Source organism: Dromaius novaehollandiae, chromosome 4 (assembly GCF_036370855.1).
Source record: "Dromaius novaehollandiae isolate bDroNov1 chromosome 4, bDroNov1.hap1, whole genome shotgun sequence".
Classification (NCBI taxonomy): domain Eukaryota; kingdom Metazoa; phylum Chordata; class Aves; order Casuariiformes; family Dromaiidae; genus Dromaius; species Dromaius novaehollandiae.
This window is the reverse complement of record NC_088101.1, coordinates 84,623,996-84,766,311: the sequence shown is the minus strand read 5'-3', so window position 1 is coordinate 84,766,311 and position 142,316 is coordinate 84,623,996. Positions and strand designations below refer to the sequence as shown.

The 142,316-nt window shown below is 48.4% G+C and overlaps 1 protein-coding gene across 1 annotated transcript; it reads left to right on the top strand.

Moving 5' to 3' along the window:
- The first annotated feature begins 76,950 nt into the window (after positions 1-76,950).
- SMOX (spermine oxidase) lies at positions 76,951-132,202 on the top strand. Its single transcript, XM_026121786.2, has 7 exons — positions 76,951-77,144; positions 106,899-107,133; positions 111,475-111,701; positions 119,497-119,670; positions 122,299-122,998; positions 130,241-130,401; positions 131,719-132,202. The coding sequence occupies exons 2-7, from the start codon at positions 106,926-106,928 to the stop codon at positions 131,854-131,856; spliced, it is 1,608 nt and encodes a 535-aa protein (XP_025977571.1). The 5' UTR covers positions 76,951-77,144; positions 106,899-106,925; the 3' UTR covers positions 131,857-132,202.
- Positions 132,203-142,316: the final 10,114 nt, after the last annotated feature.

Here is a 142,316-nt window from a genome sequence, read left to right as displayed (position 1 = left end):
GAGGGGTTTCTCTGTGTGGGAGAAGTGGAAGGACTTCAGCCCTAGAGCCCCTCTGTCTGTCCTCCAGAGACCGGCAGGAGCTGAGGACTGGCACGCTCGGTGCATGGCACTGGCAGCACGGAAGGGTGGCGGGAAGCACTCCCCATGTGCTCATTAACCGCCGCCACCTCCCCTCCTTAATGCAGAGAAGCCTCAGTTTTTAGTTTCTCCCTGAGTGCTCTCAGGCTTTGGACACTCCTGCTAGTAACACCGCGCTTTATTTATCTCCCATTGCTCTTGTGATGGCCGTCGCGCCTCTCTGCACTCATCTGCACTGCAGAGGAGCCCTGAAGTATCTCCTCGGATCGAGGGGAGGAAGCAGAGCAGGTTATTGACTTTGAAGTAGCTCATCTTTGGTTGGAGAGCTCTTATGGTGCACGTGTTGGGAGGTAGCTCAGGGCAGCTCAGCAACGTGGAGAAGCGAGGTGGCTGACCCCAGAGAGGCACCTGCAATTTCGGTGCTCTTGAGCCCACTGAGAGCAGGTGCGCAGGCACAGCTTGTGCAAGAGCCCTCATTTGAGCAGAAAACCCAGATTTTTTTCCAGCAGGTAGGCCAACAGCAACCTCAGCAGGTGCCTCATTGCGTTTGAAGACCCAACAGCAGAAAGTCACGCATGAAGAAGGGCCAGACAACCTCTGGGACAAGCAGGAGGGAAGGACAGAGAGGTTTTGGGGATAGATGCCATGTGATTGCCAGCAGCAAGGGGATAATGAGAAGATTAGATCCATAATGTTATTGCTGCCCGGGTGACGCATGGCCCCGCAGGGCCTTCCTCACTGCAGCTGGGATTTCGCAGGGCCCCGACGAGGCTGGGCTGGGAGGGCAGGTCGTTGGCTAAAGCACAAATGAAAGGAGGCAGAAGAAAGCATTAATGTCACCACAGGAAGATTCCTGTTGGACCTTCTCATCTTGTCTCGGAGGTTCACCCTTGGCTTGGAGGAGGCGGCTGGTTCCCTCGGGCTTTTTCCCGAGCAGCGTTGTGGAGAGCCGGGCTACCTGCACACATCCCCTTGAGGAGATCTCTGGGCGAGGCCTACACTGCCCAAAATTTCAGCCCCTAACAGATCCAATGGTGGCAGAAGACGTGGTGTGGCCCCAGTGCTGCCAACAGAAATGGTCTTTGGTCGTCTTGGCATGTGTCAGCTGGAGAGAAAGCACAAAAATGGCCTGCTTGGATCATTCATCTCCATACCTTGCCTCTGCCAGGCAAGACCTCCTCATCCTCCCAAACCTGGCCAAGCCAATTGCACAAATACTATGGTGAGGAGACCTGATGGGGAGAAGGGCTCCTGCAGACCATCCCCTTCTCCTTTCGCATTGCTGGTCACAACACCTATGGCATACGGCCACCAGCTCCTGCACACCTTCACCTTCCCAGTGTCCTCCTCCAGCACCTTCCTTTGAAATAGTCATCCTCACCCTGCTCCTTTTTCCATTCTTCATCCACCATAATCCTCTGGTGAATCCACTCCTCGGCTCCCCTTCTCCTTCTTTTCACTCAAGGTTCATGGCAAGGCCTTGTGCTGTCCCTGCCAGCAGGTCCAACAGGGAGCATGGTCACCAAATGACATACTACCCAAAATAAGACACATTCAGAGTGTCCCTGCCTGGTCTTTGGTGGCCTGTGGTTTCCAGACCCAAAGGCTACCTCCAGAGCATGATGTAGGAAAACTCTGTCCATCCATCCATCCGTCCATGCTGCTACAGCTTTGCCGAATTGGTAATGGAGACATCACTCCACTCTTGGGCAGCAGGACTGCTTTCTCAGGTCTCTTCTCCACCCCTTTCGGGGCTTCAGCTGCAGTGCAGGACTTCGATTTTTCCCTTTGCTAGGCTGATGTGGGCCAGGGTGGAGCAGGGCAGGCTCTTCCCTGTAACAGGGTGCGATTACTGGGGAGCTTCGAGTCATTAATTACTTGTGAGTCAAGGGACAATGCTGCTCTTGCAGGGCTCGCCCGAGGATGTCCCACCTCCTCCGTTCTTGCGTCCACCCACTGCAGTCTTCACGAGGACCGGAGGCTGGAGGCGGTGCTGGTGCCCCAAGACACCCAGACCTGGGCCCGTTCATCATCAGGAGCTTTCCTGGAGCAACAGGACTGGGATGATGCGGGAGCCGGTGCATGGGACCGCTGGTGGTGGGTGTTTCCACCTGGGTCTGGCTTGCCTTTCCCCATCCCACCCTGCACGGCTTGAGCTTCGAGCCCGCCGTTTGCAAGCTGCGGGGGGACAAACAGCACAGGTGGACTTGCTGCATGCAAAAAAACCTCTCTGGCACCTTGGGAAGTTGGTGCCAGGGTGAGATCGGGTCCGCTGGCTTTGCTGGGGGCCGGATGGCTTGCTTGTTTGTAAAGTTGCCCCCTCCTCGCCTCGCTCTTAGCAGAGAAGGAGGAACGAGCTGCTCTGTTCCCATCGCCTCTCCACCTTTGCATGCCGAGCGCTGGCCGAACAAGCGGAGCAGGTCTCGCTCCTGGGTGTTCAGCAAAACCCCACAGCTTTCTTGCTTTGCAGTTCAAGCTTTCATCTGCACATTGGGGTGAGATAGAGGCACCTTCCCCCGAAGAAGCACCTAAAATAGAGCTGATAGCCGTGTCCTGAGCAAAGGGGATGGAGGTGGCCGTGGCTCAGTCCCCACCCGGCTGCAGAAACGCGGGAGGAATCCCACGTCGCCGCCATCTCCGCTCATCCATCAAAATCGGGTGAAATCAGACAATTCGGGCAACGGATGAGCACACGCACACAAGGCCAGGAGGAGTCCCGCTGGACCGGAGCCAAGGTCAACCCCTTCGCGTATCCGCTCTCCGGCCGGCGGCGAAGGGAGCTGCTCGGGGAAGAATGCGCGGCGCGGGCCAAGCGAGGGTAATGCTTCCCACATTATGGTCTCCGGGCTTCCGGCAATTTGCTGCTTGGGGACTTCCTGAGCCAGAGGTTGCATCCGTATCTTGCTGTCGAACAGCACTTGATGGACTCGTGGAGACCGGGTGATCGCACACACTGTTTCCTTCGGAAAAAAAGCAAAAAAAGCAGTGAGAGCACTAGTGCACAAGAGAGTTATGTGGCAGTGGTTCAGCTATGGGATTTTTTTTTAATATAATAAATGTCCTGCACATGCAGGTGGGTAATATTACCCTTCTCCTCTCTGCCGGCTGCAGCATCCTGGGCTGAGCAGGATGGAGCCCCGGGCCAGCGCGTTTCCGCATGAGGCCGCGCTACAAACCATCTGGATCACATCAGCCTCCAAGAGCCTGGAATGCTCCAAAAATCTAGGAATGCTCCAAAAAACTGCCCTTGGCGGCCCCAGACGGCCCCGCGCACGCACTCTGGCTCGCCCCGGGGCTCGCAGACCCGGTGATTTCCAGGCAATCCTGGGCAGCCTGAGGATTTTACGGCACTCGGAGCTATTATCTTTTAAAGAGGAAACAATTCCCAGCTTACCAGAAGTGGCCGCTTCCCTCTAATACTTTGATTTAGCCGTAACTGGGAGCAACAGGCCAAAACTCGTCCCAGGGCTGTTTTCTGTTCTGCCCTTGCCCACCGAGCCTCTTTGCCCACTTGCTTTTCCCATCGCGGCCGTCCGTTTCGCTTTCCATCCCGGGCAGCCTTTCCTGCCAGCATACATCCCGCGGGGCAGAGGGACGAGCTGGGAAACCCCCTGCATCGCCCCGGGGATTTCTGCAGGAAATTAGTCTTTGGGAAGCGAAGCCGGGTGGAAGCTGTGATCTTGCAGGGAGCTCCGCTGCTGCCCAGGCTCCCTCGAGAGGACGGCTCCAGGTCCTGGGAAATCTGGCGGAGCCTCTTCGGCCATGATTTGTGCAAACGTAGGGATAGTGTCCGGGAAGGCAGCTGGGGCACGAAGCAAAGCGGGAAAAAGGAGCGATGAGGCACCGCCAGTGTTTTTGCAAGCCTCCGGCCTGACCCGTGGCCCAAGCCCTTTTCCCACCCTTCCTTGGCCTCCTGCTATCCCGTGACATCCAGCACCACCGGGATAACGAAGCTGTTTTAATCCCTTATGTCAGGGCTTAACACTTTTGGGGCCGAGGATGCTGAATTAGGGAGCCAGCAGGCCGTTTTGAGGTCCCTCCTGGCCCTCATGAAGAAGGGGTCCTGCTCAGCACGAACGTTAGGTAGCAAGCACACGTGCAGCGAAATTGCAGCGTTGCTATCCTGAATTAAAAAGAAAAAAAGGAAAAGGAGAGGGGAAAAAAAATCCCCTGGAGTTCTTGCAAGAAATGCCGTCTCCAGCCCTGTTCTCGTGGCTACCGCTGGCCCAAAGCTGGAGAGGCCAATTAACTGGCTGCTTGCGAGGCTGCAAAACCTGCCCAGGTGGTCGTCCAAAGGCTGCCCTGGCCGAGCGCTGGTTAGAGCCAGACGCTGCTCTGCGCCGGGGGCGAGGAAAGTCCCCACCCCGCACGCGGGGCGCGCGGCGCTCGCGGCAAGCACGGGCACAGCGATGCCTCCCGAAACCGTCACGCTCTCGCAGGGCAGCAGCGTGAGCAGACGCACCTAAGCATTGAACTGGGGAGCTGAAAAAGCCTTTGCATGGGATGGGTTAAGCCCAGCCGGGCGCTTTGCCTGGAAATGAGGCAGTTTCCGTAAGCGGCTGCGTTTTGAATGAGCTGCCTCCGGTGCCTGCCGCCCGCTGCCTCAGTTTTCCCATCTGTAAAATGAGCGCGAGAGCCCCCGAGGGTGATTTCCTTGCTCTTGGTTGGGCTTGGGGGTTTGGTCCTTCATAGCCTGGGTGTTGTGAGTATGCACAAGGTGGTCTTCTTCTCGCTGGTCTGCAGTCCTGCCCCTCCTGTGAACACCTTTCCAGCCGCGGGAGAAGCGCTAGCCCAGAAACCCCTTTGCAGAAGGGAAGTCATGCCAGGGAAGGGTTTCACCTCTCCTCCCGCAGCCTGTGACCGGCCCCGGGAGCACCCACAGTGATTGGAGTCATTACTGGGCGTAGAGGAACCCGGGGCACCTCCCGTCCGCTGAGGCGCCCCGTGACTTCGTTGCCCGTCATCCGGCTGATTTCCGAGGCAAGGCTTCACCGGGTCGCTTCTTCCTGGGCGGCGTTCGGGGCAGCCAGCCCAGCCGCAGCCTGTGTGGGGCTCAGTCCTGCCCAGGTGCCGGTTATCTCCAGGAGCCACGACGTCCTGGAAAAGTGATGATCCTCTTCGGACAGATGGCGAAACGGAGGCACTGCCCGCCGGGGTGACCTGTCTGGCTTTGTCGTTTTGGCCACACCGTCTCTTCTCCTCCAGGGACTGAGCAAAGGCCTTTCACGTTGACCTCAGGGGTAGAAGGAAAAAAGATCAGCAGCTCCTTCTCGTCCCGTGGGAAACGTGTTGGACACCATCACGTGGAGGAGGGAGGTCAGGAGGTCCTGGAGAACGTACCACTGCTCCTGAGAGCAGCTGTTGAATGCAGGGTGGGTGCGACCAGTGGGGTGTAGGTGCGTATTTCCAAACCAAGTCTTGGCTAACTCAAGGGCAGAGCCTTGGCTTGAACTTGAGAGGAGTATTACCTCTGCAGAGCCAGACTGGGAGGCCTATAGCTCAAAGCAAAGTTGTCCCATGGCCTCGGAGAGGTTGCTTTAGTTGGGTTGACCCAGAAAACTCAGGCTATGCCCTCAGACCTTGAGGCCAGTCCTGGGCAATTGCATTGCACAACTTCACTCAGCATATGGCCAAAGACCATGTTAAACCCAAGTGCTTGTGCTACCTTTGCTGCCCCCGTTCTGCGCAAAGCCATCCTCCTTGGAGGGCTCCTTCCCACCCACGGTGTTTGGCCAGGACAGCCGTGCTGTGCAGCTCTGGCAGCAACCAGGACAAAGCAGGGAGCCCATCACAGCCCTTCTGGGTCACGAACCCCAGCTGTGTCCCCACCATCCTCCTCCTCATTGCTGGAGGAGGTCTGGCAGCCCTCCGAGCACAGGCTGCTCTTCACCTGCTGTCCTACCAGCCCCAAGTGGAGCCCGGAGAGCTCACAATGCCCATCCAGCCGGGGGCTTTCCCATGGGGCAGCCGAGCAGAGCTTGCCTCGGTGTGTTTATGATTATTTATAATTGACCAAGAAGGCTGCTCATGTGGAGGAGGCACCTGCCCCCATTCATAGCCGCTGCCCCCCTTGAGCACCGTTGAGGAGCACTTGACCTGGGCGATGCTTCCAATGCCGCTTGGCTGGGAGCCTTTCCCATAAAACCGGGGTGCACCACATCCAGCTGGCAAGCAGGCAGGGAGCTTTGAGTCAGCGGGACTTGGCTCTGGCTCTGAAACTTCAGCCCAGTCCCTTGTGCAAACCTACTCATGTCTCTGGAAGGAATTTGCTGGATGAAGCTCAGGTCTCTCTGTCTCTTTTTATAACTCTGTTTGGGTGATTAAAGCTGAACTATGGCACAAATCTCCCCACCACGGAGAAAAAAAGGGCCACGGATGGGGCCAGAGTGCTTGGTTAGACCTCCCATGCCGGGGTAGCAGCCACCCCATCTCCAGGGAGGACCACGTTGAGGTCCCCCCTCCTAGGCACTGCTCCCTGGGAGATCGGCACCCCCAGACTGTGCTGTTTCTGCTCTCACCAGCCATCTCTTTGGAGGGAGAGGATCTCTTTCTCCAGGCTAGCAGATCCCTCCGTCCCTCCCATGCTGGCCAAGGCGGCAGGGCCGGAGGAGCCAAGCAGAGAGCCGGGGTTCGCGGGATCTATTCCCGTCTCTGTCCTTGACGCAGAGCGAGAGCCTGGATGTGCTCAGGTGTTATGTAACCGCGTGGCATGAAAACACTGATGTCAGAGGCTTTAATTAGCAGCGGGAAAGTATTTCGGGGCGGCGCGGATGCCGCGGCACTGCGGCTCCCTCCCCGCTGCCTCCGTCCACCCGCTGCCTCCGCCCTGCCGCGGCGCGGAGGTCTCCGGCCCGGAGCCCGGCACGCAGGAGCCCAAGCGAGCGATAGCATCGAGTGCCTCAGCCCCAGCGGTGGGTGCCGAAAGGCTGCAGTGGTCCCGGGAGACGCGGGGCTGCCGTGGCAGAGGGCAGCGAGGCGCTGGACACCAGGCTGGACGTGGTGGGCCCTGCAGCGTCATCCCACTGCCCTCTGCCGTCCGGCCGGCCGCGGCACGCGGTGCTGGGATGGTGCCGTCCACCTTTCTCATCAAACGGCTGCTAGCTTGCTGTATTTCCTCTTTATATTTCGTGGGCGGCACCAAACTGGAAGGGGGGAGCAGGGCTGCCATTCAGAGGGGCTTCGCCGGGCTGGAGAGAGGGGGCCAGAGGACCTTCCCGAAGCTCAGCAGAGGCAAGAGCTGAGCCCTGCTTCTGGCACAGAACAACCCCACGTAACAGTGGGGCCAGGACGCAACGTCCCAGGGAAGGACCGGGGACCACCACGAAGGCAACTGTGTCCTTGAGGGGACCAGGTCCTCCCCGTGGCTTAGCACCAGTGAGACCACATCTGCAAACCCGTTTTGGGCTCCCCAGTGCGAGAGAGACCTGGATGTAGAGGAGCCGGCCCGGTGGAGGCCAACGAGCTGCTGAGGGCTGGAGCACGTATGTGTGAGGTTTGCTCGGCCTAGAGAAGAGGAGGTTAACGGGGGATGTCACCACCGCGTAGCAGGAGGCTGCAGAGGAGATGGGGCCAGGCTCTTCTCAGCCGTGCACAGCCAAAGGGTGAGAGACAGTGAGCATGAGCAGCAGCAAGGGAAGCTTGGGTATAAGGAGAAATTTCTTCCCCATGAGGGTGGCTGAGCACTGGATCAGGGTCTAGAGAGCTTGGGGGATTGCCATCGTTGCAGAAAACTCAGACCTCAGCTGGACCCTGAGCAACCTGCTCTAGCACTGAAGCTGGCCTTGCCTCCAGTGAGCAGCTGGACCAGAGACCTCCAGAAAGTCCCTTCCCACCTTAGTTAGTCTGTGGAGTAGGTTTCCATGTTGTGATTTTGACTCTGGATTAAGTTATGACCCCGACTGTGTCACCCAGTCTCTACCCCATGCTTCCCGGTTGTGCCCTGGCAGGGGATGTACCCTCTGTTGTTTAGCCTCCGCTCTGTTGTCTGTGAGCTGGAATTAATAATTAAAAATTAAAATCAGAGATCCAGTGGTTGGTAAGCTGGAAAGGGTGAGTGGTGGGCCAAGGGAGATCCTTCACCAAGCTGGGACTGCTGGGACAAGCAGCATTTTAACAGCAGCAAAGGCACCTCCAGGAAGGAGGAGGGTAAGTGGCCTCCTGACCAGGCTGTGTGATGGGGTTTTAGGTATGTCCATCCTGCAGTGACCTCAGCATTTTGGGGAATGTGTCCAGTACGATGCTCACTGTAGGCTGCTCCTTCTCCAAGGGGAAACTTGCGGTCTATTTGGGTCAGTAACATTGCAGTCAGCCGTGCCTCAGTTTACCTGCTTGGGGAGGCAGGACGAGCTGCGCTGGGTGCTGCACACGTCCATGCCGGAGAGACGGGCTTTGCCCAGGGTCTGGTCCGCCCTCGGGGTCCCATGTCCCGCACAGCCCGTGGCCACTCTGGGTGGTGGGTCGCTGTTCGGGAAGCCCTGGGAATCCCGGTGCTTCCCGAAGGAGTCGGGCCGGAGCATTTTTGGTGGTCACACGCTGCTCCCTGGCGCGGCAGTTTTCCGAAGCGGGATTTCCACTGGTGGCTCAGGACATTGCCATCCTCTAGCGGCTGCAGCCAGAAGCACAGCAGCCTGGGCCGTGGCGACGGGCTCCGGAGCCGGCAGCCGCTGGACAAGGTGTCCAGCTTTCCCGGCTGGGACAACTCCTGCGGATGCTCCCATTTCCCCTTCCTCCCTCGGCGGCGAAGGTCAGGGGTGGCTTTTCTGCCAGAAGCCAGCTTGACGTCCACGGCCCCACCACAGGGCTTTGCAAACCCGGATTTAAAACTTTGCTTTGCTGGAGATGCTTTGTCCAGAGTCTGTTTAGACCCTAAACTGGCTGAATTGTCCTTGGGGCTTGTCTCGGTCCTCGTCCTGGTACGTGACCTTGTGTCCAGACGGACCTGCAGCCAGCACTGAGCTCCTCAGCGGACTAAATGTCCAGGGTCTGGCTCATCAGGGAGGGGATCTGGGGGCCAGCTAGTGAATCCACCCACCCAGATAAATTCCTGGGGGCTATCTGGAATAAGGACCTGCAATAGATATGAATATGAGATCCCTGTTTTTGGAAACCTTTAGCCCTTTCGTAGGTTGTTGTGGTTTCAGCACACTCTTCGAATTGTTCTAGACTTGGACCTGCTGCTCAGGAGCTGTGGGGAGGCTGTGTAGTGCTGGGGAAAACGGGAAAGGAGGCCGGTTCTGGGGTGGTTTGGGGCTCCAGGCTCTGCCCCGGCTGCCGGCTGGATCCAGGCTTTCTCTGCTGTGGGGCAGACCCGGGATTTGGGTTGGGCTGGGGATCGTTGGGGATCAGCACTCAGAGTCCTGCCCTGCAGAGGAGACCGTGCAACTCGGTGCAGTGATGGGTGGGAGAGCAAAACTGGGCAGTGTGGAGGGAGCAAGGGGATGGAGGAGAGGTTTCTGTGGAAAGGAGTTTCCAAGCAAACTAAGAAAAAAACGGAGCCAAAATAGGGCCAGGGCCCTGAGCCAAATGTCGTCAAACTTTGGCTCGACCAGCCCCGGGGGGACACAAGTGTCACGGGGCCCGCGACACGGCTCACACAGGATATTTGCTTTGATTGCAAACTGCCCCATTTCCCCTGCTTTCCTTCCTCTTTCCAAGCGGTCCCTTCTCGGTGCCGGATTTCCTGCAGCGACGGACGCAACTCTCCTGTCCACGGCGGGCACGACCTCGGGCAGCACCGGGAAGGGAGGCGTGAATCCAGGAAAGGAGGGAAGGGGGGACGGAAGAGAGACTCGATGGAGGGTGGCTGATGCCGTCATGCTCCGGGAAGCACAGTGACCCTCCCCTCTGCAGGCAATGCTCAGGCCTAGGGCTGTAGTCACATTTTCTGGCTCCTTGGAGGGAGATGCGTGTGGCCAGATGTGCTTCAGGCTGCGCCTTTGGCGATGCTGACCCTACATCCCCGTCTGTCCCCTGCCCAAGAGTACCAACGTTTGACCTTCGAGGTTCAGTGCAAGCTCAAAAGCATGATGGAGATCCCATCTCGCTGCACCAGCAGCTGCTTTTTTGTTGCATTGCGTCTTGCCCAAAATGGTCCTGGTCCATGAAAGGGTAGATTAGGAGTGAAAGTAATAAAATGAATTAATACAAAAATTAATAAAACAGAATAATTAATAATAATATAGGAGGGATACAGAAGACGTTGGCTAATTGACCAGGATCTCTTGTTCTTTTTTTTCACAGCCCTGACTTGTGTGAGTGATCACAAGAAATATACTCTACGAATACGTCTTCATGCAAGAAAAATGCCTGGTTCATTCAGCTGCGCAGAGGAGGCTGAAAAGACAGGATTTTATGGTTCAAAAGCAAGAATACAGACAAAAAAAAGTCCAAACAGGATATTTGAACCATCTAAGAATTCGTGAGTCAATGCCCCTGAGGGCTGGCTGTTCTGGTTTGTCTGTCCTGCTGATGCCAAATGGGATGTAATTCTGCTCAGCCAATATTTTCAGATTTTTTTGCAGTTTTTGCTGTATCTGCAGTTCTGAAGTTTTGTGACTGTCATGGAAATCTGCTACCCTCCAGCTGCCTTTCACTGGATTACAGTCTCTAGCTGTATTTCTTGCTGGATCACCTGCTCCTGAGTGAGCAGGCCCAGAGCTCTGCGATGACACGTGTGCTATGTCCAAAGGCGAGCTGGCTGGAGACCCCAGGTCAGTCCGTGCGCTTTGGGCCCAATTTTGGTGGCTGCAGCATAAATCAGGGGCTTGTAAGTCACTGCCCTGCTTTTCCTAGGGCAAACAGGATTGCTCTGTGTCTTTGGAGCAAGCCACCCGTGCAGAGTGTTGACTTCGTTTGGTAGCAGTGCCGTCTTGCTAGACCACAAAGCATCCCTCCTGTTGCAGAAAGAGATTTGTCTTCTGCTGAAGACGCCGTCTTCCGTGGTCCAAACACTGAAAGGTCAAGCACTGTTTCATGCGATTCTCTGTGCAGCTTGGAGAAACATGATCTCTGGGTGGGCTGGTGAGCCAGAAAGCTGCTCATAGTCTGCAGAAGGCCAAGGGCTCATGCGGGAATCGTTCGAAAACTCCGAAATGGATGAGTTTGCATCTCCTTCCTTTTTTCCAGTGAGACGACAACTGATGACACCAGTATCACTGGTTTATCCCGTAGACTTCAAGAATATCCTTTGTCTTCAGGGTTGAACAGGTTTCTATGTCTTTTACTTTGCTCCGCACATTTGTAACCCACTCCTTTTCGAAGCCCCAGGGCAGCTCTATCTCCATGGCTGGTGAGGTGCTGCCTGTGCTGCAGGGAGAGCTGGTATCTATCATCAGAGCCCTCCTTGTTTCCTATGCAAAGACTTTCTCTTTAATTACTGATAACTCTGCCAAACTCTACTTTTTCTCCCTACTGGCTGTCTGTCTCCAGGCTGAAATGTTTTTGGAAAGTTTCAGCTAAAATAGTTGAGCATTTTGCAAGTATGAGATTAGGAGAAAAAAATGTTTTACACACGTTGGGTGGGGAGGGAAGCTCCAAGCTGTTTTCTGCAGCAGTTCTGTGCCTCCGTGCGTCGGAGCGGTCCTGGCATTCGCCACAGCAGCAGTATTCGCTAGGGATGGGTTCCTGTCCTTGAGCAGATCTTGTCCCTGGCCAGTAACAAACTTGAGTCCGTTGGCCATACGCCCTCTGCAACCTCCTCCTGGCCCAGCGAGGCCGGGAGCCTGGCAGAGCCCATCCTTGGCACCCAGGCAGGGAAGCAGGGAACGGCCACTCTCCTCCTTCTCTCTCACTGTGATACTCGATCTGGAAAAATGGAGAACGGGACTGTACGACAGCTGCCCTGAAGCTTGTTTAGGTCTTCCTGAAGTCTCTTTCCAGTCCCAAAGATGTTTTTAATATGCACATTTTCACAGAATCACTGAACAGTTGGGGTTGGAAGGGACCTCTGGAGATCATCTTGTCCACCCCAGGGGGGTCAGCCGGAGCAGGCTGCCCAGGACCGTGTCCGGTCGGGGTTTGAATACCTCCAAGAGCGGAGATTCTCCAACCTCTCCGGGCAACGTGTTCCCGTGTTCAACCATCCTCACAGTGAAAAAGTGTTTTATTGTGTTCAAATAGAATTTCCTGTGTTTCAGTTTGTTTTATGGATTCAGTACTCACTCTCAAGCTCAATCCAGTTACCTAAACATTAAGTTTGCCTAAAAATTCATTTAGGCAGTATTGCTGCAAACCAGACATCAAGAAATCCTTTGGCCCTTTCATTTCCTTCACCCCGAGCTGGGTGGCAGGTGGCATTCCCTTTAAGCAGGCTCTATTTTAAACTCAGCTTTGGCATTGCTCCGCTGTAGGATGACGGCTCTTCATTATCACACTCTGTCCCCCAGGACAGGACTGTTTTTATACAGAGACATGGGGAAAGAAGAAGGAAAGCCAGACTTGTTCCAGAGTCGTTCTTAGGGCTGAGCTGTGGGCTCTCCGTCCTAACTCACTATCAACGTGCTAAGACAGTGTTTGTGCCTTCCTAGACCCAAAACCACCTGACCCCAGCATGGGGCAACCAGGCCCCTGCTGCTGTGCTGCTCGCAAAAATCTCAATGAATTTGCTCCAATGTTTCCCTCTGCAGATGTGAACTTTGCCTTTCTTCTATCTGAATCGCTATTGTTTCTGGTTGCTCCCACAGCATGGAGGGACCCACAGCAGAGGGTGTGGAGAACTGACCACGCTCCTTTCTCTGCACGGTGAGACGGGAGGAAAAGGGGAAGGCTGAGGCATGGTGTGACCATCCCTCCTGCTCCACCTTCATCCTTTGTCTCAAGGCATGTGTCACACCAGCTAATGAACACGTTCTTATTTCTCCAGCTGCAACATCTGATGTAAAATCCTGGCTTTTTCATGTGGTGGCTCTGGCAGTGTCCAGCGTGCTGGTGACCAGGTGTAAGGACAGATCACCCACTTTGCTGCTTGCAGGCATCTGCAGCCAGTCCCAGTCCCAGCCAAGCTCAGGAGGGACCTTTGGGCTGGCCCTGGCTGGCTGTTCAGAGGTCCTGCAACGCGAAGGCCCCACAGCACGTGCCCTGCGATGGGGCGTGCGGGCAGCTGTGCAAATAACCGAGTTTTGTGTTCAGCAGCCCACGTGGAAAAATCAGAGGGAATTTTGGGCCAAGGCAAACGAAGTAAATAAACAGAAGAAAGCCCTCCGCTGAAAATAGAGATTAAAAAAAAAAAAAAAAAAAGAAAACTGAACCCAAACAAGAATTGTTCTGTTTTTGTTTTTAGCCTTAACTCTGTTTCGATTTAGAACTGCCAGTGGAAATAAGCTGTGGCAGATGTTGACTTTTCTGAACTCCCCCACCCCACGAGATTTTTTTTTTTCATCTCACCAGAGTGATTTCCAAATTCAGGATTTTTTCTGGCCACTTAAACCCATATTTTTCTGTGGAAAAGGAAGTTTGAGCCAGACTCTGTCGCGATAGGGTGCCGTGACTCATGTGGGGCACTCACGCGAAGACAAGCCTGTAGCACTGTTTTAGCTCTTGGTCTCCAGATGATGCTCTGGATGGGTGTGGATGTCCCTTGGGTCCTCTGTCACCCTGGCTAGCCCCTTGCAGATGGTCCCCCAGGGCTTTTTAATGGCTCTGGGGGTCCCCGGTTTGCAGCCACATCCCACCTGCAGAGCCTGAGGCTGAGATTCGTGTTCTTGCTCCCCTGGGCCAGAGCTGTAATGAATCTATTTTGGTACCCCATAAGGTGACACGTGTCACAGTGCTTAAGGACTGAACCCACCCTTCTCTTCAGATGGCTCTGATGAAAGAGGTCTTGATAAAAGGCTGAACTGGTGGGCCACAGTGAGTTATAAAGCCTTTCGAGGGTTGCAAAATAATAAAAATACCCAGGGAGCCTTGTTCATTCATAATAAGGTCAGGAAAAACCCACGTTTTGCAGCTGGCAGGTGGATGAACAAAGAGGCTGTGACAACAAGAATGTTCTCCTGAAGTCTTGGCCATGGCACTTGGCTTAACGCTAATTAGGACTGGGTATTCATTTGACAAGAGGAACATAGTCCTTAAAACAGACCTGAATGAAGAAGTCAGGTCTGAGGCTGAATGGCTGTGCGGGTCCTTCAGGTTCTCGTTATTCATTGCCTGCCTGTCCTTCTTCACCTGCTCTTTTCAGAGCACCTCGTGAGAGCTGAGTCATCCAGCTTCAGAACATCTACATGTTAATGCAAATGTGATCATTTCCCTCTAGCTGCTGAAAGACAGCCCATCTGAGGGGGGGCATCTGACCATACAGTGGTGCCCAATGCCACCATGCCAAAATTCAGGCTGTTGCACAGCCACTGGAGGTTGTAGCAGGATCCGAAGGGGTCAGCAGGTACCTCTGTCCTTCGGAAAGGTACCAGGGGCTCCGGGTGAACAGCATAGCCCTCACCAAAAATGCCGGAGGGTGGTTGATGGTGAAGAGGTGATGGGATCTTGGCTTGGTTTGCTGTGGAAGGCAAGACCTCCAGTAGCCCAGCAACTTCGTTTTGCTGCCACGATGGTTGGGGTCTGGAGCACGTCGCCTGCGAGGGGAGGCTGAGGGAGCCCAAGGGCAGCTACAAAGATGATGGCTCAGCCCCGACTGCAGCTCAGGATAAAGGCAAGGACAAAAGGCCAGAGATCCCCCTCTCCTGAGGACTCTCACCGGAATGGGCCCAATCTCAGACTCTGCTGGGCCTGCCAGAGCTCTGTGTAAATTCAGATCCAAATGTGAGTCTCCACGGTGCTCTTTGGCTTCATCAATGCAATAATCAGACAGAAATGTGCTGGCAGCTTATGACATCTGGAGATAGGTCTGAGCACTTTTCTTGGATCGAATCTAGGCAACAAATCACCTGCCTGCTGGCAGCCCTAGCTCTAGCTCAGGAGTTTGTGCCTTTCAACTGTCTTCTACACCACGTCACACCACTGGATCCTGAAATGCCTGTTGGCCAAAAGAGGGTAGGAGAAGGTGTTTTCTCCTGCTGTTTCGTGAACCAGCAGAAGAGACAGAAAAAAAATCAACCCTTTATGGCCCTGTTCCTCCGGGCCTCTACAAATGCTGCAGTTCTCATTTTGCGTTTAACACATGGGATGCAGGTGCTCTGAAATGCTTATGTAGTTACTGAAGGATGAAAGGCCAACTGAATGGTGCTCGCTCTGCTGCTGGAGAGTGCTCACCGTAACCCTTAATTTTTAGGTTTATTGCTAGGTAAGAGTGTTTGGACCGAGAGAGCTGACTCCAGTGGTATTTAGTCTGGTGCCCCAGTTCTACTGAGGGATTTCTGTCCCGCTCGGAGCTTCCCTGTGTTGAGCTGGGAGTGGTGGCAACACCCCGGGGAGCGGAGGGAGGTGGACAAGGCTTGTTGCTAGCGGCCTCTTCCTTCCCCCTGCCCTGCTGTCCCTGAAACATCCATAGGTGTTTCAATAAGCCCCGTGCGCCCCAGCAAAAGCAGGGAAGCAGTTTCCTGGCTCTCTGAGCCATTCGCAGCGGGAACTGAACAGGGTAGATGTTGCATGGTTTGCTTTCCAGGATTTCTCTTTGGGCAGATTGACAAAAATCTCAGGCAGTGAGGGAGCAGGTAGTACTTCACCTGCAAAAGGAGACGACCCAGACATGTGGCTACGATTTTCTCTTTCATGCAACCGGATCGGAGTATGCCCTCATGGCCCAAGTATATCCGGGCTTCCGCTCCATGCTGCCGGGTAAACAGGATGTTGACATAATTAGCTTTCCTGACATCAACCTTATAGTAGCTGTACAGTGGAAAAAACCCTCCTGGCAGCGTTGGGCCCTTTCGTTGTGGGACGATCCAGTGTCTGGTTCCAGCCTGCTGATCCCTTCTGCTTCCAAACTCCAGGTGGGAGGTCCCAGAGGTCTCCCACTTCACCTCTTTAACGCTTCGCCTTCCTTCCCATCCCCTCTTGAACCTGGGGAGGGGAGGAAAAGGTTGGAGTTTGGCCCAATGACTAGTGCATATTCAACAAGAGTCGGTTAAATCTGAAATAATACAACAAAAACAAACCAAAAAACATCTCCCGCCCCCCAAGTTTTTGCATTTTAAGAGAATGCAGAATGAGAGGTTTGCACAACATCAAACCTTCCCCAAATCCCCTGAGCAGTTTTAAGCTGGGAAAGGCAATGAAGTTGAGCGTCTCCTGCGGAAAGTTCCAGTTTTCACAAACCTGCACTTTCTGTAATTTTTCGTGGGGAGGAAGACAGGTCTGTCCAAATATTCCTGACTGGTGGATGTGCCGAAGCCTGGAGGCCATGGGCAGGGTTGTGGAGGCGTGGGTAGAGCTTCCCAGTTTTGTCCTTGTCTTGTGGCTAGACTGGGGTGAGGAAGGGACCCATATGAACAGGAGAGAGATCCTGGGTGGCCTGAAGAGTCTCTCTGGACCAGGGACAAGCGCCTTATCCTTGACATGAGACTGAGTGGAGGCCGTTTGGTTTTAAGCCCCAATCTATGTGCGGACGTTGGGTGTCAAAAGGATTTACTGCCCTCAGACCTCCTCCTTGCACAATTTCCCCAGCGGCAGCAATTTTATTCCTTCCTACTGACAGTTCTCTGCCCTCGCGGGAGCACTGTGCTGCTGTAAGTACGTGACAAAATATCTTGCCTGGGCAGGGATACGCTGTGCTGGAGTGAGCACATTTCTGCTCGCGTAGCTGTACCTTCTCGAGGGGAGCGAGAGTGCTGAATTGATGCAACGCTCAGCTCGCCTGTGCTGGTGTAAAAGGGTGCTGCTCACGCCCGTGCTCTGCCACCTTTCTCCCTGCTGATGTCTAAATGTGCCCTTGAACCGACCTTCAGCCAAGCTCTGAGATCCTCCAGACCTTGATGCCTGAACAAGGTCCAAGATCTTGCTCGCCCAGATAGGAGGGTGGAGGTTGAAGCCGTGAGGAGCACGTGCCCTCAGGGGCTGTCTTGGGCTTTGCAGGCCTGCAGCACGGTGGAAATAGTGTGCGTTGCGTTTTTGGTATGCAGGAGCTTGCCCCGGGGTTGCTTTCGCCTTGCAGCTGGGGCAGAGCTTTGTCCGCGGCCCAGCCCTCCCGAAAGTCCTGCTCTTTCATGAAACACGAGGACCTTGTTGACCTTGACAGCTCCGTGCTCTCTTTTTCTCTTATTTTCCCTTGCAAAGACATCCCCCAGGGCCTTTCCAAGCTAGATTGAAAACAGAGAGTCCTCGGATTACAAAACGGAGCCGCAGTCACATCATTTTCCTATGGTATTTTCCTACTCCCTCCCCTACCGTCCCTCTCAAACGCAGGCAGACCAGCCGGAGCCACTGGCACACACAGACTCCTCCGGGCCCAACAGTCACCCCTCAGCTCCTGTCCGGCCAGCCAAGAAACTCGAAAGCGGTCAGGGGGTGTGGGGGGAAGCAGCAGCCGATGCTCTGGAAGTTCGGGCAGGGCTGACCGGGAGGTCTCCGAGGGAGGGTGTGCAAAAAGGCTCCAACGCAGTGCACAAGCCAGCCGGCTGCACGAAGCCGTGGGGAAACGTGCTCTTCCCATCCCTGCACTGCCCCCGGGAGTTCCTGTCCCCGTGGGTTTTCCATCCCTCCTGGCAGTAGCAATCTCTTGGGGAAACAGCTATGATCATGCTTTGACTCAAAAAGAGCAGAGGGAGGGGGAAGGAAGTTTGTTACTGATAAACTGCCAAAGTCTGGGCTAAATAACGAGGCCTCAGTGGGGTGATGACCCTAACCTGAAATGGTGGCATTCACCCTTGATTTGCAGCTAGAGCAGGAGGAGAAGGGGAGTCCAAGGAGTCTCTTATCGGCAGGAACCCACCTGCAGTGTCTGCCCGAGGTGGAGGACCGCTATGAAAAGCCAGAATTGCTGCTGGAAATGATGCTGGACCAGCAGCTGGCAGCAGCAGGAGCCGTTCACACTACAAGGTACTGTACGTTACCTAATTTATTGCCTGCTGATCCTTTTCTTGTTTGCTTGTTTCAGAAGAAGCCCCATGTGTTCAGCTAGCTCACGAAGCATCAGAGAGCTGAGTTCAATTTTTCCCAAAGTCTGGGCAGGGCTAAGCAGGGTCCTGTAGACATTGCTATAATTTGAACCCACTCCTTGTTTCTGCCTAAAGCACAAGGGCCGCAGAAGTGTTGGCTCTTCACAGGTCATCCCAGTGCCCCCAGGACACCATGGCAGACGGGTCGGTTGGGTGGAAGGCAGATGGATGCAGCTTTCCTTTCTGATGGCCATATCCCCGTCTCCGCATGGGCAATGAAAAGCATGATATGGAGGAAGCAAAGAGCTGGCCTAAAAACACAGGAGTCTGGGTCAGGCTAGCAGAGCACTGCAAGCAGTTTGGGTGCTCATGAGTTGTGTGAGCTGCCTTGCCAAGCGCTGCTTGCATCATCTCCAGAGCTTCCCCATCTGAAGCACACCACCATGTCCATGCTGCCAAATCTCGCTGGGGCAGTTTCAGGTGAACCTGCTCCCAGCTGTCCATGCTTCTCCATAGCTGCCCCCTTACCTGAGGGGGTGGCATGGGACATGCTCCTTCTTCTCGGACACTTCAGAGAAAAGCCTAGTGACATCCCTTAAATTAATGATGAAGATGGTTTAACCCATCATATTCTGAGAGCAGACTGGAGTGGGTGAGGGTGAACACCTGCTGCTTTGCAAGGGTGTGTGACGTCTGGCAGCGTCTACTGACACTGATCCACCTGTTTTCACATCCCATCTGGGGCGTCAGACCAACGTGATGCGTGGCATCCCAGGTGGAAGGAAAAAATGAGCACACGAATGCACCAGCAACAGCCCTGAGCCCCAGAGGGGTTTGCCAGATGGAGCCTGAGTTTTGCCTGGCCTTGTGTGCCCACCGAGGGGTTAGACCTGGAGGAGACAAGAGGGTAAAGACTGACAGTGATTAGCTTTCCTGCCCCTGAATTTCCAGACCCAGGTTGCAGATGTCGTCAGAGAGGAGAGGTGCGATGGATGAAGGGCAACACGGGTGCACAAGAGGGAAAGATTTGCCATCCCCTCAGCTGTTCTTGCCTCCCTCTCTCCGAAGTGGCCCGTTTGGAGGCTTGCTAGGGCTAGCCAGCCTCACATCAACCCGTGTGTAGGTGTCTCCTGGTTTGGGGGAGCTGGAAGCAGTGCCTAGGAGGGATGGAGACACTCACGGAGGAAAGAGGGGAATCTGAGAGGGAAGAAGTTTTCTCACTACCTTTGGGGTGTTGCTGATCTCTGGCTGAAGGAGAACAGAGATTTGGGGTACAGGGGGCTGCTGGACAGCCAGATCTGTCCAAAGCCCACTCCATAACTGAAGCCCTTCCCGTGGGACCCCTGCATGTCGGCCTGCCTTCCCTCCTTCAGCAGGCCCCACATGAGCCAGAACTTTCGATTACAGCCCGATCTGCAGCACCTGCGCTTGCTGAGTGTCACCCTGACTGATGGGGTCCTGGGTGCTGGTGCTTCTGTTTGCTTTGGCTGCTGCCAGGCACTCTGCAACCTGCAAAGAGCCAGCTTTGCCCAGGGCTTTTAATGACGGGCAACGGATGTGAAAGGAGAGGGATTCCCCGTTCGGATTACCATCAGCTATAGCCGGAGGGGAAGGAGGTTTTGCTCTTATTGCTACCATTTAGACTGGCACAGTCTGCAGGATAGTGGGAAATGCCTACAGGCTGGCTCAGATGGTGGGCTGCTTGTGTTTGTGTCGGGTGGGTACCGCTCTCGCCCTTCCCGCACGCTGGCAGAAGCATGCTAAGACTTGGCGTACTGGCTCCTTCACCACAGTCTCCAAAAAGGGATCCAGTTGCTGCTGCACCTAATATCCCACCCATTGTCCATGGAAACCAGCTCCGGTGGCCCCACAGTGCAGGGTCCTGTCCCCTGGGCCCTTTGACTAGTGGCATCCACATCCTGGTGGACTCGGTAGTGGGTCAGCTCGAACTGCTTGGGAGCTACGTCTCGATGCAGGCAGAGACTGCTGCGGAAGGACAGCTCGCACTGCCACGGCATTTGCTTTGTGAATTGGTAAGTTATTTTTGCTCAGTGTAAGGTCTCCATTGCTGTCTTGTATGGTCAAGGTCTTCTGAAGGACTGACCAGTCCCTTGGCCTTAAGATTATACCCATGAACCTTCCTGTGGACACAGCCGCTTTGTGTTGATGTTTGCATGGGAACTGACCTTTCGTAAAGCTGAATTTAGAATCATTTTTTAGTGTAAATGCATAAAAAGACGACTGTCTTCCTTCCTTGGGTGGGACTCTTTCCCCTTCAGACGCATGCCTTTGTTTGCTCATAGGTATTAATGTTCGGGAGAGATATCCCCAAAGCAGTCGGTTGGCGTCATAGCAGACTAGCTTCCCTGCTGGGCTGCAGGGAAAACAGGCACTTTTGAACACAAAATGTCAGGGTTTCTAAGCTCCTTAAATTCCAGTTGCATTATCCACTAATTAGATGATTTCCACACATCAAAGGGTGATAGAAATATGACGCAGGCTTGTGGTCTGCACACGTCTTCTGGAGTAACATGGTGCCACTTGCTCAAGGTCTTGAATGCCCCTTTGGAGATTTGTGCTGCCCTTATGGCTGAATCACCTTTGCTAAAACTTTCTGCTCATGCAGCCACATGAATAGTTTTAATCCCCGAGGAGCTAAACTCCATTCAGCTACCGCTGCACCGGTGTCTAATGCCACTGGAGACATCTCGGGGGTCCAAAACGTGCTCACAAGGCTGGAAAGTAGGACATATAACCTATGGGCCAGGCTGGATCCCTACAGCATCTCCAGTGGCATCAGGTGCCTACCTTCGGGTAAGTGAATTGTACACTGTTTCTTGGTGGATTTCTCTCAAAAATAGTTTTGTTATTTGTACTGAGACCTCGGTTTCATGTCTCCTCAACAGTGCTGCTCTGAGATAGGGAGAGCCCTCAAATGCATGCATATCCCGGTTGAACTACCTGAGCCGATTCCTGCAACAGCTCTTGGTCCTTGTTTACCTCCCAAAACCAGCACTGTGCTAGCATTTCTGAGCGTTCATGTGTAGGAACTGGAAACCAAGCGTGGGATTCAGCTCATGGACTGAGATGCCTATGGGTGGAGGTGTCAACAGGCAAAGCAAGGGCTGTATTTGGATGTCTCAGTGTAGGTGTGTTGCCATTTCAGATGTCCAAAAGCATTTCAGACTTCCACAGGGTGCTGACAGGGACAAGGTGGACCTCCCTTCTGGACCCCCAGAGCAGCTCCAAGGGCACTAGATGCCTATCTGTGAGTAACTGCATGGAGCTGCTCCAGCCTGCCAGGAACATCTCTACCTGGAACTTCAAACTGGTCCCACAGCAGGGACCTGCCTCCAGACCTGCCCATCCTCAGCATCCCTCTCCTCAACTTCTTCTTTTCTCCAGTGCCACCTCATGGCTTCACTTTGTCATTGTGGTCTTGCTCACTGTCGCTGAAGGGGTGATGCTGCCAGCAGCCCTGGGAGATTTCCTTTGTGGGACATTGCTCTTTCCTTCCGTTCCCTGGGCACTCCACACCCTGATTGCAGCGGGCTGGCAGACCTTGACTTGGGCTGGCCATGCTGCAAGGTGAGGACACAGAGCGAGAGAGACAGACTTATCATGTATTATGTCTTGTGGCTGAGACTCAGTCTGTCACCTGCTCTGGCCCGGCCATATCTGGATCTCACAACTTCCCAAGACCCTGGTGAAGTTTTTTTTCTGCTCAAGCATGCCATGTGGTGAAATCCAGCTCCTAGGTCTGCTCTGTGATCAGCTAACAGCTGCATGGCCCGCGGGGTCCAAGAACAAGAGACGAGCCAAGGGAAGCTGGCCAGAAGACACACTCCTTACTCTGCTGGGATGGGATCAGAAGCACTGAGATTTCTGGCAGGATGCCACCCAAAACTGAACCAGGGCCATGTTCCCGTCACCAGCCAGCCTTGGCACAGCTGGCAGGAGCCCTGGGGTTTTAAAGAGGCTGGTTTCAGTTCAGGGGTTGTAATGTAAGCCTGCCCTGTAACAAAAGCCTGCCCGGCTGAGTCTCCCCCATTTTGGGATTAAATTTCCAAAAGTGGCACATGGCTCAGAGCTGGTTATGAGCCCTAAGCAGTTAGAGTTTTGTGGCAGGACAGTCAGGAAACTCTGGAGCTCAAGGCCAATATGATAACTGTCCCTTTCATGGACTGGCTGGTTCCTCAGTACCTCTGTCCACTGCAAAAAGCAGTTCAGAGCTAAGGATGTGCAAGGGCAGAGCTAAGGATGTGCAAGGGCAGAGCTAAGGATGTGCAAGGGGTGGCTCCCCTTGGTCAGACTGTCCCACTGTTGAAAGCTGCGAGATCTCTTGCTCACAGAAGACTTTCCTCTCTACCTCTAGCACTAGCTAGTGGTCAGCTCATGTCCAGTTCAAGCCTGTATAGCCCTTCCCCAGCCCCCTTTCTCTTGCCTAGCATCCCCATGGATGTTCTCCTTCGTGTATGCTGAAGATGCTCCTGAGGGTTGTTCAGCCAAGCTCTCAAAAGTTGAGGCACATCAGACATTGGTTTGCCCATGACAACCTGCATGTTGTTCCCTTGGATGCATGACGGTAAGGTGTGGAAAAGCACATTCATTCATTACTTTTTTCCCACGGTACCTTCTTTTTTTCAGTGCATTCAGTGAACAGGTTTCAGCAAAGAGATGCTTTCCGGGGTGATGCTTTCTCCTTGCTGCCCAGACTTACCGTCCTCTCTTCGAGCCTAGCTCTGGAGCCAGGCTCATGCTATTGCTTGTGGGGTTTTGAAGGTGCTCCCTCCCAAACACGGAGAAAGGTTTTTTCTCTGGGAGGGATGTAAGGGCCGGGATTGCCCACAGTTTCCCACTGCTGGGTCCTCTTCCCCATTGCCCAACCCCTCAGGAGACTGAGGGATGCTGGTTTCCTTCACGTCCTTTTTTTTTTCCCCTGGCAATGAAAGAAGCAAGGTCCTTTTAGGGACAGCAGCATGTGAGCTGTTACAGACTGTCTACTGATGCACTAGCATGCGGGGTGAGGACAAGGAGTCCTCCTTAATCAAGACAGTTCCTATCATTTTAAGGTTTGACATCAACATCTTCCTTTTCTCCTTCTTAATGAATATTTTTCTGGGTGTGAATAATTTCACGACACTGAAATTTAAGCCTGAAGCAGGCACCCCAGTATGAGAAATTTGACAGATAATGTATCAGAAGGAAATTAAAGATTTGGAGGGAGGTGTTCTGGGTGGCCACACCTCATGCAGAAATCGGTTATAGGTGTATATTGCCATTTGCACATTAAAAGCTTCAGATATATCTTCAGCAGAGAGTTTCACAGATAAATGGCAGGTTGTAAGTAAAACAAACTCTCATTTTCCAATTCACAGGCCTACCAGGAAAAATCTGCAGAAACATCTGGTGTTTCAGTTTCTTCCTCTACTTACGCTGCTTTACCAGTCTGGAGAAACCAGCCGCTCTGAAAGCGTAGGAGGTATTTGTTATGAAGCCTCTCATAGTTTGCTGGGAGAGTATATAAGAAGCTATTTTAAAATGAGAGTAATTTCTAAAACCTTTTTTAACTTGCTTCAAGAAAGAGATAGCTAGCAGTCACCTGTATCTTGAATAGGATTTTATTAGTTTAATCCTGAACACTTTTTTCGATTAAACAAAGAAATGAATCCCCATAACCTACTGAGAAGCAGCAGAGACTGTAGTTCTGGGGAAGGGTCACACGTTCAGTCGGGTCTGTATTTTTCCATGCATGCTTTTGCCTCAGGACAGCTTTTAATTGCATCTTAAAAATGTCACCGTGGTCCTCACTGGCACTCAGCTTTCCTGACAGGTGGCTTGTGAAGTGTCACTGGCACCAAAGCCTTCTCTAGGAGAGGCGGCGCACGAAATACAAAGACTTGGGGAGCTGTCGGAGTGCAGAAATGAGGCACGAGGCGATGTCTGGGAAATGCTGAATCCTGGCTTTTGAGCAGAAAAAGTCAATGAGCCCAGGTGCTTTTCAGAGCAGCCTGTCCTCTGCTCCTCATTACTCCTCCGTGCCCCAGAAAGGGGCACTTGATGTACGGTAGAGCTAATGGTTGTTTGCTGGAGGGATGCTCCCTGTCACTGAGATTATTTCAGCCTGGGGAACAGCCGCAGTCATCTCCTCGGGTGGGTTTTCTCCCTGTTTACCTGATTTTGCCCTTTCTTTAATGATGGCATCCACCTCCCAGAGGAGTTAGGCAGCACGAAGACAGCAGGCGCAGGAGGAGAGAGCAAGTGTTGCTCTCGCTTCTTGGAGAATTAGACCCTTGGGACCGAGGGATGGGGAGAGGTTTGGGGAGGGAACTGACAGGAAGAAATTCAATAATGAGCAAGAATATTGCCAGAAACTGCCAAAGGCAGAAGTCCTTTGAGAGGCAGGGCTGAGCTCCCTGCTCCAGCAGTTACGGTTTTCACCCTTAACCTGTGTGCTGAGTTTGCCTGGAGATGTCTGATGGGACCAGCCAGGGAAGCCTCTTCCCTACCAGGGGACATGGCCTCACAGACGTGGCAGTCTCTTGTCACCGGGCTGGGCGTTGTGGCCTCCACCAAGAAGTGCAGCAGCACCCCTGGGGGCTGGCCGGTTGGGGAGGGACGGCCATGGCCAAGCTGTGACTGAGACCCTGGGTAAGGATTTGGTCACTGCACTCAGGAGAGACCTGATCCACATGCGGCAGAGCCTGGACAGCGTGGGTGTCTGCTTTGGGGCAGTGTGAAGGCTGATCCCAAAGCAGAGCGTGGGTCTCTGTGCCGGGGCAGGGATGGGCTCCACTGGTCCTGCAGCTGTGCCGTGCCGGAGATCTCTGAAGATGGGAAAGGGGGGACACTTCTGAGGACACCACGTGCTCCTCCCTGCACGTACAGGAGGAAACAGCTGTGCTAAAGCATCTTGGCAAATCGGGCACCTGCTGTGACTCCAAAGCTGCTCCACGGGTTGGAAGCTGTGGTCCTTTGCCCCAGGAGCAACCTCCGTGTGTTTGGAGCCTCACGTGCGTGGTCGGGCTGGGCAGCTCTTTGCAGCTCTCGGAGCCCTGCGGAGAGGTCAAAAGCTGTGCACATCGTTCAGCATCTCCTTCCTCCTCCCTTGCCAAATCGGAGGCTCCCACGACTGCTGCAAAAACCCCCAACAGAAAATAATACCTTCAGCTCCTTCCCTCCCTTGAACGTGGCCGGGCAGGTCCAGGAATATTCCCCAGGCAGCAGCCTGCATCCAGCACCCTCCTGAAACAGGGCAGGGGGGTCAACCTGAACATTCACCCCATGGCTCTAATGCAACAGGTCTCCCGGGGCGAGGAGGATCGCCCTTTCGGGACGGTGCCGCGCGTCTGCGCCGGTCTCATCCGCGGGACCACTAGAGGGCAAAATCAACCGCGAGGGGCACCGCAACGAGGATTTGCAAGGTCTGGGAGCTTCAAAAGGCGGGACGCAGATTCGCCTCGCATAGCTGCGCGTGCCGCTCACCGCGGCGGGAGGAAATGCCTTCCCAATCTCAGCTGGTGATCGGCTTTCCCTGCCCCGAAGCATCAGGTTTGTGAGGCATTGCAGCTGCCTCCGAGCTGGAGTGGCAGCAGATGCTACTTGTAGAGACGTCAAAATATTTAATCGTTTTTTGGAAATTATTATCCACGGTGTCACTACAAAGCAGGGGGTTAAGAGAGCACAATAAATATGTCGAAACGGAACCAGAGATGAAGAAAAGTAGCTAGTGAAGGGTAATTATCAAAGATCTTTTCATCTCTGGAAATTCCCTGTACTGTAAAAAGAAGATCACAAGGTGGGAGTCAGGGGCCACCGCATTTCTCACGGTAGCTCTGCTGCCTGAGGCAGAGCCCTGCTGATTTACGCCAGCCAGGGTCCTGGTCTCTCCGTGGGAGAGGAAACCGGCTCTCTGCTCCCGTACGCTGTCAAAGCAATGCCAGGTGCTGCAACGTGACTTCAGATTGACAGATTGTCCTGATGGGATTTTAGCGATGCATAATTTAGGGCTCCCAAAATCCGGCTGCTCTTTTTCCTCGTTGCTTCCTTTTGTTTTGACTTTGTGTTTCCTTGTTAGGCTGGAGATGTCTGCGGGGCTCCTCTTGGTGGTGGTGCCTTTTCCCATGCTCGCTTGACGGTGTTTCTTCCTGCCACACACACGTGCATCTGCTTCATCCCCAAATGACTTCCTCGGCCTGAGGTGTTCATACAGGCATTTTTGTGTTTGATGTGAAGCAAGACTGCGCTGAATGGTGCCCACACCTGCGCATGGGGCTTTAATTCCAGAGTGCATCTGTAACATCCTGAGCAAATGTTACAAAAACCCACCTTTTTCAGGGGTGTTGCAGGGATACGGACTTGGATTTAACTCTGCCCTCCTGACCTGGCTCTTTGCCTGCGCTGGAAGTGGGCAGTTAAGCCTCGGGAAGCTATGCCAGCACATTTCTTGTTTCACCTCTACCTGCCAGCCCCTTTTTCAGGCAGATGGATGCATTTGAGTGACAGTTTTATTTTTTTTCTCCTGGCTGTGCTTGGTGGCAAACACCACCCCGCCTTGCCCAGAGGTGCAGTTGTCCTTGGCAGAGTCTCTGCCTGCCCTGATGCTCCCACTGCAAGCACTGAACAAGAGCATCTTTGGACCAGCCATTTCAGGGGTGGAAGCACATCGGCTCCTGTGATTCCTCTGCTGGGAAAAGCTCTTAATCCCCCTCCACCTCCAAAAAATTCATGGGAACAGCTGTGGGCTGTAGGAAGCTACCAGCCTCGTGTGGTTCTTCACGCAGCCAGATGCTCCAGCAGGCAGTAGCAGGACCTGACACAGCTGTTCGTTCACAGGGTACCTAATGGGCTTCATGCCCTACTGGTGATTTTCCATCCATTAGTGTCAAGTAAACCCCAATGGCAGAGTATATTGCAGAAGCTGGCTGTGCCATTGCAGAAGTCCTGACTCGGGTCAAGGCAAGACTCACTCTTTACTATCCTGGTTCCTATCTTGAGGCACCATGGGCTTTTTCTTTGTTTCTATTTTACTTTTTCCTTAAGGAAAATTGCTCCCAAAGCTGAGTGTTTTCTTGTCTGCCCTGCCTTGTATTTCATCACAGTGATTTCCACCCTTTAATAGGCACTTTCTGCTGGTGTTTGGTGTACACTCATCACCAAAACCGATGTGGGCTGCTTCGCTAACCCCCAGCTGTTGGGTCAGGCTGCCTATGCACAAGTCCTTGACCAGTGGTCTGGCGAAGGTGTTCTTCTTAGCCATGATGGAGGGGAGCTACAAGACCATCATAAAAGTCATGGTAGATTTTGGTGCTGAGGGTTGGGTCTGGATCTATCCCTATATGTCAGGGATCCCAGACAGAAGAAAAGCTTGGAGTTCTCAATCTTATTTTTGGCTGGTTCCTCTCAGGTATTGATAGAGTGGACTGGAAATTTCCCAAGAGGATGGAGATCCTCAGAAAATCTGACTCCAGCTGTGGTCCCTAAGCTCTTGGAAACCTGATGCTGCACCTTGTATAAGCAGGTTATAAGCCATGGGCTTTGCAGCTGTGCTTAAATCTCCTTGTTTTTCCTAGGATGGAGCCCAGCGTCCTCACCAAGCCACGCCTGGGGAATCATCTCTCTTCTGTGCACATTCCATGCCCCCCATTTTTTCCACTGAAATAATGTTTTGTCCCCTTTTCCATGGGACATGGCCACTGTTTCTGGTACCTGTTACGGTACTCCATAGCAGAGGGCTGAAACGGACTGTTTGTGTGACACGGTGCACACCAGTTTAAAAAAATACCAAGTGGGATAAACAGCCTCTATCAGCCCCGACAGGTATGTTTTGGATAGGAACTGCTCTACACGCAGGAAACGTGGCTCATGCCATAGTAAAGTCTAAATCAAAGGAGCAGAGATACGAATGGTTTCTGTGCCGTGGTATCTCTACAGGCTGGCTGCCTCCTGCCATGATGTGGGAGTACCCGTAGCAGCCTGCAAATGCCATTTTAAACACAGGGCATTTGCTTTCTCTCCAGAGCAAACAAGAGAAGGTCCGCTGGATGCGACGGGAGATGTTCTTGCACCTGGCACAGGGGCTATTTATGAGGACTGTTGCTCTTGGATGACTGGTTATCCAAACAATCTGTGTAAACAAAAGAGGTGGCTTATACCCAGGACAAGCCAGTGCTGGCATCAGACCCGCGTCAGAGTGGCGGAGGAGATGGAGACCCTGCTGACTGGAAACAGAGAGGCACCTCCAGAAGCTGACACCCAGACTTGCAAAGGCCGGGGGTGTGGGGTGAGCAAGGCTTGCCCCTACCCATGTCCGGGAGGAGCTGTGTAGGGAAGGAAAGGTCCTGGAGACTTTATGGGAAGGTCTGCCCTCAAAGCACAGGACACTCAAGAGTAGTGAGCTGGAGATATGTAGAGGTTTCTCACCTTTGTCTAGATGTGAGCATGTGCTAGGTGAAAAGTGATGGTTTTTGGAAGCCTTTGTGCTGCTGGTGTCCTTGGCGACGCTTGGGTGAGCTGGCAATAGTGCAAGGGGGTTTGGGCAGCTGAGGAGGTGCCTGCTGGACCCTGGGTGGACAGGGGTGTTTTAGATGGGGGGAGAAATGGGGGTCAGATCACAGCTTCTGTTTGAGACTGACGGCAGCAGAGACAGTGGAGATATACCACGGGGATGTAGGGAGGGACAAGGGCAGTGTAGAGGGGACTGTTGGGGAAGGTGGTCCTGGGGAGGAAAGGACATGTTTGATAGATCTGGGCGATGCAGCATGAAGGCAAAGGATTAGCAGGGTAGGAGCAAGGCTTCCACAGTAAGGAAGGGATGTGCTTTGGAAACACTGACTGGGAGGGAAGCAGGGCAGGATTTAGCTAAGTTTAGCCATAAAACCACCAGGAACTTGTGATGCGTAAGCTGCTTTGAGGCTGGGGATTTTGTTCCTTCAGGGTTCCGTTTCTAGCAGGTTTAGCTTTGATATTTAATCTTTCTTTCTCTCTCTTTTCTTTCAAACTTTGTGCCTCCATTTGAGGTTAATTCCTACGAAACACCAGATGTCACCCCCCGCCACACAACAGCATGCTCAGGCAGATCCTGCCAGGAACAGTGCTCAGGTGCTCTGTCGGGAGCTCAGATCTGGAGCTCAGGTGGGATGTGGAGCTGGGCGGGCAGGCAGGCAACTCCTGGTTGTCTCACGTTTGTGGCCTGGACACTCACCAGCTGACAAGGGTGCAGGTCATGTTCCAGCAGAAGACGTGTGGGTGGTAGGGGCAGATCCAACCTACACCTGCCCTGTGCTTGGAAACCCTACCGGGACCCGATCAAGGGGTCACCAGGGAACTTTATATTGCAAAATCATAATGATAAAAGCTCCTGTTCCCTGGAAAAACATAACTTCTCGATTCAAAGAGAGGTGCTACCTGACTGATTTCCAAAATCAGCGGTCTTCTGCCTCTCTCCCATTCTCAGTGGGGATACGCACTTCTGCAGACAAGAGGCAGTGCCGAGTGCTGAGCAGCGGGGATGCACGAGGGCCCAGCAGGCATCCAAGACATGATCAGACTGATGAGCAAGCAGGATACGCAGTTACCTGGGTACTTTTGGAGTGGTTTGCACCACCCAACCCTGCTCCAGGAACAGGGCCGGCCGCTAGGGCCCTTTGCTTCCAGGGCCCTTTGCCAGCTGCCTGTTTGTGCACCTGGACGCTTTCATCTCTGCGTTCTCCTGGGAGAGGCCTCCAGAGCGTGATAGGGGCTGCCAGGTGCTTTCCTGTGGATCCAGAACTTTGTTCCTGCCTGTTCCGAAGATGAGGTCTTCAGGGTCGCTTCTCCGACTTCACCTGTGTGGTTCACCCTCTGCTGCTCCTGGCCGACAGCCACCTGGGACAGGGTGGAAGGGGTTGAAAGGGTTGGCAATAAGCTCATCTACACCACCTAGATATTTTCTCCTTAGATATCTGGCCAGTCCATTTTCTCCTCTGTACCAGTGCTGGTGAGCTGATCCCAGTAAACGTGCCTGGCCGTAGTGGGTGGTTGCATGTCTGCCGGGAGCCTCCTTGTGCAGGCTGCTGCCTTGCTCTGGGCAGTGCCTGCATCCATACAAAACCCTCTCTCCAGGGAACAGCAGAAGCTTATTCATGGATAAGGCAGCAATCAACACCTGGACCCGGGCTGGAGGTCCCTTTAAAGCATGTTGAAGCCACCGTGTCCTCAGGAGGCTCTGGAAACTGGGTTGTGGTGCAAATGCAAATGCTTTTGGAAAAGGCAGCCAGTAGCAAGCAAAGCAATGAAACTGGATCTGATATAATCCTGCTAGGTGACAAGTGCCTGAGTGTTCCTGTTTGTGATGTGTTTGGAGGTGCTAAGAGGAAAGACAACACAATTAACGTAACAAAAAAATCCCTGAATTACGAGAACAAGAAAAAACTCTGTAATGGCAAAACAACCTGCTTGCACAAGAGAGATGTTCAACAGGATGAAACTTGAGGTCATGTCCTGCTGGAATAAATGGCAATCCTGGCACCAGACAGGCGTTATATAAACATCCAAGGAAGTTATGCTGGAGGTCCATGGCAGTGCAGCCGAATGCTCCAGCAAGTGAGCTCCTTGTGAAGAAGTCTGAGATGAAGAGCAAGAATTTCTGTGTTAAGCCCTCTGCCATCCTCTCGTGATGTTGAATCCTCATCACATGCCCTCTCCTCTGCACATCGTGCAACATCTTCTCATGCTTCCAAGAGATGGGATCCTCAACTACCTGGAGGGGAATTGACCTGTGTTGTCTCTGTTCTCAGAGCTTTGTGTCATGGCCCTGAGGGCACTAATGGGCCTTACTGGTCCTGCCCACTCCCTTGGACCTCCCCCAACCCTGCCCAAGCCCAGGACCCAATTTCCACCCAGTCCAGGGCCACCAGTTCCTGCCCTGTGATGCTCTGGGGGTGCCAGTCTCCAGCTCCGCCATGGCCCTGCCCCTGCCTGGACACAGCCCCTAATCCTGACCCCAACCCCAACCAGAGGGTTGGCAAGATGTATCACCCATATTGTTGTCATATGTCAACAGAACAGCCCATTTCCCTACTCATGTCTTCCTCCCTCCTTGCTTCTGGTCACATCCACCTATCACTTTCCCTGCTCCTATTCTGATGTGCGCAGACTTGTCTCTGTGCCCTATACATTGATTTAACTCATTAAACCAGCAGAAATACCCAGCAAAAAAAGTGCATGATTTTATGCTAGATTTGTTAGTTAAATATGCTCAGAAAATGATATGGTAAGTGGCAAAAAGGGTGCCAAGCAGGACGTACAGCTACACGGCTGGGGAGCAAGCAGGAAAGGAAGAACCAGGGAAGGAGGAATATCTGGGGCTCTTCCCTTCTGCAGCTATATTGCTCAGCTGTATGTGGACCTCAGCCATGGAGGTGAGTGAAACAGAGCTTACTTTGCTCATGCAATTTCTTGCTTATGCACTGGAAGGAAGCATCAGGAACCAAGCAGGTGGATTTGGTGGCTCGGGTCTCTGCTCATCTAGGCCTCTCTTCCTAGTGCTCCATTAGGTAGCCGCTCAAAATGCCTTTGAGGCAGGACTGTTGATAAATGTCCTAAACAGCAATACATGGGTTAATACTCCAGGCAGCGTGAGTGTTACTTCACTGCAAGGTCCATTTTCCAATAGTGACCAGAAGTAACACTCACAATGATGCCTGGAGCATCAACTCTTGGGCATCCTTTAAGCTGATGACAATTCCCTGGGGTCCCTGGCACTCCTCCCCGGTGTTGGCTTGCACCTTGAGCCTGTGTCTGGAGCAAGATTTTATTTTCCAAGGCCAGAGATGCTGGTGGTACAAGATGAAGAGTTATGGAGCAGAGTGCGTGGATGCCTTTTGGTGGTGTCACGAGGAGACAGTGGAAGTACAACATATGGTAAGAAGGTCCATGAGAGGATATAGCGTCAAAGAAATTCAAAGGCTGAAGTGGGTAATAAAGGTGCCTAATAAAGGTGGGAAAGCAATACAAGTGGAGGGGAGAGGCGATGCTAGTGGGTCACCTACCTCTGTGAGAGCCATGCAAAAAGAAACTGGGAAGGGAAAGAGTTAAAGGTAGGAAAACTCGTGCCTTTGTAACCTGGGAGGAGAAGGAACCCCTTGCACGCAGGGAAGCACAAGTGAGCCAGATGGATGCCAGAGCAAAATCGGCCCGATTTCCCACAGTTTATGGTGGATCTGTCTACAGCAGCTAGATTTGTTGGCAGTGAGCTCCACCGTCGACTTACGAGCGGTGTGAAAAAGCACTTCCTTTTGTTTGCTTTAAACCTGTCGCCAGGCTGTCTCGGGACCTTCCAGTTCCTGCCGAGAGGGAAGGCAGGCTGCTGCCCCCGGCCCCCTTCGTCGTGCTGCTCAGAAGCGCACCGGCAGATCTGGCTTGGCCCCGGTCGGGGGAAGCTGTCGCATCGTGGCCGTAGCAGTGGCCGGTCACCCTGATGCGTTGAGCTGCTGCAGCTCGGGCTTCTCAGAGCCTCGTCGTAGGCCTTGCTTTGATCTGCCTTTCGCAAGCCCCGCTTGCAAAGCCGTTGCGCCAAAGTGTTGATGATAAGCTGGGTTTCGGGTTTTCTCGGTAGCACTGAGGAGGTGCCAGGGACAGAAGCGACTGTGAGGCGGGCGGGGGGGAAGCCCACCTGCCTCCGCCATCCCCTGCCAGGGGATGCTGCTGAGGGAGGAGGTTCAGCGAGTCGAACCCGAGCCCTTCCACCCACCCCACCCCTGCCAGCTGGCAGCCTGGTTCCTAAGCATGGGAGCCCCGCGCAGCCCCGCTCACGGCCGGAGAAGCAGCAGTCAGGGCTGAAAGCAGAACTGAGAGCCCGAGCTCTGGCTACTGACCGTCCCCTCTTCTGACGGTGGATATTAGAAAACAAGCTCCTAGAAGCAGAACAAAGTTCCTGCCGGAAGCACAGCCTGATGATGCAAGGGAGCCAATGCAAACACCTGGCAGGCTTCCCCGGCCAAGTTTCACACCTAGAATAAATCAAAACATCTTCCTTCCTGCACAGGCAGCCCCAAAGGAGCTTCTTGCTCCTGCCACACACACTTTCTGTCCTTTCCAGGAGAAAACTTTCTTCCCTTGGAAAGTTCACACGATGAAAGCTCTTATTTTAGACTCACCCCCTTGACCGTGATTCCGGCCAAGGGCTGGGAGCAGGGAACACTGGTTCTTCGCCTGTACCGACTTCAGGTCAGGAGGTCTGTGCATCTGTCATTAATTAGGGCTTCACAGCAAAACGCTATGGAAAAATCTCACGGACAGCTCAGCGTGAGGAGGAACATCCTCCCACCCCTCCCAGTGCTGGGTTTTCTTTGGCTTTCTGCAAACTGGTGGTTGGTTCTTGTCCAAACAGCCGTGGAGCCAGGTAGGAATGACAAAGCAATCTCAGGCTGTCTTGCTTCTGACACCCTATTTCCAAGCTTGCTGACTTCAGAGCGGTACAATTGCCCTTAAAGGCCAGGTTAGGTGGTCCTTGGTTTATAGGACCATTTGGAGGAGTGACTGTCAAAAGCTGGTGTGACATGGGCAGGTGGGTGGGAGGGAATGACTGCAGTATTTGGTGTCTTTTCCAGGCCAGGAGCTAGGGAGGCATCAAACAGAATGAGCAGATGGTGGAGTCAGTGCAAACGAAGAAAGTGGTCCTCCACACAGTGCTTCTTGCTGCAGGAGGTTGTGGATGCCAGAAGTTTTCACGTGCTCAAAAGAAAATTGAAAAAAACGTGGAAAAGAAATCAACTCAACACCATTAAATACAAAGATAGGACCTCTTGCTTGAGACAAGTTTCTGCATCTCAGGCTGTCGGATTCTGGGAAAGGCCATGGGAAGTCTCTCTGAATGCTCCACTCTTTTTGTTCTCACTTACCCGTCAGCTTTTGGCTGCTGACAGTGATGTGCTGCTGGGCTAGAGGGACCTTCGGACCGACTCAGTGTAGCCAGCCTCCTTCTTGCCTTTCTGAACTGCTGTTTCTTTTCCACCCTCTGTCTCTTTTCCTCTTTGATCTCCAACCATAAATTTGCACAGGATTTAGATTCTCCTCGGCACTTGTTTAATGCAATCTGCCAATAGTTGTTTCTGCTTCGCTGTGGACTTGGAAGAAATCCTTTCACCTTCTTCTACCTCCATTCACACCCAAATGATCCTAAGTGTTTTACTGATCCTAGAAAATGAACTCCTAGTAAGTACTGTGGGAAGGGTTTTTAATCCCCTTCTTTGCATACTTTTTCCTGTTTATGACTGCATTAGTTGCTTATAATTTTTCCACATGTGCACTGAGGAGTGGTTTCTTGGAGGAATTTATGGCCAGAGGTTTTTTTTTGGGGGGGGATTCTTGTGTGTCTACCCCAGACAGCTGCGGCTGTGCATTTTGCATGGATGGAGAAGATCATATGTTGGTGCAATGGCTGGGGAAAATCAACCCTTTGGTTCAATTTTCCAGCATGAGATTTGGTGATGCCTGAAAATGCTGTCTTAAAAATATTTCCGGGCAGTAAACTCTTGGTCATCTCAATCAGACTTCAAAGCGGAAGGAGGAAGGCATAGCTAATTCAATTAAAATGTTTTGTACAAGTATGTACTTGGACAAGAAGCTTCCTATTGTATTCCTTCGGAAGAGGGATAACTCCACACTCCTACAGGAGAGATGGGGCAGCGGGAGGTTCAACATCCTGCTGCATTTACAACATTTTTACATCCTTGGGCGAAAGTTGACACAAGACTGCCAAGTGACCTTATAAAGAAGGAGGAACATTTTTTTCCATCTTGTGCAAAGTTGTCCTCCCGAATGACCTAGTGACATAATATCTCCATTTTGGAATTACCTTAAAGAGCTATTTTACTCTTCGTGCTGCCTGACCAGGTTGCTCTCCGGAGGAAAAATGGTAATTTCTGAGCAAATCCTTTGTAGGATTGCTCTCCTGTCAACAGCAACCATAGAAAGCAATGAGGAGGAGCATGGGTTTTTGTCACTGGTGAATTTTGCCTCATTTTAGAACAATGTATTCCTTGTCTTCTTAGCTAGTAGCTCAAGTTATTAATTTATTGTCAATGATTTATGACTCTTCTTAAGCTATTGCCAGGATTATTGGACTGACATCATCAAATTGTTCCACTTAAGAGCAAATAAAGCCAGCTGATAAGCAATTCTGACTAGTTATTACTGTTCCAGGCAGGATTTACTATAATGTCAGTGGTATGAAATGCAGCTAGGGCTAGATCCAGGAACAAGAAAAGGCTGAGTTTTCTCGCCCCTGCCTTCCTTGTCCTGCAGCGACTGTCTGAGCTCTGGTGTGTAGCGTGAACTCGGGTTTCACAATTGCGAAGCTCTGTCAGAGCAGCTTCCAGTGGAAGCAACGGAAAAAAAAAGAAACCAGTAGTTACATGCTGCAAACAAGATTAGATGCATCCAGCAGCTGACAGGCCTCAGGCTATGATGAAAAAGTGGAGCAAAGTGGAGTATCTTATAACTAGTTCCTTTTGTATCCCCGAAAAGAGGCCTCTGCAGCTGCTGTGACCAGCTGTGGTACAATCTGGAGACCAAATCTTGCTGTCTGAGGCAGGGGTGGACACTTGTTAGCAGCTCTTCTTGTTCCCTGGTAGGATTTTGGCTCAGGGTCTGTGGCAACGCTATTTCAACACCATGCCAGTCAAGCACAGCTTGGTGGGGTGGCTGTTAGATCTGCACTGGGCTAAACCTTTGCAAGATTCATCTTAATTGACATTAGGCACCAGATCCCTTAAAAGGAGATGCTGCGATCTGAGTCCTGGTGTGAATTTGCCTGGCTCCCTCTGCAGACAGATGAAGAACCTGCGTTGCTCTTCTGTCATCACCCTGACTCTGGTCTTCTGCCACATGCAGGAGTGTGAAGCTATCTCGTAGGCAGGCCTCTGATGTTTTTTGCCCTTTGCTCCAAGCATTCGTCTTTTCCCATTCGGAGTCCTCCGCAAAAATACTTCCTTCTGGAGGCTGAAAACCCTCAGAAGCAAGTTTCCCTTCTGCCACCACCACTGACCCAGCTGCTCTCCAGCTGCAGGCAGGCAGGAGGAGATTGGGGCTGCAGATGACATTTGGCAAGATCAGGGCTGAACAAGCCCTTGGAAAGGTCCATCTGGTTTTGAGCCTTTTTCTCCATCTTTCTGGCTCTTTGTCCTCCGCCTTCTCCAAAGTCCCTCTCTTCTGGTTGCCTGGCGGGGAAGCTCATCCGTCCGGAGTGAAACGTCTGTGGTGCCTGCAATAGGCAGCTGGTGGAGTCACCGCATTTGCCATACGAACTCTCCTTCTGTTCATCAGCTGGATGGGACAGGCGGTATCCGAAGCTGTTGCTGCTCTGTTAGCTACAGAGCAAATGTTCTCTCTGTCTCAGGTGCCAGCAGAGGAATTTGGCTCTCTGCCTTCATGGCCAGTCTGCTGGGTTTGCCAAGAAGGAAAGCAGGCAGGAGGGCATTGCTCTGTGCAGGGGCTGCATCCTGCTTCTTTCACTGGGCAACCTTCCTACAGCGCTTCACTCCTCATTCAGGGTGGTCGCACAGCTTTTCTTGGTGTTGCTTCAGCTCAGCAAATAATTCTCCCTTCCAGCTGGTTGTGGATAAAACAAACCATCCTGGCAGTGCAGAAGGTTCCTTCCCGCTTTGGGCCTGGATGGGGTGTGCGTGCACGCACGTGTGCTGTCTCTTCATCCATCTCCTCCACTCTGCTCTTGCCCAAACAGAAGTAGCTTTGAATATAGCTGGCAAAGAGGCCCCAGCCTGTGCCCCCAGGCTGGGAATGCTTGGGCTGTCCTAGGAGGCAGATCAAATGGTCCCTGGAGATGGCCAAAAGTGGTGTCACCCTCCTGTGGTGCTCCAAGCACCGCTGTTGGAGTCCTGCGTTGATGGGACACCTCATCGGCCAAAGCCATTCCTGCAGCCATGGGCACGCATCCCTCACGTGTGCTGCAGCTCTGCGGCCCAGACCTCATGAGCCCCAGGGGATTTACATTCCTTGTCTTGGTCGTGGGGAGAGGCGACCCACCACCATCCCATCTGCTCCCATGCACCCTCCTGAGATAGCAGCCCCTGAGTGGGGCTGCTAAATACGACACAGGACCTACAGGGCCTGAGAGTATCTGCAGAGGCAGATGGCATGGAGTAATGGATTCAAGGCGATGCTTAGTACAGCCCTTCTCCGTCACCTCTGGAGCAAGGGCTTTGCTGTGCTGCTCCCATGCTCTGCTCGGTACAGCTCTAAAACAGGATGCCGGCTATTTTCCTTGCAGGGCGGACACCCTTAGCAAAATAATACGTGCTGAGATAAACCTTGCTGCTGTTCACCTCTGGGTCACCTCTTCAAACAGCCCAAGGTTATCGGGTCCAGCCGGGCTGTGGATGGGCGAGGAGGCAACTGCGGTCATGTCGGGCACCTGTTGGGCGGCTGAGGGTGAAACCAACTGGTGATTCCTCCGTGTTTATGGTGGAGGGACATCCCACACTCTCCTCTTCCCCTCAGCTGCAGGAATCCCAGGCAGCTGATACCATTCTTGTCAGTGCCTGTGGAAAAAATTAAGGGCTGCATTGGCAGCACCGTGCATGACTTCCCTGCCTTCCCTCTGAGCTGACACCAAAGCTGTCACTGCCAAGACTGCGGCCGTCTGGGATCACCTTGCTCCATTCTAAAAATATATTAAACCCAGAAATCCTCCCACAGGCTCCTTGGCAGCTTCATCCTGAAGGCAGAGCCTAGGACATGTTTCCAGTGGGCTGCTTATTTTCTGTGTGACATAGGTATAGCCCAGCCAGAGCATGCCTCAGTTTCCCCACATGTGAATTGGAGGAGAAGGCCTATTTCACCTCTCTGCTCTTCAGCCCAGGGTAGGCTGTCCCTGCTGTGCCGTGTACAGCGCTGAGTGTGATGAGGGGCTCAGGTCTCAAGCGGGGAGAAGCGGTGGATGTAGGATTATCATCGCTGTGGCAGACTTCCAGCTCCTTCTGAAACGGGCATGGGTGATGTTGTTAGGCAAATCTTGCTTCCGACCTTCTTCACCAGCTCAGAAGGTATCTGGCATCCCAAAATCTCCGCGAGCTGGCAGTGCAAATGTTGGCCATGCAGAACAGCTCCATCAGGCTCTGTCACATCCCGCCGTCATAAGCAGTGTGTGGCCAGGGCAGCTGCCCAAATTACAAACGGCGCGTAATAAAACAGCTTTGTTCAAGAGAAGCAACTGAGATTCATACTCAGAATCCCCCCGACCCCCCCCCGCCAGCTCACCAGCTTCATGGGCTTTCCTCCCCTTCGGGTTAAACCGAAAGGCAAAAGGACCGCGACTGTCCTGGGAGCTGAACGCAGTGCCCCGGCTGCAGAAAGAGCTTTGCTGCGGCTGCAATTTCTGCACGATGTCTGCTTTGTGGGGCTGCATGGAGAGAGGCACAGAGCGGCTGCTTCTCCCTCACTTGCAAACCAGCAGCGCCAACCGAACTGCGCCTTTTCCCTCAAACAAAAAAGTCTGCACGTGGCAATATGTGTGCAAGCTCTCGTGGCCAAGGACGGGGAGCAGAGGCAGCCGGCAGAGCGGGATGTGCAGATTGCCTCTGCTTGGTGCAGTCCTCTCCCGGAGGCGTGCTGGCTCACAGTGCCCTGAAATGAGACCCAAGGACAACCTGCAGCGGCTGGAGTCCCAGCCTGCTACGGGAAAGGTCCTCTCTCCTCCCTCTTGTTTCCCATGACCTTTCCAGTTTATACCACTTTAGCCAGAGAATAAGCAGACATGCAGCTTTGACAGTGCCTCAGCCCAGCAAAATGAACGCAGAGAGAGCATGGGAGCATCAGCGAGGCAGCCAGCTGGTCTGAGAGCGACTCTTTTTGCACTTGATGATGCAGCAAAGGTATTGTTTGCTTTTTTTTAAATTTTTTTTTGTTTAAGGAAAGGATGGAAAAGAAATCTGGCTAATAATCCCAGGGGTCATGAAGTTGGTGGGACTTGACTTCTGTTACCCAGATAAATAGGGAGGTCTCTAGGGAGATATCTGCTGTGCCTCTAGTATATGTGTATTTCCTTGAGCATGGCCAAAAATGTGCTCCTAGATCCATGAAAACAGGCAACTAGGCCTCCCCTCAACAGCAGATGTTGAACAAGTGGTGCCTGGATCAGAGGATGGGCTTCAGTTCACAGATTAAAATATGTAATTTCAGTGGCTATGTGCAGTTGCCTGCATGAGCACTGACTGCCAAAACTCCCTTTCAAGGCAACAGGCAGCTGGTTAAGATGGATGGTGGGGCTCAGTTCAGTTCAGCACCCATGAACGACATCTGCCTGGCCTCCAGCTGTGGTGGGTCTCCCACAGGGTCATGTGCAGATGTTTCAGACATCACAGGGCATTTCAAATATCTCCAGGTGTTTTATGTAGGCAACCAGCTCACCCCTACATCTTAAAGACCGTGCTCTGCCTGCCAGCATGCTAAATCCATGAGCTGCTACTGGTGGCTGCTCCTCATGGAAAATGGTAGTTTGGGTCAAGTTGGAAGGAGCAGCAGCAGAGGGAGCTGGTTGGCTGGTAGATGCTTAATAAGTATTGCTTAAAAGGCGTTCTCGTTTCACAGAGCACTTCAGAGGCTGTACAGGAGCTGGCCTGGAAATACCGCAAGGGATAAACCTCACCCACTGCTCCACGCTGGGCTGGATGCTCCTGGGGGCAGAGACTGCTGCGTGGGATCTCGGAAAAGGACCTTTCGTCCTTGCAAATAAATCCTGGAGGACGAGTTTGGGGGCCCTGGGATGGCAGTGGAGCTGCCTGAAGGCAGTAAATGTCACAAATACCTGGAGTACAGTATTTAGGTACGCCGTAAGTGCAGCCTGAGCTCGGTAAATGAACACCAGCCTGCACGCTGCTGCCATCTCCCAGCCTGTCTCTGATTTAATGCAAACTCTGGGCTATGCAAACCAGGATGAGGGGCTAAATCTCGCAGGGGGCTCATGAGGGGGTCAGGGGCATGTCTGGAGAGAGATTTGTCCCCTCTGAGGCGTGAACGGCTGCCTGAAGGCACCTGTCTTCCCACGCACTTATGCAGGTGGTGGAAGTCATTGGCTTCCCTGCCTAAAGCACCTCCATCCAGCGGCATGAACCTCGCTCCCGCTCCTTCACTGGGCCAAGGCGGGGTGAATCCCCCTTATAACTGCAGAAGTGTTTACCTGGGGGAGGCACAGTGAGGTCAGCTACATTATAGTCATGGTAAAAGGCTGTCGTGTTTCTGACAGGCAAACACGGGGAAATTGCATCTGCCAGGAAGGCTCCTGTGAATTTGCTGTATTTCCCAGAAAGTGGCAGAGTTGCTCTGCTCAACGAGAGGGTTGCCTAAGCTCTAGCCTGGGCTTTTTTTCCCCTTCATTTGAAGAAGCATAGCTAAAGATGCCGCTGTCCTTTGCAAGCAAAACCTTTTTGAGATTGTCACTCTCCTCCTCACCAAACAGATGTCGGCAAGGGTCTTAATTGCATGTCATTGGGATGTGCTTTGCTTTTGTTTTTATTCTGGGGATTCAGTTATTTTAAATTACAGAGCAGAAGGATTGTTCCACAGTTTAGGAAGATGTTTGTGGCTCAGGTAAAAAATTAATTCAACCCCCTGATTCTGCTGTAGATCTGTAAATCTCGTAGGTAGCGAGTGGAAGAGGCCATGCGCGGTGGGTGTCCCCGTGTCACATCTCCTGGCGTGGGGCTGTCCCATGACATTCCCTCTGCTGGCCCCTCTCCAAGGAGAGGACACACGTGGGGTTTAGCAAAGGGGCACCCGGGACTGGATTTGCCTTGCTGTGATGGCGCTTGTAAAAACCTCCAGCCCGATCTTGCCTGTGGCACATTTCCTGCACGTCTTCCACTGTCATTTCTGCACTTTTAGAGGGGGGTTTTCATTTGGTTAAACCTGATTCCCTTTTGGGGCCTTAAATGGTGAAAGCAGATCATTGTCTCACCAACATCCCCCATGAAGAGTGTGATTTGCTGTTATACTGAGGCTTTCTGTGCTGGAAGCTTTATCATCTGCTTCCCCTTCTGCATCTCCTCCTTCCCACCGGGAGCACATTAAGTCATGCCACAGGCTGAGATCCATCAAACGTTGTAACTGCTGTGGATATTTCCTTAAGTGTCTCATTCAGCAGATGATCAGACTTGAGTGCTTCTCCTAATGTAGTCACAATTTAAAGTTACTGGTGTGCTCTTAACTAATAAACTTGCAATTGCACCCCAGAATAGAAAGCTCCGTAATCATGTGAAATTGCTTTCTGATGGGTGAAAATGCACGAGCAGCGGATTGAGCCTTGCTTCCCTTCCCCCTTCTCCTTGTTTTTTAAGGCAGTAAGTGGAAGACACCTGGGGAGCTAGAGATTTTGCACGATGGGGGCTGCACGGAGGGTGCAAGAGAGGCTGGGAGCATCTGCCCCTTGCTGTAGCGATGCCTCTTCTTGCAGCACTCAACGTTCAAATGGGATTTGATGCCGGTTACGGTTGCCTGGCCATGCAGGGATGTCGCCTGGCTTCGGAGCGGCGCAGGGCAGCACCTTGGATGCTCAGCCTCGTCTGCATGTCACCGAGCTGTCCTTAGGGTGATCCCAAGGCCAACGTGAGGCCGTGCAGGCAGCGCACTGCCAGTGCCGCGCTGGGGGCAGCCCAGCTCCCTCCGGGGAGACCTCCAGGGCGAGGAGCCCAGCGGGCCACCTCCCTCGCGGCCGTGCACGGAGGCTCTCCTCGGACCCCGACGGAGTTATCCTGATGTAAACTCCGGGCGACAGCGGGGTGAGGGCCGGGATGTTCCCTTGGCGCCGCGGTACGGCTGGAGCTGAGCCGTGCCGAGGTCGGATTTCCAGGGGCGGGAAGAATAACATCCCCGGAGATATCTGATTCACTGGCTCCCTGTGTGCGGCGACAGTGGCCGACAGATGAATCGCTGCAGATTTACACAGCTGGATCAACATTCATCTATCTACAAAACACAGCCACGTACAGCAGCTAGGTGCAAAACACACAGTATAAGGCAGCGAGGGAGGATGCTGAGCAGGTTAAGAATTCAAGGGCTTGTAACTCCAGAAAAGTTTGGTCAAAATGAAATCTTAGACCCACCTTTCCCTCCCTGAGGTTTGGCCTTAATTGGGACCCCTGTGTTCATTCTGAATTATTCATAAATAACTCTTCTTTCATGCAAACCGGCATTTCTTATCCTGCTTCATGTCTAGTGTCTTGCATCTCAGACTGGCTCATCTAATTAATTGAAACCCATGAGAATACCAGGCACAAAAAACCCTCCAGACCCTTCTAGCAGGCTCATATGCAAATGCACAGACTAACCACGGACTGAGGTTCTGGTTACTAAATATTATTATTCATTAAATAATATTTATCATTATCCTCTTCCATCCCACTCTCCTCTTTCTTTCATGCTGTTCTTTCTCCATGGGTTGTCTTCCAGTGCCTCAAGACCAGGCTATCACATCAGTGTCACCCAAAACTTTCCTGGATCTCCCTGCTTTGTAACGCACATGGAGTAAGTCAATAAATATATTTCAAAGCCCCTGATATATTTTTAATAAGAGAAATAAAGGTGATCTCTCAGTTAGCTTCTGGCTGGGTACAGGAATGCATGGTCTGGAGCATGTGTACTGAGAATGAGCTGAGAGATGGCTTGGTCAAAATCGTGTGCTCTCCATGAGGGTCATGACTATTGCTCTCTTCACGCCATGATGACCACCTTGCAGGTTCACCTTACAGCTGATCCTTTTTAGTTGTAGACAGTCATGCATGGTTGAGGCTAGTCCCTCTTGTATGGATGCCTCATGCCATCGAGTGGTGGCCATGAAAATACAGACCTGAACTCAGCAGGCAGTAAGGGATGCCATGCAGAGCATGGCGCTGGGCTGCTGTGGCCACGGCTTCCCACGGTGTCGATTGCCCAAGGACACGAATTTTGACAGCGTGAGAGTGTTTCCAGGCTTCCTTCCAAAGCAGAGCAAGTCACAACTGTCAAGCCTGGAGATATCAGAACTGTGGGAAACTGCAGCCAGGGCCAAGGATGAGATGATGAGGTGTCAGATTCAGGTCAGGGATAACTGGGAGGGAACATGTCTTTCCCACCACGACTGTCAGGCTGCTTAGGGGAATTGAAGAGGACAGAGGAGCTGTGGAATCACTCCATGGCTTGAGGGCAGAGGTTTTGGACAAAGGGGAGTTCTCCAGTGGTTACAGCTTCTTCCACACTCTTGTCTGTGCCTCTCTTCTTCTTGCTGTGTTTGGGCTGGGAAAAGACCATGATTGCAAGAGGATCCTCTTAGCATCCTGCCTTCATAGCAGAGCTGCTGCTGCTGGTCCCTCGGGCCAAGCCGAAGGCCTGGGCCAGGAGAGGGGCTGCATCATGGGGCTATTCCCACAGCAACGTCTTGCACGGGGAGGTGTCCGAGTCTTGCAGGGAGCGAGTGAAAATTTGGGCTCCCTGGGTCTCTGAGCTGAAGGATAGACCCCATCCCCATGTGGTGGGGATGAGCAGGAGTCCAGTCCTCTCTTCAAGGGGCCTGAGCTGCTTCAGCCCTTGTAGTGGTTAAAGAGTAAAAAACCAAGATAAAACAGGCACAAACAAGCACAGAGATCAGAATTCAAGGCTCCCCAGCGCTTCTGGCCTGAGAGTCGCAACAAAACCTTTTCTCAGCCGCCTCTGAAAGGGAAACCCACACAAGCTCTTTCTGCTATTCAGCCCAAACACAGGGCTGCTACTCATTCGGGCCCTCTGGACGTTTTCTTAGCTCCCGGGTTAATCGGGCTGTGCCAAGAGCACAACAGTAAGGCCACTGCTTGTAGGTGGGCAGGAAGCAAAAGCAGCAGAGCAAAGCGTTTCCCAGAGCGCTGTGATCAGGACACGTCCCATCTCCCTCATCACTTTTTGCTGCAGCAAATGGGTAGAAGTGGATGAGAGGCCATCCCGGAGCCTGTTCAGCTTCCCTCTGTAATTCCTATCAGGGTTTTGGCTCGCTTTGCAAGTCGAAGCCAAGCTGTTTGTCAGCCCTGGGGGGCTGCGTCCTCATTCAGTGCCAGCGCAGAAGCCTTTTATCTGAGCCACTGACATGTGCTGGGGGCTGGGCAGAGATGGGTCCAGAGCAGAACGGTTGGTCTGGTGACTACCCAAGGTTATTTGTGCTGCCTGTGTTTGCTGGGGAACAAGGCTGCTGTGGCTCAAGGGACTGGGAGCACATCTTTGGGGTTTGCAGCTTAGCTGTGCCTCAGTTTCCTTTCAGCCTCATTCCCTGGAATAATGCAACACTGGGATAATGCAGCACTGGGATGTTGCATAATGCATGAATTGCTGCAACGGAGGAAGTCCTAAAATTAGGTTATTCCCCTTCTGTGATGCAGCTGACATCCCAATCCAATTCCTGGTCCTGAGGAGTGCTGAGTCCTGGGGAGCTCAGTGCACCCAGGGCATGCTGTACAAACAGCCTCATACCCTTCCTTACGCCTGTTTAGCAAACCCACTCCAGGCTGTCTGGAGCCAGCAGTGAAATCAGGTCACCAAACCATTAGGCCCCGGAGGGAGGTGGCAGCCAGTGTAGCCCAGACGCAGGTGTAGCCACTGCAGCCCCAAGGGGCTGGTTCGCACGGCTTTGCCTCCTGCAGTGCTGTCCTGTCGGGCTGGCCATCGTGCAGATGCACGGTGAAGGCTCGCCAGCCCTGCACCGATGTGCTCCAAAACTGCGTGACGTTTTCGGTTTACCTCCGTGCCCTGGGGAGGTTTTGCTGCCCAGATCGCCTGCAGAGATGAAGCCATGAAGTGGCATCACCCTGGGACCCTTGCGAGCTCCTGGCGTGGTTCAACAGAAGCGTGCCCCGTCCCGCAGGGAGACTCTCACTCTTCCCAGCTGTCCGCAACGGGGATTTGGCTGTGGCTCGTCAGCTCAGCAAGGCTGTGTGCCCCCATTTACCATGGAAACCAGAGAAAACAACCTAGAAAGAGGCAAACGGGGGAGATGGAGGCATGGTGTCTTCTGCAACCTTGGGAGAGAGAGAGGGAATATACACTTCTGATTCGCAGAGCCCTGGGCTGTGCTGGCACCTCGATTCAGAGCTAGAAGGTCTGGCAAAGCTTGCAGTCCAACTTACAGATTTGGGTCAAATTAAAACTGGGCCACAGCAAAGGAATGGGATTTTATGCATTGCCTGCATTTTATTTTCCACTCAGAAAGAGAAGATTTTGGCCCCTCTCCACCTCTTGTGGCAACCTTCAGGAAGTCTGGGATGCACCTCCAAAAATCCTTCTTGAATACTTTGATTTTTAGCCAAAGAATATCAGCAAGACAAACAGCTTGTCCTCGCAGTCAGGTCAAACGGGAAAGAAGCGGGTTGTAACCTGTGATCCTCCTTGTGCTTGTCCCTGAAATCTCTGTGCTTCCCCTTCTGTTACGAAATGGAGGTTGTAACACTCATTTTACCTTCCTGAAAGCCTGTGATGCTCTCTCAGGTGTTTACATGTCAAAATGCTATTAGCAACATCCAAAGCTTGCAATGTCTCTTCCAGCTCTGTGGCTTTTGCACTCTGCTCTCTACTACAAAGAAAGCTGCTTGGAGCCCACAAGCACCATTTTAATATCTTCCGTTCTCTGTCACCTGGGTTCATCACAAGGAAATTCCCTCAGGAAAAAAAAAACTCCTGCCCTCTGATCAGATTTGTGTTTGATCTGCTGCCTTTTCCAGACATCATCGAGTTACATCACTGTTTATTATGAAGGCTAATCAGTGCCGGTGCTGCTTATACGTGATTTTAAATCCTGTCTTAGCTAACAATGAGGGGATTTGAATTTCTAGCTTGTGAGCAGGGATCATGCTAGGAGGGCTGGCTCTGCCAGGAAATTCCTTGCATTTTCTTGGGCAATTTGTTACTCTGTGCCTCCTTGCTGGAATGGGCTCTGACACAGCTTTTGTTTGCTGCGGCTGCCGGAGAACAGAGCTGTTATCGTTCCTGTCCTTCGTGGGCGAAGCCTGTTATTCTGGAAAGGCAGCTGGCATTTTCAGAAACCTGCTGAATTTGCATCCTGGATGCTGACGCTCTCTGTGCCCAAAGCAAGCACAGGCCAAACTTCTCCTCATCCTATTATTTTGTTTCATGCTGTCTGTGGGATGGATGCACCTCTGGAGCTGCAGAGACACTTGGGAAATGATTCAGTTGCCTAGATATAGGCAGGAGGGATATCCAGGATCTCCCACCTGGCCTCCATCCGCTGGCTCAGCAGGCAGGGATCCTGTGGCCACATCCCCATGAAGAGGTCCCACACACTGGGTGTCTCAGATAACACTAAGCATCTATGTTTTGGCAACCGCGTTGAGTGTCTTGTCACTACAGGCAACAGTCTGCTGGGTAATTCAGCTGACTGCACACTGATACTTTCCGCGGAGGTGAACAGCTCTCTAGACTCCTTGATTAAAACGCTGTGAACTGTAATGGGCCCTTAGACACCTCTGGCTAAGTTCAGTTGCCTAAGTGCTGATGCTTCAAGCCTTTTGAGGGATGCCCTACTGTGTCCAGGACATCTGCAGGGATTGGCAGGTGTGGCACCAGGCGCATGGGAGACCCGTGCATTTCTGGAGAGGTGGGTGGGATGCCCAAGGATGTCCCCACTGGAAATAGATGCCTACATGTAGGTAGCTGAATCCTGCCCCTGGATTGCAGGTAGACACCTAACATTAATGGAGCATTCATCTGTGAAGGGAACCCCATTCCTGCTGACTCAAAAGGATGGTGGCTGTAACCTAAGACCTTAAAGAGTGGAAGCGTTTCGCAGCACATGTCAACGCATCAGCAAGAGGATCTTCCACCCTGTCACAGTGCAGGTGACACATTCACACTGACATTGCCTTGCAAATGATCTTCCAGCTCATTCACAAGTTGCATCCCTTTGGTGACACATTCACACTGACATTGCCTTGCAGATGATCTTCCAGCTATTCACAAGTCGCATCCCTTTGGCAACCTGTGTCCTCCTTGGAGATGCCAATGCCTGAATGTAATTTGGTCTTGCTACGGTGCAATTTAACAACCGATAATAGATAGGAGAAGGTATGTCAAGTAACGTCATCCTCAGGGCATGGGTTTGCATGTGATGTGTTGCTGGAATCAGTGACTCTACACGTCCCACAGCAGTGTGTGTCCATGCACGTGTTTCAGGCTGGAAACATCCCAGAAGAACGATGCTGCTTTGCAGCCCAAGGCTTCTTTTTACCCACTGTGCGAGTGTGGTGTTGGTTACATCCAGCTTCATTCTGTTGAAAGAGGATGGAGATTTGGCACCCTGACCTGGGAGAGACATGCTCCCACACATGTGCTTTAGGCAGTGATGGAGGGAAAAGATAAGCATCACCAGATGTGCTCCTTGTAAGACACGTGTGTGCATGCATGTAGAGCGGGTAACAATAAATACAAATGTACATAAAAGCTCTCTGCGCCGGGTTGGGGGGAGGTCTCGTTTCATTCTGATTTGCTTTGACAGTCTGGCTGTTGTCAGGGATAATAAATGTTGCTAAGCAACATGTGATCCCAAATCAGCTTCATTAACCCAAATCTGTAGGAAGGAAAAGAAAGAGGCTTGAGAATGGGGATCGGGCTGGGCAGAGCAGGGAAGATCAGCAGAAACCCCCTCGCAAGGCCATGGAGCAAAGGAAGAGCAGGGGGTCTGGCGCCCACTGTCACCTTGGAGCCAAGTCTTGCCGCAATGTCAGCAGTGGCCCAGCCCCACTGGGGAAGTGAGGGCAGAGCCAAGGACCAACTGTGCTTGCGTTTGGGCTGGGAGCGGCAGCAGGAGATGTACGGGGCTGGTCTGCATGCTTCATGGTCCTGATGACCCTCTGCTGTGGGCAACGTGGGTCTCTGTCCTCCTCGCTGGCTTGAGCTTTGGTGTTATCATTCCTGGCCCATGAACTGCCATGAATGGGTCATTGGCTTGGGGAGATGGAGTTTTTAAAAGAGAGACACAAACATCAGTATAAACGATGAAGCTAGCTGATATCTAGAGGGGTTTTCCCAAGGAAGAACAGCACAAGAACTGACCTCTCCGTTCCTCTCAGAGAAGTAAGCCACCTCTCCTCATCGCCGTGAGCTCCTGCTAGATGCTCACAATGGATCACATAGCTGGGGAGGGAGAGGGGGTCACGCTTGAGTCCCCTGAGCACCTCTCTGCAGGCCCAAGAGGTTTCCTGCCCTCCCCTGCACTGTCAGTTACTCTCCAAGTTCCTGACTTAAGTTGTTGAGATCTTGGTTTTGGCCTATCTCATAACAACCAAGAAAATTTAAATGTGCTCACTGACGTCTTCCCGTGCAGGTATGGGGGCAGGAAGGAAGATGATTTGAGCCTCCCCTTCCCCATCCTCACCAGATGCACATTCCCTCCTGCTGACTGCGCCGAGAGTTGCAACTGCTCCGTCACCTTTTCTCAATGCCTTTCCTGCTCAGACACTTTCACTCTTGGATTATTGCTCATTAGCACAATGCTCAGGAATGCAAATAGCATGTGTCTACCCTCCTTCCTTCCACACGTGCATGCACACAGCTGGGACCAGAGGAGGCCAAGCCGAACCCAGTGACTGTGGGTGCGTCTAACCGAACAGGCCAAATTCAGACACGTGAACAGACAAAAGTTTTTCAGCTGCAAAAGCCACCATTATCTCCAAAGTGGAGCAAACCTGGGCCTTGAAACCATGGATCGGCCCAAGTGTCCACCTGGCTTGCCATCCCGGCTCTGACAGGGCTTCTAGCAGTGGAGGTCAAGGGAAGAACACAAGTCTAGAGCAAGCAGGTATTTCTACTCTGCCAAATATGCTCCCAGCCTCCACTGCAAGAGCAGGACCTCCTGATTTCAATAGATGGTGCCACGTGGACACCAGCTCAGTGCTTGGCAGCTGTCCCCAGCTCGAATGAGATGGTCAGAACTCTTATGAAGCAATAATGAACAAAGAACATCACAGTGGTTCTGCGCAGATCCCCAGTTCAGCCACATCTTGAAAACTGTGTCCTCCCATCTCAAAGAGGCCAGAGCTGGAAAAGGTTCAGAGAAGGGCAGTGAGGAGGATCGAAGGTCTGGAGCAGTTTCCACACAAGGGACAGCTGGGTAGGTACTTGTTGGCTTTGAAAAGAGATGACCGTGGAAGGACGTAATAGAGGTCTAGAAACTCAGGAGTGGTCTGGAGAGGGTGGACAAGGACCAGTTGTTCTCTGTCTCATACAGTTCAGGAACCAGGGGTCATCGAATGAAGCTAGCAGGACAAACCATTTCAGTCTCAGGAAATCCCAGAAATGATTTATTCACCTTGCTTTCTTTGGTTGTACTTCAGTTACTTCTTATCTATTCGAGTAAGTGAGATGGATGATGGGTAGATTTTTGTTGGAGGAGACAAAGCATCTCCTACAGCGTTCACCTGGCATAGACGTACACTTCCCAGTGGAAAGTGTAGCTTTAGCACTGCAATCTCAAGGATGGCTGGAGGGGACTCAGCTGTGGTTGCACACACTAGCATAAGTCAGTCCTCAGCTGTGCTCCCCAGTGTGAGCTTGGAACTGGGCTCTGCCATGGGATAATTTGTTCAAAAGTGTGTACCCTTCTTTTCCTGTTTGGCTTGATACAGCTTCAGTTTTGGTCCTAGCCCAGCAGGTCTCAAACTACACCTCACCGGCAACCCTCACAGTGTCCTAGGCCCAACATTCATAATGGGGTGAACCTTTTAAGTGGACACACGTGCGTATGGGGATTGTTTCATGGGCTGCGTATCATGGCCTCACAGACCCCAGCTGGGGAACCGCTGCGCTCAGCCACTTGGAGAGGACTTCTCAGAGCACCACATCCACCAAGAGTGCTAAAATATTGCCTCCAGGAGATCCCAAAGAACTCAGACAATCAGTAATTGCATGTCAATAATTTTCTTCTGATCTTTTATTGCTGACTGCAGAAGGACCAATGACTTCTTGTGGTGTGTTTGTACATTCACTGCTTCCCTCCATTCATGGAGAATATTTTGGGTTTTAATGGGTCAGTTCCCTTTGTGCTTTGGCCACTTGGTGTGTAATGTTTTCTCTGGTTATTGGAAAAACTCTGATTTTGAGAAAGACAAGAGCTCTTGTCTCTGAGTAGCTGCATTCTGCCTTCCATCCTGGCAAATTTTCCCCTGGCTGTTTAAATACACCTAATTTGACATGCCACCATATAGTTACAGATGGATAGACCTATTTGGAGTTCTCTGGGAGAACGGCCAAAAATGCTTGAGGATCAGAATATTCCATTTTCTCTGGAATGTTATTTCTTTGAGAACTTTCCTAACAATAAAGCTGCTGACACACTAAATGTACTCACCTCTATTTCCACTGGTATTTTATTTTTAAAAAGACTTAAGGAAAATCAATCAAAACAAAACTCATGTCTTTTTTTTCACTAAAAGCATTTGACTTCTACCTGGTCTCTTTTTGTTGTTGGTGTTGCATGGGCTGACATGTTCTGCTGGACTGCAGATCGGGAGGAACTGACGTGATAGTTGAGCATAGCCTTAGTTTCTATGGTTTCTCCTACGTTTTTAACTCACAGTAGGGCAAATCTTGCATTGTGAGCCAATGCAGTGCCACTGCAATTGGTTGGCAGGGCTGAGCAAGGTTTTATGCAATAGTTTCATGTGTGCCTGAGCTAATCTTCAGCAATGAGTGGCAAGCAAGGGATATTCACTTCAAAAATGGGGAGTCTTTGTGAGATGAGCGGTGGCCACTAGAGGGTGGCCATGTCATAGCTGGCACCGGCCTTGGGTGCCTTCCTAGGGCTGCTGATCAGGGCAGAATGACTCCTGGATTCAGCTATGTGACCTGCCCAGGTGCAGTATTTATGATCTGAATAAAGGTTTTGTATGCTCTGATAGCTGGTGGACAGGCAAGTAGTTTTCACACCCTGTGTCAGAGAAGGAGCAGAGATGCTTGGGCAGCTGTGAAGGAGGAAAAGTGTGAGAGTCCAGAACACAGGGTGGATGTGTAGCCAGAACCGTGAGTAACAGCACGGCTACTCATCATATCCGAGTCTCCTGATTCTCTCACGTTGATGGTATCTAAGCAGCCAGAAAATGTTTTCATCGGCCCAGAATTGCAATGCCATTTTTCTGAATTCCAATATTTGTCTGCTTGCAGTCATAACCTGAGTTCAGATGTAAGTCAGATGCAAATACTGCTTTCTGCTTTATTGCTTAAAAGCCACAGTGCTATCAGCGAAAATAATTAGTCCTCCACCCTTTGCATTATTGCATGTACTGGCAGTAGGACTTGTGAATATATCCACCTCGTGAATATATTACACAACCTGAAGGACAGAGTTCCTCAGCTGGAAGCAGCCCTAGGCTAAGGCATTGTATGGACCTACCATTAAAGAGGGACAAAATCTATTCTCTCTTAAATGCTTGACTCTCTGCAATTCACCACGGGTCCTCCAGGCCATCTTGCTAGCCTTGCATCTCTTCCAGCATTCACTTCCTCTCCTCTGCTCTCAAGCCAATGGCAATCTCATGGTAAAGCTGATTTCCTCATTCAGCCCCTTTGCCCCCCCCTTTTTGGCTTTGAACAGGATCTCACTGATCTCTTCCAAGGAGACTTTGGCAAAAGAGCGCATTTCTTCCTTTCCCTTTTACAGCCCCTTTCCTGCCCCACTACTGTGGACACCCAGATCTGTCCCTGTCATCCTCCTCACCTGATCTCCATCCTGCTTTGGCTCTCTTTTTGCTTAACCTTCCCTGACTTCTAGTTCTTCTTCTCAGCCCAACCACATTTTAATCTTTCCCACCACCTGCAACAACCCTCCTTCAGCTCCGATTTCCTCTCCAACCTGATCTGACTGCCACTTCTGTGTGGATGATAGGCCAAGGTCTGGCTCATCCTCACTGAAACCTGTGTGCTCTCTCCTATACTGCCCCTTCAAACATAGGTGAGGAGAATTTATTTTAAACATCCTTGTTGTATATCAAGTATCTCCTTAAAACTCCACAATGCCGTGACAACTGCAAAATGAAATGAGTGAGAAAACCCAGTATTATCTCTTTTTCTCCTTTGTGCATGCTTTTGTTCATATTGGTGTCTACTGACATTATCTCATCATGTACCTGAGTCCTAAGCTCATGGGGAGAGGTGCACTGTTCCCTGGATGGAGATTTGAGAGAACCTGGGACTGTGGAACCTCTAAGTCAAGAGTCTTTGTTGCCGGGGTTGTAATACCTACAGAAATGAGTCTGGTTCACAGGGGTGCCCTAGACAGACAACGCTGCTGGACACTGCCCAGAAAGGACATGTAGGTGCTGGGGTGATACAGGGATGTGTGTGTGTGTCTCTCCTTCCCAGACAGGCTGCTAACACCAGTCAACACCAGCTGGTCTCAACCAGGATGTGCTGGTGATTTTGTAGTTCAGTTTGAGCCTTTTAAAAGGCTTAGCCATTTTCATAGGAAGGGCTGTCAGTGTTTGTACACCCCAACACGCTGAGGTCCTGTGCTCTGACCAGATCTTCAGGTGCTCTGATACCAGCAAATAACCAGGGATAGGAATGAAACAATCTCACACCAGCTCTGGATATTAGTGATTTCTGTGATTGGAGCCAGAAAATACTGACAAGTCCTCTTATTCTTCCCACCTTCCCAGGCTATAGGCTGGGATCGACACGAGCTGATTTGCTCAGCAATATTTCCCAGGTGCCTCCTGCCCTGGCTGGCACAGCTTCCTCATGTTTCAGTGTTTGTAAAATGAGCCTGGCTCTCTCGAGCTGGTTCCTATCTCTGCTGACTTTGCAAACTTCAGGCAGACACAAATGTTTGCCTGGCGAAGCACGTGCACCTGTGAGATCTGCTGTGCCCTGCTCCGAGCAATAAATACATTGCCTCCTCAGCAACCTGGGTGCTTGAAATGGTTTGCCTAGCACCCATGAACATGCAGACAGAATAGAGCCAGGGGCTCAGCATCCTGCCTCCTTTCCACCCATCCCGTGGCCTCAGGCACCCTGGGGTGGGATCGTGGGGAAGGCATGCTGCATGTGTCGGAGCCTGAGGGCTTCATCTGCACCAGGAAATTAAACAAGGCAAGGGCAGGGGCCAGCCTGGTAAGTTGTTAGCGTGCTCTCTGACAGCTTTGCCCTGTGCCAGACACCTCCTGGGCATCGCTGAGGAGATGGTATGGGTCAGAAGCTGCTTCTAGTAGGTGATATAGATGGACTGCCCTGGAAAGAGCAGAGAATGTAGTCCCATAGACATGAGCTGTGCCGTGCCTTTCATTTAGGGAAGTCACCCTGGAGAAACCCAGATCTTCTGTACTATAGTCCTCTTCTTGAGCATTCTTGGAGTCTAATACAAAAACATTGCTATCTTTCTTTCCTTCCGAAAGAAGCAGCACTCCAAGCCCATTTGCAAACACTGAGTGCTGTACATAAGCACTGCGCGCCTCTCCTCAGTGAGGCAGAAAGGAAAGTGTTGCTATTTATTTAGGAGATACTACCTTGGCATGATGGACTTCCATGTTCATGTGTTCGGTGGCCCCTTTGTTGTGAGCCAGGATGGGATACAAACATCCTCACGGGCGGGGGATTCAGCTGCTCGTAGTGTCTTGTAGGGAGCATCCCAAAGATAGTTCCTCTCTTTCAAAAGGGATATAGTGAAGTTGGAAAAGGCTCAGGTGAGGACACCAGGATGATCAAAAGTCTGCGATGGCTACCATATTACTAAGCAGATGAGGACTCATCAGACTGGAAAAAAGACGTACGAGAAGTGATATTAGAGGTCTGTAAATCACAGAGTAGCATGGGAAGGGTGGACAGGGAGAGTATGTTCACTGTCTCTACCTGTACAGGAATTACAGGACGTCAGATGAAGGCAATAAATTACAAATGCAAAACAAACAGGAGGAGGTGGTTCTTCTCCAACTGTATAATTAAGCTGTGGAACTCCTTGCAACAGGATATTGTGGAAGTTAAAAATCTACTGGGGTTCATGAAGCAACCAGACAAATTCATGGAAGAAAAATCCACTAAGGATTATTAAATGTGAAAACATTTTCATGGCACAGGAAGTCTGGAAGCCACAAATTGTTGGAAGTTGACTGGATATTTTGGGGAAGTATCTCAAACAATTTGCTCTGTTCTGATACTCTTCTCTAGACATCCACTCTTGGCCATGGTCAAGGACAAATCACCAGGAAAAATGGACCTTGCTGGTCATTCTTATAGTCCTATATTTTTCTATCTGAATACTTGATTATAGGTTAGCAATCCCAGTACTTTTTAGGTCTCAGGACTTGTGATGATGCTGCAGGAGCTTTGGTGGCACACTGCAATGTGTGGACGCTTGCAATGAGGCTGGTTGTGATGAATGTCTCATTATTTTCATGCTCCTAATCTGCAAGAATAACCTCATCAAGGCTCAGACCAAGCTTTGTTATCTGCTTGTTTGCAGTTTAGAGCAAGTACTTGTTTTACAGCTGAGGCACACAAAGGGAGGTGTTGTTACCTCCTTCCCCAGCCTTGTGTGGGCCAAAAGCATCAGGCAGACCATGCAGCACCCTCGGGACCTGAATGCACTTGCCTGCCCTTGTGTCTGCTTAGCCTGGGTGTCGTGGTGCTAGAAAAACATTACTATGCACCTCTTTCCCAGTGCCTGTTCCCAGCTTTGACCATGCCCTCTCCTCCATCTGTGGATGTTACAGTCAGGCGGGCAAGTGGTTCAGAGAGCTGATCTGCCTAAAAAATAGTCATACAAGAAAAAAAGGTGTTGCTTTGAAAGCTGTGCGGGCTGCAGCTGAAAGGACAGGTGAGCTGCAGCAGGCAGTGATGGGTGGGGAAGGATGAAACAGGCAACAATACCTTCAGCTGCTTTTTCTGCAAAGACTTGGTGCTGTCAAGCCACAGCCTTACTTCATATTGGAGTTTATACAATGCCATTAGCAAACTTGCTGGTTTCTTAGGCAGGTCTTTATTATCTACGGCTCCATCTTTCAGTGTCTTTAAATAGGACTTCTGCTTTTGTTAAGAAGAATGGGGGCCTGAGCTGGGTTTTCCTTTCCTTGCGGTACCAGGATGTGTAGCTGCTGATGGTCTCCGGAAGGACAGAGGTCCTTTCCAGGGAAGCGCTGCCCTGGCCTTAGTGTTGCTGAGTGTGGTGTGTGTCTCCGGGCACACGCATTGCCAGTTTGCCTCGTGCTTAATGGTGTCTCCTCTCCCGTCACGGCTGCCTCTGACCCCAGTCACACGCGTGACCCTCCACACGGTTGTTCGCTCAGACGTACTGAGTGACGGCAGCTGGCGGAGACGTGACTGTGGCCTCCAGACACAGATCCCATCCTTGGGAAAGGGCCAGAGGCAGAGGAGTGCAAAACCTCTTTCACTTGAAGTGCAGAGAAGCAGCACAGATTGTCAAGGCCTGGCTGCCTGGGGATGTTTCTGGGGGGGGGGGGGCGGGGTCATGGCTTACCTAGCCCTCAAAGGCAGCTCTTAAAGCCAAGTCTGAAAAAATGCATATCCTCCAGGAGAGAGAAGGGCAAATCCTGACTCCAGAGCTAGGTAGAGGCAATCCTTCTTTCCGGAACGACTTCCTGCCCTGTCCGTCCCCATCTGAAGCAAACCTACCTGCAGTGAACGTGCAGAGGGCTCACGCTTTCTAGCTTCTGCCAGATAGAAGCAAAGCAACCAGCTCTATCATGTCCAGCATCCCTCCATACTGTCTTTCCTCTCACCTCTGCTCTATAGAGCGACTCCTCCAGAGCTAGAAAGGAGCAACGTATACCAAGGGATGCAGGGGAATCAGCGGCCATGAAATCGCCACCCTGGTTTAAGGATGAGATCAAAGCAAGCTGGACCATGAACTCTGCTGGGTGCTGTTTGTGGTTGATGTTAAGCCATTTCAACTGGGTGATTTAAAGGATTAACACGCTCCCTTTGGCTACAAGTGGATGATCCATCAAAGCAAAGAAAGAGGCACGTGTGCCTGGGAACCTCCAGGCTGCTGAGTTTCCTGATGCTGAGCCTGGCTCTTCTCCCCTTTCCCACAGATCACAAGGGAAGAGGGAAGTCACGATGTCGGGACCTTCTGTTTTGATGGCCATGAGTCTCTGCTGTGCTGCAGCCACAAATTAACATCAGCTTCTCATCTGACTTCCCTCTGCAGGGCCAGGGGGGACATTTCATGCCAGGACAAGCCAAGGCCTACAGCTGGCTGACAAATCCCAACCTCTTCAGAGCCAAAGGTGAGAAGTGGCTGTCAGCAAGGTAAGACACAAGGCCGGTTAGCTGTTCTTTTGACAGCGCTTGTTGATTTGCACCTGGAGGGGCTGAAGCCTGGAGGTGAGAGTACAAAAGACAGGCTGAGGTATGAATCAGGGAAAGAAGAATTTTTCTGTCTTTGGTGCCCGCACCTCAGGCACTGCCATCCCAACAGAGGCAGTGAGTGTCATTGGAGAAGTGACAGCTGAGCAGCCTTGAAGTGTTGTTTATGTTTAGTGACCAGTTCAAGGTACTCCACTGGGATCCACCAACTTCGGATCAGTGGAGACCTCTTCTCCCTTGGGCTGACAACAAAACGCTTTGGTTCAGTGGTTGCCTTCATGCTTACTTTCCCAAGAGCTAAAAGGGAACATGTCTGACCACAACTGTGAGATCTCTCTTCCACTGCTCAGATCAGAAACCACTGTGAGTTCCCAGCCCATTAATCTCGCGTCAGAGCTGCTTGCTGCAAAGGCAACGTCAATTAGCCTGTTATGGTCTAAATGACATTATTAGGATTCAGAGGAAAATGTAGTTTATAGGCTGCATATTGAGGTGTCTAGTAACAGATGGAAATTTGGAATAGCTGCAGAGTGCAACACATGGGGCTGCATGCAATGTATTTTAAATCTGAGATACCAAGAATAGGAGAATGGCTGATCCAGTGTGTAGAGCTGTAGGTTTTTATGTGCCCAGGTATAAGTTTCACCAGGTAGCGTAATACAGCCTTGGGCTGGAGTTTCGTCTGCTTTGGCAGGACAGGGACAGAGGACTCAGAGTCCAGGATCCAACACTTTGCTTGTAGCTTGGCTTCTCTTTTCCTCAGCATGTATAACGTGTCCTGCAGTGTTGTACTAAGATGCACCTGAGGCTGACTTAATGCATTCCCTTATGATGAGTTAGACTGTCCCTTCAGTTCACTCATTCTTAGATGTGTCTCCTGGCCAATGCCCAGGCAGGACATCTTGGCATGCATGTTTGAAAGAGTTCTACTTTCTCTGGTAGGGCCAGATTTTCTTATTAGATGTCAAAATAAGTAGCCAGATTGACAATTGCAGTCAGTGTAGGGACAGAAGGATTCTGATACGCTCTGAAATTGTAGTCCAAATGTCATGGGGTTGCACAGTTTTCTCGCTTGCTATACACACTGCTGAAAATCTGCACTTTGCTTTGGTGCCTGAGTGAGATATGGACTCTTTGGAGGATGTGGGCATCAGTGTGTGTGTGTGTGTGTGTGTGTGTGTGTGGCCAGGGTTGCAAAACAGTTCATTTCCCACAGTTTCAGCTGCACTGAGATGGAGCTGACAGATACATGCCTCTGAAGATGGTCATTTCCTCTTCTCTTCCTCCAAGAGACCAGAGGAGGATTTGTTCTTGCATCTCAGCCAGAAGCCAGGCTGTCCTGCTAGGTTCTGTTACGGCAGATGGTACTATTTGGCCTTCTACTGCCACTTGTATTTTCATCTGCAGCCTTATAAATGTCTCTGGTCAGAAGGACATAACCTCGCTTCATTTTATGATGCCTGCCAGGAAAAGCCTCCAGGAGACAGTACAGCCTACAATACAGCATTTTGTGGCTGCTCTCCTGTCCATGGTGGGCTCTGCTACTGGAACAAGACGAATCTGTTAGGCTGTGTGTTCTGATCTTTCTGCTGACCGTCCTTGGCAGTGTTCAGCCTTCCCAACTGCTGACCCAACTAGCCAAAGTCAGTCCAAACATGGTGCTTTCCCTCTTGACCTTTATAGCTCTTTCCTGAACCTTTACGCTTATGAAGCTCTGAAATAAGATTTAACACTCCTACTCTTGAAGGCAGCAGAAAGGCTTCTGTGGCAGATGAATATGAAAAAATCTTCAGGAGAAATGCTCCATTGTGGTAGCTAAAGTGTCATATTTATGCATAAAGACCTACCAGTGGGATTAATTGCCCATATTTTTAGCCATATGACAGCAAGATGTTGAAACTAAACCTTGCCTAGGCTCTTCGGAGTGCGATTCCTCCCACCAATATGAGGGTGGAACAGATCACATCCCAAAAGATGATGTGATCCCAAAAGACTGCTGTCTTGCTGTCAGATACTGAAGGAGCTTAGAGGACCAGCTGAGGATTCACCTCTGTGCTTGAGATGGACAATGCTTGACCAGCTCCTCTCCATCTGAAGCTGCCACAATGCGAGAGCACCCACTTTATTTCCTGCACCCATGAGCTCTTCCTTGAAGAGTCTAAGCTTTGTGTTGCACCACAGCTGACTGCTTGCTTTAGTCTGAGTTTGTCTGTGAAGCGATGAGGGGGAGCAAGAGGGCTTTTTTCTTTCAACCAGTGCACTCCTGGGCTTGCCTGCTGTGCCTCCAGCTCTGTCTCCGGCTGCTGAATCCAAACGGTGGCCAAAGGTCACAGTCTCAGTTCTCAAATGACTCAAAAGAGGAAGTGCTGTACATGCTGAAACTGTCTCCTTGACAAAAAGCAAGAAAAACACTACAGCTGGTGTTTAAATAGCCTGACCCCTAGTAACACTGGCTTGCTAACTTTAAGAGAAAGGTAAATGCCGTGTCCGGAACTAGAAAGGTGATTGCCAGAAGGAGCATTTTGGCTTGCAGAGGTGGTGAGGGGAAGATGCCCTGGTGCCCAGAAGATCGGGTTTATCTACAGTCCACATAGCAACAGGAAAAGTAATGCTTGCAGGTGCCCTACAGAGCATGTGGAGACCTACATGCCCCACGCGTGCATTGCCAGGACCTCTGGGACAGCCGGGCTGGGGGTTGATGTCTCAGCAGTAGATGCAGCTACTAAGACTGACCTGGGGTGTAGGGAACTGGTCCCTGGGGTGACTCCAGCAGCCCGCTGAGAGCGTTGATGATCGTGAGCTGTAGGGGAGGAGAAGGTGTGAAAAGAGACTGGGAAATGCAGCTCGTAACGGGCACTGACAGAATAACCTGATCATGCAGAACTGATGTCCTGCTCCGTGTTCGTCAGTGGTGGGCTCATGCCAGGGCTGAGGGACTTGTGGCTGGGGGCGACGTGCAGCCTGTGACTTCATTTCATATGCCTGGCTGCCCCGTTCAGGCATCGTGGCTCAGAGCATTCAAGTGTGGCTCTGGCCAACCTACAGTCCTCCAGCACTGTCCCAGCATGTCTCGCACCATCTGCCATGCCCATATGCCCTCAGTTTTGTCCAAAGGCACTCAGCACATACCCTAGACACCACTCTGCTGTATTGTGACACAGCCCTCACAAGGTCTTTGAACTGAAAAGTAAGAATAATTACATTTTATGCCACACAGACAGCAGGGGACCTAGAAGAGGCTGGCAGCAAGCACTGTTCGGAGTGGACATGGTTAGTCTGTTCCAGGGGAATGGTATTTCGAAGTGGTGTAGGCAAGAGCTCCCAGCATTTAGCCTGGAGGACAGAAACTGTTTCCTAGAGAGAGTGACTGGGAGTACAGAAACAGTGTGAGTTAATTAGATCATTTGTAGCTTGTTCAAGGGGTGTGAAGGATACGTTTGACCTTTCGTGATGAAAAGGTCCATAGCCCTGTTTTACAGAGTAAAACAAGGAGGTCTAAGCCCCTGAGAAAGTGCTTTAGCTCAACAAATGTGACCGACCATATGGAAAGCGGACGTGCAAGACCCTCCTTTGCAAAGGAAGGTTAAAACAGAGTAACTGCCTGTCCTGCCCTGGTTTTGTTGGGGATTTCTGTGTTGTCTTTCAGCGGGAGCAATTGGAGCAGTGGCAGTGGGACAGGACTTTCCCAGTAGGAGAATGGGGATGCTTCCTCACTCTTTCCAGGGAGCAGCCACAGTCAATCTGGCTCTCTGGTTTAGAGATGGATAGAGATGGTATATGTGGATATAAATGTACAGCAGGCTGTGAGCTTTTTGATAGAAAACAGCCTTGCAGAAAAAGGCCTTGGGATCTTGCTGGACAGCACGTTGAACACGAGCCAGCAGTGTGCCCTTGCAGCAATGAACTGCATATGATGCTGCACTAGCAAAAGCACAGCCAGTAAGTTGACGGAATTGATTCTTCCCCTCTGTTCAACCCTTGTGAGACAAGTCCAGCTACTGTGTCCTATTTTGGGCACTCCAGTAAAAGAGAGACATTGACATACTGGATAAAGTCCAGCAAAGGCCATTGAGAAGGTTGGGGGCTGCAGTACACGAGGTACAAGGAGAGGCTGAGAGAGCTGGATTTGTTCAGCCTGGAGAAGGGTAAGGTAGGATGATATCTTATTGCCGTCTACTACTGCCTAGCGAGAGGTGCGCAGTGAAAGGACAAGATTCAATGGACACTTATGAGGAAAAAGTTCTTCTGCACGAGGGTGGCCAAACACAGGACCAGAGGGCCAGAGAGGTGGGGGAAGCTCCATCCTTGGAGATATTCAGAACTCAACTGGACAAGTCCCTGAGCAACCTGCACTAACTGGAGCTGCTTTGAGCAGGGAATTGGACCAGAGACCTCCAGGGGTACCTTCCAATCTAAAAGGTTCAAAGGTTCTAAGGCATGTGAATATATGTACACAGATGGTACGTATAGATAGATATACATGAGAGAGGATTTATCTGGGATCTGAGATACCTCCTGAAGTTACCCACAGCATCACCACTGTGTCGTGTTCCCTGATGCATGGGCAAATGCAGAACGTGAGAAAGCAGATAACCCATTCCAGGGACAGCTTGGCACTCCAAAGAAAACAAGGAATTTCACTTGTTGTCCCACTGCTCCCTTAAAGCTCCTTTATGATTTTTCATTATAAATTGTTCTAACTAACCTAAAATCTGATATGTTGTCATGTCCCTCCTGGTCCCCTTTAGTTGGGTAACTAGCCTATGCAAATGCCAGTTCTTATCTGGCATCTTGGCTAAGGGATGAGGGGGTGGGGTGAAAGGCAGAAGTGACCACCATCACTCTTGGCTCCTCTGTCCCTGCAGCAGCAGGGCCTGCCCTCCATCCTCCACTCCTTTCACTCATCTCCACCCCCATCATCTTCCCTTCTTCTCCTCCGAGGGAAGGCACCCTTTTATCTATGGGAGTCAAGCTTCCATTTTGCCTCTGCCTCCAAGAAGGCCTGAGCCTACTCTGATTGCAGGGCAACATGCAACCCTCCCTCCTCCCCCAAATGAATCCTCTGAATTTTAATCTGCAAACTGAAAAGCCTCCTCCCATTGGCACCAAATGTTCTTCAAAGCACGTGAAAGTCCTCTGCCGCTTTCCACATCAGGGTAGGGATTTGTTTTTCCTTTGTACAGGGAGCTCGGTCCCTTCATCCCTTGGGAAACTGGTTTTCGGAGAGTCAATGACAGCAGCTAGAGCCTGGCTCTGGGTGAGGGACGGGCTCCCAGGATCATCAGACATAACCAAGGTGTCTGTCCATGATGGTCCTGTCGGCTTTGTTGATATGCCTGGTTCAGCTTCCTTGCACGGTCTGCAGCCAGAATGCTGCGGGATAGCGCTATCAAGCATGTTCCCCAATGAAAAGGAAGTGATAAGCATGAGAAAAATGGCAAGCTGTGATTACATTTTCTCAGGAATTTTGCTGTTGTTATATTGCCTATAATGTCATTAAGCCTTTAAACTGTGAGAATAACCTCTCTTTTTATGCCTTGTTCACTCTTTCTGCTAATATCTACAATAAATGGGGCAGGTATCTACAGAGAAACATTTTCTTTTTCATTCTGCACAGCAGGGCTATCCAGGCCAGTAAAATGGGGCAGGAGTTCTGCAGGAGAGAAAGAATTTGTGCATGGACCACTATAAATGTGTTACTCCCTCGGTTCACACAGTAGGTGGTTGTGGGTCAGTGTCCTCTCACCCGTGCTTCATCTGCATCCATGGACTTGTTGGCCAGACTGGCTAATCCTTGGTCCTGAGATCAGGAAAGAGTGAATTCTATCACTTTAGAAATGTAGCTGGGTGGGACCACATATCTCATTGAAAGGCCTGGCTAGCAGAAGAGTTTGAAGGGTCCTGGGCTGTCAGAGTGAGTGTGGCCAGCGCTAGAAATTTCTGGGAAATGGTAAATTTCATTTGTGTCCTGGTTGACTACAGAAATATGTGTTTTCCCTTCCAAATGGAAATCTCATAACATTTTCAAAACAAGCACTGCCATAACTGAGTGCTTCAAGACCAAAACATGAACTGCAGGACTCAGCACTGTTGACTGAAACTAGTGTCATTCTTGACAGTTTTAAGGCTGTTATTCCAAAATGAAAAGAACGTTTCTGGTTTCAAATGATGTCTGTAAGGACAATCCAGATGGATTTAGGTCTACCTAGGACATTAGGCTGGATGGTTCCTTGGGCTATCTGACGGATGGAGCAGTGAAGCACCCCAAAAGACAGTCCAACAGCCTGGAGATAACATGAGCTGGGATTGCTCCTGTAATGAACTGCCTCAGAACCTCCAGGCTTATCTCAGCATTTGACTAGGAGCTATCAGAGAGTCTTCCGGCTGGATGAACTGGATAACCAAGGATCCCGATTGCAAATGCTCAAGTCTGGCTCCCTGGAAATATGGATAAGTGGGTTTCTACGGAGGTCCTCACACCATCAAATGAACTAGCCGTCAGGTTTCCAATGGAAATTTGTCTTGTCCAAAGGAAATATCTCCCTGCCAGTGCTCCATCTGAGCTTCGCTGAATACAATGTGTTTTCCATGAAATGTTCAGTTTTCCATGAATGTGCATGTTCTGATGGAAAAAATGTTTGTCTGGAAAATTCCCAAGCAGCTTGAATGGGTTTGCATGGTGCAAATGGGGTAATGTTGAGAAACATCACTGCGTCATGCTGTCCATTCTGTCTCTTGGGTGTAACCTCACCCCAGACCTGACAAACCTGTCACTCTTGGCTAAAGGCTTTGGCTTTCTGCCTCTGTTCCCAGCTCCCCAGTCTCTCTACTGAGCTTGTCTCCAAGGCTGTCTGCCATGATAAAGCTATCATGGGGACAGATTTGTCTTGGTCTCCTAAGGAAACAAGACTCACGTGAACACACTCTGTATTATGCTTAGAAGAGAGTACTGGCTTCATCTGTGTCCTCCTCTGCTTCAGCTCTCTTGAAGTCTTTGACCAATTTCCACCAGATTTCATGGTAGAAGGCTGACAGAAACAAAGTTCTTACAAGTTTCTTTAATGCAGGCTGCTGTGATTTCTTTCCAAAACTCTCTCAGTGCACAAGTGTTGGACTAGCTGGCACAGGAACCCAGCTCTTATGAGACGAGAGGGAGTCAAACGAGGGCACTTCATGAGGAAAACCACAGCTGCAGCTCACCTATGAGCAGACACGAGAGTCCAACTACAAGAGGCAAAACCACGTGGAGACATCAGGCATCATTAACTCTGCTGCATACAGATCTACTTGCTCTTGCTCCACCTCTCTTGTGTCCCTGTAGAATGAGGCTGAGGGTGCTAGAAGGGCCACAGTCTCCATTCATGGCTGGAGAAAGGCAGCCATAGGGTAGTGTCTGTTCTGCCTCCCATGTGGGGTCCGTAGCTGCTCTCCCCTGGCTATGATCCAGGCTAGGTCCCTTCTCTTTCCCCTCTGTTTGCTACTTAGCAGGGAAGAGAAGAAACCTCGTGATAACCGCGCAGGAAGCTGCCCTCGGATTCTGCTTTGGCTTCCAAAGCTGTGTGCGGTTCTGGAGCTTACAAAAGGAGATGTTAATGTTTCGTGTTAATGAAACACTCCTGGCTTAGCTAACCAGAAGTCTACGCTGTGCAAACAACCAACATTCCTGCCTGAAAATTCATGCTGTCCACATTCCTCCAGAGACTGAAACCTAACCAACGGGGAGGCTCCAGGAGCAGCCAGTGCACGTGTTTGAAAGTCATGAGTCAGTCCTTCCCCCTTTTCTCTCCCCCAGTCATGACATTTAACTGATGTTTTAGGTTTATCTGCCTCCTCCTCATGGAGTACCAAACTGTAGGGATGGAAAATTTGAGTGAGTCTGGTGTGTATGTCATATAAAATCTAGGTTTCTCCTCTAACCATGCAACTGCAAGGATTGGCTTTAGGAAGGATGCTGAACATCAGGAGACTCCTGATGACTTGGTGTGAGCTTGCAATGCCCCTCATTCTAGAAACATCTCAGATGGATAAAAGGCATCGAACAGAAATGACGTATTTTCTGGCTTCTGCTAAAAACTGAGCCTTTGAGCCAGACTCTGTCTTGGTTGCAACATGGCCACAGTTACCACCAGAGGTAAGGGTCATATGTTGTCTGCACCTGCACAGAAGGTTTGCAACAAGCTCCGGGACTCATCTCCCGCAAGGATGCTAAATGCACGTTGGGATGCAGTCTACAAGGTGTCTCTCAGCTCTGCTGGAGGAATGTGGGCTGAGCAGTGACTCTGCCACCAACTGCGTCCCAAGAGTCCTGCAGGAAAGAGGGTTTTTTGTAATGGAGTAGCAAGCCCCTGTGAAGACAGCCAGGGAAAACTTTGGAGAATAACCTGGTGCTGTCAAGCCAGCTCCGCACCTGCTCCTTTCCACGGCTGGAGGAAGCTGACTTCAGCCCCGTGGGACCACGGCTTTCTTTCGCTTGTTTGTTTTGCTTTGGGGCTCCGTGTTCGCTGCTGCGCTAGGCAGATTGCACTGCCCTCTGACCCTGCTTTTTTGGAGACACAACACATCTGCTCCTTGCATTCCCGGTTTTGAATCGGAGTCCCCTCCCAAAACATCTAAATATGCAGCTTCCTGCTAGTGCCAAAGAGGCTTTCACAACCTCTTGCATGACGGCGGTCGACATGTGGAAAGGTGATGATGTCAAGAGTGGTTGCTGCAGCAACCAAACGTCAGGGTGCATGCACCCTTTCCAAGAATGTGGCTGTGGTACAGGCCTGATACGGAGTCAGAGCAGATCCTCCGGACAGAGCTGGATGAGATGCACACGGTGCCGGGGCTGCAAATGTGAGCGTGCCGACTGTCTAGGGTGACTCTCGCTGGTACGTTTGTGCAGGCATGGGGAAATGATTTCCAGAGAAGAGCTGAGCGTGCATGGGAGTAACTTGATCTCCGCAATGGCCCAGCCTCGTCTTGAAGAATGAAACATGGGGATCAGCAGCGTCTGAATCTTAAACCAGACAAAGCAGGGAGAGGTGCAGGAAAGAACCAGGGAGGAACTTGAGGCTGATCAAGCCTGATCACTGCCCTGATGAGCAAAGGCAGTGGGCTGGGGAGGCCAAGGGGCTAAAGTATGTGCTTCAGGCCCCCATCTCTCTCTCTTTTCCTCTGGGCCATGTGGCACCTTGGTGCCTCTCCTGCCCGGGGGTCCCATACGCCAGACACATGAGGTTGCCTTCATCTCCGGGACCAGCGTGGGAGAGAGATAGTGGTGTTGCAGCCCCATGATCAGCCAGGGTCTGTGCTCAAGGGAACCCTCCTGGGCAACAGATGCCCTTTCCTGTGATGAGGCTGGACGTGTTGGGTCCAACGACGACCTCATTATGTGACCTGGTGTGCAGGGATCAGATGCCCACACTATAAAAAAGGCCATTGCTTAGGCTGTGGCTCAGCAGCTGAGCCAACCTAACAAGGAGATCTTCTCAGCCTTGTTTCTCGCCTTCACCCTGACCCTGGCCATGCAGGTCCCCACCCTCTCCCCACGGGAGACCCTTCCTTGAGCAGATTCAACTCACTAATCTGGCAGAACACTATCCCACTGCCCAGGGGCAAAGAGGATGGGGGAGATAAGGGCCTCCCCTTCTAATGACAGCGAACTGTTAACTTGGTTCACCAGACCTCCTGAAGCAGGCCCTTAATTTGAAAATGAGCAAAAATTTCCCTTGTGTACAACTAGAGAGAACCAGACAGGTCACTTACTGAGAAATATGCATGTGTTTCAGATTACCTGTGTACGGCAAGGAGAGGGTTCAGCCCCTCCAAGACTGATGCGTTGCTTCCCGAGCTCACAGCCCAGTTCTGTGAAACAAGAAGGGTGTACACTGAACAACGCAGGAGTGCCGAAGGATCAGTCAACAGGCTTACCAACCGGTCTGGTTTTTAAGTGTGCTATTTCATTAGGATCCCGAGGAAAACCTTCGAAAAAGTCCCCCAACTTCCAAACACACCAAGGCAACAGACCAAAAGGGCTTTTTCAGAATTCCTCCAGCCTGATAAGTATCAGCCAGATAGTATTTTTATTTTTAATGTAAAAAACATACTATGCAGGCAATTGATCCGACGTTTCTTGGTGAGCAAGGATAATTAGATCATTGTAACTATATGCTGTGAAGTGTTCTTGCTATTATAAATAAAGGTCAAACGCAAGACACTTCCTGCTACTTTTGCTGACACGTGGCTGCCATTTAATGATTCATAATCTCTACACACGGCTTGGCAAACAGAGGGGATTTTTTTTATAGGAGCTGTTTTCCACTTGTGCAAGCACAACAAAGGATTTAAAGGAGCCTGCTCCCACCCACCTACGGGCACAGCCAGTTCCAGCAAGAGGTAACCAAGGCCAGTGGGACGGTGGTCAGGGGTCCGACCCTCCAGTGGAAAACTTTTAGGGGTCTTCAAGCTGGAAAAGTTTGAAGTTGTGACTATTTTTGCATTTACATTGCGTTTTCCTGTTGTGCATCACAGTGCGTTGTGTAACTGCATAAATGCTGCTGTCGTTGAGTGGCAGGGGGGAAAACAGGCACTGAGCGACCAGAAAACCTGACAGTGTTTGTATAGGATTGTAGCGGGCTTTGATCTTCTGCTCCAAAGGCTGGGCTTTAGATATGAGACGGACTCTAATGAGCATGATCTCATTATCTCAACAAGCATAGGAAAAATTTGTACATGAATTAAGAGCCTCTCTCCATCGGGATGGTTCTGTGGTTTGCACGATGCCTAGGCAGCAGGAATCTCACTGATGCCTGCAAGCACAGTGACAACTGTACAAGGTGGAAAGGACCCTTCAATTTTAGGAAGCTGATTAGACTTAATGTGCTTGTAAAATTATGAAGACTTTCTTATTCTCAAAGATTTATGTTTAAGTTGTGTAGAATTGTAGTTATTTTACTGGAGATAACCTTTTCCCCTTGGCTTTTGTGCGGAAAGTATCTGCGACATTCAAATACAGCTGAAGCATCAGGACTTTGAGAGTTGCTGGATATTTGGATATTTGAGCTGAATGCAGAAAGGAAGAATGACTTTTTAAACACACTATCACCATTTCTGGGACCACATTAGAAATCTGCCTCATTTCCAGGCTTTAATGACTTGATCAGAAGTTTCTTGCTGAGGAAAGTTTCCGGTGGGAGCTGTGCTGGGACGTATGACCTGGGGTGTGTATTTCTGAGCACCTAATTCCATTAGGGATCATCTTTTACCTTTGATGTTTGTCCCGTTTCATTTCCTTTTGGGAACACTGTTTTTTCCCTCATGTCCATGGAAAGCACAGGGAAATGGTTTGAATGCTGTTGTGACAGCGTCTGAGCGAATTTGCCATTGTCAGTCTGATGTTTGCACTGAGAGCTAAAAGCTGAATGAAACAGGAGAGAAAAGGTTGGACGGGGACGGGAAGTCTGGAGGGAGCCTGTGAGTGGCAGACTTGCCGTTTGTGGTCCTACCGACTGAATCATGCTGCTTAAGTCACTTAGTTAAGGCTGTTTCCTGGTGAGGAAGAGCCTCACCACCAAACAGGTCACCAGCCACCGCTGGCACACGCACGAGTAATGAATCACTGACGCTGTTTGCTGGACTGAGTCACCTGCGTGGACAGAGACCTTTTCACAGAAAACATTCCTCAGCAAGAAGCAGCAAATCCTAAAAAAACCCAGGTCTCTTTTCGGTATCCTTTGTCAGATGAAAGCGCCTCCTCGCAGAGAGGTTTGCTCAGTTGCATGTTGCCTGCTCCTGAGGATTTTGTCTGGTTGTGTCCCGGTGCAGAATGACCTGAGGTTTCCAGCTGGCAGAGCAAAGCCACGGGATCGTGTTTGTGGGTTGTTTGTTCAGCGTCCCGGTAACAGGACATTGGGCACCTGGAAACTTTGGCACACAGAACTTCGGTGTTTCATGATCTTTTTCTTTTCTTCCAGATCCTAAAGCAATAGAGGGAAAAAGAGAAAGTTTTAATAATTCCCCCTTTTTTTTAACAAAAAAGCAAATTGTGTGAGGGGAAAAAATTAACGGCAGGCCAATTTCTCACCCGCTCACTTATAAACCACATGAACGTGGGCTCAGGGGAGACAAGTGAAAGCAGGATGTGGTCCTAGATACTAGAGGAGCACATGAGAGAGGTCTGGAAAATCCTGAGGGCAAAAGGGACAGGGTGGCTGGGGAATAGCTGTCCAGTGTCCCATCCAGTGCAAGAAGCAGGAGCCAGCAAATGAAGTTAGTGTGATCTGGGCTCCAAGCAAACCGATGGAGGTGAGACCTCACGCAGCAGGTAGCAGAGCTGTAAACTTCTTGCTGAAGGATGTTGCGGATACCAGAAGGTTCAGGAGGTGAATGGGCCAGAGCTCTGCTGGGATTTACTAGAGACAAACCCTATCAGGCCTTGAGCCAAAGGGCCACCACTGCAAGCCAAGATATGGACTATGAATGGTTGGTTTTGTGATGCCCTGCACCTTACCATGGAGGACCTTATGAGGATGCTTGGCTTTGTCCACTCGCTGTCCCAAGTCCCTTCCCACCTCTACTGCCCCTGAGAAGGCAACTTGCCCCGCTCAGACATGGGCTGGATAAAAGCTGGGCCGGAGCAGCATGGCTGTTCTTACGCTTTTACCCTCTCCCAGCGATACCAGCCAGCCTTTTGACCCAAATTTTGACCACCTGCTATTATGAATTCCCTTCTGCTTCTCTCCCAACAACACTCTGCTGCTCTTCAGCTCTGCTGTTGAGTGATTTTACCAGTTTATGTTAAAGTCTTGTTTTGCCATTCCTTTAGGAAGTGGGACCAGAGGCCTGTTTCCACCAGCGGGATTTGGCTGCCTGATGCCTGCTAGTGCCTGCCACCAGCTCTGCCCACCTATCTGCAGCGTGCTGCTACCTTTCTCCTTCCCCATTTTAGAGCCATGCAAACACATTCTGTCCTTTTGGAACCACATCCTAGAGAGCTGAATGTCACAGCAGGCTGCATGGTTTAACGCAGGAAACATTTGTGCCTGCTATTTAAGAGAAATAAGTTGCTCATGTTTCCCTGGGAACCAGCCCGTCAATCTAGCTTGCTTGACTCCTCTGTTATTAAAATAAAATGTGGAAGAGTAAATGAATATTTTGCAAGTCGTGGAAGGGTAAAATGCTATTTGAATACATTCCGGTATGTAAAGAAGGGCCTAAATTCTAGTGCTTTTTCAGATAATTTAGATGGATTGCTATTCTTTTGGATTACTTTCGTGGCTAGCAGGGTTGTGTCTCCATGCACAGAACTTGGAGGCTGTCTGTAAAAAACCCTGTGGCTCTTCTGTTGTCATATTATGCCCATGTGCAGATTATACACGGTATTTGCTGCCCACACCCCTCGGCACCAGCTTCCTTGCTGCTTGTGGGTTTACGGAGGCTGCAGTCTCTTCTCTGTGAGACTTGCTACCTTATTTTTCTGGAGCTTTTCTCTTCACCCCAGGAGCGCCTCTGCTTCTGATTTTGTGCAGGTTATCGGAGGGCTTATCTTCAAGACCTCTGACTTCAAGACTGCAGGTTATCTGTGGGGCAAGCTATTTTTAGGAAGCCCTGTACCAGGAGGGCCGGCTGCACTTGGCAGTGCACGCACGCAGAACACAAAGGCAGCCTCTGTCCTGGGCGGCTTGCAAACGCGGCACAGCGAGGAGCGGAGAGACAGGCACGGACAGACCGTGAGGCACAGGGGAACAACGGGGCTGTTTTCGTCAGCAGCAGCGACAGCGGCTGCAGTCTGTGAGCGGGCGTCTGCAGGCACCGCAGTGCCCAGGGCGACGGCGGAGAGGGAGACATGGGGTTGCCCTCCTGATCCGGCCTGAGAGCCGAGCTGGAAGAGCTGGTGGAGTAGGGGGGCTCTGAGGACTGTTCACTGACCTTTGCAGGTATCAGCCCTTGGGCTTTCAAGGGGAACATCAGAAACAGAGACATATTGGCTGAACCTGGAAGTACTGCTGACACCGGGCCAATGCTGGAGACCGAAAATAAGACCTGTAGGACTACTTTGCATTTTTCCGCTATTCTCACTGCAGTTGCTACTGCTCGCCCTTTCCTCTGTTACCTGCTGTGAGATGCTCTAACGAAAGTGCTCATCTAAGCCTCCTCCCAGATTTCCACGTTCAATCCTGTTCCTTTGTAGCTGCCAAATTTTCATTTCCTGAACTCTCTACATTCAAAACAGTTTGAGTGATTGCAGTTTCATGCAACCTATGCTGCACTGGCAACAAGGCGGAGTGAAGGTCCGTAACTCCTTCCATAAGAAAGCAAACTAGGTGAGCCAGGTCTTTTCTGGGGATGAGTTAAGGAGGATATACTAGAGGTCTACAAAATCATGAGATGCTTGGAGAGAGCGGACAGCAGTTGACTGTTCCCTCTCTCTTCCAATATAAGAACATGGGGGCATTAAATGAAGATAGCAAGTTCAGAGCAAACCAAAGGAGGTGGTTGTTCATGTGGTTCCTCTGCAGAACTCCTGATGCAGGATGTTGTAGATGGTAAATATTCACATAGAGAGAATAGACAAATTCATGAAAGCAAAATCCAGTGAACATTACTAAATACATAGAAACTGCGTCTGACTCATGAAGTCCCTGAGCAGAAAATAACTGGGAGCCGAGAGGGGCAATTCTTATTCTACTTGTGGAGGCAGGATACTGGGCTACACCGATACTGTTCTTTCATTCTTTGCCAGCCCCATTTTTCTGCCTCTTTCTTCTGCCTTTTTTCAAAGGCATCTGCTTTGTGGTGTGCCTGAGTCTCCTGAAGATGACATCCTCTACGAGCTGAGAGAGATGCAGCAGGTCACAAAGTGGCAAGCGTACGCAATAACAGCATGAAATGCAGGAGCCTGGATCTACGTGTTCATTGCCTTGCATGTGTGACGGTAGTGAGGACTGAAGGTTCAGGAAGGATTTGTTTCCTGTGGCTGGTGTTGCACTTCCCTTCTCTCAAACACACCAGTAAAAACGCAAACCAATTCTTGTCCAAACCAAATTTAATAACTGGCAGGTGTATGTACAGTGATTTAAACCCTCAGATAGGGATTGTCCTGCATGGGTGCACTGTTCCTGGGAGAGGAGTGCTGCTGAGGGGACACTGGTCACTAAACCAGTTGGACCTTGTGGTGCCTGTTGTCCTGGTTCCCTTCTGTGTTGATCCTCAAGGTGAAGAGGAGAGCGGGCAGAGGATGGGGATGGTGGCAGATATATCCCAGGGCATACAACACGCAGAGATTTGATAGCTTGTCAAGTCCAATCCCTGTTACAGAAGCTCCAAGCTCAAGGCATGGCGGGGAGGTGATGGAAAAATTGGAGGGAATCAGGGAAGAGTAATGAGAGAGCTTGAAGGGACTGAAACACATGGATAGTAAGAAAATGCAGTGGAAGTGTCAGAGCCAGATGTTGTGTACGATGAGGCACTGGGAGAGATCTGGGCTGTTGAACTGTGCAACCTCTGGCCAGTGCACAGATGTGTGTGTTTGTGGGGGTGAGAAAGCATGCTCTCTTTTAGCCTGCTTTTTGGCTGTGCTCCCGTGAAATTACTTCCAATTTTCCTAATTAAAGAGAAAATAAAGGGGAAGTTTACCCAGGAGAACTTGCAGAAATGGGATGATAAATGATTTTTCAATTTAGCAGAAAAGAAGGCATGCTGAGAAAAAGTATTTGGGATGTGACGCTTGATAGGTGCAGGCTAGAAACAGGGACACATTACAAGCATGCAGAGTACAACAATTTATCGAGGATTGCAAAAGACCTTCCATGCATAGACTTTTTTTTCATTGGAGAGCGGATGCTTCTCTCAGCAGGTACATTCTTTTGGGAACCCATATAAAGTGTTAAAGCTTGTGGCTTTCAGCATATTAGAAGAGATGATTATTTGAGCTGTGTAATTCTGGAAATCACCTTCCTGGAAGGGAACACAGAAGAAAAAATCCTGCAAGGGGAATTTCAAGAGCTTTTCTCCTCACCTGGACTTGGTTTGTTTCTAATCGTAAGGGTGAGCTGGATGCTTATTTTGTGTCTAGATTGTTTATCATAGCAGGGAAATATTTATGGTAGATCTCCCTGTCACCTAGACAGCTTGTCAAATGATGACTGAATAGCAAATGTCATAATTACTCATGCCTTTGAATTACTGTAGCTATGCTGGAATAATCAGGAGGTCACAAGGCTTTTTAGCAAAGAGCAGACTCTCTGAAGAGGCTTTTGAAACCGCCTGTAGCTTGAATGTACTTTCAAAGGAAAGCTGCTGGGCTCTCAGATTCCCTTTGTACTTTTGATAAAACCTTTTATTGACGTATTGTCAGGGGATTGTGAGGAGAAGGGGAAAAACATTCACAAGAAGTGATACTGTTTGATCTTTGCCCTTCCCCGTTGTGTTTATGATCAGTAGTCTTGCTTCAGACAAACCTTCTAGCAGGATTTTGTATTTATGTCAGAATGCTTCTCTCTCCTGCACCGGACGTGGTTTTGCTTTTTCTCTCGGGAATGTATGTTTTTGTTTGACTATTCAAGTGTCCCTGAAGTGGGTGAATGAATCATGGAAATTCCGTATTACGTATGTATGGAAAGATAATAAAGCATTATATCTTATCCTTAGCAGTAAATTGGCTTTCTCTGCTTTATTAGGAGCAGGTAGAATGGATTGGTTTCTCTCTAGTAAACAAAAGTGTAAAGGATGGAAAAGTCAGCTGGGCTGTTTGGAACATTTTAACGTCATTACTTAACACAAGCATTTCCAAACTGTACTTTATGTACTGCCTGGGGGAACACACTGCTCTAAAGCCTCCGGAGCCAACAGCAGTGCCCTTATGATAGCGATCCTGGCTCCAAAAATCAGGAAAGCCCTGTTCTAAGAAATTTATTTTGCAGGCTCTTAAGTTATATTTTAACTTGACAGAGTCCTATTAGATGCCAATGTGCAAGTTGATCCCCCAAAGATTTAAGCGTGTGCTAAACTTCTGACATATGAGGCTTTTTGACCGCAGTCATGCTCTTAACATCATCTGTGAGTCTTAGCAAGAGTGGGGGATTGGTCTGTCGCGTTTAGCGTGCCCTGTGGTTTGCATGAGATGGCTGTGCATTGGAAGGATTGCTTGACTTTTGGGGGATCATGGTGCTTTTACCAACCTTTCAAAATCTCTGGGTGAAAAAAGCTGTGTGAAAATGGTGAGGCAAAGCCTCTCTATACTGAATATCAGGAATACAGTATTTTGGAGCATGGAGGGGTACCGAATGCTACCCGGCTTTCATCTCCCTTCCTGCTTTCTTACTGGGGTCTTTTACAGGCAGCTGGATCTTTATTTTCCTAAAAAATGTTTCACATCATGCTTGATCCTCATCTCACCTGATAGTTCTAGGAATATGCCATTATGTTGGTCAAGAAGACCTACAGGACAATCACTTAACGGCTTTGAATCATTACTTTGCTTGGCAAAAAAAGGATCTATAGATCCCCTTGACACAACTTCAAACATCCCTAAATCCAGAAGCATAGCTTGATACAGTGTGTTACAGGAAAAGTTCAGGTATTCCTCCAACTCCTCCACTTCCATCCTTAGCCTCCTGATTATTTTGCTATAGTCCCGTCCCCATTTGAAAGCTTGTGTGTAGAAGGACATGAGAGCTGAGCTATTTCTGGCCACCGCTGGGAGATTTTGGTGAAATGCAAAAACCTCCACAAAGAGGAGACCTTCCAGGCAGTATCCTTTTCTTTCTCTATGTCTCCAGCTGGCAACTCCTTGGCTGTCTTCTCAGCCGTGCTGCACACGAAGATCTTTCTCACCAGCTTTTGGATTATACTCTCTGGACTTTTATCTTTCCATTTGCATTTCATTCATAAACCTGTGGTTCATGGGCATCTTCCGAGGAAAGAGATTCTATTTACCTTGTTAGGTCAGATGTTCACAAATCAGGAGCTAAGAAGATAAATGTCAGAGGCACAAAAAGTGCTTATTTTAGGATTTCCCCAAATTTCACTGGAAATACTGAGTATGACACCAACATCAGTCACACCTGTCAATTCTTCATTTTTAAAGTATATAACACTGCATTAAACATGTGCTTGTAATACAATATTACAAGCTCTATTTTCCCACAGGTAATTGCATTTGCATGTACCCTCAAAATTTCTTGTAAGCGTGCCTGAGGCTTTTTAGCTGGCTGGGCTCTGTTGCCAAATTTAGGCTGGAGAAAGAGAGTAGAGCCCAGGGGACCCCAGCTACACAGAGCTGTCTAGAATTAGTTCGAATCCTTCAGATTGCAGCCAAGGGAGCTGCAAGCTAGTGCAGTCCTGGAGCACGGTTGTTTATTTGCTATGGAGGAAATAGAAGTGCCATTCAGTAGGAATTGGCTCACCAGCTTTCCCAGCTGCTGGATGACTAGCAGCCCTCATGGGTCAGCTCGTCTGTGGGAACAGGGAGCACCAGCCTGTTCTCCACTGCGGGTCCTCTTTGGCTAGGAATGGACACGGCCTAGATTAGAGACAGCCTCCAGAGGCGGGTGGTTGCACTGTGAGATGCTGAGGGCTCCAGGCAGGAAATCCCGGCTTCCTCTGCTTCCCCTGCAGACAGGTAGCTCCAAGCCGTACCATCCAACTGACCCCATTTCCTCATCATCTCGGACGCTGCCTGGTCCCGTGGGAACGGTTGCTCTTTCCAGCCAACGCGTTCCACCCAGTTGCCAATTCTTCCCTTTCTAGATGGAGCTGGTTAAAACAGGGATGTGGCTCATTCCCCCCGAAGTCCTTTAATTGGCAAAGCTCTGCTTCCATCTGTAGGCTCTGCGGAGTCCCTGTGCTGAGGCCACGGAGCACGGGCAGGGCTGCTGCTTCCCCTTCGACAGCAAGATGCCTCTTCAATGCCTGTTGTCCAACACTGACTGTCAAATATAACCGTGGCTGCAGCTTCTGGGTACCTTAAGGTGCTTCGCAGGAGTCAGTTCTAGTTGCGACAGCAGCAATAAAGCAGTCCTAAGACGACAAGGTCTCGGAGAAAATGACACACAAAGGCTATAAATATGAAATGGAAAAGTTTGTATGATTTTTACTATTATTTGGTTGAAGCTGGGAAACCCAAGCCCCATGCTATTTTTGCTGTTTTCTCTAGATGTTTTCCTGGCTAGGCAACCTAAGCCCAGCCTTGCAGGCGTGAACCTGAGCCAGGCAGCTGAATGAGTGTGGTTTATAAAACCTTAAAATGCTTGAATGCAATTTGCACACACAACTATTTGCATCCAACACACAGTCTTTTCTCAAGATCTTCTCTGCCATGACATCCCAAAGCGATCTCAGCCAGTGCTTAACAGGGAAGCTGGAGGATATTTAAATGTTTCAGCTGTGCTGGTGGATCCTCATTCTGCGTGTTAGGTGTTGCTCATCTCTGCTTGTAAACTTTTTCAGAAAGGGGCTATACTTTAATAAAACCTGCTATTTACAGGACCACTGCTTGGAGGCTGACTTTTGTCACGTAGCTGCAGGTGCACGAACGGGCTGTTTTACGGCTTTGAATGCTGTCTCCTGGTCTGTCAAATAGCAGAAGGAGATTTGTGCTTTCCTCGGCCTTCAGGAGAGGTCTGTGTTACGAAGAGGTTTGTGTCTTGAGGGTAATTTTTGGAATATGTATCCTATTTGGAATACGTATACCCAGGGCTTCGCCTTCGCAAAGCTGCAGCACTGGGCTACGCTTTGTATTGGTAGTTTGAGACTGAGTGAATTTTCCTGGCTTGCGCAAACTGATGGATGTTTTCAAGGGAAGAAACATCATATTCTTGCAGGTAGCGATGGTATTTTAGGTCTTCCCATGCTGGTCTTGTTTGTAACGCCTGTTTGCTTCCAAGCTGAGCTCAGTTGGTATTTTGGGTGCCAGAAAGTTGGGGCGAAAGGTTCGTCTGTGGGATGGGGGGTCGCTGGTTTTGGGAGCTGTGGGAGAACCGCGCTGGGGATGGTGGTGGGGGACACGGAGAAAGCAGCGCTCCCCGGTTTGCCGGGGGCCTGGGCGCGACTCGGAGGGCAGCGGTGCCCCGCGTCGGCGTTTCGGCGGGCTCCGGAGGGGCTTCTCCCGAAGCGGCAGCGGCGTTTTGGGGCGGCCTTTGCAGGAGGGCGGCTGGCGCGGCGTGGGGGCACATTGGGGTGCAGCAGACGCGTTTTGGGGACAACGTGAGTGTTTTGGGGCCAACACCTGCGGCGGGGCCGGCCGAGGACGACGGCGGTGGAGGGCGGAGAGGTGGAGTTAACGGCGACGCTGAACTCGCAGGAAGCTGCTGGGTGGATTTTGGGGGGGGATTTGGGGATTTTGGGGGGGATCTCAACGCAGGCTTTGCGGGGGGCGGGGAGGCCGCCTGGCCTGGCCCCACACAGGGGCCGCGATTTGGAGGAGTTAATGCCTCAAAACAGCGGATTAATCCCCAAAGCAGGGGTGAGGGGGGAGGCGCGGGGCTCCCCCCCCCCCCCGCAGGCCGCGCCGCCCCTCAGCGGCGGGAGGAGGAGGAGGAGGAGGAGGAGGCGGCGGAGGAAGGAGGCGGAGGCGGGCAGCGGGGGCTCCTCGAGGCGGGGCCGGGGCGGGCCGAAGGGAGGGCGGCTGGAAAACAGGCCGGCGCTGGTTCTCGCCTCGCAGTGCCAGGAGGAGCCGCCGCCGCCGCCGCCGCCGCCGCGCCGGGAGCAGCGAGACGCCGAGGCGAGCTGGGCAGGCGGCGACACCCCGTCCGTCCCCCTCCGGCCACCGCAGGCAGAGAGGTACCGGCGGCGCCATCATCCCCCCGCCCCGGCCCGCGTCTCCCCCGGCCTCAAGCGGGCGCGTGGGGGGCGAAGCGGCCTCGCCCGGCCGGTCGCGTCACCCCCCCCCCCCCCCCCCCCCGGCGGCGGCCATGCCGGGGCGAGCGGGGGCGGCAGGTGGGCGCCGGCCCCAAACCGCCTCGCAGGCGGCTGAGCCCGCCCGCGGGACACCGTTAGCCCTGCCCCGGCGGCCTGCGCGGCTCTACCTGGGCTTCCTCTGGTTCCTGCTCTTTTCCCCTCTTTATTTTTCCTTTTTTCCCTCTTTATTTTTCCTTTTTTCCCCTCTTTATTTTTCCTTTTTTCCCCTCTTTATTTTTCCTTTTTCCCCCTCTTTATTTTTCCTTTTTCCCCCTCTTTATTTTTCCTTTTTCCCCCTCTTTATTTTTCCTTTTTCCCCCTCTTTATTTTTCCTTTTTCCCCCTCTTTATTTTTCCTTTTTCCCCCTCTTTATTTTTCCTTTTTCCCCCTCTTTATTTTTCCTTTTTCCCCCTCTTTATTTTTCCTTTTTTTCCTTCCTTTTCTTCTTTTTCCCTTTTTCCCCTTTTTTTCCCCTTCTTTCTCGGTGCCCTCCCATCAGTGCTTGGGCCGGGGGCACGCAGAAGGTGGACGTCCCTCTGTCCGTCCCTCTGTCTGTCCGTGGCCTGTGCCCGGCACTCCCCACCTCGGCGTCGCGGGCGACCGGCACGGGGAGGGCAGGCCGAGCGGTCCTGGGAGCTGCCGGGGGGCTCGCGGTTGGCTCGGCAGCTCTCATCGCATCAACCCCATTGCGAGTTACCGAAAGCCAACCTCGAAACAAAGCTTTCTAGCAATTCGCATCCTCAGCCCCCAAATGCAGCCGCGCTGCTTGGTCCTTGCTCTCTGCTCACCCTCAATCTCCGTTTAGAGGCACGCTGTCTCGCACCCCGTCGTAAAGTCAGTGCTGAGCCCATCTGCCATCGCCCTGGACGCAAGCACGAGCCGTATAAAAAAAGCGAAGCCGTCCGTATCGGCTCGTGCGCGTCCGCTTGGAGACCGCGCGCTCGCGCGGGGCCGCGTCCGCGCTCTGTCCTCAGCTCACCCCGCCGATCCGCCTCTCCCGTAGCGCCCGGGACCCGGCGCCGCGAGTCCCCGGCAGGTTTAGCGGAGGATGTGTGATCGGCCGGCGAGCGTTGCTGCGCGTTGTGTAAGAACGCTCTATGCTTCCAGTCTTTTGCAAATGTTGTTTTATTGACTCACTGATAACATTTTGCTCTTGCCGCTCCTTTTCTTTCTGCAGATTGTTAGCCTAACAGAAGCTAATGTTTTTATGGCGCTTCCGTGCAGCAGATGTGTGCTGTTTCTGTTTTTCAGCCAGTAGCAAGGTCTGTAGTTTCAGCTGGCTCTGCCTCTAAAAAAAGACGAGTGTCGTCTTTCCCTAGTCCCCCCCCCCCAATTCTGCCCTTGCCAGAGTGGGAAGCTGGACCGGGAAGCAGATCTGGATAAATACAGAGCTGGCAGCAAGACAGGTCTCAGGTCTGACTCGGTGTCTGGATACAAATCGTGGCATGGCCACTCATGTTTATGTGGGCAATTTGGGCGTTAGAGAAGCAGCGAGGGGGGAAGTTTGGTGGGATTGCTGCTTTTGGCCAAACTATATGTGAAAGCAGGCCGTGAGATTTGGGGCTTTAAGTCGTGGAAATGCCAGCTGATGTTGAACACTGTTGTGGTTTATAGTCCTTCTCAGTCCTTTAGCCTGGTAGAGCTGGTTTGCCCCCCACTTTCTGGAAATGGTGACTCTGGAGTGGAGGGGGAACACCAGCAGCCCTGGGAACCCCTTTGCCAGTCTCTTCCGTGGTTTGAAGCAGCCCTGGATAGCCCTCTTAGTTTTTCACTTGGATGGCTGTACTTTTTCAGAAAAATCTCTGTTGTGTCTTTCCCTCCAACGTGTTGTCAAAATGCTGATTGCGGCATCTTTGAGACACAGCCTTTTTCTGGGGCAGGAGAATCTTGGTGGGCCTGATAGGGATGGAGAGATTAAGGTGGAGTTTAAAAAGCTCTGTCAGATTGCTAGCCTTCCTCGCAAGCAGAAGGACACTTGCTATTTATAGGCTCCCAAAGGACCCTTGCGTCCAAAAGGTGCGGACGATGCTCTCTTACCAAGTAGTATAGTTTGGGGTTTTTTTTGCAATCTTCTGCCTGCTGTGGACTCCTGCCCATCTCTGTCTATGGGGCCAGCTTGAGAAGTTTGGAGAGGAGTTACTAAAATAATCCAGCTGACTTATTCCTATACTGCGGGTGTGGGTGAATCATGTAGTGCATTCCTGCTGCCTGTTGCAAAAGTGGAGCTGCGTGTCCTCTCAACCCCAGGAACCGGTTTATTTTGTGTTTTTTATGACCCTGTTCCCTCAGAAAAATAATTCTTTTTAATGAGATCTCAGATTCTCTGTTTAATTTGTAGCTGACCCAAATGAGGGCTGAAGGAAAATGGTGATGCTGGCTTCTGAAGTATATGCGTTTACTTACTTTGTATGCTTGGGTTATTTCGAAAAGAAATGGAAGTGATTTTCTCTGTGCCTTTTATAAATATTTACATACAGCCCATTGAATTTCACAAATCTAACTGCCATCTCCCTCTCCCCGTAACCATAATTCACAGACCAGAAAGTGGAAAAATGTAGACATGTCCCCTCCCAGGAGCCACAAACATCAGTCCTCTCCAGAAGTTAATGAAGTCAAAGCTATGGAAATGAAATAACTATTTTTCTTTTTTTTGGTTTTATTGGTGAGTTAAGAAGCTGTAGCACAGTGGTAAATAATAAATTAAGTAGGTGTAAAGAATACCTCTAGGAAATGAAGTGGGTGGAGAATGGATCTGAACGCTTCCTTCTCAAGAGAGTGTCTAAATCTTCTGGCTTAAGGATCCATCCTGCTCTGCCTTGGTGAAAAAGTTAGTCTGAAACACAGCACTAACAAGGGAGACTGATAGCAGCCCAGCATGTAGTAACCTGTAGGATTTAGCTAGTCTGTAAAAGAGGGATTAGAAGCGTAACCACAGATCAACTAATGCCACCAACTACTTGTATTATGGCCACTTAAGAAACAAACTGTTTAGCAAAAGGCGTCACAAAATGTTGTGCCCTTCCCAGAACGCGTTGTCAGTCTTGTCTCAGCCAGAGCTATTGAGAGAACAGGAAATTTTTGAGCTGTTTTGATGACGCACCCAGTTTTCATCAGCTCTTGTTGGGGTATTGGTTTCAGTGTGGCTACGTATTTCATGCCCTGTGTAGAGGGCACATTTGTATAGGCACAGTAATATGACTTGGGTTTGTAGTAGTCACCATGGAAATTCTTTATAAAGCTTTGCTTGTTGAAAAGTGATGTTTCTGTGGTTTCTTTTAATTTTAAGAGTAAATTCCAGAAGTACTGTGGGCGGGAATATGAGCTACTTAGAAAAAAAGAGCTTCGTGGCTACTCTGCTTAGCATGAGAACACCTCGTGCATCATGGTGTCTGGAGCTCATGTTGGTGTGCTGCAGCCGTTCGCCTGATGTGTGGCTCTGCTCTGAAAAGTGGCTGTGTAAAATCATGAGTTTGAGGTCCTGTGTTTGTCTTGATATCCTTTCTTTTTTTCAGTTGTCAGCACTCTACTGTTGTGAAAATATTTTGGGGAGCGTGTGCAGTTCGCCTTCTTGCTGTATCTCAAACTTCCAGCTTTGCCGGCTCAGAGGTGGTTCTGAGAGGCCTCCACAGCCTGTAATACAGACTTAATCTTGACACATGCAACTGTCTTTTCTGAAAGGGGATATTGTCAGTGAATTTTTAAGAGGTGGTGCTTCTTTGAAGAATTTGAATCCACGCTTTAGTTTTAAGGGCATTTTTTGTTTTAATGGCCACTGGAGCTTTTGCTTTGTGATATCTTGGAGCCAGGACCTGGTGGTTGTAAGAACAGGAGCTGCGGGGTGTGGTTTGAGTTCTTATTTTTGCAAATGGGAAAACTAAGGGAGAGATCTGGAGGCCACAGAACAAATGGTTGGTAGAACTGAGATTCCAGCAAGCAAGGCAGATTCTTGGCTCTGTGAAGTCTAGAGAGCTGAATTCACTTAAAGATGATTTCAGCTTGTGGGGAATCTTCAATTTCCATTATTTGGTCACTGGCATTTCTTTTATCAAGTTGGTCTTTAAAATGTTGCAGAGTCTTTGTAATGGCTTGAAAACTTAATTAAAATCCAGTTTGCTTTTTTTAAACCACTGGGTTCAAAGGCAGGAACTACCTTTTAAGAAAATATTTGTTTTCCTGCCTGACACAAGTAGAGAACTGAGCAATGGAGGTAGATCATTTCAGAAGAATGGATAATTGTTTATTATTTTCTTCATGCTTCACAGTTATTCTGCATGATCGCAGACTTTTTTTTTAAGTATGTCTTCTAGATTTAGCTGAATGGCATTTCACAGCGTAGGTTACTGGCATGCTTGGAATGACTCAAATATTGGACAGGATATGATGGTGTTTGAAGACTTTGAAGAGAGAAGAAAAAAACCTTTGGTTTGGATCATTGCCGTTGTGAAATACCTACTCAAAGAAGGCTACCTTTTAGCTGAGGTGTCCAGAAAAGACTTTATGCTGCAAGCTGAACAGGTAGTCCGGGGCTGTCCCTGAACCAGCTGCTGAATAGGAAAGGTGCAATTTCTTTTCCTTTTATAAGAACTGTGTTCAGTTTAATTAATTTTGCAGGGCAGGTGGGGTATGCTGGGGTATTTGGTTTTTCTCCAGAGGGTATTGTACAGGTGCAGCATTCAAGTGTGCTAACCCAGTGTTTCCGTTGGACGGATAGACATTTATTTTGAAACAGAATTTAAAATTCTTTTGTTCCATGAGCATGCATGTTCCAGGATGTAGGTGTAACCTCTTGCTTTGATCTCCAATCTTTTTCTAACAGGATTTTCTTTTTTTGGAATTGCTCGCTGTTGTGGTCCCAGTGGACTCCGCTGGGAAGACGTGCATCACTAACATGTCTGGTAACCCTTTGATTGAACTCCTACAAATTGTGGACCTTTTTGGAAAGTCTGGGTTGCTGTGAGGAGTATAGTTTTGCAAGACACTGGCTTCAGCAGTGGAACTGCATTAAGATCTTTTCTTTGTGCTGTCCTATCTGTACCTACTTGTTTCTTCTCTTGCATAACTGTTCTCCACTCCCACCAGGGCATGGTCTCGTGGTTGGCTTATGCTGATTTAAGACACTACTGCTATTGAAAGAGTTGGTCCCACTCTGGCTTATGTGTTGCTGTGACTGTGGACAAGAGGATCAGCGTGCCCATCTGCCTGACAGCAGGTTATTTTTTGTTTTTATAGGGTAGGTTTTCAGTTGGATCCAATCCCTGGATCTTCCCATGACTGCCACTGCCAGCACTAGTGACAGAGTTGGACTGTCCCCCTTGAGAGCAGTGCAGACTTAGATCAGTGGACTGAAGATCTGTGCCTGCAGATGGACAGGAGTGTACACACCAACACGCGTACACACACAGCAGAGGGGGTATTTTTGCCTTGGACCATTTCTGCAATCTTGGGCACTGCGTGGTTCCACGAACAGGCATAACTGAGAGGCTGGAGATCTGCTTCGCGGGAGCTGAGCAGGGGGGAAGGAAGCAAAAGCTCTTAAAACCCCCCTTGCTGTTGAAGTTGATAGCTCAAGCTCTAACCCTGAGATAAAGGTTAGTGCTTGGGACTAGCAGTTTGCAGTCTGCTGCTTGGGTTGTCTGATCTCCCAGAACACTATGTGCCATTAATTAATTCTTTCAGAAGCGCAGTGCTTCCAGTAATGTAGTAGACTAAATTAAATGTCCCCTTCATAGTAATGGGAAGCTCACACCGTTGCTCCAGTTATACAATAGCCTCTGGTGCTGGACGTTGAAAAGAACTCGACAAAGGACTACGTGTGACAGTGGTCTTTAGAGTTAAGCACTGAGCCGTTAATCTTTTAGTCCTGATTCCCTTGCAGTGGGATCCAGAACTGTGTGGTGGGCTCCTTGCACCATGCAGCGGAGCATTAGGAGAGGATCCAAAGTTTTGATCAGAGACTGCCTAAAGTCATCTTGTCTTGTTAGCTGGCTGCCGGAGCTTAGCCAGTAGGAAGTGGTGAACATCGTAGATCTCTGGGATGGCCAAAAGGTCCATCCTAACTAGTAACTAGACATCTCTTCACAAAGGGTTTATACAGGTGGGATTCACATGTTAGGTCCCAGTCAAGCACAGGGACAGGCAGTGCTGGAGGGGAGACGAGTTTGTAATGCTAAGCAGATGATCTGAAAATTTTTTGCTAGAAGCACAGACATTTGGCTTGGGGCTCCCTAAAACATGAAAGGGATCCGGTCCTAAAGATCTTATGCATGCATATATTCCAAGGAAGAACAGCTGAATGGCTTAAGGAAAACAAGAGAGCTACCCTGACTGCATGGTGGCAAAATGGGAGGTCAAGTGCAGATGGGCTCTTGTTAACCATCCCCATGGTGTGGGATGTGAGAGAGGTACTTGGCAGCTGTGGCCTGTCTCGTTGGGAAGGCTGTGCTGGGTAGCTCCTGGTCCCATGCCCATGGTCCTATTCCGTAAGACTTGATCGTTTGTGCTGTCTCTGTATTGCTCTTCGGGAAGTGAGGCAGGAGCTACCGTGTGGGAATGGGCAACTGCTGCCAACGGGATCCAGTGGGAACTGGCTGCATTCGTGTGTCATATTACAGAAATAGAAATATTAGGAATAGAAACAGAAATATCAGGAAAACTCTTCTGGCCTGGGGCTGCTGCTGATACATTTTCTTGTCATATTTTTGTTATAATCAAAGAACAGTAGCGCTGGAAGGGACCTTGAGACATTATCCAGTCTGACCTTCTGACCCCTGGCTGGGTCAGATCTATCTAAACTTTCCCCACAGATGCCTGTCCAATGCAGTTCTTAAAAGCCGCTAGTGATTGACTTTCCCCATCCTCCCTGGGTGAATCATTTCAGTCCTCTGTTGTTCTTGCCATTACCCAGCTTTTCCTAATGTCTCCTGCTGCAGCTGAAAACTGCTGCCCTCTTGTTCATTCCCCTCTTTGCAGCAGTCTGTGGAAATGGGCAGCGGCTGCAGTTGGACCACGTCTTTCTTGAGGTGCAGGGCCCAAAACTTAGTGCAGTGTACCATTCGGCACCTTGCCTGTGTTGAACTGGCAGATACAATTACTTGTGACTCTCGTACGTAGACTTTGGGGTGTGATGGGTGCATTTCTTTCATCTGGAGCAGCACAAATAACCATTCATGACATGACATACTATTTCATTATGGGTTTATATCTCTCTACCCACTATAAAAGTAAGACGCATACTCTTCTAGTTCAAATATTGTCTTTTCTACTGGGATGTACTGTGGGTCTTCACAGAGAGCTTGAGAATAGTGTGGCAAAGTGGAGGTCCTTGTCAGCTGCCATCGTCAAGGCTTTCCCTATGACTAACTGGATTGCAATTTGGGCAGTTGTGCCCTCGCCATCTGACATCCCAGCTGTAGTTCACTGGTGCCCTCCTGTTCTCCCTCTCTGCAGTGGTTATACTCTGCGCATTCGATTCTGCAGGTACTGTCCCTTCATCGCTGTGAAGGACATTCGTGCATTTGCACAACTGGTACTACGTGGCTGTGCTGATTCCTTTGGGAGGAGAGCTGATGTTCAATAGTAAAGTATAACGGAATAGAAAATGTAGCGGATTAGCACTGGAACCATTACTTAGAAGGTTAAACTGGTGACATGCTGGCCAGCATGATAAATAATGATTAGCCGTTTGCTTGAAGGTGATTGTTGTTTGATCATGCTAATCTTAGGAAAATGATTCCCAATGGCTGTTGTGTGTTGGAGCCAGATATTGGAGTTTGGTTTGTTCTGCTTCCAAGTGGACAGATGTTCCCATTACACAAAATACTACAGTTTGCATCCATTGGCCTTCTTATATGCCATAGCTGAATCGATTTTGTGAGGTTTTAGGGGTTTCATTTTACAGGACAGTTCGAGGAAGGTGGCAGCTTCATTTGAATTGTGTCTGAGAAAATATGTCTATTTGCTGTTTCCATTTGCAAAGTTAGGCTGTGCCAGGAGTGCTTCACTTTATTTTTGGAAAAAAATCACTTGCCTGTGCATAACATTGTGACTATTTTCTCTATTTTTCTCTAGCTTCTTGTATCTTTCAGAGGGAAAGAGTAGGAAACATGTATGAAAGCTATGTCTACTTCCAGAGAGCCTTCATCCCGAGGTAAATGAAGAAGCTAACATCATTATGAAGGCTGGTTTCGACAGGTCTGAAACACCTCTTGGAAGCTTCTCGTGTTTATTGTGGTGGGAGGGGCAGGTTGGGTTGAACAGCCTTAATTTTGTTTGTTTGAACGATTAGTACGTATCTTCTCTGAATTTTCCTCAGTTTCCTTTTAGAGCCTTTGTTTGATAAGTTGTATAATGTGAGTCTTCAGTTTCTCTTGCACTTTCAAAGATCTGGTTGTTTCAAAGAGCTGTGAAAGTTCTAGTGTTTTCTTCTTACCTTTTTTTTCCCCTCCTTTAATTACAGATAAAGGGAACTTCACTCATGCAGAACGTACTTTATTGATGGCTTTTGAGTCCACAATACTTGTTATCACTGAACAGGTGTATAGTGCTGTAGGCTGCTGAGCAAAATTCCTTGTTCAGTGTTTCTTCATAATGATTTTTTTAGAATTGTTGAATAATTCAGTTTGGAGAGGACATCTGGAGCTCTCTAGTCCAACGCTATGCTCCAAGCAGGGCTGATTTCAGAGCTAGGTTGCTCGTGTCCTTGTCCAGTCAAGTTCTGAAAATCTCCAGGGATGGAGTTTCCACCACCTGTCTGGTCAGCCTGGTGCCATGCTTAACACTGATGGTGAGGAATATTTTCCTTTTATCTAATCAGAATTTCCCTTGCTGCAGGTTATGTCCATTTCTTCTTGTCCTTTTTTTGTGTGCCATTGAGAGGAGTCTGGTTCCATCTTCTCTGTAACTGCCAGTTAGGTAGTTCACACCCATTTCTTCTCCAAGTTAAATAAACCCAGTTCCCTCATTCTTTCCTTGTACATCATGTGTTCCAGCCCCCAGATCATCTTAGTGGCTCTCCATTTGGCTGTCTGCAGTTTGTCAGTGTCTTTTCTGGGAGTGTGGCTAATTTAGATAGTGCTCCAGATGTAGCCCCACTAGTGCCAAGAGGAGAAGAATCGCTTCCCCGAAACTGCTGGCTGTTGTCCCTCCCAGTAGAGCCCAATTTGTGCCTGTCTTTCATTGCTGCAAGAACGTACTGCTTTTTCCTCTTCAACTTACTGTCCACCAGGTGCTTTTCTGAAAGGCTGCTCCTTAGCCAGGCAGTCCCCAGTTTGTCTTGATAAATGCTTTTTTTCTGTCTTGGGTGCAGGACTTCACATCTGTATTGCTTAACTTCATGAGGTTTCCTTCAGTCCATTCCTCCAGCGTCTTGGGGCGGTTCCGTCCTCCAGTGTATGGACTGCTCCTCCCAGCATGGTGTTGTCTGTGAGCTTGCGGAGGGAGCTCTCCACCCCATCATCCAGGTTGTTAATGAAGATGTTAAACAGCATCAGCCCCAGTACTGGGTGTTCCCTGAGGAACACCTTCCATAAACGGCTGCCGGTTAAGACTTCAGTCTGTTGGCTACTGCCCTTTGAGCTCAATGATCCAGCCAATTTTAACTACCTTGTAGTCCACCTAGGAGCTGTATCTCCCCATTTGTGGAGATGGGCTGAATGTCTCTAGGTCAATCGATCTTTCCAAGATTTGCTAATGAGAAAGTTGCTAATGAGACAGTTGCAAAAAGTTGTGTTTAGACTGACCCATGTGGGGCTGGTGAGGGGAGGTGTGCTGGAAGAAGTGGTGTGTGAAATGAAAACATATGGGGAACTATAAAAAGTAGAATTTCTGGTCTCTTTTTCTGTGTAGATAAGCCCATGGACTCTTGTTCTTTCCATCCAAATTGCTGGCCACTAGCTTGTCTTTAAGTGGGGAAGTGTCTTTAGAAATAGCTAAACTGGGATTTTTTCCTGCTGGATGAAGGAAGAAGGCGGCTTCCTTCAGGCTGTGGCCTGCGTGCTTGCCTGGACCAGTCTGTTCTTAGGAACATGTCTGGCTTAAATGGATCCAATTTCCTCTTGTACCTGGTGTTTTTTAATTTTCATGGATTTTTGTTGCTCTTCCCAAGATCCAGTCTGCACTTTGTAAAAAGCACGGTAGCTGCACAGCAGTGAGCAGCTGAGGGCAAAACCATGCAAGGTATAGGTAACTGCTTTCCATGGATCATCATTGCAGGCTGAGGTTTGCATTTATGCTTCTCTGGGTTGTGGTTGAACCTTGCAATTGTACTGTGACTTTCTGAGCCTAACTGCAGAGCCTTTTTTGTAGTCCTGCTGCACAGGGAATTGCTCCCCATTTTTGCATTTGTGCATTCAATTTTGCTTTCTGAAGTATTTCCTCTTGTTGATGTTGGACTAGTGTGTCAAGATCATTTGGAAATCTGAACCTGTACCCCCGAGTGCCTGCAAATCCTCCTAACTCTGAATCATCTGTTGGTTTTATGGGCATACATTCCAGTCCATCATCCAAGTTGTTAATGAAAATATTGCACAGGTCTTATGCCTGGCTGGACCTGCTTTCCAGTGCCCTCCCAATTAGATAGCAAACCCTTCATAATTACGCTCTGAGAGTTATTTTGTCAAGCAGCCATTTTATGGTGATTACATCTCGTTCGTGTTTTCTTAGCTGGTTCTTATGGGAATGTCATGTGGAACAGTGTCAGAGCTAATAAAGATTGCGTTTGTGAATATCCTTATCGCTTGTGTATGGGCGTACAGTTTTTTCCTGGTGATGCATGGATCCTTGATTAAAGGATCTGTCTTCCATAGATTTTTGAAGATAGAAGGGACCTTGAAGGTGGTGAGATCTGTCCCTGTCTACACTGAAAGTTTAAATGTGCAGACTACACCAGATTTATGAGAACTTTTGTAATGGGACGGTTGCTGTATGACAGCCTCGGGAGATCAAGAGGAAGCAAACGTGATGTGTTTATGGGTCCTAAATGAAATTAAACAATTACCTGAATCCAGTCTTCAAAGCGGTCTTTGAACGAATCCCAACCCTCTTTCTGCAAGCGTTGGAAAAATAAAGTACGTGTCTAATCTGTACCAGATATCAGCCAACTGTTATCTGTGCCTACGTGCTGTTACTCAGATCTCGTTAGCTGCCTAATTGGATAATAGGCAGTACACTTCACAACTGCATAAGTATATTAAGCTCAATCTGCTTTGGAGCAGGGAGGGGAAGATGTGCTTGGTGACAAATGGACAGAAGAAGCTGCACAGTGGAGCAGCAGTATAAATATGGCCCTGTACCCCCATCACTTTGTTTCCAGCAAATTTCTGGGACAAAAACCTTGTGTGTGTCTGTAGCATTTACATTAGGATTTGAGTCCCAAAGAGGAGAGCTGAAGCACTTCTAGACTTTGCCCACATCAGTTGGGCAATTTCACTTTTAAAAGCACAGTTCTCCTAACAGTTGAATCCATTTCAGAGGTGTCTTGTGCCTGCTAACTTCATCCCTGGTTTTAAATTCAAGGCGATATAGTGACGGGATGCACCCTATGTCTGTATGAGACACTTGTGTTTTGCAGCAGGTTCCTGGTCGCAAAGCTTGTTCCAGAGCATAAGGATGATGCAGTGTGAAGAGGATCAGAAAGCTTGCGGGGGGCTTGGGGTGGACAGGTCTAAGCAATCCAACACATGGAAGAGTAACTCTTTAAATCTGGAAATACTCTTCCCCCTCTTTCCGGAGAAGATCCAGTTACTGCATTTACCTGCTTTAAAACTTTTGGAATGGATTGACTCTTATCAAAGGGAGAACTAAAAGTCGGTCTCTTGTGGAGCATTTTGTGTTTGTATTTCCCCAACAGTTAGCTTAGTCATTAAAAGACATGCAGATGTGAGCATAGTTCACGAGTTGTCACCACCTGTTATATTCTCAGGAGAAGGTATCCACAGGGAACACTTCTGAGTACAGAAGTTGCATCTGCTGAGGGGATCTTTATCTCAAGTTAATGGGAAAGTGACTGTACAGATGTTTTGTGGATTCCCTTGGGAGAGATGGAGAGTTTTGACACAGGGCTCAAGTTTAGTCTAACTTTTGGCCTTGTATATGGGGTGAACCGCTTAGGGCTTTTCATTTATAGCTTATTTACTTCATCTGATGAGTATCTCCAGCTTTTCATGCTGTCCAACATCTGTCTGTATTAGGCAGAAAAGAGAGTAGTAGGGCTCCTTTTCTTTAAGTAGTTGTTTTAAGTGAATGTAAACTAATTGAAGTGTGTTTATCACTGTGCAGCACGGTTAACAGCTGTGCAGACAGCCTTGCAGTTGTGTGCATGATTTCATATATGTGGGAAGTTGGGAGGATTCTCTGATGTTTTCTGTTTTTATGTCTACGTTGATGTGGCCAGCAAGGGTTAAGAGTTAGGCACTTGTCTGTGTGGGGAAGCTATTCCATTGCAAAGAGGGGTGTGAATTTAAAGCATGCCAACTCTCCTATGGAAAATCTTAACAAAATCCCAAACCACTTGTATTTTGGATGGAGGTAAAGGATTGCAGGGTAGTTGTTTTGGCTCATTTCTGTGTAGATCATCCTCCAAACCACCACTTTGTTTTGGATGAACTAGTGAATAGCTGTTAAGTGTGTTTTATAGTATTCATGACTAATGTAGTGCCTAGGTTAAGAGCATGGTCAGCAGGGAAAATGGCCATTTTGCAGAGGATAATTCATAGGTCAGCATCTAGAGTACCTGGATAGGCTCTGGAGAGAGTCTGTGTCCTTCTTTTCACTACACAGAAGACCTGGACTCCTAGCTGAGGCACTGAAGGTTGGTAGCTACAGGTAAATGTTCCCTTCTGTTGCTGGACGCAACATCCAGAAGAAATGAATTTGTGATTTGTCCAAAGTGTTCAATGAGGTGAAGGTTACATACTTTCTGTAGCAATATACACTGATAATTCCTTTCTCTCCCATCCCAAACTGCTGTGTATTGTAGTAAACTCCCTGACTCAGTCCATCATCAACTTTGTGTTGGGCTGTAGTTCAATAGACACTTGCTAAAGGGTGAAGAATGCTCTGTTGTATGCAGATGATAACAGAATTTGGAAATAAATTTGAATATTAAATTGTCAGTGACCTTTTCCCCCCCCCTTCAGCTTTGGCCAGAAAAAAATAATGGCACAGGCCACTTCCAGAGCTGCTTTTCAACACCCAGGTACCATTATGGTGGTCCTGTCTGAGCACTGCGTGTTCCACACCAAACCCACACCCAGGAACATGTGCATCAAAAGCAGAACGTCTTCTTGGTTGGTTGTTAGCATCGTCTTTACAAAATTTTTAAAACCAAGCCCAAACACACAGTGCTGTATGTTTTCAAGAAGACAAGGCGGTGAGATTTTTCTAGGTGGTGAGATCTGTGATGCTTTAGTTCTTGGGGGAATTCATCTCCCAGTTTTGGCTGAGCAGAGATGAGCTGTCCCCTATTTTAGAGGGGTCTGCTGTGCTCATAGAGTGAGTTTATCATTCTGGGTCTTCATCAGGGTCTTTAGGCAATATTTTAAGTTTTCTGAGCCTTGATCACAGAGCATCTCATGCCTGGAGTCAAGGCCTTGGCTGTGACAGGCAGTTCTTTGGAAAGCTGTGCAGAGATCCTCGTGTCTCTCGCAAGCAGTGGCCTGTGTTTCAGAAAGTGGCACTGTGAATGAGGAGGACAAGTTTGAAATCACGTGTCCTGCTGCCAGTGCTTTCCTTTCCATAGGAAGACTTGTTGGAGAATGTTAATTGAGTCCCCTTTTAAATGAAGGAGACTTTGCTTCCTTCCCAAGTTTTCAAAACAAATTTTCCAAATAGAGAGCCCATGTTTCATTCAAGTGTAAATCCTTTCTCTTTAACCTGGAAGTTATCCCAGAAAAAAAAAAAAATCCATTCACTGTAGGACAGACCCTTGCAGTTGTGGTGGAAAAAATGAAGTGGGTCAGATTGTCCAAACAGGAAGGGGATTAAGAAAAGACTTCACTCAGTGAGGTGAGCTCTCATTTAAGTTTAAATAGTCTTCCCACAAACTCCACTTTATAACTCTGTTGCTTTTGAAGCATCCCGCTAAAGCTGAAGTAGCTGCTAAAATTAGAAATGACAAATCTTCCTTGCCAACATGCCAGCCTATCTGTAGGCTGTATGGGTTTAAGTGTGTAGTTACGGGATGGATGCAAGAAGTGATTTGAAAATCACTGGCTCGTTATCGTCTCTTCTGACTCCCGCATAGCTCAGTGCTCCTGTTGGGTCTCTGAACTCCAGTACTTCACACTCCTCTCGTTTCTTTTCATTTGAGGGCATTAATCAAAATGCTCGTTTGACGCGGCTAGGTACTACTGCTGTTCAACACATGGTGAAGCTGAAGTTTTGAAAGGATGAAGCTTGACATGCCGAGTGAAATGAGCTCCGGTCCAAATGTATGGAAATTGTGTTGTATTTTTAGCAGCTCATGGATAGAATTGTCATTCTGTTATCCCCGTCACACAAGAAGTCTGTAGAAGAACAGATAAAACACAAGTGGCCCAATCCCCAGGCTCTGCTGTTTACCATACGACAGATCTTCCTGCTCGGTGAAAAATCCCTTAGATCTAAAATATTTCTTTTTTAGCCTGTACTTCTTAGTTCCTCTCTTCCTGAGAAGTGTTTTATCTTAATTCTGTGAAGTGGTTTGAGATATCATTTATTGAAGAAGGAGCAATGCAAAATAAATTTTCCTTTTTTCCAGTAAAATGGCTTGACAGTCACAGAGAAGAAATATAGTTCTGAGTTTGGGTGAGTCAGGAGGCATGAAAGACACCTGGTAGAAATGATAATCCATCATTTCTGTGCATCCCGTGGTACTCGGGGCTGCAGTTGCCTGCAGGGCAGTTAGTAACCTCAAAGCACAAGGACTCGACTGGAGGAGGTTTTCTGCTGGAGTCTCAAGGGAGAATTTCATCCGCTTTTGTTTTGATGTTTGCAGTAAGGTGGAAACAAAAGCCGAAGGTGCTACTGTTGTGTTTTTGTCTTTGCTCTCCCACCCATCTTTTCCTTGCATTTCCCTAGCTGTTTACGCTTTCTGCTCTGCCTCAGTGTGTCTAGATGCTCGCACTTACATGGGAAATCCCGCAGCAGGGTGAATTGCCGCTGTTGCCTTAGTCGGGATGCTTTCCTGTGTAAGATGCTTTTTGTGTCTAGAGATTTCCTGTGGATATCTCTAGACAGCCTGAATGCAGGTGGTGTCTAGTTAGGAGATGCTCTGTGCTTTTGCCCTCGAAACATTTGTAAGATCAGAACATGTAGCTGTCGTGTGCAAAACCCCGCACTTCAAGTAGCATGAGGAAAATACCTTTCTTCTTCAAGGGGAGGCTCTGATGGGTAAAAATCTCAGAAAGCCGGTCCGTCAGGCATGACCCAGAATTCATCGAGATCTAGGGAGATGCTTCCCGACCTGAATTCCCCTGCCCTGGGGTTCTCGTCCGATGCACGCGTTCGTGCGGAGAGCAGTCAGGGGAATTCAGGGTGTATCGCAACGTGCTAAAGTTCGTCTTGGCCGTGTCTCCGCTGCCTGAGAGCTGGAGCGTGGCTTCCCCAAGAGCGCGAGATCCGCATTTAGCGTTCCCGAGAAGGACGAGCCTTGGAGGAGTCCTCTAAATACCGTTCCACCTGGAGAGACGTACTTTTCCCGGAGTAATGTCTAGTCTGTTCCAGGCTGAAGCCAATACAGTTACTGTGGGAGTAAATCAGCGCAATGTTTGGCTTTTCTAATTTTGGTTCTCAGCCCTTGTGCTTCTGTTGCATTTAATGATTTTTTCCCTGTGGCTCGAATGGTAAAGATGTGGTAGCTGCCTGAGGATGACTTAAAATCAAAGATGTTGAGTGTGGGTTTTGCTTTCAAATAGAGGATAAATGATGCTATTTAGAGAGTTGTCCTACTGTTTCAGGGCAGTTTGTTAGGTCTGTGTTCTGAGAAGTGCTGAGAAAATATAATTGCTTTTGGGCTAGTGTGTCTCATATGGTGTGTCCTGAAACGTCCTCGTGTACACATGGAGTTGGAACCAGTACTGAGCCTTGCTGAGTGCAGATTCATTCCCTTTCTCACCCTCCTATTACACAGAGTGGGAGGAGGAGGAAGAGATTCCTGTTGAAACTTTGCTCCCAAGCTTGCTGCAATGAATTTAAAACCCCAAACCGCAAAGAATTCCCAGATGTAATACGGACACCAGTGTTTATTTGCCTGAGACCCCATTGTGTTCTGAGTTGTGCAGACATAGGCATGTTTCCGATTTAATTAAAGCTGTTTTTATCAATTAAGTTTCACAAACAATTGGAGAGAGAAGGAGGGTAACGGAGATAAGATCGCACGGTTATGCAGATGGGATAGGGTACAGCTTTTTTTTGGCAGTCAGAATACGAGAAACTTGGTTGCAACATTGTTCTGCTCCATTATGCCAGTGGTTTTAGTTTGCAACCTTTTTTTTCCTGTAGTTTATTGTCTGCTTCTCCTTCCTTTTACAGTCCTGAAACATCAAGCTTTGCTTCAAGGGAAGCTGAGCAGTGGGAGATGCCTCCCAGTAGTTACTGGACGTGATTAAGGAGCTGGAAAAAAAGGGAAGATTCCCAGCACTGGGTCAGCTACTGCTTGGCAAGCTTGTGAGTCAGAATTGATCCATGCTCATGGACACAGACAGACCAGACTCAGTCTCTCCACGCTGACTTGGAACCAGAAATACGGGAGAGCACAGCACAGACACGCAGTAAAAGGCAAGCCAGCTTGGGTCTGGCTATTGCTTGTCCTTGTTAGCTCAGCAGCTGTGTTCCTCAACTAATAAACCCTCTCCCTGGTTTGAGGCTAGCATGGCTCAGCTGCAGCTAGTTATAGTGGCTTAGGTTTTGACCAGGTTACAGTGCAGATAGGTCCCTGATGGTCTATAGTATGTGGAAACACAGTGGTTTCTATCAAAGATGTTAGAATTCATGGCTGGATCATGATTTCTTTCTCCAGGGTTAAGATGAGAATAAACCGTTTGCTGTGCTAGGTTGAGTGTCACTCCTTTCTGTTTTCTCAGCTTTTCCTGATCCAGGAGAAGACTGTTCTGGCAGTGTAAGCTGTCCCTGGTGATGGAACAGGTGTGGGATGTCCTCTGGATAGACGGGCCCTTGTACCTAACATCTCAACCTCCCAAAGTCAAGGGGATGCTAAAGTGGCAGCTATAACATATACTTGTTCTTCTCTCTTTGGGGGATTTGTAGAGCAGAGGATTTACTGGCAGGATTTGCTCCTCTGTTGTGCAAGGAACATGCCAAATCCAAAGCTATGCTTTTTGTCACTGCTGTGAAACTCCCCTTTACTGTGTCCTGTGTAATAGTTCTGATTCCATTAGCTCTGTGGGCAGGAGAAGAAGCTCTGTAGCCCAGAACACATGGCTCAGGGAAGTTGTCGTCTCAGCTGCAGACAAGCTAACCAGCTCTGTGTGACCAGAGAAGCTGCAAAGAAAGGGAGAAGGAAGAAGAGGCTTCTGCCTCAGGACTGTCCCAGGAACTCGGTCAGTCTGGCCGTAGCTGGCCTATCTCTCACCTTCACGTGGTGTCCTTGCAATGTATTCCTGAAATGCCTCTGACTTCCTTCTTAGCCCATTTCTCTGGGAACCACTTTGGGGTGGTGACCACATCTTAGCATTTGCATGGGGGGTTCATATGGGTGGAGGAAATCATCTAGTTATCTTCATCCCCAGAACGGTAAATCCAGCGTGTTGTCTTGCTGACTGAGCTGCCTTCCACCAGGCTGTCAGAGGGGCCTTTGCACAGTGGTTCAAGATAGCCTAGTCCCTTCTCTTGCTCTCGGAGCTGGCTGAGCCGGCTGTATTCTCACGGTGCCCTTCAGCCAAGGGAACAAGCTTGATAATCAGCCATGGGACAGCCAGTTATTTTGATTTATTTCCTTTTGTTTTCCTTCAGAAGAGAAGGGTTTGAAAAACACATAATGGTGTGTTTTATCAGTGAGTTTTAAATGGCATGATTCATCCCCTTATGTTTTTGGCATGATGTTCTTTGGTTTATTTTTTGGATATCCTTGCAGCTCTGTTAGTACCAAGCATGGTATGGAAGTGCCCTGTGGCAGACAACCTGCTCTGCCCATATGTTAGCTTAAAAAAAATAATTATAATAGGAAGTCTTTATACTACATGCCAAGATGCTTGGGGCTTGTTAAATATATTCTACTTGCCAACAACTACCCAATTTAAAAAGTAGCCTTGGTGAGAATCGGCTTTGAACAAGTTCATTTGACTTGAGGGATATTTGCAGGCATTAAAACAAGTTGGGTCATAGTGGTAAAAATGTGCAGTGGTTTCCCGATCAAAAGCACCATCCGATGACCGCCTTTTTTTAAATCTCCTCCAAATGTTCAAAAGCACAGAGATTTTCCCATTTAGCACGTTTTTGGTGACTTTGGAGAGCAGAGGAGGCTTACTGGGGCAAGTGCTTTTGGGAGCCACGGGTGGGTTACTGCAACACTTGCTACAGTCTGTGCAAACAGTCCATCCGTGTAGAGAGGTATGGGTGTAACAGGACAGAGCATCCGGACATTTTTATCTTTGCCTGAAGTCAGAATTATTCAGCGGGGTTCGCTGGCTGCCGCCGTGGATTCCTCCCTAGTGTATAAATCACTATGACACTTATGGGCTCTTTAACAGGTTCATTTTTGAAGTCAGAATTGTGGGATCCGTGTACAAAGTGAGCTCTGCGCTCTGCCTGCTCCATCTTCGCTGGCTTATTGCCTGAAACTGCCTGCCCGGCCCGCTTCGCTGCCAGCTCTGCCGGTCATCGCTCCGTGAGGAGGTTAGTCCATGCAGGACGGGTGTGGGAGCTTGTGGCAGTCCTGCAAAGCGTCCTGGCCCTCCTCGTCTTGAAGACTGTTATCACCGGCTGTCCACGTTTCCCTCTGTCCATGGGATATTGGTCAGGTCAGTCCGAGACCTAGGCTTTAGCTAGTTGTCTTTTCTTGTGGTGCAGTTTTGGATAAGCTTTGTCTGTTCAGAAAAGCACACTGCAGAGAAGGTGCTCCGGTGCCTCTAAGGTAGCAGGAGGTCTTATCAGCTAGCTTTTTCCACCGTCTTTACTAAGGTAATTAGAAAATGTTGGATTTGATGGTTTATTTTTCTGTCTCCTCCGCATTTTTCCCGTATGATGGTGTTCTGAGAAGAGGCAAAGGGGACAGATGTCTTGGATCACACTTATGAAAAATATTGTTTCTCAGAACATTCTGTTTTTTTGTTGAAGAACTTAAACATTTCTGCTTTGTTTTCTACGCCAGCAGCGTGGGACCACAGAGTGGTGCTGCTGTTGGAGCCTGTAGCCTGCACGAGGTCTGATGGCCTGAGCTCTAAGATCTAGCAGCTTTGGGTTGTTTCTCATTCATAACCAGCAGAGTAGCTTTACAGAGGTAAGTCAGGGTGATGGTTCTTTATTTGACACACAGGGAAAACTGAGGCACAGATGGGTGAAATGGCTTGCTCAAGGTCCCATGGACCGTCAGTGGTCACCCAGGGAGTAGGAGCCTGTTATTTGTTGTGTGTATTGAAGGAACACAGGTTTCCAGCTTGGGAAGAGGAAGTATTTTAGTATGGCCCCCACTCTGCCTCTCCTGAGCCATGGGGAGGTGGTATTTCTAGCAGTGAGGAGGAAAATGAGGGTTTGCAGTGTTTTGTTATAAGTAGCCAGCCCAGCTCAGGTCATCCTCTCAGGCTTGAGGAGACCTGAGTTTGGGCAGGCAAAGGTTAATACCATGATTTCCATCTGTTTCTTTTGGGATGTGTCCAGAGGAAGCTGAATGCAGAGTCAGCCTGAAGGTCTCTGCTACCTCCAAACGCTGATGCTGCGGAGGTTTTCAGCAGAGGGTTGTGGATGCGGTGGATGGGTAAAATGGTGCTAGTTTTAAGGTAGTAGGTACAGCGTGTTGTGACTGTGTTTCCGTCCTTATGTCAGATCCAGCTGTGCATGCACTGCATGCCAGTCATTGTGGTGGGTCAGTAATTAGTAAGTGCAGCTTGTAGAGGCTCATGTACGACCAGCGCTACTGAACTGCAGCCGCCTTAGTCCCTCAAGCCACTTTTGATGGCTTGGGCTTTTATGTGGGCAAATTTTAGCAGATGGTAGCATTCATCCTCAGTCCAGATTCGCTTTTCTCTGACAGCCACCCTTATAAATTCCAGCAGCTCTCTGGAAACCACTTTGTTTCTACTTCTTCCCTGCAAATATAGAAGGCAAGACACAGGTTGCTCATCTGTAGCAGGAGTGCTGTCTTGTTTCTATCACTGCAGTGAAAAGCTGTGTCTGTCTCCCTTGTACCATCATGGTGAGAAAGTTTAGAGCCTAGTTAGCCCTCCATCACCAGGGCTGGTGGGCAACGGTGAGGTACATGGATCATATTGGTGCTATGGGATGTGGCGGGGAGGGTGCTGCACAGATGATTGAGGTGTTCCACTCAAAACCCACTTGGATCCAGGAAGACTCTTCTCTTGGGAATGTTAAATGCAGATCTCACTCTTGGGGAAGAGGTGGGGACCATATGTATAAAAATTTATTTAAATTTAAATTTATTTTTAAATATTTATAAATAAATATATATATAATATATAAATGTGTATATTCCCATTCTGCTAAATGACCAAAATGTGGATAGGTAGGCAATGAAGGAATATCCTTATTATGCCATGGGATGGTCCTGCCTTCTGAAGGTGTTTTGTCACGTGATGGGAAGGAGCTGCTAGCTCCTTGGGGAAAGTGAGGGGACCATGTTGGTGGCAGTCTTGTGGGGCAGGAGGTTGGGTTAGAGCCCTTCAGAGGTCCCTTCCGATCAACACTTCACAGTTTCTATGAGCTGTCAGAAAAAGTCTCCCCTGCAGAGACCCACTTCCAGCCCAGGCCTGGCAGCTACGTGGAAAGGTGGTGGCAGGAGTAGTCTGGGGCTGGGTGGGTTCCTCCAGCAGCCCACATCCAGCCTGCGAGTTTGCTTAGGCTAAAGGACCGAATTGGACAAAGCCTGAGCACAAGGCTGACGACGAAACGCTGCTCTGCAGGCTGTTTGTACCTGGCGACTGGAGGTAGGTTTGCAGCGTGCGCAGGCATGATGTGACTTGAAGTCAGTCTCACTGGTGCCTATCCTCATGGCAGCACCGACATTACAAGCCTGGGAAGGGCCCTGGTATGTACGGGGATGGCTGAAGTCCAGTCTGCTGCTCCCGCAGCTATCCCGGTATCCTCGGGGAGACGAGGTGTGTCCGCTCCTGTTGCATGGCGTACAACGTCGTCGGGCTGGTGCTTGCGCAACCACCGTATGAAGGCGGTTTATAACAGTCTGTTTCATTGACTCACGTATCTGATTGATGTGGAGGACTTAGGTTCAATTAATACGTCTCCTGCCTTGTGTTGAAAGGTTGTCTGTACTTAACCTGCGCGGATATAAGTGGTGGCTCTGAAAAGGATCGTGAGCGAGTTTGGCAGGCAACCTGCTGGATTAGGCAAGAGTGGAAAGGAGGGGAGGGAAAAAAAAAGTGAAAGATGTTCCAGTTTGACATGTTTACAGCCTGCAGAGCTTGGAAAGAGCGTCTTGAAATAACAGGCAGCGAGCTTTAATGTGCTTGTTTCTGAGAAGGCTGATTAAAGTGGAAAAGAGGGAGAAGTTACAAAATGCTCATTTATTATGCCAGGAGCCAAAGAGAACCACAGCTAAAAGAGACGGGAGGTGCTGGTGATAGGCAGCGTTGAGGCAAGTGCAGAAACCTCCTTCCACCTCGGGCATTTTTGTACCTACTCAGAGGTACGGTCTGTTCAGTGGATAGCCTGACTCTGAAGCTGGGAAAGGTGCTAAAGGAGATAAAAGTGCTCCAACCAGAATAATCCTTCCAAGCACTTCTCCCTCAGCTTAAAAAAAAAGAGACTCATTAGAGTCAATAATTGGATATTTTGTTAATTGGATAAAAGTCACTCATTACAGCCATGCAGTTGCTTGATACAAGTAGTGCTAGACTACTTAATGAGTTAATGGCCTAAATGCTGGAGTGTCTTTACATCTGCTAAAGATGTTGCTGTTCTGCTTCCTGTGCACGAAGCTCTTGCATGTGGGCTCCGTTAATAGAGCTTTCAGATAACCGTTTTATTGTGTTGATGAGATAATAGAGATGATTATTACTATTGAAAAACAGGCTTTTGAACCTCTGCACAAAAAAGTTAAATGATTTTTGTTTTGTTTTCTGTTCCCTGCTCTGGGGGGTCAGTATGGCTGGTTTTCATTCCTTAAGCATCGTCAGAAGCCACCCGTGTGCACACCTCTGTCTGTACAACACCGTGCTAATGATGCATACGCTCACAGACCTATGGTTGCGTGTGACTGTGGATTCCCAAGGTGCAAAGGACAGAAGGGATCATCTTGGACATCTTTTCTGACCTCTATAGCATGGGAACATCTCCAGTGGCACAACCCTGTCTTCTGGTGGAACTAGAGCATAAATCTCTATGGGAGCTGATCCTGATTTAAAAGCTTCGAGCAATATCGTGTCCTCTCTGTCTTTAGGGGAAAGTGTTCCAACAGCTGGTTACCGTCACTATTAAAAATAGACCTTTCTGCTCTGCATTTGTCTAGCTTCAGCTCTTAGTTGCTCAATCGCACTTTGACTAGATTAAATAGCCTTTTGGTGTCAAGTATGCTCTGACAGTAAATGCTTTCAGGCTATGACCGATGTACCCGCCTTATAACTGCACGTGTATGTAATGCCCCTTCATGTGCTGATACTCTCTGGAACAGCTGCAATTAAAAAAATTCCCTTCTTCCTCTGCTTAGTGTGTTTAGTTCTAGCGCTTCCATTTAGTCGTTCAGCTGAAATCAGGTCTCGTCTGATTTATTTCAGTTCCTTTCAAACAAACGCAGTCCTGTTGTTCCTGTTGTTTAGGTTTCCGATGAAGGCTGATGCATAATTCCCGGCAATTAAAAACCTGGAGGGAATAAAGCGATTCTAGTAAAGTTTAGTCTGTTTATGCTGGAGCTGCTTGGTCTGTGCGGTCAGCAGGGATTTCATTTGTGTTGATTATGCATTTCTCACCCTCCAGACTGGCCGTTGCTCTTGTTAACGTGAAGACCGTCACTTCAGCGCTGTACAGAAGTACTAAAACGTGCAGACAAGTATTGTGGTTAGGAAAGAAAGCCATGTCCCTACGCAGGAGTCTGAGAATAGCATGTGGAAGTACAATCATTCCTCGCCTGTTCTGGAAGTGCAGTTCATCTCAGCCTCATTTTAGCTGTCTGAAACTATTTCTAGATCAGTAAGTACTGTAGTGGTAATAGAAGAGGATATGTTGAGCGAATGAGTCAGTGCTGAGGGCCCCGCATCTATGCTGTGCATGTTTCAGTGTGGACTTGCTCTACTCCTGTCCCATAATGAATGTCCTTTAGTGGATGCATCATGTGTTCTCTTGGAGTGCATCTTCTGGTTTAGTTTCATCCAAAAGGAGTCCAGTTTGGGTGCTCCAAGAACCGCACAACATGAATGAAAGCGTGGGAAGTGGAGTTGTCATTCCAAAGCGAACTTATGAGCCTAGCTAAACTGCTAATGTAAGTGACTCAAAAGGATGAGGTGACTTTTTTTAAACTGGTCTGTAAGCTCCCTTTCAGCTGTTCCATCCTCAGGTACATCTGAGATCAGCAGGATGGGTTACCCTCTACTGGTGTCTTCTGCTCTCCAGCTCTCTGAAAAGTTGAGGACAGCAAATGCAAGTTGGACTTCTGACTGGTGAAGCTGGATGAGAGGAATTCCACCTGGAGTGGCCATTACTGTGCCCTGTGGGATGCAGGGAGCTCCCTTCTGGGTATCAGGCAACCTACTGTGTGAAACAAAGCAAAGTCTGGTGGGAGAGGAAGGCCTTTTTTTAGAGTAACTGATCTAGGTGGAGGGAAAAAAAAAAGAAAAAAGAACCAGACAAGCTTTTAAGTATGCAAGCCTTTCTTTTTTTTCTTTTGCTTTTTTTACGTTACCTTGTCTAAGTCTTTGTGTCATCACGGCTATGACAGTGCCACTGCAAGAGTGTTTGGGTGAGCTAAGAATAGCGGATTTCCTTGAGGAATGTTTTTGTTTGTTTTGGTTTTGTATTTTTAAATTGTCTGAGCCTTGGTGACCTCTTTCTTAAGGGCCCTGGAAGAACAGCCTCATCAGGGTACAGTTGTAATAAGGACGGCAGCTGTGAACTGCCTTAATTCTCTGGGTTCTTCCTGGTGACTTGCAGAGCTTTACTGGCAATGTGATAAAAATAACACGAAATGGAGATATCTCTGAATGTTGTTGCTGTTGCTACTAGATTAGGGGTAGGAAAGACTAGCATAACTTCTGCATTGATGGTATTTCTGAATTGCCCTTGTCTGTGGATCCACTGTAACTTAAATAGGCAGAAGGTGGCCTTTGTTAAAGGGGATACATCCATAAAATATCCTTATTAGAGGGAGGAGACACAGAGGAATCTATGATTGCTAAGTTTTTGCTAGGATAGCTCTGGTGTGAAGTCCTAATGAAAGCTAAAAGCTCCTCAGCGTAGATGAAAAGAGTCATCTGCCTGGGACCAGTCACTGGTCTGGGTGTGTAACTAAGGTCAGCAGAGATGAAGGGATGGGGAGTTTGTAGGACTGAAGGGTACAAATGCCAGGAATGCAAACCCATGGTTCGGGATTGGTAGAATGGTGCCCATCTTGGAAAATACATTTTTATGAAGATTTGCCTGCTGGGAAACAGAAGTTGAGCTCTTGGGTTTTATTTAGTGGTTTTTTTGAATGGAGGAGATGGACAGTAGTGAGAAGAGATTAATGAAGAAGGGTGGTGGCACTTAGAAATACAAGGAAAGAATGGAAATAGATACTGAGAAAAGGGAACAAATCTGGAAGAAGACGCAGTTAAAATATCATGAGTGAAATGGTTAGAGAAACAAGAGGTAGCGGGATAAAAGCTGTATCTTTAATGCAGAATGAAATCATGGCTTATCTGGATTTTTCTTTATGGTGGGTAACCCGTGCCTATTAGCTGTGTCACAGGAAAGCCATAACAGACAAGGTGGGAGGATTTCACTCTTAGGCAAGCTATGATTTAGTATTATGCTTGCTTTTGGTTCTTGCTTTTGGTTGGATGCATAGTAAAATTACAGCCTCAGAGAGATTCACAGCAGAGCAGCTAACATACTGCTTACTCTGTAATTTAAAAAAAGCAAACAAAAAACCCCCAGCCTTCTGGGAATCGAGTAAAAGTCAGAAAGCCAAACTATCTTTGTGTCAGAGGATCTCGTAGTATTCCCTGGCAAAAGCAGTGTCTGGTGGGTTGGCAAATAGTGAAGGTAGGGCATTGCAGCTGATAGACTGTCTTATGTACTTATTTATGAGCCTAACAGAGTGTGTAACTGATACTGAATAAGTGCAGTGGGGATCACATATTTATATTGTCTGTTGATTTCACAATGGAGTATGTATCCTGGTTGGGAAGCTCAAGCTCTTGCTAAATTTTAATTACCTCCCCCGGCTGATCATACAGTGAAGGTGGTTGGTTAATTAAGGGTGGTTTCTAAATTGGGATTCCGTATATGGAAAAATACCCTGTTATTTTCTCATCTGTCTAGACAGGTAACCTAATCTGGTATTAAAATGCTGAAACAGGAGGGGAAGACATGTTCTTGAGGACTTGATGTGAAGAATTCACAGGAGTTTGCTGAAGCTGGCATTAGGAAAGCTGTACTTGAACTGAGCTAAAACTGTTGAATTCTTGCAGGATATAGATGGCAGAAAAGGTGTTTCTTTACTGTGGCAATTAAAATACGTACATCAAAGTGTTACCTGGAGACTAGCTGAGAAGTGAAGAGTTTTATGGAATGTATATGGGTTGTAATAAATCCTGAAGACATTTTTAGGAAGAATTATTGCAACTGTAGGTTTATAATAGCTTGAAAATGAGGAAGGGCTAGCCAGATGAGAAGTTATTGTCTCTTGGAGGAGAGATGACTGGGATCATGTATGAAGGTCCTTGGCACGGAGGAGGATGTGAACAGGGAGTGATTACTCAGTGCTTCTTGTAACATAGTTTTGGGGAATGCCCTCAAGTCTCATTGAGTAGTGGGTTTGAAACCACCGAAAAGACGTTAATGTTTGCATAACGTTCATAGACTGAGGAGCTCCTCACCACACAACTGCTGCGAGGGCCAGAAGCATCAGTGGGCTTCCAAAAGGAGTCAGCAAATTCAGTGGGAAAGAGGGAAAAGTTCACTGATAGTTATGCTCTGAGGTCTGGAAATGAGGTCCATGTTAGGATGTCCCTAAAGGACTTATGCTGGAGGCTGTTTACTGCCAGAAGAGGGTCATTCCTGTTTGTACTGACCCCAGGCTCTTCAATGTGACTTGCTACAGCAGCTCTTGTGTACCCTTTAACAAATCTTTTGTCCTTCAGGCAGCTAAGCTTCATATCCCAGTGATGGTCTCCTAACCTTTGTTTTTTTACAGGGGAAGTGTAGAGAAGTAGCCTTTGCTTTCCCGCAGCTGCACATCAGGCTCTGAGGTCCCGATGTTCAGGGCCCATCTTCAAGTTTTTTAAAGAAACCAGAAACCTCTGACTTCTTAGCTTGATAGGTTAAAAGTCAGTAAGTTGGCATGTTTGGAAGGGGAGGTCAGGGACCAGTGTTGACTCACTGACCACTTACCCCTTGTGCAGCCTTGAAACGATAAGGGACCAAGAAAAGTGACCTCACTTGACCTCAAGCATAGGTAAAAGATGACAATGGAAGAAACATCTCTTTTGGGGAAGCCAAGTTTCTTCCCATTGTCCTGCATTGTAAATAGAGAAAAGTGATGCTTCCTTTTCAGTTATTTTTTGAACTAGAATGTTGTCCCTAATCTCTGTTTGCGGTGTGCGTTGTGTGCCTCTTTTGAGGGTGGTCTTATCTTTCATATCAGCCTCTGGCTGGTAGGTATTTAATCTACGCATCGTGGAGTAGTTCCTGATTAATTCCCAAGGGAAGCACTCCTGACTGCAGAATAGGCCTGCTGTGTTCCTGTTTATCTTAACCCATTCTGAAAATCCACTTTCAAAGTGAATTAAGATAAACAGGAACCAAACACCCCTGTCCCAGATAAGGAACGTCTGCAGGAGGAATGAATGGGAAACAAAGCAAGCAAAGATTAGTTCTGAGGTGTCTGCAACAGAAAGCTTGACCCATCTCATCAGCTGCTGTAGGGAAGGTGTCTTGCATCTTCCTCCTCCCTGCCTTTTCCCGAGCTTTACTGTTGCTTCTGGAGCCGGGGAAGAAAGTGTTCTCTGCGGCTTTTTCAGACTGATTTACTGCTTTTGGATGCAGCTTGCTTGGGAGTAAGTCCAGTGCCTGGTTTTGGCTGCTCATAGCTTTTCCTCTTGTTAAATGACCACGATTCGTGACTCTTGCCATGAACTAGAAAGCGCTGCATGCTTGACATGTTTGACTCCTGCTTGGGAATAACTCTCCAAACACCAATGGCTGGCTCCACATGAGAGAGATCTGCTAGCTCAGATCCATCGGTCAGGAGGTAAAAATAGTGAGATCTGACTGATGTAACCACAGGTAGAAGTCTGTAGTATGGCTGCAGCCTTAACTGGCTAAATGTCATCTTTTCTGTTGTTCAGTGGCATTTGGAACAAGCCATGTTGGCAGGAGCAGAGTTTGTAACAGCACTTTGCTAAAATCTCTTGCAGGCGAGCCCAAATAGAACAGATCGGGCTGAAGTTTCAGCATTGAAACAAAACAGTTTCAGAATAGTTATGAGGAGTGCAAGCGTTACCATTTTACTGCTGCTTTAATGACTACTGACATAAATCTAGTGTCCTCTCTGTATTACGCGGAGCAGGACACACTTGGTCAAGATATAAAAATGCTTTAAGACTGTGGAGTAAAGGGGACTCTCCAAATAAAACCACTATTGTGTTGTCCTTCATTAGTACACACAGTCACATGCTGCAGTAGCCCAGCAGTGTCTTAAGAACAAAGGTTTGATTCTTCTCCTGGTGATGCGGGAGAGGAACAGTAGTCTTTGATGTTGGCCAAGTGTTGGGAGACAGGAAAAGGAGAAGGGAGCTGGGGAAGAGCTCAGAAGGAGTATCCTGTTTGTTTTTTTGTTTTTTGTTTTTTGTTTTTTTTTTTTTAAACTTGGCTTTCAGTAGGTGGTGTGTTGGGAGGACAATAAAAAGGCAGAGAATGATGTGCACACTTTGTCTGAATCGTTGTGCACCGGCTGATTCAAGGCTGATGAATCTTGGACTATGTGTCTCTCCTTTACAAAGCTAGAAGAAATGTCTTCTTGAATTTGGGTGGAGTGTGGGTCTTCATATCTTGTTCTTTGGCACTCTGGAGGACAGGTGTAAACCTATCCAGACTGGACATCGACATTTGTGTGTAAGGACATCCTACACATGTGACCTATAAAAAAGGTTAAACCTTCCTTGCAATGAGACTGGAAGCACTGACTGTGACCGATGGCAGCTATGGTGGTGACTTTGGCCTGCTGTCGCTCTGGAGAAGGCCTCATGGACACTCTGCTTCCCCTGTTCCTGCCAGATGTTGTGTCTTTTGGCTCTTCTTCCTAATGTAGTGAAGTTCATGGGACCGAATCCTGTTGCTGTGGATGAGAGCAGCTGTCTTCTTTGAGTGGGCGTATTTTCTATCTCATGGCTGCTAAATCAGAGCATAAAATCTTTGCTGGAGAATGTTCACAATACCTCCACGTTCTCAAGAGCGTATAAACAGACAGGGACAGAATATGGATTCAGGCCATGTACTAAAATAAGGCAATGGGACCTGAAACTAAGAGTCTACACAGCCAAAAAGATGGCCTCTAGGAGTTTGCAAAGGAAAATGGGATACTCCTTGGAGGATTGGTTGAATATATTGTGTAGGTGAAGGTAATATCAATCCAGTGGGAACCGGTGTGGATTTGAACCTCACTTCATCTAACACCGAGGCTGATCCTGATGGGGCAGGATGGTGTTGGCTCAGGGGCTGTGTCATGTGGCTGAATTTTTCAGCTGGCCCTCACTGGCTTTCATCAGTTGAAATGTTTCGTCCGTCTGTACCATTCCTGTAATGATTGGTTTGATATCTGATCTCCATGCTTTGAGCTAAATCCGCTTTACCGAATCCCGTAGTTATATGATCTGAAGCTTGTGCTTTGTGGTTGCCACAGAGGCATAGTGAAGCTTCATTACTGTATTGTGGAGCTTGCTGTTCCTGGGTGTGTGGCTTTCTTTTTTATTTTTTTGAAGTCTTTACCACAAAATTGCCACTTCTGGAGGTTATTTAAGGAGATGGGAGTTTGAAAATCCTTTGACTTCTCTGGAAAGAGCGTACACGGTTGCAAGAGGGTGGAGACTTCTGGAGTTTCCAGTGTTGGTACTGCAGACCAAAAAGTTGTTGCATCTCAGTCTGACCTCAGTTATCCTTACTATGCATCCCATTTGAGAGGTTGGTTCTAGTTCACAAGTTCACTTTCTTTCTTGCTGGAATTTTTTTTTTTTTTTTTTTTTTTACAAGCTTCCTTAGGATTTTAACTGCAGAGGCTAAGTGTGAGCCAAGTTCCCTGAACACACTTGTTTGCTTTTTCCATAGGTTCCTTAGAAAGAGAGCTTGGACGGCATGCAAAGTTGTGAAATATCTGCAGACAGCACGGATGATCCTCTTAGTAGTGGCCTACGGAGAAAACGACAGCCTCGAATAGTAGTTATTGGTGCTGGGCTTGCAGGCCTGTCAGCTGCAAAAGCGCTCTTGGAAAGTGGTTTCACGGATGTAACTATCCTTGAGGCAACTGACCGAATTGGAGGCCGAGTGCAAAGTGTGAAACTTGGTAAGAGCAGTATTTTGGTAGCAACGCATTGGGTTTTCTTTCTGAATTCTGCGAGCAAGTCTTTGTATTGTTACTAAGTTAATTTGGCTTTGGAAGCTCGCTTTTTCAGTCAATATGCACATGCAGAAGGGTACTTGAAGTATGACATTATCAGGCATGTGACTCCGTGGGCTTCCTTTAGGGTGGATGGGCAAATCTGGGCTGTGCTCACGACACCTTCAGATCTTTAGATGGAAGGCTACTCCCAAGTGGACCATATTTCCGTAAAATGAAGATCTTGGTGATTGTTTTTGCCTTTATAAGAAGAGCTGGGTGTAACAGGCCTGTGAGAAGTGTGCTGTGATTGCATAACTGTGTCAAGACAGTTTCCACCACAGTTTTCAAGCTTGACTCTTGAGTAAGAGCAGTCAGGAAATCTCCTGGCTAGAGAACATCCATTTCTCTGTAACTTACATCCCTTGCAAAGGGGCAAGCTCAAAGCTATTCTGTTTCACAAATAGCCCCATTCATTTCCCTAGAACTAATTTATTTTGTAGGCACTACCCACTGTGAATCAGGCTGCTGGAAAAACCTCTTGAATGTATCCTTTCATCCTGATTTGCAGCTTTCCTACCTCTGTGACTTCCTTTCTCAGCATGTAATAGAGGTGCAGACACTGGATATTTTAATCCTGTGTCAATTGGAAGGGCCTGTAAAATCTCTAAATGCAAAGTTACTGGAACAAATGTTGCCCTTTTCAGTACAGTAGTCAATGAGACTTCCCCTGGTACCTAGAGGGGCATTGCCTGTCTCTTCTCCGCAGGAGGCGAACAGCTCTTCATTTTTACTGAATTGCCTTCCTGATTTCAATTAACTAGTTCTGCTTCAGATCCCACTCTGTGTGTTTATTAACTTCAGCCTCTTGCTGGCCTCCTTTCTTTTTACTTGTCCGGTCCTTACATCACACACTGCATTTTACTCGATAAGCTTACTGTAGTAAATAAACAGCAGTATCCTATGAACTTTTAGAAGGGAAATGAATGAAAAGGCAGTCGGACAAATCTAATCTCCTGGCTCTGAACAGGGCACTTTACATTCTGCTGAGACTTGGCGTGGAGGTTGGAATGGGAAGTGTGTCCTCTGCTCACAATGCACTGCATTAAAAATATCCTGTATCATGTCTGTGAGAGGAGGGAAGTGTTAAAGATCTGAAATCTTCAGGGAGCAATAAATACTTTTGTCAGTGCACCTGTGAAATAATTTTGTGGTACTAATACAGAGACCTTTTCTGTCACCTTTGGATACCTTCATCAGTTACTCATATCTCTGCCTTTGCTGGGAATCTACCTCCTGATTGTTATCACTTCTTAATTAACATGAAGTAAGAGCAGGCTTTCCTGCCTGGCGAAGATGTTGTGGTTTGCAGCTGTAACCATTATTGGCAGAGTAAAGGACTGGGATCTAAAATTTTGGTCTTGATATGTTAACACTTGTTTGAAAACTGTGAACTGTCTTGTCTCTTCTTATCTTTTGCAAATTACTGAAATTACACTATGCAGGTATTGCGTGCAACTCTTTACCAAGATGGGTGCATGTTCTGGCACCTTGTGAGCTTTGCAGATGCTCTTCAGCCATGCAGTTTTGGAGCTCTGTTGGGTGGGAGTCTTCAGAGGCAGCATTTGCCTGGAGCCTCCTTATTCCCCGCTTCCAAAGCGACGGGGAAGCATGACCCTGGGCTGTACCGTCTTCCTCCGTCCTACCCAGAGCACCAGGATTGCACCTGGGGTGGGCTAAACCTGCTCATTTCTTGGATGTGGCTAACACTTCCAAAAAACTGTTAACAGAAGTGGTTCTTCCGAGTCTTCGACATATGACCACTTTGATCTGCTGGTTTGAAAGGAGTTTAAATATTAGACTTCTCTGGCCACTCCCCTCTGATGTAAGATGCAATTTAAACCTTCAGCAGAGATGGGATGACACCTTCATGGAGTTATATCCTAGTGCTTCCACTCTCACCGAGCAATGCTGTATCTTGCAGGAGTTAGTATTTTTCCTTCCTTCAGGACCAGTTTTAAAGTATGTTGCTACTAAGCCCAGGGGAATAATTTGGATTTTTCAGAGGTTTGGTTCATCATCTCTAATGCAGGTGAGGCAGAGGGTTTATGTGTCTGTGGATTGTAAGTGTGTTTCTTGTATATGATATATAACATCTGTATCCACTGCAGATATTTCACGACAGGATGCCTGAGGAGTAGTCAGGGATTCAAAGGGAAATGTGAAAGTTCCTGTGCATATTCAGAAGGCTTGATATGCAATCTATGCATTCCTTTGGAAAATTGCTGGTATGGTATATTGTTGTGTATAGGCCTGTTTTGACTGCTGCTTGTATGTCAATAGTTATATTCACAGAGTAGCAGGCAGATTTTACAAAAATTTGTTTTATTGTGTGATTCATTCAAAGTAGTTTAATATTGAAACTGAAATCTTTTAAAGACCTGGAAGTAAATTAGGTTTCTCTGTTTAAAAAGATGTTACTTAATTTTACACTTTTGAATAACTTATGTAATTTACACTAGGTAATAACTGGATTATCTGCTTGGGAGTAATGATAGTGAGTTTCTAAGTATGACAGGCTAGATGGGCTATTTTTAATTTGCTGGTATTCGAATGCCTTCTACACAGCCACTGAAAATGGGAGAACTTGGACAACATCATTCATATTACTGAGCACCAGTTGAGAGGGACCTGCTGGTGCTTTTGGCGTTTCTTAGAGAGATCAGGTGCCCTATAAATAAGAGCTAGATCCAGGGGGATTTAGTGTAGCAAAGAGCAAGCTCCTGACATGAAGCAGCAGGCAGTATTCCTGCTGCTGACCTGGTGTGTGATGACTCGCAGGAGGATTGCAGTTAACAAGGTCACTGCCACATGCAATATTTACGAGCCTTGTACCTTTGGCTGCCAATGTACAGCAGTCATTTCCACTAGGCTGGATGCTTTGGGGGTATATTAGAATTTGTGGTGCCTTAAATGTTCAGACGTTTGTGCCTTGATGCTGCATACCTTTAAGCACGTGCTTTATTTTAGGTATGCCTAGAAGTCTTTGCACTCTCAAGCCCTGAAATGTATATTTTTGAAGGGCAGTCACCATGCTTCTTAATGATGAGGTTGTTGTCTTCTTGAGAAACAAGGCGTGTGGGGATTCCCTTAGAGGCAGTGTCTCAGCTGGAGAGTGGCATTTCTTGGAGCTTGCTCCCAGTAAACCTGAGTGCATTGGTATAATGCTGCAATGTTTTTTTTCTATCTGAGCATCTATTCACATGTTAAACAGTACATGATGACTGGTAACTGCATGATCCTTTCTTCATCAAACAAGATCCTGTTGAGAGTGAAAACCTTCAGCCTGTTAACTCCTCCACTTATCCTTCATCACACATTCACATACCTTTACAGAACAAGTGGTGCTATGTGGTGTGACTGGGATGCTGAAAAAGATGGACTGGTTTGTCAGATTTTTTTAGAACTGTTAGCTTTGGACTTCTGAACCTGATTTAAATTTTCAAAGGCATAAGTAGTAAAATGAATGTATTTCCTCATGTGGGGAATGGAAATGTATTTTTTATTTCAGATAGCCTGAGGCATTTTTATAAATAACATGCATTTTTAATCACAGGACAGGGCTTAGCATGCAGGTGAATGTTGCTGTCCCAAGGCAGCCCCCATTTTTCCTGCATCTCACTGCTTATTTCCTGCATCTGGGTATCCGTCTCCTCCTATCCAATACAGTAGATATTTGAAGTCTTTAGGTAATCTATGTATGTTCTTTCCCTGCTGCTTTAATATTTGTGTAAGCATTCTCTTATGTCCTGTTTGAAATAGTACAGTGTGGATTCTTACAGCTCTTCTCCTTTGCTCCCTCACCCACCTTTCACTAGTGTATAGCTTGCACGAGCAGTACATCCTCTACTCTCCAGTCTTGTTCTTAGGTGCAATTTTATAGAAGATGATATAGAAAGGCCAAGTAGCAAGCATAGAGCAGCTGGCAACAACCATGATAAGAACTGGGAACCTAAAAGATTCCACATTTCACTGTAAGTATCAGAGGTGGCACTGTGGTGTATCTTTACTGGAAACATCCCATCTTTCTAGCACTGTCTAACATTGTATCCTGAAGGACTGGTTTGAAAAACACTGATATTACCCTCATGTAGTAGGGAAAGCTCTACTTAAGTGATGTTCAAACATATGGTGTCCTTAGGCAATTGTTCTGGTTCTGAACATGTACCTTTTATTTAGGATTGTGTGTGATACACTTTCAGGAAAATAGGTTTCTGTAACTAGTCTGCTTGATTTACACTCCTACAGAGCACGCCACTTTTGAACTGGGAGCTACGTGGATCCATGGTTCACATGGAAACCCAGTCTATCATCTAGCAGAAGACAATGGTTTACTTGAGGAGACTACTGATGGTGAGAGAAGCGTTGGCCGGATCAGTCTTTACTCCAAGAATGGGGTGGCTTATCATCTTACCAACAATGGACAAAGGATCCCGAAAGATGTGGTTGAAGAATTCAGTGATTTATACAACGAGGTTGGTATTCAGCTGCTCTGTCAGGCTCTGGATTTGTTTGAAACATGGGGACCCCTTGTCAGTTTTAACACTCCAGGTGCTGGGCAATGGTAGAAAACTGGTAATGTCTTGAATTTCTTTTCAAGAGATCAACCTTTAGTTTGCTTTCATCTGCTTAACTCATCCCCATTTAACATCCCTGATGTGGGATTAAGTCACTGTTGTTAGGAAGATAAATCTTTCCACGTTTGTCATCAATTTAATCATTTCCAGCAACTATTGCTGGGGAGATACAATCATTTGCTGTAGAAAGTTGCTACTTAATTAGCAGGATAAAGTAGGGATCAAATTACTAAACAAAGTAGAACACAAAACCTTAGCAACAACCAGCTAAATATTGTAGCTCTGTGACATTTTATTGAGGTTACAAATACCATAGCGTGCTGTGTAGTATGCCAAAGTCAGCGCAGTGTCGCAGGCATTGCAAGATTTCTTGCATCAGAAGGAAATTAGCATACTTTCCAGTAGATTCAGATCGATAGGGGCTTCATTTTAAAGTTGTTTTAACTTCTTGTGTGTCATGTTCGGTGACGACCTTCTCAGTTCAGTGTAGAGCAGGGCCTCCTTGTATGACTGAAGAGCCAAATCAAAACAAACTACAGATGCAGAATCTAAAAGTACTAAATGGAAGATTGCAGGATGGAAATGGAAATGCATGCTCAGTGAAGAGGTTAACCTCTGCTAAAGAAGCAATAAGCTGATGTTAGGTTCCTTGACAGGAAGGGCCAAATTTGGTTTGATGTAACTTGGCATTACTCTTGTGATTCTGCTGTGTTTCTGTCAGAGGGAAAATGCAGTTCTATTTATTGATTTGTGTGTTGAACACACATGAAATAGAAAGACTGATAATACTTCTATCTGCTTTCAGTATCTAGACTTAGCCTTAGGTAGAGTGGCATAGGAGGAGGCTTGCCAAAGCTCACTTATAATTATTCCCCACATCTTTTTGCATGTCACTTATGAATTATATTTTGGGGAAGGGAGCTCAAGGCAGAATATCTTCTTATCCAAGGAATGTGATCTCTGAGTGGCTTATATAAAATGGAGCAAAAAATTATTTTTTTTTTCAGGCTATAGTCATGTCTGAAACCTTCAGATTTTTATCTGACAGTGAACTTCGCCAGTATTTGATGTTTGGCTAAACACACACTAGATTCAGGTTACTCTTACATAAATTATGTAAAAAAAAAAAAAAAAAAAAAATATGTCCTTGAACATTCAGAAAGCCACCAAGAAGAACTTTTTACTGTAGCCTGTGATGAATTATCATGAATTGAATGTAGAGAAGGAATGTGGACATTTTACTTGGATAGACTTTTGACATTTGGGGGCTCAGAGCTGGAATCTGTGATGGAATGGTACAAAATCACTTCAACTGTAGAGAGGAGTAGTAGGAATTTCAAAGAAACATCATTAAGGAAGCAATCCACAGCATGGGAGAGAATTCTTCTTGGACAAGTGAAGGTGGAGATAATTTGTTTGAATGTCTTTTTCATATTACTGGATTGAAAACATAATCACAATCAACTGAAGAAAAAAAAAAGGTAAGATGAGTTTGGAGCAAGGTCAACAGCAAGTAAGACTAGAAGTGAGAGAGGGAATAAGTGAAAATACTGCAGCAAGCAACATTAATGCATGTAAATGGATGAAACACCACCACACTGCAGGCAGTGTTCAATGATCATCTTGTCTGAAAGAAAATAGGAAAATCTCCAGCAAAGGAAGTGTGTCAAGGCAGACAGACTCTGAAATAGAAGAAAATACAAAGATGAGAACTACTTAGTTTTGAAATACAGCTGATAAGATAATGGCTATAACAAGGTGCAGATGGTTTAAAAATGATGAATTTGGCAAATCTACCCTTTCCTTTGAAGCAAGAGAAAGGGGGCAGCCAGTGACATGACAGAAGAACACATTAAAAGTTAATCTTCTTTACACAACACGTAATTAGCTTATTGTTGCCACAGGATATCTTTATTGCTAGGAGACAGAAAAGGATTTCACATTTATGGATTGTAAAAATGTCTACAGCTACTCTCTGCCATAAAAAATGTGTAAGGGGCAGCTTAAGCCAAGAAGAGGACATCAGCCAACCTCTAATTACTTTCGATGGGGAGGCACTTTGCATTCCTTATTCCTTTGCAGCGTGCTGGCATTTCTTGTGAGGGCAGCTCACGGTGCTCTGGAGCTTCTTGTCCCAGCTGCTCTCTGGGATGTCAGACTAAATGATCTTTAGGGATTTAAGGCAGCTGACCGTGGGTTCTTCCGTGCGCTATTTCAGAAAAGTGGGAAATAAGGCGGGTTGTGCAAAGTGCTGAAAAACTCGCATTTCACACAGTCTTGTTTAACTGAAGTGCCCTGGCGGCTGGGCAACCAGGAGTGTATGCAGCAGGCGTGCGCCTTTGGGAACCTTCTCCTTTGGCATAAAGTGCAGAGGAGGTTCCCGTTACGTATGTGTTGAGTCAGTCTGGTACAGCTCTGCTTTCTTTTTTTCCTCCCCCCTTTCAGCTTTTCTATATTTTCACCAGAGCCCGTTCTGTTGGGTTTTTCTGTTCTGGCTGGCCAGTACTGTCTTGCTTTAACTGCTAAGGAATTGGGTGCTGGGGAGAAAAGGTAAGAATTTGGGCTTCAGTTCTGTACTCTACTTTTATTTGGAGACAAGGTTTTAGAAACAGGTGTTTTTGTCGCATCCTGAGGTTGTCACATCAGGGTGAACAGCAGTTTTGCAGCTCACCAAATCCTGAAGTCAGGTGCAGGTGACAGGCTTAGCACTGCGCCTCGTAGGAGCTCCCGGAGCCCTCTCGGGACTCCCCGCTGCTAGCAGTCCCGACATCGTGTCCTCTCTCACTACTTCTCCCCCTGTAGAAGAGCGTGCGGTAGCAAAGGCTGCAACGCAAACTGTCCTGACCTGAAAATAAAATAATAAAAAAAAAAAGCAGCAACCACATGATGAAGGAGCACTGGCATTAACAGTGGAAAATGCAGCCCTGAATGAACGGGGGTTAAATTTGTCACAGTTTCACATGCCTGCCTTCCCCTACGCAGCCGGCTCGCTTCCCATGAACTCGCGCGCTGCCCTTCTTTTGCTGCAGCTGCTGCTGTGTGCTTGGGTTCAAGCGTATCCTCCAGCCCCGCGTCTCCATCTGCGTGTCCCTACTCCCTCTTACCTTGTTCAGACACCGAATTCTGGTGAATACAAAGTGCAGAGGGTCCCCTTTGAGTGAGCATTTCGCTCAGCATGTGGGTTGCTGGAGCCCGACAAAGCCTTAGGACTCCCCTCTCCTATACTCAGTTCCCTGGTAGGAAGGGCAAAGCACCTCTGTACCTCCAGAGCCTTGCCTCGCTTGGTCATTTGGAAAGTCCATACACTTTTTCCGGGCACTTATCCAACTATTTTTTGGCTGGCTGCTTCTACACAAATTTTGCTTCATTTTGTTCGAAGTAGCCTGAATTTTTTAATAGCTGCAGGGATGTCTCACAGAAGCCTTTATTTGGTTGTGAGGAAGCCATGCAAGAAGACTCCGTTTCTATAGCAGAAAGGACAATCAAAATCTTACCACGAGCTGGTGACCAAGGTGACTTGGGCGCTCCTCCGTGAGAGTACTAGCAAGCTTGGCAACATCTGTAAGAGTTGTCACCATTCCTTCAGAGCAGCTACCTGTATTTCCACCCTCACCCTTGCCAAGCAATGCCCATCATGAAGGGCATCAGGCCTGCAGCTGGCAAGACATCTCTCCAGCCACGCTGGTTTTAAGCCCGTCCTTATTTGTACTGTGTAGGGCTGGCATTGCTCAGAGTCATCATCTGCCTGTTTGGTCAGCTTCTCAAAGGGAGGAGGAGAAGTTAAGTACCAGCACTGGAAGCTTCTCCAGGCTGTCATGTCCATGCCACACGTCCATAATCTTCCCACCTTCCTTGCCAGTCCTGCTAGGACAACTGGGGGGTCCTGGGGCTGGGAGGGATTTAGGGCTCTGCCTGCCTCTAGCACATCTGCACAACCCGAAAGAGACGGGACAGGAGCCTGACCTCCATGCCAGCTCCCAGGTATCTGCAAAGGGCGGGAGGGAGTTGGTGAGTTTGACTAGTTAAACCCAGGTAACAAATTGCACTGCTTTGCCTGCCCAGGGATTTCACAGTCCACTAGCCAACTTGATTTAAAAAACATGCCTATTTTCACTTAGGCTTTTCAGTAAAGACATGATCCCTAAGGGCCTGCTTCCCAGGAACCCTCCCTTTAACTATCGGCTAATTAATGGCCTCGTTATCTGTCAGCTTTCTGCTGTGTGCTGCACAGTTTCTGGGGGAGGGATGCAGCCAAAGAATTGCAGTTTTCCACCCTTCTCACCCCCACCCTGTGCTGGGCTTGATGCCATCTCCCGTTAAACTCTAGTGCCTTGCCTTGTGTTATCGTAGAAGGCAGGACTGAAGGGCCACTGAGAGTCACCGTTCCCTCCCTGCCCCTCTATTGCACTGACAGATGTCTGGCTTAGTAACAGCATGGGCCTATCTCGTTCAGGGGTTTTGCTGACCGGGGATTAAGTCACTTGAGTTTTAAAGCCAAGTGAGGAAAAGACAATGCTAAGGATTGTCAGCCGCTCTGACAGGAAAGAGCGTGGATGGGGATGTGCTTTCCTGATCTCCTCCAGTGCTGAAAAACTTCTTTATTTAGATTTGTTCTTCCTAAGAGACTGCCTCTTCCTGTGGTAGATGAGCACATATGTATTAAACACGTGTAGATGGAAACCTCAGGGTAACAGAGAGGACATCCCTGGTAGAGCCCATCTTCTCTGCAGAGACTCCTGCCCCAATGCTGGTCAGAAAGGAGGTAGACTATCTAAGCCAAAGTGAAGCCATTTTAGGATTAAAGCCATTCAGTTAATTCTTTCTAATCTTTGTTGTTCAGCCACATTTCCCCTCAGGATTGTATGTAAATCCTCGGTGTTAGGGATAGCTGTCTGTCTGAAAAGGATAGTTGTTTGAGATGTTCTGCTTCTCTTGCGTCTGTTCATGGTTCTTGCAGGCATGCTTCTGGGACCACTTATAGTGCCCCAACCTAGAGGAGCTTCAGAGTGAGAGATGAGTGGATTGTTGCTTCGGGATGTGAGTTTCCCTGTAGTAGGAGCCGGGAGCAAACAGATGCAATCTGTCTTTTTTTTTTTTTTTTTTTTTCCCCCCTTCTCCTGCTGTGTCAGGTCTGTGATTAGAGAAAAAGAGATGAGTCTGGACTGTGTACGGTGTAGTTGTCCTTGCTGATGGGCATGGTGCCCTCAGTTTTGATGCATGGCCATTTTGTAGGGTAAATTATAAAATCAGCAGAATCTTTCAGCGGGTTCTTGACACTACCTTTCACCAGGCTTTACTTGATGTTTACAGCACAGGGAATTGTTCATTTCTGCTCTTTCCTCTGTTGGGCAATGAAGAATACAATGCTTAATAAAAACACACCCATGACTCACTTATCCTTTTGGCCAAGTGGTAACTGGGTTTTAATACAGCTTTGCTTGTCTTGTGAATGTGTTATCTGCTTATAGTGTGCAATCGGCTTATGAAAGCTGAGCTGCATGATGCTGACGCAAGGTCTATGCAGCTTGTACTTGTTGGAAGTGGTTTGGGCTTCGGAAATCAGACCTGAGAACCGTGGGATGTTGAAACTGCCAAAGAGCTTGTGGCATTGGGGGATAGAGAAGAGACCATTTCTTTTTTCTTTGCTGGAAGTCTTCACTTCAGTATGGGGCATTGCACCCAGCCTTTCTTACGTGAAAATCTTGGAATGGCTCCATGTCCAATCAGTGTCTGCAATTCTCTCCTGTCTTCAGCAGTTCCACTCATTTTTCTTATGACTACTTCTCCTCCCTTCTTTTATTTTCCTTTTTTCCCCACCTCTTTCACTTATTTTCTTCTTCGATTTCCTTGCCATCCCTTACTCATCCTCATCTACCGTCCTTCCCCCATTCGCTCACCTGCTCTCTCCTGCTCCTACCACTGCCATGCAGTTTCCTTCACCGCGTGCCCTTCCTCATTTTCCTTCCATTCTGCCTCCTCAAATACACTTTACTCCTAAAACCTGAGAGAAAATATAAATCGTATCAAGCTTCTGGGGAGCATGGGGGGGCGGCTGGACACTAAAACGTGGTGGGTTAGCCAAATCAGCAGAGAATGGGAAGCTTCAGGAGACTTTGATGGAGAGGATGGCGGAGTTTTGACAGCTTCCTACTAGGCCCTTACTTTCTAGTGGACTTTTCAGTGCTGGATACACCCAAATAATCTGTCTCCAAAAAGGAACATGAGTTGTGATCAAACCATCTTTGACAGGAAAAACTCAACAAGCAGGGATCTTGCCACTCTACTTGTAAAAGCACTGTGCAGCCCTGTGGCATGATGTAAATGAGAAGGTGACTCATTCTGGGCAAACACGTTATTAATGGGATGAGTTGCCCTTCTGTGAGGTACCGTATGAGAGCTTTCCTGTGTGATGTTACAAGGTTCCTCAGAGTTTTTCCATGGAAATGAAGGGCCATGATTCAACTTCAAGTTGGGAGAATCTTGCGGACAGAAGTACTTGTTGCTCCAGACAGCCACAAGCGGATGGCCAGGGTGGATGGTTGTTTTCTTGCTTTTAAGCAGCTTATACTGTGGAAAACTGGGGTAAAAAAAGTATCAGGAAGATCATCTTCAAAGAGGAATGATTTGTAAGAAAGGGATCTTTCTTACGGGTCCTTCTCAGGCTGACTCCTGGTGGTGGTGTGTTGAGGAAGTCTTTATTTTCCACGGATCTGTACCTTTTTTGTGCTCAACAAGTAAAATGTGTACGCATAAAAAATTCCTTTGCTAAGCCTGTGCTTGTTACTTCCTATTTTTCAGGTGACAACAGGAAAGTAAATATGAAACTGAATTCCCCCAGCCTGATGGATTCCTGGGCATTATTGCCAAACAGTTAGGATAATGGAGAGGGTGGAAAGGCTGGTTCCAGGTTAGAGCAGTCAAATGTCTGGGCCCTGCTACCTGAGAAGGGTTTTAAACATAGTCTGCACCAGGAATTGCACCTGAGACATTGAGGTTGGAGGAGAGAAGAGCTAGGAAGTGCGTGGGTCTTAGAGTTCACTCCCAGCAGACTCTGGGGAATGAGGTTGATCCAGGTTATGTCACTGCTCAGCAGAGTCAAAAATCACACATAGCAGACCCAAGCCTGCCCCATAGAAAAGCTGGGACAGGAATCTGGATCTCCTCAGATTAAAAATCTGCCCCCATTAACATCCTCAACTGTCCTTCTGGCACTCCTGTGGTGGTCTCTAGATGGAGATGCTTTGTAATCTGCCCTTACCTCAAGGCAGCTGGCTTACTGATCCAGCTGCCGTATCTAAACAGCTGGTCAAATAACAGGATTTAGCTCCTGAAAATGACAGGACTGTCTGGCCTGATCTTACGCCAGTGAGAGAACAGACATACTCAACATACGACTTAATAGTAATTAAACTATTGCAGGTGAGCAAGGGTGGCTTTTTGTGGCCATTTTCCTTTGCCTGGAGGAGGGAAGTGCTGATTCCTGTCGTCTTCTGACCAACAGAACTGTGGGTGCAACTTGGTATGGGGTTGGAACAGAGGGCCCAATAAACTGCTAAAGCTGATACAGAAGCCTGGATCTCCAGAGCTGGCAAAAGGATGTGACCTGGTTTTGGATGGAGGAAGAAGCATGCTGCGTGGGGCTTGGATTCTTCTGTGGATCACTTTGTCCATCTTTCTGTCCCGTCTCTGGCAGGTCTATAACCTGACTCAGGAATTCTTCCAGCGAGGTAAACCAGTCAATGCTGAGAGCCAGAATAGCGTGGGCGTCTTTACACGGGACGTAGTGCGCAAACGTGTCAAGGCCGATCCAGATGACACGGAGGCCGTCAAGAGGCTGAAGCTAGCCATGATCCAGCAGTACCTTAAGGTGTGTGTACACTTTGTTTGTTTGCTTTTACCAAGGGCAGATCCATCTTGTACCTCAGAGACCTGGCTAAGCCTTGCCCATCACTGAGGCATTGCTTTCAGTGGTCTCTTGCAGTTGGGGCAATTCATGTTTATATAGACAACTTTTCCTTTTGAGGCAGCTGCTAAGATAGTGGGCTGCAAGAAATAATACATTCGCTTGTTTTGTCTTTCTTTGAGCTTCCATATTTCTAATTAGAAGGATATTTCCTAAGCCTTGTTAAATTTTCTGGTGCAATGTAAAGTTTTCCTACCAACTGAAGCTAGTCTGTTGTCAGCTTCTTTGAGTAATGTGTTGTCTTGTGCCTTACTCCTGGGACCCCATGATGCAGCCAAAATATCTTTACCCCCTTCTGCCTCTGCCAAACCTCAGAGACCAGAAGAAATGTAAATTTGATACTAGTAATTTGCTGGGGAAGTCCCTGGAAAGCATCTTAAAGGTAAAGCAATAAAATCAAAGGCAGATTGTATAAACCCATGTCCTAATCCTTTTTCCTCACGGCTTCCCTAGTTCTTTTTATCTCCTTGATGCCTTGGCCTAAATGAGATCTCTGTGGGACGAGGACTTAATGCTGCATCAAGCACTCCACAAGTAAAGTGTAACAGTCGTTCCTATTTCAATTATAATGACTTAAAGGCTTATGAAATGAGGCAGGGGAGCCAAGCGGCACTCTGTGACGTGGGTAAGTATGTAGCATTCACTATTCACAGGTGGGAACCTGAAACAAAGAGAGATAAAGACCTGCTTGAGTCTCGCAGGAGGTCTGTGGTAACGCTGAGATTAGAACCCAGGTGTCCTGACCACTGTTCTGATCTGTCAGTGTCCTAACCCAAGACCTTGTGTAGCAGGGTATCTCCACAGTTGCCACGTAGTGACTAATTTATTGTGCTAGCCATGTAACGTTATCGATGCAGATGGTGTTAGTCATTTCACATACCTGATTTTTCTGGTGGTTACTTCTGTGGTTGCTGCAGCTGGAGACTTTTCTGTAACTCTTGCAAATCCCTTCTAATGTGTATTACCTGAGAATAACAAAGCTTCTGATACTTCAGATCAGAGCAGCTGCTGAGAGAACGTGGGTTAGCTGGTGTCTCAGCTGAAGTCCAGTCTTTGTAGTTGCCTGTTTCTCTCCCTGGTAACTGGTTTGTAGTCTTCCTTCATGGCTGGAGTAACCCAACAGGCCATCGCTGTTTGTCACCTTCATAGTGTGGAGTGTCCTGTGATCAGACAGGATGCTGCGTGATCCAGGGTGGTTAGTCAGCATGCAGGGTCTGTGCCAGTGGGCCAACAGCAGTGATACTGGGAGCTGGAGAGTGCTTGTCCTGCCATCAGATGGACTCAGAGGACAGGTCTTCAAGGCGTAGCTGCTGGCAACCTGGCCGAGTGGTTGCACCTTCTCAGTCCTTCACGGAGACACTGGGTAATGCCCAGGAAGGGGCATCCATCTGCGTGGATACAGTCGCAGGATCACGAGCAGCCTCTTCGCTGCCTGTGAACCACTCTAGTACAACTTTGATCTTTTTCTAAAAAGGAGCTTGACTTGTTTGTGTGACATCCTAGCCCCGCAGAGAGGTCCCTGCCCTGCACTAGGATGCTCCACAAGGAGAGGACACTGGGCTTTCCAGGCTTCTCAGCATAGATGTTACAGATCGGAAAGGCCTGAATAATTGGCCAGAGGGTGAGGCATGGATCTGTAATGCTCCCTCTGCCTAAAATGCTTGTTTAAAGAATTACAGTGGGAGAATGAATGTGACTCCGGTGATTTGAAGCCCACATTGTAAGATCACTATGTCCTGTGCATCAGCATTGTCAGTAGAAACTTATCACAAGTCAGGTCAAACATCCTGCTTTTGTTCCAGGGATTGATGCAAGCTACAGCTTTGCCTAATACTTCTGCTAACATTAACAAATAGGTTCCGAGTCTAAAGCTTTGATAACCACATTAAGTGAATCAGATGTAAGTGTCTCACATTCTGACATTTCCTTTCTCTATCTTATTCAGTTCCTTCTGTGTTGGATCCTCTCACCTATGCTGCAGATTGCTAGTTTGGTGGTTGCTAGCCACTTGACAGGGTGTTGAAATGTGCAGACAGCAGAAACAGCTGTCAAAAGTTTCTCATCTACTCATGGATCCTCATGGAATGGGAATGTTTAATAACATTGGGAAGAGCATCTGATTAACATGGCTCCAGCTTTTGTTCTAGCAGTACCAAGCAGCCAGTCCCTGGACACTGCAGTGGGGTTTTAAATGGAAGGAAATAGTCAGAATTATAACCCAGAATGATGCAGAAGCAGAGACATTGTCTCAAAGCTGTGGCTGATGCAACCAAAGCCAATGCAGCTTGTTACCATGACAAAATAAAAATGGTTTCTCTGATAGGAAGCAAGACTAAGGTTTTTTTTTAATTATTACTTATTTATTTTTCCACATCCTGTGACAAAATGCGTCTTTATTAGCAACAATAATGTAATTTAAGAGTGGGATTCAGGACTCCTAGCTTGTGCAGCTCCTGTGTGCCCTTGCAGTGTTGTGCTGTGGCAAAATGAGTTGCTTTTTGGCAATGTTGCTTTTGTGTTGCTTTTCCTTAGGTAGAGAGTTGTGAGAGCAGCTCCCACAGTATGGATGAGGTCTCGCTCAGCGAATTTGGGGAATGGACCGAAATCCCTGGGGCTCATCACATCATTCCTTGCGGTTTCATTAAAATCGTGGAGATTTTGGCCCGCTCCATTCCCGAGTCTGTCATTCAGCTCCGTAAGCCGGTCAAGTGCATCCACTGGAACCAGTCGGTCAGCAAGGAGATTGAGCAGGTGGCTGACCACAACAGTGACCTCCCTGAGGAGGACAAGGGCTCTGATGTCTTCGTGGAGTGCGAGGACTGTGAGTTCATCCCAGCTGACCACGTCATTGTGACTGTGTCTCTGGGAGTCTTGAAGAAACGGCATGAGAGCCTGTTTCATCCTCGCTTGCCCGAGGAGAAGGTGATGGCCATTGAGAAACTAGGAATCAGTACAACTGACAAGATTTTCCTGGAGTTTGAAGAGCCCTTTTGGAGTTCTGAATGCAACAGCATCCAATTTGTCTGGGAAGATGAAGCAGAGAGTGAGAGCTTGACCTATCCGGAGGAGCTGTGGTACAAGAAGATCTGCAGCTTTGATGTACTCTACCCACCAGAGCGGTATGGCTATGTGCTGAGTGGCTGGATCTGTGGAGAAGAGGCTTTGATTATGGAGAAGTGTGATGATGAAACTGTGGCAGAAACCTGCACCGAAATGCTACGAAAATTTACAGGTCAGCTGTGCTCTGGTTTCTTTGACAAGTGGAGAAGAGAGGGAGAGTGGGTCTGGGGTTTTGAATTACTACTGGGAAGGAAATGCATTAAATAACTTTTAGTCCTTTGGCATTTATATCCCCTTGGATGGGCTGCGCAAGTGCTTCCAATGTACCTGCTGCTGTAGGGGCTTATGTGCCTGAAAGCTACTTGCAGAGAGGCTGATAACCAGCTCAGGAAGTGGTGGGCTGAAGTGGACTCCACATACTCTGTTTTATTTAATCACAGATAACAAACACATCATCAGCTGGAGCTGTCAGAGTCAGGACTCCTGAGGACTGATCTCAGTAGTGGAAGGCAGCAGAGCTCTATTAAAGCTAGCGAGGTTGGATCAAATTAGATGAAATTCGGTCCTGAGATGTGGTCGTTGAATCACATCCCTGACTTCTGTTCACCATGAGGCCATGTGGAAATCTCATTGGCCAAGTGTCCATTGGTCTTGAGAGTTTCCATTTTGGTGCCTGACCTAACTTCCAAACCTTCAGACTGATTTCACAGGTGCTGAGTGCACATCGCGTTAAAGGCAGCAGCTGGAGCAGTACAGATCTTATGTGTGCTATGCTGAAAAAATCCAAGATGAGAGCACTAAAAGTTTTGGTACTTGAACAAGCCAGGCCTTAATTTGTCTGCAGTCACTTCTCTAGAGCTTGCACATCTTTCCAAGGAAGAGGCTTTGAGTGTCTACAGCGTTCTTTGTGATCCTCAGATGGAAGATACTGTACAAGTGTAAAGTGGTAGTTCTGAAAGGAATGGTGATTGATTCATTTAGCAGTTTTCAAAAAAGGATTTTTGATTTATACATAATTGCAAGCAATTATAAAAGCAATATGTTTTACAAGATTAGATGTATCTTATATTATTCTAGAGATCAGTCTCCTGATTAAGCTATTTTTATCTATTAGCCTGTGTTAGCCAAATGTCAGTATCCAGCAAGTCTCCAGCCTTCCCCACTTCTCCGTGGACCTCCAGTTATCTGGAGAAATTTACCTTCACGCGTTTAGCTTTCCCTTCTGCTTACAGACCGTTTGCTACAGACAGTGCTGAGGTCTAGAGAAACGGTCCTGGAAACTGAGGACTACCCGCATAACTGGCTACTGCCAGAAGAGATACTACGTCTTACTAGCCTCTTTAGAAATTGTAGGGTAGACTTTGGTTTCAGAAACTCTAATGCTGAGACCAAAATTAAATCCCAGTTTCAGCCACCACCATAAGTAGTGACTTTATGTTGGAGAATGAAGCTGTGGCTTATCCTCTGTTTCTGACACCTCTGCTCCTGTAGCCAGGCAGCTTCTGGTTCCTGAGCTGTGGGGCCTTTTGTTTTGTTTTTTAGCGGTATTGGATATCCCTATGTTATATTGCAGTATTAGTACGTACTTGCCTCCTTTCCTCCTGACCTCGGCAGGCCAGCTGCTGCCCGATGCAAGCATAGCAGGAGGCTTTTCTGCTCTTCAAGGCCAAGTCGTTCCAGTGATGACATCTCCCAGAGTGTATAAACAACCTTGTTTGCAGCTCTTCTTGCTTAAACACCCCCCCCCCTTTTTCTTTTCTAAAATACCTTGATTCATTTTCGAGAATTTCTTTAGGTCTTTCTTGCTGTAGCAAATGGGAGTGTTCTCTACCTCTTCCTTCCTGTGCTCCTTTGCTGTTTTTATAGTTATTGTTATTGTTTGCATGTGTTGGACGTTCCTCTCTTCCTCTCGGGCTGGAAGTATGTTGGCACCGTGCTGTCAGTACGTGCTGCGGTTGCTGTTCCTGCACCTGGTCTCTGTCCATCAGACTGTTCAGCAGCATGAGCTCCATCTCAGCCTTTTGCTAATCCTGAGTTATCTAACCCTGAAGCAATTCAGGCTGAATTTACCAGGGCCTTGCCCTGTAATGTACCTTTTTTGCGTAAACTGAGAGGTCCCCTCTTTCAGCTGCTCAGAACTGCAAGGAGAACCCCTGTCCTTGGAGCACCCATTGCACAACGTGGCCCATTCCATTTTTTCCCAAAAAGCTTGTTAGTTTGTAGTTGGGTTTATCTGCAGTTACCCTTGCTCCCCCATTTTCCTTGGGGGCTTCACGAGAGAAGCAATACCTCCATAATAACTGGACCAGGTGCAAGGACGTATGGTGTTCTCCACTAACTCGTTCCACTGGGCATGTGAGAATGGGTTAGACCATCACCCCAAGGGCCAAAGTACACCTAGCCATGAGGAGTGCTGCCAATAACGGTGAGATGTGGAGCAGAAGGACACAGAAACAAGTAAATCTGTGTCCAGGGATCCAGAGAAGCCTCTGGACTGTTGTCCCTTTTCTAGGAGTCCTGATCCTACACTTCATCTTGGAGCTTGTCTATCTCATGGCTGAACTGCTTATTCAAGGATATCTGGCACCGAGTCTTGGAGACTTGAGGCTTAAGTTGTCTGCACATTTCCAAATGAGTGGGCTCCTGTGTACAGCAGAGCGAGCCCTTCTCTTTCCTGGAAAAGAATCATGTTTTGAAGTCCTCTAAGTAAGAAGCTCTAGAACATCAGTTAACAATAGTTTTTTTCAGCAGATTTATTTTTTTGGAGAGGGGAACAAAGCAGCCTTCTATCTGTGATCTAATTGTAGACACTTCTGGATGTGACCAGTACACTCTGTTCTACTTAGCACCACCAACTCCAACTTTTAAAGGGTTTTCCACCACCCAGCTTCATGCAAGTCAGGGGACTGAGTTGGGAGACTAGTTTCCTTAACTTCTGTGCTCAGTGTGAAGAGAAGCTCTTCCATAAGGCAGTTCAGATCTTCCACACCTCATTTGGTGCTCCAAGACATCTTCTGAAGAAGTCTTTCTCTGCTGAGTATAAGAGGGAGCCTTAGGACTACTATTCAGTAATGAAAGTAGGTAGCATTAACCTTTTGTATGTTCACTTCATGCTTTGTAGCTTGCGTGTTCTGGGTATAAAGGCTCCAACTTTCCTAACTCACCCTCTTTTAAAGACTTAATGCATTAATCATGTGAGTTCCTGTCTTCAGCTGTGTTTTTCTGATCCATTGCCTTGGTCCATTACCCACCCTGACTTCAGAGGGTGTTGGACCAGTCCTACGTTAAATCCTTTCTTTTAGGTTGAGTGTTATTTTAACCTGGGAATTTCTGTCCACGAGGAGATTATTTGCCTCTGTGACCTTATATTTCACATGCAGGTTAGTGTAGTGGATTATCTGGCTTTGCTGTGAAAGCTCTCAGGATCGTTCTAACATAAGAACCATTGACAATTACAGCTCTTCAGAGCTGCATGGCTGAAAAGCGTAGCATCCTCTAAACCTGATTAAATGTGTTGCCGTTAAACAAGTAGATGTCTTGTACGAGTTTCTTTGTTGGCTAAGTTGTGAGAGTTAGAAGCCAGAGGGTAATAATTGCAGGCCTACTTCCCTCTGAAGTACTCGAATTTGTCAAGCTGAGCCTGGAGGTGTTGTGTTCTTGCTGGGAGAGATGCTTTGTTCTTTCTGCTTCCAATGTACTTTCCGGGTCTCGTAGTGAGTATGAGCTTTTAGCTTTCTCAGTTGTCCCTATTTTCTGCAAGGGGTTTCCACACTTCCATCTCCATGCACATGGTAGACTCCCTGCAGTATTATAAGGCAGAATTTCCAAAGATATTCAGAGATAGAGCAGAGCAGATCACATACCTAAGGTGCTTTGAACCTGGTCAGAGCAGCTTCATGGTGCCTCATTCCCACATTTCAAAACATTGATCTGAAGGCTTTGCACTGACTCCAGTGGTCCTCATAGCTTTAGATGAAGATCACCAGATTTCGGAGAAGCTTGAATCCAAACCTATTTCTATGAGAAACTGATCTAGAGAGAGTTGGCTGTGAGAGGAGCTTAGGCCCTCTGCTTGCAGGCAGACACCTCAATTTGGGTGTGTTAATTTAATTAAGATCTAATCTTGTGATCATCCTGTGTTTCATAATCAGCCCAATAACCAATGAATATGTGTAGCCATATCTCCCAGTAGTTGAATAAAGAGTGGATATTTGAGGTGCATGGATTTATTTTCCATAACTTGGTAAGTATGAGTTTGTGTCATAAAAGTGCGTGCCCTCCTGTTTCAGTAATGATTGAAGTCCTTTTTTAGCCATTCCGTCTCTGTTTGGACAGTGAATCTGTGCTCAGTTCTTAGAAGTTTTCACATCTATATCCATTAAGTTACTTTTATGTGTAGCTACAGAGAAGCAGCCCACATGTTTACTCATCTATTTAAAAGCAGACTGAGGAAGCCCAGTTAAATGTATTATTTGAAACAGTCTGGCTGTACCAGTCATTGTAGATTCTGCCTTGCAAAGAACAGGTCAGGACTAGAGCTTGCTTTGTGTCTTCCTTTGTGACCTTCTACCAAGCTCCCTCCTCTCTACATGCTGCTGAAATGACTTTTCTCTGTGGAAACAGTTGGGAGATAACGTGAATCTTTGACTGGTGTTTCCCAAGCTTCCCACCCCAAAGATAACTGGTTCCTCATCTAACTAGTGCATAAATTCTCATTTGTAGAGGCATGATAGTTGCCACTCTTTGCAGTCTTGCAAGCCGGTAGGCAAAGGGAGGGTGGGATAGTGGTTGAAGTGGGGTAGTATAACAGGGGATGTGGGATTTCTTGGGCTCTGACACAGACGTGGATCATGTTCATGTGGTCTGATGTGCTGAAGAACTTTGAGCTAGCTCACGTGAGCTAGTCCATCCACACCATGCAGCGTGATGCTGGGGGAGAAGATTGGCTTCAGTTCTGGGAGCTATACAGCTGCATTAGTACCCAGGTTCCTTAACGCTGCTCCACACTGTCCACTGCCTCAGGCATCTCTACGTGAAGCTCTGCCATCTGACCAAGGCTGCATTCTTCATTTTGCTGTGCCACGGTTTCCCCTGTGATGAAGTGGCTATGTTAAGAATCGTTCCCTGGTGGGAATGCTGCTGTTTACCTCCTTGTATGCACATGGGAAACCATGGGAAATCATAGAGAGATACAAAGCTGTTGTTTTAACTAGAGTCTAAATGATTGAATCTATTAAATATTGCTGATTTACACAATTGCTGATTGGGCTGATGGCCACACAAACCCTTTTGTTAACAAATTCAAGTCTTCTAGGAGTTCTTTACCCTTATTTGCAGGCTGCCGAAGAGTCAATAAAGGAGCTGGTTCTGATGTATCCCTGCCCTCGTCTCATTGCTTGTAACACTGTGTGTTCCCAGTGTTACCATCTTTTTATCATCATCTTACACATTGACTCCTGCACTGAAAATCTTCTTGGTACTGTGACAGTGAGAACATGCGCTAGCTACATAAAAGGCATCACCAGCCCTTTGCAGTCTCCTCTTATTTGAAAAATCATTGAGTAACAGTTTTTGTGAAATGGAATGTGATGGAAGACTTCTTTGGCCCCGTTTTCTCTTGTGTTGTCTAACAGCATTCATGGTGTGTTCTCCTGGGCTTTCCCACAGCCCTTGAAAATAAAAAGTGATAACTGTTCCCTTGACACATCTGGGAGCTCCCTGCTCTCGGAGCCCCTTGGGCTTTTCACTTCCATCCCAGGCATTCCTGCTTCGAAGATTTTTGGAAGAGCCTACTTTAGATGTTTTGTTATGCCAAGTTTATACTCCTCAAACAGCATCCAGTTGTAGAATGTGTTTATTGGTAGGGCATATTTATTTGCTAGTCTGTGCCATATTTTGATCTGGAGGTTGGTGGTTAGAAAGTGTTGACAATATATTGCAGCAGGCCAGCCATGCTCTGAAGCAACCTTTTTCTGTATGGCTTGTATTTCATAGTTCTGTTAGGCACACAATACTCCTAAAAGGGGTAGCTGAACCAGGGAACTAACCTGCTTTTGATTTTAAGGGTCTAAAGGCATGACTAAATATATAATTAATATAATGCCTAGCTAGTCCTTATAGTTGTATTTTCACTCCCTCTGTAAGTCCCAGTGCAGAAAGTGGGGGAGTTTAGATTATGTTCTCAGTAGGCTAAGCATGCTTGAGTGTCACAGAGTCAGGGTCTGTGTAAGACACAGAAATGTTCCAATTACTCCTACTGCTTGTGCTGACAGTCTCCTAGACTTGAATGAAGTAGCTGAACCTTGCCGGGATATGTGAGGTTGCCTCAAGGGTGGCCTGAAGGGTGGGTCTGAGCTCTTCTACGGAGAGAATTCCACTTCATTATAATTCTCCATGTCCCATCCCTCCCATTTCCCAGGCTAGATACAATCACAGGACTCCAACAAAATCTCAGTCAGCGACACTGACCGAGATGGTCTCAAGCTGTCTTAGCAAGAGGCTCTCCAAAGTATGCCCCTCTGTATTTGAGTTCTAGCTGGGCTGTGGTGCTAGGAGATGGGCTGCCTTAGCTACAAGCCCTGGGTCCCATGTGCTCCTGTAGTCTTTGGGGTGGGATGATCATGGCACTATCATTGGTTCACTCAAGTGCTCCTCCTGGGTCCAACATATGTTGAACTCCTGCAGCCATCTAGAAGCCCTGCTTCCAGCCTCGTAAGCATTCTTTCACTTCAGTGTGCATCCCCCAAAATGGATCTGTTGGATTTTAGATCAACTTTGGGAGGTGACCAGGTAAAAGTAAGGAATACTTCGAGTATTCCTTAATAATAATTCGAGTAAGGAATACAGGTTTGGAGAACTTTCTGTCAGGTTTTCCCACACCTCTGCAGAATGAAGATTTGCCTTCTTCTTTGTCTTCTTCTTCTTACACCCTTATCTCCATTACTCTCTGGAGGTGCATCTCTCTCACCAGACTACCTAAATAGCTAGTTTAGACTGGGCACCCAACTAAATGGCTAAAATGAATGATACATGTGATGACTTGATCACCACCATGCTCTCCAAGGCAAATGAAACCAGGAAATGCTATATATTTTCAGCCAGACTGTGTCCGGGGTTATCTGGAGCTTCCCAATCTCTGTAGAGCGTAAGCATCTTAACAGTCTTTCGCAAAATGGAAGGCTACAGGGAAGACGACTGGCATTAAAAGGGATGCTATTTCTATTATATAGATATTTAGAACTCAGCCATAAAAAAGAGATCTGTTTTAGGGCATCTTCCATGCAGTCCACAGGCTCTTGTCAGGATGTATTTTCAGTAAATCGGTCTGAGTACATGCTACCCCACACCTTGCACCGATGTTACCATGTTTTCTCTCTGACCCTGTCTTAGTTTTTTGTCTTCTCTTGGTTTCCAGGGAATCCAAACATTCCGAAACCTCGCCGGATCCTGCGGTCCTCCTGGGGCAGCAATCCCAACTTCCGTGGATCCTACTCTTATACCCAAGTTGGGTCTAGTGGGGCTGATGTAGAGAAACTTGCTAAGCCACTGCCTTACGCTGAAAGCTCCAAAACTACTGTGAGTATGGCCCAAATTGGCCCTGTGGCGAGAAGACTAACATGACGCTGGGAGGGGGGTTGAAAGAAATGCTGTCTGATTGGGCCTCCAGTGATGTGTTTTCCATTTATTTTATACATACCCCTCTGGATGAATGCCTGTAGGATTTTACCTCTTTAATGACTGGAATCCCAGCACTTCAGGGAATCCCCTCAGCTCTCTCTAAAATTATCGAGAGCTGGGCATCTGTGTGGCTATTGCTGCCGGGTAATTGTGATCTCTGTTTTGATGACTTTTGTCCTCATATGCTCAGTTTAAAATTGCTTAGGAAGGCACATGTTATTCTAATGTGAAGTGTAGTCTGGGTGTGTAGCATTAAATGCATGACCACTGCTAAGGGCTAATTCTGAAGGTATCAGAGCAGCGTATCAGGAAATCCTTCTGTGCTGGCAGTAGAGGGTTAGGGAAGTCCAGCTCTTGGCTGAGGAATTGTGCATTGGTAGGGGACAGTGAATTTGTTCCTCAGATACTGCCGTTGCTTTTTGAATATGGCATGAAGACTAAGAGCACACATGGAGGTAGTTACCACAGCTCAGCTGATGAACAGTAACGCATTAAGCCAAAGTCACTCCATCATTCAGGGTGATGTGTCCCTAGCCAAAGATGATGGATGAATGAATATGCAACCCCCAAACAGCTGGCTACTTCCTCTGCCCAGAGCCTGAGCCCACCATGTAATTTTGTAGAGCACAGAAATCCGTTAAAAAGATAACAGGAGTTTTAGGAGACTTTCAGAGCCTCTCAGCAGATCTCTGCTTCTCAGGGAAGTGAGGAATCTGAAATCTCTGCCTCAGAACGGAGTCAGCACCAATTTTAGCAAACGCCTAACTATTGACATAAGGGACAGTGCTTACTCCTACCCTGCCGGTTTTGAGACAGACCTATCTTTCCTTCTGAAATTGCAGTCCTGAAAAAAAAAAAATCTGTAATGCCCAAAAGGCTAGAGCGTAATTCGGGGGAGCAAGGGGCAGAGTCAGCGGAGGAAGCTAGGTGCTCAGTGAGCTGCGTAGCTGTTTGAGGGTATTGGAGCAACCTCGCTCCAGGACGGTGCTGTGGCCCTGCAAACAGCACGGTGTGGGTATGCTGACACGCGTGAGCTTGTATTCTCAGCCGTGTGCTGTCCCTGCCTCTGTAGCCCACCACGTTGGGAATTTGAGAACCAGCACTCAAAAAACATCGGTGTCAACTCACGGGAATAGAAAGTTCTGTCCCCTTTTTGCCTCATTCCTGCTCGACTGTTACCGCTGCTGAGCTTTGTGCTTGTCTCCCCCTCTGCAGCCGATGCAGGTGATGTTTTCCGGGGAGGCCACTCACAGGAAGTATTATTCCACGACCCATGGTGCTGTGCTTTCTGGGCAGAGGGAGGCCGCTCACCTCATCGAAATGTACCAGGATCTCCTACAGCGCCGGAGCTGAAGGGCCCTGTGTTTGAGACCACCACCAACTCCCGGCTCCTTCTGCAGGTGTGTCGAGGGGTTCTTTCGTATTTCAGTTCCCAGTAGAACAACCTTTATCTTTTTATATTAAAAAAAAAGGCCCTAACTGTTTAAAAACTTAGTCACCAGTAGCTTCATTTCCATGTGCTGTATCGTTAACAGGGAAGGGTGCTCTTTCTGTCTGGTAAGCTGTTCCTTTGTCATCTTAATTCTAACCGCACTTGCAGTGCCTATCAGTTTTTTTTTCTTCTTTCTGTATTGTAAGTGCCTTCAATACTAAAATAAATGTTGTAATAAAAAAATTGGGTGTTTTGGTAGTTCTTGGACATTCTGCTCAGTATCTCATTTCTTTTTTTTTCAACGTATTATAAAAAATAGGGTTTTTCTCCTTTCTACAAAATCTGGAGTAGGAGGATCCTGAGATAGATCTGGATATTCAGTACGTTATTCACTCTGCATTTGAGGAGCCTCACTGCAGAGACACACGCATTTATCTTGTCCAGATTAACTCTAAACTCACTCTGTTCAACTTAGTTCAGTCCATTTGTGGAAAGATATAAGAGGAACCGGAACGCAGCAAAGTGGAAGGGTGGGCATCCTTAGGGAAAGCAGCATCTGAGACTGTGTCTGCATTTGGTCTGGAGAAGTATTGTTGTTTTGAAGGGAATGTCCTTGTCATCCCTGCTTTTCAAAAATCGATGTGTGCTCAGGTGGAAGCAGTTTTTCCTCTGTGTTTGGGCAGATAGGCCAATGCTGCTGAACTGCAAGAAGACGAAACACCAGTGCCGAAGAGTAAGAAATGTGTGGCAAGGTGTGTTTTTGAGCCTGCTAACTCTTCCTCGTGTGAGCTGGACAGCCCGTCTCCATCTGAAGAGCACCTCAGGCAATGACACTTCTTGCAGTGACTCAGTCAAGTTGCTAGAAAATTCACTCAAGTTTGTTTGAAAAAAATAGCTACAAACACAGTTGACTAAAAAGGGGAATTTATTGAGAAAAAGTTTTGAATTAGCTTGGGGTAAATGAATAAAGATAATGTAACAAGCCTGTCCTAATGTGCGCCACTTAAAACTTCCAGGAGACAGCTAGGCTGAAATTTATCTTCTAAGTAGAGAGACAAACTGTCTCCCACTAGAGCCTAACGATAATCACTTGTAGCAAACTGTAGTGGAAAAAAATAATTCTATGTACAGTATCAGGAGTTTGTTGTATAGAAGGTGCTTTGTGTCGAAAAACCTCTCAGAACCGGGGTTTTCCAATGGTGGTTCTAATTCCAGCAATGTAGTCTGGACCAAAAAGGTCTGGTTAGTGCAAAGCTAGCAGGACTGTAACAAATGGGAAACTGTGTGCTGTGTTCTGCAAGTTGGTTCGAAGAATAGTCAGTGAGTTTAATAAGAGAATTCTCTATTGACCTAAATAGGCTTCCTGAAAAGAAACTTGCTGTTTATTTAAAAAATGGGTTATAGCTTTAGTCGCTGAAGCATGTGTGTGTGTGTGTGTTTGTGTACATACTTTGTTTCTGTCAAAAGTTTTTCTGACTGTGTAGGCAAGTATTTGCCAGGACGTATGTTTCTTTGTTAAAATGTAAGCTAAACTTTTTGAAAGCCAACTTCCAGTATGTCCTAAAGACGAGTTGGGTACAGACTCAGGAAACCTGCAGCTTTCACAGGTCATCACTGTTTGCAATTGCTTGGGATCTCTCGAATTGTGTGGGTTTAGAGAGGAAGAAGACTTTGGATAACTCTTTCTGGCTTTGAGCCTTTACCCAGACTGGAAGCACTCAGTCCTGCTACAGCAAATGCAGAATACACTTGTCTATCTGCTGCACCACCCAGCATGCATTTTATGAGCTATGGTACATCTAGGCCAATATCTTGTTTCTGGGAGTGAATGGCATTTCATATTCTGGTGTCATTCTGGGACTGACACTTGAATCCTCAGAGGATGTTTTCTTGATAGGAGGCTCTGTGGCATGAGAGTTTGTAGCTCTTGCACTTTTGAATCTTACCTTTGGGCAAATGCCTGTGCCTGCTGCAGAAGCAGATGTTTAACCCCAGTAACATTTAGCTCTGCTTTTCCCTTGGGGTAACAGCTTCCTTGTGGACTTGTATGTACAAATGTGTCCCTTCGTTAGTGAGTCAATTTGTTGCTTTGATTGCATGTCCTGGCTTAACATGAATGCTCTCCCACAGTCTAAACAGCCCTGGAACTTTGCAGATGTGTGTCAGCAGGCACAGATGTTAGTAACTAGCAAGGTTTTGTCTTGACCTTATGAAAGGTGCCTTCTGGAAAGAAGAAAAATAAATGATTTTTTCTTTAGAGATATAAATCCTGGGGCTTTTGTTTTTTTCTTTTTTTTTTTTTTTAAGTCAAGTAAGCAAAATGAAGACATCAGATTAGTTTTAAATGTCTCAACAGTATTCTTCCAAAAAAAGTTTGCAGGATGAAGTGGACACGTGTTTAGCTGTTGCCTTATCTCTTTGCATTTCATTTGTCCATCTGGCTGGCTGCCGGCCAAGGGTTCATGCAGGGAGTAAAGTGAGGGATGTGTCTATTTTGGCATCTGTTAGCCCTAGTGAAGTGGGAGTATTCTCTTTGTGCCTTTCTGTGAATCAGCTGTGACGGGATTCATGTTGCTTAACTGCAGCTATTTAGAAGTGGGATGTTCAGTTAATAAATTAATTACAGAGGGTCCTTCTAGAGTCAACAAAGAAAGGAAAAAGAGAGAGAGAAACCTTTCCAGAGTTTGAGTCAGCTCATCCCAAGATAGATGTCCTCTGGGCACATAAAGCTATGAGCCAGGAAAAGCCAGAGGACTGTTGCTTTCTCCTATAGCTTCTTTATCATGGCAAATCCAAGAAGAGCTACTGTGCTGGTAATTCATCAGGGTTTCAGAGCTCCTTGTTCTCCTGTTTGCAGGCAATATGATGGTTGTGTCTGGTTTTGCTGAATAGGAATCTATGCCAGTGCTCACTGAAATGTTACATCTGAACACATTCCAGTGTGAATGTCCTTGGAGCTTGGCTATTAATGAAGGATCTTCTTTCTCGAGCTTGTTTCTCCCAAGGCCATGTGTCATTTAGCTTTGGGGCCTAGCATACACCTCATGCATCAGGGGTGGACATAGGTTTTGCATGTGCTGTGATGTTTTCTGCTCCTGCTCCTGCATCAGCTGGTTCCATGGATCTGCCTTTGCGAAGGCTTTTGCTCTGGGAGCTGGAGCATTTCTCAGCAAAACCCAAAATGTTCTTCCTGCAAGCACAAGAAGCTGTGATGTTACCTGTTGTGCAGCCCCAGCAGAATTTGCAGTTCCAGCTTGGCCACAGCTGGACACATGTGGCTGGATGTGCAGACAACTCCAATGAAGAGGTGTGCACAAGGATTGGTTCAGGAGCTCTCCAGGGGGTGGGGAGGGCTGCTCCTGCTGCAAGTCATGGCACAATTCCCTGCTTTGCTAGGGTTTTACTCACTGCCTGTGAACGGGAAGCCTGTGTGTGGGGCGGGTCGGTGAAGGAGGAGAGGCGAGGGGCAGAGCTGAAGGCTGGACTGAAGCCTCACACTTCCCAGCCTCGTGGTGTTTTTAATGCTCTTTATGTATGAAGGCTTCTAATTAATGACTCCTTTCCTCCCTAAAAAAACCTACCAGGGCAGTCCCGCTTCGCTCCTTCAGTCCTCTGCCTCAGTTGCCAGTAATCCAGACTTTAAAGCAAGGCTCATGTTTCTCTTAGAGGCACTAAATTTAGCAATTGTTTGCCGAGAGGTACTTAAAATTAGCAGCCTCCACAGCAGCAAAGGCCACCCTGAGTACATGATGAGGAGAGGTGACCCTGGCATCACTGCCGGGCCCTGTGACCACTGCGTGATGCTCCCACCCTACTGTCACCTCTCCGAGACATGCAGCATCCTCTCTCCAGCTGTGTCCAGCGAGAGTTCATCAGCACCACAGGGGATGCCAGAAGGCAGACGTGGGTGCTTGGATGGTGGGAAGGCCCCCTAATTTCCCAGAGAGTATTACTGAAAGCTCTCCCTAGCTGGCCAAATTGGAAAAGCAATGGGTTTGGAAGGCAGGGTACTAGGAGAGGTGAGTCTCTGGTGATGGATGGCCTGGGGGACTGTGCATGCTTACCCCCAGGTGCAAGAAATGCTTTAAAATGGGAGTTGTTTGTTTTAAAAGTTAAAATGAGTGCTGTCCATCCCTCTCTTGTACCAGGAAGGCAGTGGTATTATGGGCCAAGTCCTTGATCTGGGCTCAGCACCTCTTCCCACGCAAATTGTTACTGACCTGAGGTGACCACAGAACCCCTTGATCTTCAGAGTCTTTGCATGGTTAAGCCTGAGTTGGTGGCACGGAGTGGCCTCTAGTTGTCCGTGCTGCCATGCACGGAGGAGATCGTTCAGACTGCAGCTATGCCAGTACATTTAATACTCCCCAAGCTGTTTTTTGGCATAGAGCTGTGGATGTTTGTAGTGTTTAACTCTTTCACCCTGCTGCTGTGTGCAAGCTGCCTCGTGGGAATGGTCCCACATCCATGCTAATCCCCAAACTGTGCTAGCTGGCATAAGCCAGGATGTACCAAGGGTTGCTAAAGATATAACAGTGGAGACGATGCAGAGTTTGGTGCCTGGCAAATTTCCCTGGCACTGGTTTATTTGCACTAGTAAGCAGACCCAAAGCCTTTCTGGAACAGGAGGCTGTGAGATTGTGAACCCCATGGTAGATACAGAGGACGTGTAGCAGGAATTAGGGGAGAGGACAGAAGGAAATGTCAGCAGCCTGGGACATGGGGTGTATGCTACTCTAGGCCTAACCATGGCACTGAGACACTGGGAGCATGGTGCAGGGTGTATATGAGCTGGGCTGGGCTGGGAGAGGCAGGGAGGTGGGGGGACGTATTGCAGGTTCCTGGATTGACCTTCTTCCCCGATCATTAGGAGTCCATTTGGTCTTCTGCTTCGCTGCACGTTTTCTTCAGGAAAGTCCCTTCCCAGCTAAGGCAGCCAAGGGACTTCCCTCAGGTGCTTAGATCTGATGGGCAGAGCCTCACCACCTGGCAAAGAGGTAAGAGTTGCAGCTTTCTGCTGTGTGCTCTCTGGGCTGATCCACCCAAAGTTCAGAGCATTAATGCCTACAGGCTTCATCTGGCTCATGCACAACAAGGCAGCGGGTGAGTAATGCCCCTGAGCATATCACGCTGGCTTTTCCAGCGCCTGGGGTGCTGTGCAGTGAAGCAGAGAGGAGCCTGGCGTGTTCACAGATCCATGTCCATCACCAGGTAGCAGTCACCTCGGAGTTACTATTCTAGAGACCACTAAAATGGGCAAAGTCCTGGCAAAGGTCTTGCAGGCCTTCAGGCACACCAAGGTTTGTCTGTTTTTTCTACTGCTTTAGTTGCTAGTACAAGTATTGGGATTATGTTAGATACAGAATTAAAGGCACACTTGGTAGTCTGAACCAAAGAGATCTGGGCTACTGTTTGTCCAAAGGACAATTCGGAGGCCCTGTGGTCCCAAGGGCATCCCACTTGCTGGATTAGAGGGTAACGGCACTGCCGTAGAGGTGTCCATCTCTGCGGCTGAATGGGCTTGGTAGGTAGCAGCTGAAGCCAAAAGCGTGTGCAATGAGTGGATGCTGAAATTGTGCATGGATAAACGATGGAACAAAATGCCCCCACACTGCACCTCTCAGGGTCAGGTATTTCCTCCTCCTGTGGCCGTCCCTGGGGCCTCTTGCCAGGCCTGATGGCACCCAGTATCCCTGTGAGATGCAAGGTGCTCATTTCGGATGAACGCGGAGTGGGGAAAGGTGATTCTGTGCTGCCCTCTTGTGGCCTCAAGAGCTTGTCTTGAAATACTAAATCCGGTATCAAAATTGTGTATGTGCATATTTACATATACATGTGAATGGAGTAAAACAGCTAGGAGCTCGGAGGATTGAGCACAGAGATGGCCCAGGGAGCAGATCAGCTAGTGAGTGATTCTGCTAAAATATTCTGCTATCCATAATATCACCATGGATTGGATAGTATTGAGGCCTGTGGAAGTGTGCTCCTGGGATTCCCTGATTTGGAGGGTTGGAAGCCACTGAATTTAGAGCTGGTGTCTGGTCGATGGCAGGGTTTCTGCTGCCAGGTCACAGCTGCAATGTGTTGGAGGCGGCGTTATGCCAATGGAGGAGGCTGACACTCTTCATGGCTCTGACAAAAGCAAATTAGAGCTGGTAATGGAGTTATCCCCACTGGCTGAGGGGCAGTAACCACCTACAAGTGCCTTCTTTGTCCAACCACTGCCAGCAATGGGGAGGGTTGCCATGGGTCAAGTGTGCTCACAGAAAGCCATAGACTGGGAGAAGTGCCTGAGGACTCCTCCTAATAAGCCTTGATGAACCCTGGTGGTCTCCTGTGGGTGGGAGTTCAAGTGTCACCTCTTCAGAGCATCCCACAGCATCCTTCTCTGCCGGGTTTTCCACTGGCAGGCTCACCCAGGCGGCTGTTATCCCAGAAGATAACTCCAGGGTCCCCCACGCTGTTTGTTCAGTCTCTGAACTTCTGGCTGGGGAAAAGGAGGTGAGGTAGGATCACGCAGAAGTTGCTGCTCCCTGGCTTAGGGGAACCAGCAGTGTACAACCAATCTCTGCTGGAGCTGCAGCTCTGCAGTAACACCGCTGGCTGGGGCTGAGGCTGGCGGTGTGTGTGTATCCCCTTGTAGAAATAACAGTAAACAGGTACTGCAGCTCAGGAGGGTCCAGCAACAATGCGCTGGATACTTAAGGATTTACACGAGCCGCAGGGACCTGTGAGAGCGCAGCACCTTTCAGGATCCACCTCCCTGCTCCCACTCTGTTCCCACATTGTGGCCCCTTCCTGCAAGAAAAGATGGTCCTACATGGTGGTGGTCTGGAGACACAGGAGGGTCTAATGGGAGTCCCATGACTCCCAGTTCCCTTCGTGCGGTCTGGTAGTGGTAATGTATAGTTGGAGTGACCGGCCAGAAGGGATGAGCAGCTGGATGAAATTTGGCGAAGTAAAAGACTGATGCCAGGAGCATCAACTTTGTCCATCACGTGACAGTCTGAAAAGAAATGCAGTATCCTTCGAGAAGCATTGGGAGAGATTTCCTAACTTAAATTAGCCTGGCAGCTCCAGTGCAGGCTTGTTTGCTTTGGGTATCTGAAAGATAAGTGACGTGTGCATGAGAACAGCAATAAAACGAACAATTACGTAACAAGGAGAAGCAACAGTGGGGACATTCTCATAGCAGTGTGGCCCTGGCCAGGGTGGCTTCCAAGGAGCGATTTGCAGGGCATCTGGCAAAGGAACATTACCTAATGGAAAGGCAGCAGCACAGGCAGTGATTAAGGGGCTGGAGAAACTGATTTATAAGGAGAGAGATAAAAAAAAATAAAATAGCAGAGCTAAATATGTAGCGTTTGGCTGGGCGGCGGGTGAAGGCTGAAACGATGTGACGCCAGGAATGCTGGAGGATTTGGCGGGTGCTCAGTGCGAGGAAGGAGAGGAATTCTTGCTGGCATGGATGGGGTGGTTGGGAGCAGCGGATGGCATCAGAGCAAGGAGAGAGGGCATGCAGCGATCCTCCTGATGGGAGCTTGTATGTGCTGGTGTCTTCAGTAGTGCTGTGCTAAAACTCACCAGCTGAGGGCCTTCAATGTCCAGGAAACTTGGGTACAGAGAAACCAGAGGAAAACTTCTGCCTCTCTCCCCTGGCGCACTTCATTTCAAACAAAGCTGGACACTGTGTAAATTTAGGCCGTGGTGTTTGATGGGGCTTGAAGATTGCAGGTTAGATCTTGATCTGCCCTAAATCAATGCAGCCTTATTGCCTTCAGTGGATGGATTGGGTTATCCCAGCTGGTGATCTGCTCCTGCTTAATGTGCATCCTCCTACCTCCAGTAAAGAAGATAATTTATTGTCTGTATAGTTATATCATAATCATAGTAATACTATTTTTAAGGGGAAAAATGTTGTCTGGATGGTGTGTCTTTGCTGTTACTGGTGATTCTAACTTAATCTAAATATGAGTATGCAATCTTCAAAATCCAAACTGGTGCATTCTCTCTGACCTGGGGATTTTTAGTACCTGCACTTGCTTGTGCTTGTGAATATATTCAGAAACCATTGCTAATTCATAGTCACAATAGCACTTGGGTTTCCTGAGTTTCCCAGGTAAATGGATTGAATTTTTACCCACTTTTCTGTAGACAACCATCATGCTTCTGCCTTTGTGATTCACACAAGTAAGGAGCTGTGCTCTTGTCCGTTCCTGCACTGCTGTCCTCTCTGATCTGGACTAGACCTTTCGGGTACTTGCCTACCTGAGCTTATATGAACCCTCAGCTGTCATAGGTAGATGCCTGCCTAGTTGTGTCAGTGACCTTGTAGTACATTTTACAAGTTTTTGGACGCTGCGGTGCTCATGAAAAAGACAGTAGTTGACCCTCACAGCAGTCACGTAGGGTCATGCAAGGGGTCTCTTGGTCTCACTGCAGAGACCCAGCTGCACTGGATTTTGGAGAGAGATTGCCCACATACCCTTGGACTGCTCTGCAAGCAGAGCTGTAGCTTGGCCTGGACCTCCTCCCCTCTTCCAAGCAGAGCAGCTCTCTGGGCTCTGAAGAGTGCTCCTCCTGTAAAAAGCAAACTAAGGTTTGGTCCTGCCATCAGGAACCCCTCCGATTTCTGTTGTCCTTTTGATTAAAACACCAATTTAATTGCCAAATAGCCTTCTGATGGGACTGTTGGAAAGGGCAAGGTGATTTTCTACAGACATTTCATGATGCCAGCCCCAAGGAAACCTTTCTGCTGTGAGTTTCAAACAGAAAAAAAGTTTGTCACCCCCAAAGAATGGGAATATCAAGCTGCCTGCTGACACAATTGGCTCTAAATGGGCTAGGCTTTCAGCACAATCAGGATGGAGAAACGACAGCTTTCTCCTCTAATGCCTCTTCAGTTATTTTAGCTAGCTGCCTCTGCTGCCTGAATCACATCTGGAGACAATACAGCCCTAGTATTGTGGGTAGCCCTCTTAGAAAGGAAGAGCTCTTCTAAAACTAGCTTCTGTCCTGTAGCTCACATGATCACATTTTCAGGTGCAAAAGCTACATTTGAAATAATGCACATCCCTTTGAAAGTCCCAGCTCATTAAAAGAGGTGCTGAAATATCCACAACTTCAAATAACTTTTACTCGCAGATAATCTGCACAAAAATCAGAATCAGGAGGACTAGAGAGCTAGCCGGAATAGATAATGACACCTCAGTGGTGGCTGGAAAGGGTGGATTTGGATTAACTGCCCCTTGTATTATCTGGAGCTGTACACAACTGCCACTGCAGCTGGGTTACAGTTTTATTTGTCTAAAGTGAAAACTTTTGTGTGTATGTGTAAAATTGCAATGATTCTCACTTCCAGGTTTCTCCTAAGCAGAGACTGCCAAAAAAGTTGACTTTGTAAGTGGCTGCATGACCTTGAACTAATCAGATGAGCTCTGAACTCATTTTCCATCAGGTTTCCTTCCCAAAGCTAACTCGAGCCTTGCATTCTCCACCCTCGTTCCTATTCCCATTGGCTTTTGCAGAGTGTAATGTCCTTGCTATGTGGTAGCGTCACTGCAGCCACGCCTGTTAGTCCCGGGCAGATATTTCCACTGGGAAATGCAAAAGTGGGAGAGAAGGAGCTTTGCTGAGCCAAGCGAGGCTCATCGCTGCTCACCCCTGCTCTGAAGACAGCTGAGACACATCTTTGACCCCGGTGGAGCCAGAGCCAGAGATGCCTCTGGCCTTGAAGGATGGTTGTCCCTGCAAGAGGGGAGGTTACTGAGGACAGTATTATGGGCTGCATCTCTGCTAGCTAGGTGACCTCATGGCCTCCAGCACTGTCCAGTGATTGTCCGCACTATTCGTTGTCATGCTGCCTTGGCTTTCACCTGGGACAGCTACCTCCCTCCTAAATAATGTGTGTGACAACCTGGGGGACAGCATGGGCCAGAGATGCTGCTCAGCTTTGGGAACCAGATCTCCCAGTTTTGGTGGTGACAAGCCCTATGAATACAAGCTGTGTCGTATCACTTGCTTTCAGGTTCAGAGAAAGGACCAAGGCCCATTTTATTTAGAGCTGTAGAGACAGTCATGAGGTCCTTCTGGACCGAAAGAGACCCACCTCAGTTCTTACAGGGATGGGGCAGGGTCCTTTTCCCTGGAAACTTTGGGTCAGATTGACCCAAATGGGATGCTGCCAATCCACTGACCAGTCCTTCCAAGGGACACAGCAAAGAGTGTATGTTCCTCTGTAGGTAAGGAGACAGAGAGAGCAAACCAAGTCATAGAGAGAGAGGGGAAAGGATGTGACTTTGGAAGAGACATCTCCAAGAGACAATTACTCTGAAGATAAGGGCCAAGCATGCTGGCTGCTGAATGTAAATAACATCAAGAA

Bases quoted from the DNA above. Each gene is read 5' to 3' on its own strand.
- SMOX (XM_026121786.2), top strand. From the start codon at position 106,926: ATGCAAAGTTGTGAAATATCTGCAGACAGCACGGATGATCCTCTTAGT. The intron at 111,702-119,496 runs GTTGGTATTCAG...CGTCTCTGGCAG, and splicing joins TCAGTGATTTATACAACGAG to GTCTATAACCTGACTCAGGA. The intron at 119,671-122,298 runs GTGTGTGTACAC...GCTTTTCCTTAG, and splicing joins TGATCCAGCAGTACCTTAAG to GTAGAGAGTTGTGAGAGCAG.